General features: G+C 39.7%; 1 protein-coding gene across 1 annotated transcript; it reads left to right on the top strand.

Annotated features, from left to right (window-relative positions):
- Positions 1-30217: 30217 nt before the first annotated feature.
- LOC120852503 (D-glucuronyl C5-epimerase-like) lies at positions 30218-141886 on the top strand. Its single transcript, XM_040225778.1, has 4 exons — positions 30218-30418; positions 133265-133860; positions 137185-137430; positions 140100-141886. The coding sequence occupies exons 2-4, from the start codon at positions 133278-133280 to the stop codon at positions 141122-141124; spliced, it is 1854 nt and encodes a 617-aa protein (XP_040081712.1). The 5' UTR covers positions 30218-30418; positions 133265-133277; the 3' UTR covers positions 141125-141886.
- The last annotated feature ends 2293 nt before the right edge of the window (positions 141887-144179 follow it).

Genomic DNA, 144179 nt, shown 5'->3' with positions numbered 1-144179 from the left:
GATTGTCACAGTCATAGGGGTTAGTCGCTGGAAATGCCTGCTGCTTTCCCTTTAGCCAAGGCTGTATGATAATACAAGTAGGGACTTCCCCGCTGATCCAGTGGTGAAGAATCCGCCTTGCAACACAGGGGATGCAGGTTCCATCCCTGGTTGGGGAACTAAGATTCTATATGCCATGGAGCAACTGAGCCTGCGCATTGCAACTACTGAGCCCACGTGCTCTGGAGCCCATTGTGTGTCACAACTAGAGTTTTTGCACTACAACAAAGATCCCAAGTGCTGCAACTAAGACCTCAATGCAGCCAAATAAATAAAAACAAACCCTTGACCACACACAAGCCTGTATTGTGTAATACAGGTATAATAATACAGGTAATAATAAAAAAGTAATACAGGTATAATAATACAGGTCTTTTGTGGCCAGAGGTGTTTCAGAGCTCAGGATTGTTCAGAGTCTGGTGTATAAACACATAATCTGTAGTGTATTATATATTGACCTGTGGGGTCTGAGGCAGCATGCCATAATCAAATACACTAAGTTTTTTCAGTAGTGGAATATACTATTGCCACTATGTGGGATAAAGAATATCATCCACAGGTTCCCATCAGTTCAGGCCAGATTCTACCACTCAGTACATCTGGTTAGGTCAGGTGTGGCTGCCAAATGCCAAATGACTTACAAAAATCACTTTGGGCTCTCAGGGCCTTAGAATTGCTGCTAAGGGATTGTGTTGTAATTCTGACACTTGACTGGGCGCTTGGGAGGAACATGGGGTAGCCAGGACCACCGTCCTAGGAAGGCCCATGATTATTCTGTTTGATAGATTAGGAAACTGAGACACAGAGGAGGCTTGTGTGTGGTCAAGGTTACCCAGCTAGTGAGGGACAGAGACCAGCACCCAGCCCAGATTCATCTCTGAATTCTAATCTTAGCTTCTCTTTAAAAAAAAAAAAAATTATTTATTTGGCTGTGCCTTGTCTTAGCTGTGGCATATGGACTCTAGTTCCCTGACCAGGGATCAAACCTGGGCCCCCTGCACTGTGAGCACAGAGTCTTAGCCACTGGACCACCATGAAAGTCGCTCTAATTTTAACCTCATTTAAGACCCAGATTTAATCTTCCCACCCCTGCCACCTTTTATGAGGCCTTCCTTGAGAATGCAGGTCTACATTTACCTCTGACTTTTTACAAATCTTTTTTTTTCCCTTGGCCTCAAAATTCAGCACTATACACTATCATGTGTAAAACAGATAGCTGGTGAGAAGTGGCTATATAGCACAGGGAGCCCAGCCTTGTGATCTCTGATGACCTAGAAAGGTGGGGTTATGGGAGGGGAAGGAGGCTCAGAAGGGAGAGAGGATATATGTATAATCATAGCTGATTCACGTTGTACGATAAAAACCAAAACCACATTGTAAAGCAATGTTCCTTCAATTAAAAAATAAGTTAAAAAAGAATCCACCACTTTCTCGTCTGCTGTGTGGTATGGTTGTGCCTGGGTGGTTTCCTCTTCTTTTGGAGGGCAGGCTCTGTGAATTCTGTCTTTTCTTGTCTTTTCCACAGTGATGGGCACGGGGCTGAGTGCTCAGCACATCTGTGAAGATACACCATGATTGAAGAAAGTAGCCCACCTGGGCTGTCATTTTAATTCCTGCCCCCAGAAAGATGGGGAATGAGGGAAGGGCAAGTTAGCTGGTATGTGTCCGGAGCAGGGCAGGCTTGAGAACATGCTCTAATGCCTCTCGTGAAACCTTAACACTCCTTAATGGAGGTGGCTAGACTTGGAGGTACATAAATGTAGAATGGAAGCACATGTGTACCGTGCTTTGTTAAACTGGAAAATGCCACAGGAAATCTGCAGGCGTAAAATCCAGCTACTGCACACAGACACCTTGATGGCCAAGGACAGCTGGGAGTCAGAGGTGACTGGCCGCTGTGGTCAGTGTCGGCAAGGAGGACAAAGAGTCTGCATTCAGGAAAAGCATTTGGGTGAATCTCCTGGCAAAGTGCTCCTGTGGGGCTTGGATAATGCTGATGAATATGTGCATTTTGAAATGATCAGGAGTCAGTCTGATAATCTATTGCATGTAAAGAGGCCTTTGGGAGCAACTAACCCTTTGTCTACTGCTATGAAGTCCAACCCTTTATGAGGAGGGGGACCGGGGCCGCATCCCCATAGGCATTACCAGCCATCATCATTACCAGGGTAGGTTACCGAGATGCATGCTGACATGAGGAGCTTGGATAAAGCTCTGTCTGGGATAAGACCCAAGTCCCCATCACTGCCTTCAAGGATCTTGTGGTCCATTCCATTTCAGCCTAAGTGCTCAAGGACATGATGGACGAAGCATGGCTTCTGAGTTCAGTAAACCTATGTGTGGATCCTGACTGTACTCTTGGTAACTGTCTGGCTTTAAACAAATCACTTACCTTTTCTGAGTTTTAGCTTCTCATCTGTAAAAGGGATTGTTAATAATATCCCTTTCTCTGGGTTGTTGTGAGATATAATGAAATATTCACTATTAAATATCACTAATATTCACTATTAAAATAATCAGATTTCAAGTCCCTTCCTTTCCTATCCACTCATTACTCTGAAGGCAAACAGCAACCGAGATCAGGGAGGGCCTACACTTGGCAGGTATCGCTAATCAATCACTGCATTGGGCTCTGAGCTGCTAAGCTTAAATGAGGCCTGGACTCTTCAACCTACCATTCTGGGCTCACAACCAGTTAGGACCTAGATCACTTCCTATACAACTCATGTGGCTCATTCCTTTTTGTGGACTGTTGGAGACCCACTAGGGGTCTGTTTACCTAAGGAACCAAGGAGTCTTCTGGAAAAAGAGTTTATCCTAAGGGAAGAGAGAAGGGAGATTCAGAAGTTAGATTTAAGAACAATGGCCCAGGGTGTGGGGAGTGGGGATGTGGATTCTGCCACTCAGAATGACCTCTGGCCAGCTCCACCAGTCTGATGTCTGAGCCCTTTGCTACAGGAAGAGCTACCAAAAATTATAAAAGAGCAGCCTTATAATGACGGTCATAGATGCTAATGGTCTAAAATGGCAGCTGTTTTAGGACCAGCAAGTGCTGTTTGGAAGAGAGATAGTGTCTCCAGCTTGGTCACCTATGCTGGGTGTTGGGTATAGGCAGGTGTGCAGGATGGGGTTGGGGGTATGAGTAGCTTCAACACAAGTGTCAGCACCAGCAGCAGTAGCTGGGCCCTGGGTGGTGCCCCTGGTGCAACAGGCTTTGGAAGGCACCCTCTGTGGCTGCTGAATGTGCCTTTGATGGTGACTGAAGGTTTCAGCTCAACAAGGCAGAGCAGATGAGCAGGCTGGGGTCAGGTGCCCTGAGACCTCCATAAGCATAGGGTATCACCCACTGATAACCCTCAGAACTACATGGGAAGAAATTTGAGGTGCCTCAGAGTGGAGGCAGCCAGAGAAATATTTTTAAGGTCGTATTCCTATAGCCAGCCCCTGGTGATCTAGGAGACTACAGAGCTGGCATATGATCTTGAGCCATCATGCATCTTATCTTATTTTTTTAGCAGAATTCTTTTTGTGAGACTCTGGTGCAGACACTAGAAGCCCAGCTGGATTTTATGCCTCATGGTGTCTTAGGTAGTCTCAAGAACAAGCTGGAGGGAGAGTAGGCCCTTGAAAAAGGCTGTTCAGAGGAATGAATAAAGGAATCATGGAATGAATTGATGTATGGATAGATGGATGGGTAGATGGAATGCCTTTCCAGAAGCCAGGATGGATGCTCCCCTAACACTGATGTTTATTTGCATTTTTTCCCTCCCCACCTCTCTCTCCTTTTCTTCTGCCAACATGTTTTCTTCCTTAGTTTTCATCTCCTCCATCTTTGTTTCCACTGTGAGCCTCCTTTCTTAGAGTTGCACCCTCCTGAGAGCAGAATGAAAAAGGCCAGGTCAATTTTCCATCCATTAATTAATTAATTAATTGAGTCAATAGATGTTCATTGAGCTCTAGCTGTTCCTTCATCCGTTCCAGCAGGCACTTGACAAGCTGTTTATTGAACAGCAGTGGAGCATCTGAAGTGGAGCCAGGAGCCAACCGATGGGGGAGCAGAAAGATCTAAGTAAGATCCTTGCTCCCTGGGGATCAACAATCTATCGATAAAAGATAAAACCAACAGAAACCGGACGCCACTGAGCTCTGCTGTCTCATCGCTCCACTCTAACCAGTCGCCCCACATCCGGGTTGTGAGGGGCAGTCCACTGGTTATGCTTCTTGCTAGTTGGTCTGACAGCACTGCCTGTGATGAATGTGTCATTTACAGAGGCAGCCAGGCCCTCTCTCTCATTACCACCATTCACCCTGCTCATCTAATTTTTCCAGCAGCCTTGTCTTCAGTGCTTCCTGCTCCTTCCTTGATTTGAATCCTCAGATCTCAGCATTAAGAGATCTTGGAAGCATTTTGGTTTCCTCCTGTGCCTCCCAAGGCTGTTTCTGGGGCTCAGGCCAGCACCTCCACCAGCAGCCTGCTCCCTCGTGCATGACCAGCCTCCTGTCCCACCATGGCAGGTTCATATGCTGGGCTCAAGTCGACCCACTTTGTCTGGACTGCATTCATCTTTTGAGCTGCAACCTGTCAGATATTGGCTTTATAGCTATTCCAGTTCTTGTCAGGGTTTTTTTCTTGAGAATAAATATTTCCAGTTTCTCAGTTTTTCCTAATTCGAATATGATCTTCCACAATTCTGAAGAGTTTTCTCGGGGCAGACTCTAGCTTTCCTGTAGATCCCTCAAAATGTACCCTTTCCCCTAAAATTGATGACTAAAAAGAGGTCTGCCCAGCAATTGAGGGGTTGGCTGGGCTGCTGCTGTACTGCTACTAGCTCTTATTGAACTTAAAGCCAACTAAAATTATGACGTCTCCTTGACTTGGAGAAAATGTGAGAGTTACATGTTAAAGTTAATATAAACTGTGAGAATTGTCTAGTAGTCCAAGCCGCTGATTTTATAGGAAAGGAAACTGAGGTCCAGAGAGGCTAAGTAACTCACAGCTCACGGGGAGTGAGGACAGAGTAGGGGCAACTACTGGTCCAGTACTCCTTCGAGTGTATCAGGCTGCCTTCTGATTGGTTGCCATTCCAAAAAAGGAAGTGGAAAGCATCTTCTGCTTTGAAGTCAGTTTTTCTCATTCAATATTTTGTGCTACTGAGCTTTTGAACCCAGTCCTGACCTCAGGTTGAATTCTTTGGGGTTTCATCCTACTCATTGCATTTGATCTGTCAGGATAATTTCTGACCTTGATTTGGTGATGGATTGCTGCAGCAGGTCTTTCTAGCCTAGTGTTGGAACTTCTGTAGCTCTGGATGCTCTTGGTTCTGTGCCTTCTGTCAGCCGTTTCTACTGGAAGCTTGGCAGAGAAGACACACTGTCTGAAGCCAGCCTCACCATGAGCTTCCTTCTCCCCTCACCCATCTGTTCGGCTGTTGTCTTCCACACTGAATCTCTTTTCTCTCACTTGCCTCTTATTCTGTTATTAGAAGCCCTACAAACCCATTTCAGATTCTACTCCCAGTATGAAATGTAGGGGGAAATGTGATGATCGGTATTTCTTTCTTTTTTAGTCTTTTTTGAATATTGAGTTTTTAAATTTACTTATTTTTAATTGAAGGGTAATTGCTTTACAACATTGTGTTGGTTTCTGCCATACATCAGCATGAATCAGCCATAGGCATACCTATGTCCCCTCCTTCTTGAACCTCTCTCTCTCCTGTCCTACCCCTCTAGGCAGTCGCAGAGCACTGGGTCTGAGCTCCGTGTGGCATACAGCCAGTTCCCACTGGCTGTCTATTTTACGTATAGTCATCTACATGTTTCAGTGCTGCTCTCTGCATTCGTCCCACCTTCTCCTTCCCCTACTGTGTCCACAAATCTCTTCTCTCCGTCTGCGTCTCCATCACTACCCTGCAAATAGGTATTTGTTCTATTTTGAGAACTAGCTTTTCCTGAGCGTCTGTATGTTGTAGCGAGAAAAATCTCTGGGCCAGGCACTGGTTCCAGCCCTTTATGGACTCACATTATGTCTCTCTCCTCAGTTGGCACATATATATAATGGGAGGCAAAGGAAACTCACAGCTAGTAAACATCTGCTCAGTGCTAGCAGCTATGCTAGGGACTCTGATTACAATTTGCATTTCATTCAGTTGTTACCACAAGCCTGCAGCGCAGGTAATATCTCCACTTTAAGAAAGAGAAAGCTAAGGTCAGAGAAGTTAATTCGACAAGGCATATCCAGTTAGTAAGTAACAAAATTTCTTCACCCCCTGCTGTCTCTCTCATGGTCAGTAATTGTAAAAATCAAATAATTTAGTAATGAATATAAAGCTGCTTTGAAAAGTATAAAGCACTCGGTAAATGTTAGGGAGTATTGTTAAAATGCAAAGTTTTTCTCACTTCTTGCTATCCTTCTCTGTTTCTGCCATCTCCTCAAAGTAGAAGCAGTTGCCTTTGGTCCAGACCTTTCAAAGAAATGTCATAAAACTATTTTTCAAAATGTCAAATGCCTGTGTACTTTAGCCCAAAGTAATTAAGCCTCTTTATTTTCTCCAAGTCACAATGTAGAACCCTGGGAGCTTCCAGAATGTGCCCTTTCTCCTCCATGCTGAACTAATGGAAATCAAGGCTGAAGGCTGAGATTGCAGGGAAGTCGGTGAGAGCCCTTCTGTGCCACAGGGGCCTGGCCTGATTTTGGCAGGTCTCCAGCCTTGACCACAGAATACGAAATAATAGCAAGTAGGAATTATTTATCTAGGGGCCAATGACTCATGATGGCATGGTCCACTGCTAGCAGAGTGCCAGGGGCCCAAGGTTGTAGGTGAGTGGATGCCAGAGGCAGGACTGCAATCCCGGTCTCTAGTCCACCACCCTCACCCCACCTCCACCCCTGGGTTAGTGTTAGTCACTCAGTCGTGTCCAACTCTTTGCAACCCCAATGACTGTAGTCCACCAGGATTCTCTGTCCATGGGATTCTCCAGGCAAGAATACTGGAGTGGGTTGCCATTCCCTTCTCCAGGGTATCTTCCTGACCAAGGGATTGAACCCAAGTCTCCTGCATTGCAGGCAGATTCCTTACCACCTGAACCACCAGGGAAGCCCTCTACACACCCTCTAATCAGCCCACCTCAAACACAGCAGGCAGAGCAACAGCTCAGTGCCTGGAGGACAACTAACATTTCAGTGACATTATAGGGTGTTTACACTGAGCTAGATATTGGTGCATGCATTTTCCCACTTCATCTCCATAGCAGTGCTTATTTTCTCTATTTTTTCTGTTAAAGACACTGAGGCTCATTCTCCAGGTCACACAGTTGATGAGGGGTAGAGCCAGAATGAAAGCCCAGGTCTGACTTATTTGTAGGATACCATGTGGACTTTCTCTTAGGATTCCTCTTACCCAACAACTGGTTCTTGTTTTTTGAACTTCTTATTTTGTATTGGAGTATAACCGATTAACAATGTGGTGATAGTTTCACATGGGCAGCAGAGGGATTCGGCCATACATAAGCATGTATCTATTCTCCCCCAAACTCCCCTCTCATCCAGGCTGCCACATAACATTGAATAGAGTTCCCTGTGCTATACAGTAAGACCTTGTTGTTTATCCATGGACCTTGCTGTTTATCCATTTATGTATCAGTTCATTTCAGTTCAGTAGCTCAGTTGTGTCCGACTCTTTGCCATCCCATGAATTGCAGCATGCCAGGCCTCCCTGTCCATCACCAACTCCCAGAGTTCACTCAAACTCACATCCATCGAGTTGGTGATGCCATCCAGCCATCTCATCCTCTGTTGTCCCCTTCTCCTCCTGCCCCCAATCCCTCCCAGCATCAGAGTCTTTTCCAATGAGTCAACTCTTCACATCAGGTGGCCAAAGTACTAGTTTCAGCTTTAGTATCATTCCTTCCAAAGAACACCCAGGGCTGATCTCCTTTAGAATGGACTGGTTGGACCTCCTTGCAGTCCAAGGGACTCTCAAGAGTCTTCTCCAACACCACAGTTCAAAAGCATAAATTCTTCGGCGTTCAGCTTTCTTCACAGTCCAACTCTTACATCCATACATGACCACTGGAAAAACCATAGCCTTGACTAGATGGACCTTTGTTGGCAAGTAATGTCTCTGCATTTGAATATGCTATCTAGGTTAGTCATAACTTTTCTTCCAGGGAGTAAGCGTCTTTTAATTTCATGGCTGCAATCACCATCTGCAGTGATTTTGGAGCCCCCAAAAATAAAGTCTGACACTGTTTCCACTGTTTCCCCATCTATTTCCCATGAAGTGATGGGACTAGATGCCATGATCTTCATTTTCTGAATGTTGAGCTTTAAGCCAACTTTTTCATTCTCCTCTTTCACTTTCACCAAGAGGTTTTTTAGCTCCTCTTCACTTTCTGCCATAAGGGTGGTGTCATCTCCATATCTGAGGTTATTGATATTTCTCCTGGCAATCTTGATTCCAGCTTGTGCTTCTTCCAGCCCAGCGTTTCTCATAATCTACTCTGCATATAAGTTAAATAAGCAGGGTGACAATATACAGCCTTGACGTACTCCTTTCCCAATTTGGAACCAGCCTGTTCTTCCATGTCCAGTTCTAAGTGTTGCTTCCTGATCTACATACAGATTTCTCAAGAGGCAGTTCAGGTGGTCTGGTATTCCCATCTCTTTCAGAATTTTCCACAGTTTATTGTGATCCACACAGTCAAAGGCTTTGGCATAGTCAATAAAGCAGAAGTAGATGTTTTTCTTGAACTCTCTTGCTTTTTCCATGATCCAGCGGATGTTGGCAATTTGATCTCTGGTTCCTCTGCCTTTTCTAAAACCAGCTTGAACATCTGAAAGTTCACGGTTCACATATTGCTGAAGCCTGGCTTGGAGAATTTTGGGCATTACTTTACTAGCATGTGAGATGAGTGCAATTGTGCAGTAGTTTGAGCATTCTTTGGCATTGCATTTCTTTGGGATTGGAATGAAAACTGACCTTTTCCAGTCCTGTGGCCACTGCTGAGTTTTCCAAATTTGCTGGCATATTGCATGCAGCACTTTCACAGCATCATCTTTCAGGATTTGAAACAGCTCAACTGGAATTCCATCACCTCCACTAGCTTTGTTCGTAGTGATGCTTTCTAAGGCCCACTTGACTTCACATTCCAGGATGTCTGGCTCTAGATGAGTGATCACACCATCGTGATTATCTTGGTTGTGAAGTTCCTTTTTGTACAGTTCTTCTGTGTATTCTTGCCACCTCTTCTTAATATCTTCTGCTTCTGTTAGATCCATGCCATTTCTGTCCTTTATCGAGCCCATCTTTGCATGAAATGTTCCCTTGGTATCTCTAATTTTCTTGAAGAGATCTCTAGTCTTTCCTAGTCTGTTGTTTTCCTCTATTTCTTTGCATTGATCGCTGAAGAAGGCTTTCTTATCTCTTCTTGCTATTCTTTGGAACTCTGCATTCAGATGCTTATATCTTTCCTTTTCTCCTTTGCTTTTCACTTCTCTTCTTTTCACAGCTATTTGTAAGGCCTCCCCAGACAGCCATTTTGCTTTTCTGCATTTCTTCTCCATGGGGATGGTCTTGATCCCTGTCTCCTGCACAATGTCATGAACCTCAGTCCATAGTTCATCAGGCACTCTATCTATCAGATCTAGTCCCTTAAATCTATTTCTCACTTCCACTGTATAGTCATAAGGGATTTGATTTAGGTCATACCTGAATGGTCTAGTGGTTTTCTCCACTTTCTTCAATTTAAGTCTGAATTTGGCAATAAGGAGTTCATGATCTGAGCCACAGTCGGCTCCTGGTCTTGTTTTTGCTGACTGTATAGAGCTTCTCCATCTTTGGCTGCAAAGAATATAATCAATCTGATTTCAGTGTTGACAGTGTGTATACCTGACAGTTTTAAAAGCAGTCTCTAAAGTGTTCAGGTGGTGCCAAGCACAGTCTTGGGGAAATAACAGATTTTTAGCATGGATTTTAAAGTCCTCCATGGCCTGGTCTCAGTCTAACTGCTTCATATTGCAGACACACAGTGCTTTCCATCATCAGAATCATCTGAAGCTTCAAAACACAGATTCTTGGATCCCATGTCTGATTTACTGTAATCATAGTACTTGTTTCTGGGACTCAGGAATCTGTTTTTAAGTCTCCAAATTGATTATGATGATCAGTTGGTTTGGAAACCATCGTCTTATACAAGCCTTCTCTTTAGACCTTTTCCAAATTACCATCTATACTCCCATTTCTGTGACTTGGGGTACATTGCCATGCACCTCACTTTAGTTGGCTGTTCTCTATTTCTACCCATCATTCTTCCTTTTTTTTTTTCCTTCAATATTTGTTTATTTATTTGGCTGCACTGGGTCCTAGTTGTGACATGCAGGATCTTCGAGGTTGATTGTGGCATGTGGGATCTTAGTTGCAGCATACGAACTCTTGGTTGTGGCATGTAGTATCTAATTCCCTGACTAGGAATCGAATCTGGGCACCCTGCATTGGAAGTGCAGAATCTTAGCCTCTGGACAATCAGGGATGTCCCATCTACCTACTGATTTTTTAACCCAGCTCACTCTCCATCTATAAGGATCTTGACCATCACAGCTTCCAGGAATGGTCCTCTCATCTGTATTCCATGAACACCTTTGGCCCTCAACTGGCAAATATATTAGGATGTGAATTTAGAAGCTATAATAGAAACTCAAAATAACAGTTTTGCCTCATTTAACCCTAGAAATATATGTCTTCTGTAACAGTGCCAGAATAATCAGTCCAGTGGCATCTCCAGGACCCAGGCTTCTGCTATCTTCTAGCTCATCCCTAGGATAGCACCTTTGTTCACATGATCCAAGATGGCTCAGCACCACATCCACATCCCAGTCAGTGGGAAAAGGGAAAATGAGATGAGAGAGTGCAATGACTTAGGAGTCACACAGAACAATTACGATCACATGGCCCTGTCCAGAACTTGATCCCATGGCCACACTTAGCTGCAATGAAGGGTGAGAGATTTAACTTTATTCTGAGTGGATACATGCCTAGTTAACATTGGAGGTTCTATGAATTGTGTGAGTAATAGGGGAGAATAGATGTTGGGGAACAACTAGCTGGTTAGTAATTTTCTGTGTTCCCAGCAAGGTGTGAAAACTGGGCGCCTGTCTTATCCCTGCTTGTGATCTTTCTGAGTGTCTAGTATATGGAAGGCATTAGATGAGTGCCTGTGATTGGCGAGTTAGATGAGAGGGCTAGGTAAAGCACTGGGATTTAAGTCAGATTTTTATTCTAGTCTGTGTTCTCCATAATTTAGGGGAAGTTTGTTAACCTTTCTGGGCTTCAGTTCCATAGAATCATAAAATTTAGTTGAAAGGCACTTAAGATATTATCTAGTCCAGCTGTCTCATTTTATAGATGAAGAAGCTTAAAACCAGAAAAGGTGGTGACTTGTTGAAGACACAAGTATTTGTAAATAGAAAGCCAGCATCCAGGCCTTCTAGCACTCAGCCCAGGCACAGCATGAGGGTATCTCCCAATATTTGGAAAATGAGTACAAGGGACAAGGAGACCTCGAAGTGCCCTTCCAGCTCAGAAACTCTGATGCACGTATGTGCTCATGTTTCTACCCTTCAATCAAATTAAATACAAAACTAGTCCTAAACCAGCACATCCTGCTGAATCTTGCTATGTGCTCCAGCAGCCTAGACTGTCCTTTAAGAGACAGACAAGTTCGGAGCTTTGAGTTCTGAGGTCATCTAAGAAGCCAGAGCAGTTGGAAAAAGCAAGGGACCTACTGCCTGGTCACCAGCAGCAACATTCCCTGTGATCTTCTTCCGAGAGGAAGCTGCTCTGAGTACCAGGGAGTAGCTGGCCTCAGGGGATTTGGAATCCCGGTCACACACAGTTAAATAGCAGTGGAAGAGGACGTATGTAACATCCACAGAAGAAATGTCACAAGGCAAACGGGCCGTAATAACAACAAGAGCTTCCATTTATTTATTCCATTTATTGCCCAGCTGCAGCCTGTGCCCCACTCTGTGATAGGTATTTATTTTATAGGCTTGATCTCATTAAATTCTCATGACAAGCTTCTGGGATTACTGAAGGTCATACAGCTGGTAAGTGGTGATTAATTGTCAGGGGAGTGCCGTGAAGACAATAAAATAGGGAGAAGTTCAGGGGAGAAGCCTGTGGATAGAGAGGTCTGGGAGGGCTCTGTGGGGGAGGAGAGGGACCTCCTCTCCTTGAGGAGGACAGTTGCACTGGACCCTGAAGGTGGGTGTGATTTGCGGAAGAAGAGAAATGAGGGCAATGAGCGTGGATGGTAAGGCAACATATGCCAAGGAACACTGAGCAAACAATTCCTAGGGAAGATGTGGGAATAAGCAAACACAAGGGCAAGAGCGTGAAGCCCCACAGCTCTCACACTGCGCAAGAAAAGAGAAAATAAAGCGATTGGGAAAGGGTAAAGGCAATTGGTGTCAAGTGCCTCACTTCTAGGATTTAACATAAAGAAAATTTCAGAGACAGTGTGAAAGGTGGAGACAATTAGATGTATAATAATAGGGTAACTGTTCAATATATTATGGAACAAATATTGCTTTTTCAAAACATATTTTTGAAAGATGTGAAATGATCTCCATAATGTCAAATAAAGAAGCAGGATACAAAGCTGTAGTGCAAAATTCTTTTTAAAAAAAAATTAATTTGCTTGGCTGTGCTGAGTCTTAGTTGTGGCATGTGGGATCTGGTTTCCTGACCAGGGATCAAATTTGGGACCCCTGCATTGGGAGTGAGGAGTCTTAACCACTGGACCACCAGGGAATGCAAAATTCTTAATATTAAATGATATATATATATATATATACACACACACACACACACACACACATAACATAAAATCATGTGTGTGTGTACACCTATTCACAGAAAAAAAGACTGGAAGGAAAGGTACTCAGCGTATTTACAGTGATTATCATTACCAAGTAAGAATATCATTAATTTTTCTTTAGACTTTTTGTTTTCCAAATTTTATTCAGTGAACATACACATTTATAGTAATAAAAATGCTAATTTTTAGTCTTTTAAAATTTAAAATCTCCATACTCTGCCATGAAATACTATAATAAACATCTTACTTTGTCTTTAAAGATAATTCATTATCTCTTCTTCGAGTGATGCAGACTACTAATATTCCAGCCAAATGATTGTTCAATAATTACTACATCTATAGATTTTTTGAAAGTTCACTGAAACCTGATATTCCTGAATTCCCATGTAAAGCTTTTAGCTCCATGGCTCCCACTGGATCAGAAACACTCAAGTCCCCCATTAATGTTCTCTGTAGCTATTTAGATAAATTGCCTTCCCCAGAACCATAAATCCTAAATGAACGACACCCTTATTTCAGGGGACAGGCACCAAAGCCTTTTTCAAACTCAATGATTTATGAATCTGCAGTTTTCAGAGTGTCAGGGGTCTTTCATCAATACCCTCAGGACCTTCCCAGGTATAGGAACATATCAGATGCAACGACATTACTGTACTTGGGTCAATAGTTTTTACCTTTATCCTTTCTGCTTGGTTTGATCTGGGGGTTTACTTTTTTCCCTTCCATTGAAATAGGATATTCGCTGAGTAAGAGAGGCAGTGCATTAAATATAACTTGATCAGAATCCCAGCCTGCCTTTGCCCTCACTGCAATGGGGGCAACATAAAGGTTAATAACAGAGCGAGGCTCCCACGCACTTAACCACAGAGCAGCACCCCGTCACCGAGTGACAATTACGAACAGAGCTTCACCCAAACCAGGCAGACCTCTGCATGAGCTCAGATCTCCATTCATCACGGAGCTGACAGCCTGCAGAGCTCCGCGTGGAACAGGCAGCTGAGTCTTCCTGTTTTACCCAATGGAATGATCTATACTATCAGGACTGAGAGGGAGAGGAGCAGAGAGGGGAGGAGGGGAATGAAATAGCCTCCTCTTTGGCATGTTTGGGCAACAGCTCCAAGTGTCTGTTAGAGACTTGTAAAGAAATATCACACAATGATCTTGCTGTCCCTGCTTGCCATTTTCTGGCTCTCAGACAAGGACGGTCCTACCTGAGATACTTCTCTTTTTGCAGGCAGCATGACAATTGGAACAAGCACATAGCCAGTGTGTGATTTTGGATGTCACCCTAGGTCTGTTATCTCATTCATAGAATGAATGGGTTGGATGAGAATGGTGGTTTTCAAACTGGGTTCCTCAAGGTCTTATGTTCCATAGTGGTGCCTCAAAACCAACAAGGGCAGGGAGGTGGGGAGTGAGGCCAGGCACAGCTGCTTTACATGAGCTCATTGAATTTTATTTGTAGGCTGTTTTTAAATGTGCAGAACATGGCTTATATACTAATCTCATCTGATCTTCACAACATTGTAAGGGTGTCAAGACAGATAGTACCATCTCTTCCAGTTCCTATTGCTATGTAGCAAACCACCCTGAATCTGGATGGCCTAAGACAACCATTTTATTATGTTTACAGATTCTTTGGGTCAGAGTTTCAGACAGGCCCAGAAGGAAATGCTTTCTCAATCCTATGTTGCCTGGGACTTCAGCTGGGAAGACTCAAGGGCTGGAAATGACTCAATGCCCAACGGCTAGGCTCCCCTGCGTAGTCTCCATTCACAGGTCTGTCTGCTGACTAGGACACCTACATATAACCTTTCCCTGTGGTCTTGTCACAAGAGCTAGTTTGTGCTTCGTTATACAGTGACAGATGAGTTCATAGAGCTGGGTGTTCTATGAGTGAGGCAGAATTGCATGGCTTTTTTATAATCTGGATTCAGAAGTCACATAGAGTTGTTTCTGCTATATTCTATTGGTTGAAGCAGTCCCAAAGTTTCACCCATAATCAAGGGAAAGAACAAGATGGGACAAGAATCTGTATCATGCTGTAAGATGAGCATGCAGACCTATGGCTGATTCATGTTGATATTTGGCAGAAACCCCAATTCTGCAAAGCAATTATCCTTCAATTAAAAAAAAAAGCATGCGGAATGAGAGAGTGTGTTATGGCGTGATTGGAGAATATAGTCTGTCAAGCCCTTTTCACTTGAAAGATGAAGAGAAAGAAAGAATTGGTACCCTTCTATTAAGGGCAGAGCTGGGACTAGAACCAAGTCCTTCAGATTTGAGCTCTTTCTACTTTACCATGCTGCTTTTGGATCTGAGTTTATTCTTTCTGAATTAACAGGTCATTAACTTAGTGAATAGGCTGATTCAAACATTAATACTCACCATGATGGGGCATGACCAGCCAAGAAAAGTATCTTCTGGTGGATGGAACATTTTGGTCTTGTCAGTTCTCAGAAAATTGAATTGTTATTATGGTGCTCATTCTGTAATACATAGAAATATTGACTCATTAGTTGTACACCTAAAACTAATATTGTCATCAATTACAGCTCAAAATTAAAATTGAGGTAAAAGGCTAGTTTCCAGTCCAGCATCAGGGGCCTAATTGGTACTTAAAAGGATTGTTTGGTTGGCTTTTAAAAATGAATCAGTATTTTATCTTAAATCCTTTCCAGAGTCAAGGCCATATGAACAATTTCTTTTAGACTGCTTTGATGCTTTGACTGTTCCCACTTGGAGTCTACAACTCTCTTCATCCATTCTCACAATACCTAAGTAGAAAATTCTTTACTGATCCAGTAGCCATTGATTGGGAAGTGGCAATGCCTGGCCCTGAGTTGGACACAGGATCCAGAAACAGTTAATGACAGTCCTCGACACTGAGGGCTTCGCAACCTAGAGGAGAAGATATCTAACATAGCTAATGCTAAAGACAGCTGACTGAAGTGCTGATGTAACACAGGGGAAGCAGCAACAGACCCTGCCTGAGAGACTGACTGACTTCACAGGGGAAATAACATTTAACCTGGATTTGGAGAGGTAAGAGCTGTTCAGGCAGAGACTATATGGGGCAGAAAAAGTCCCAAGCATGGGGAATACACATGGGAAACAGAGATGAAAGGATATGATGTGTCTTCAGAAAGGTAGACATCCTCCAGTACTGCAGGACAGGTGTGAAAGGTGATCAGACAAGCAGGGGAGGAGTCTGGAGCAGTATATTGAGGCCATCTTATAAAAGAGTACCAGTAGCATCCCTAGATATACTCTTTCTGTGAGTTTCCCCTTCCTCATAGTCCCATTTTGCTCCCACCTTTCAGACTCAGCTCTCTGACTCTCCACAATTAAAATCTACTCTGGAAAGTTATATTAGTCATTTATATTGTAGTATAAATGAAATTATTCATAGTCTATAAGATGTTCTTTCTTGGAGAGTTTCCTTACTATTAGAAATTTTATTTCACCTTAAATAATAAAAGGCTGTTTCTCTCTTGTTTGAAAGAATGTTGTGGCGATCCTTCCTATGACCAATGCACTCTCCGCCCATAGTGAGAGACTTGCAGGAAAACATTTACCACTCTTCACCAGAGACAGAATCCTGCATTCAACTGGCCATTTGTCCAGCTCAATGTGCCTGTACCATCTCTGGTCATTTAGAGCTCCCCTGGTCTCTGGATGAGAGCTTAATTATCCCAAGAGCTGCTAACCACTTCTCCCGATAAAATACCGTCCAACTCCTAAAGATCAACCTGCAGAACTTGTATCCTTCACATACAGCTAGCCAAACTCCTAGGCATGGGGCAGAATGTAAATGTTAACAGTCTCATAGCTCATTGCCTATAAAAACTGTTTTATGAGCATCTAAGTAACAGGCGATTGTCCAGTGCCTGCAGCTAGAGTGGTAATTTCACCTCCTAACACCTGAATGAGATGAGTGTTGATTCTCTCTATGAGAACATGTGGGTTATAGTGATGTTCAGGGAAAGCCAGACCTTGCTAGCACATTGACGTAGTTCATTCGCAGCACTGCCAGAGAGGAAATGAGGATGCTTTCTTGCAGTGATTACTTTCCTTGTTGATTGGTGTCAGGTACTTTCTGACCTCTTGGCTCATCAGTGTCCCTTCTCATCACCCACCTGTTGCCATTCTTGAAGTCTACCTGACCTGGTATTAGAAGGCAACTGACTGATTATTAAGCTCCATTATTGCTGTTTTCTCAGAGTACTTTTTTTAACCTCTGATTCCCACTGTCTCTCACCTTCTGACCCCATAGATGGGCTCCTGATTCTTGGCTCACTTCCTGAGCCCTGGTTCCCCTGCCCTCCCACTGTGTGATTGGCTTTTCCTTCATCTACTGTCCTCTGCAGTTGCCAAGGACACTTTGTACCTTCCTATAAGTACGAGGCAACCAGCTTGCTCCCTGAGTATTAGTACCCCAGAAGATTGACATTGAGTCAGCCATGCTGTAGCTGCCACTTTTGTTCCTCTGAGGTGACCCTGGGCTTGGAAAGAAATTCTTACATTGTTTTCCTGTGTCCAAGCCTCTGCACTGTGCCGCAGTCCTGGTCTCCAGGTAGGTCTAGTCTTATCCTTTTGCTTGAACCCCTGCCTTGCCTGATTCCTTCTTAAAGGCTTCACTTCCCTTCTGTGAAATGAAGACCCTGTCTTACCTTTATTGTGCAAACTGTGCCTTCAAGGGCTACAGTACAGTGGGAACCCCAGTCCTTTGATCTCCCTCTTGTCATGCTCAGTTAATGTCAGGCTGTGGCTTCTAGTGCCACCTGGGAGACCCTGATCTGGACTCTGTCCATTTCCCTCTGGTCACTGCACTTTGTTTCCTTCCATGGAGTTCCTGCTGCCATCTGTTGCTGATCCTGCCCAGAAACCTGCCATATCTCATCTATTAGGACAACTGCTTTGACAAACAACCCCAAATGTCAGTTGTTGTCATTCAGTTGCTAAGTTGTGTCTGACTCTTTGTGATCTCATGGACTGCAGCATGACAGACTCCTCTGTCCTCTACTATCTGCTGGAGTTCGCTCAAATTCATATCCATTGAGTTGGTGCTGCTATCTAACCAACTCATCCTCTGTCACCCTCTTCTCCTCCTGCCCTTAATCTTTCCCAGCATTAACACCTTTTCCAATGAGTTGGCTCTTTGCATCAGGTGGCCAAAATACTGGGGCTTCAATCCAAATGTTAGTAGCTTAACACATCATTCCTCATTCACATCAGTTTAGGTGTATGACAGTCTACCACATAGTGATTTAGGACCCACTCCTTCCATCCAGTGGTCCTTCCATCTTTTAGGACCTTGGAATCCTTCACTGGTTCCTCCATATCCAGCCAGCCAGTTGATGAGAAAGGAGAGACAGCAAAATATATCTCAGGAGATTTTAGAGCCTGGCCAAGATGTAGTGTTCATTGCTTCTGCCCTGATAAGTCAGCGATGAGGAGTTCATTGCCTCTGCTAGAACTAGTATCTGGCCATACCTAGAAAATGAAATCTTCCTCTGTGCTGGGAGAAATGGAATTATTTGATGTACAAGTATCACTGTCTCTGCTACACAGTAGAGGCATCTGTTTTCTAAGGGTGATCTCCTCTCAGCCCAGCCACCTTCTCCTTCCCCTACCCTCAGTTTATCATTCTGCCCAAAGCTTGGAAAGGACTGGGCTCCTGAGAAGACATCTCAGAAGTTACAGAGATGTGAACTGGGGCTGTTGCTTTCCCATCACCTGAGCAGAAGGTGGATCCCATTTCAGGGGCAGGGAGAGTGTGGAGTGCTCTATAGAGAACCTCAGGCCCTACATAATCTCACAAATTGGGCTCTTCTTGACAACTGTCAGCTTTTCATTTCTTCTGAGAAATATTCTCTTTTCCCTCTTGGGTGCTTTATCAGAGAAGAGATACTCAAGTGATAGGTGCTTTACAAATATCTAGATGTAGGGAAAAAAGTGGCACGAAGAATAATTTAGACAAAACAATGTAGATTGCCATGGAAACAATCTTTAGAACACACTGGGGAAAAGGAATCATTGTTAACATGGTTCATATTTTTGCAGAGATACCCAATCACCAAACTCAATTCCAAACTATTCAATCATGCTACCTTCAACATTCTAGGGTTGTTATAACCAATGAACACATGCTGGTTTTCAAGGAGCCCTTTTCCTATTCATCTAATAATCTTTAATGAAGATAATGCTTTAATTAAGGCAACTTACTGTTTCACTGTTGGTTCTTTTAAAATCAGTGAAAGGTCGTACTGTTAACAGTGAGTTTACTGAGCTATTCCAGAAGTATTTTTATTCTGACAGCAGAGGCTTATATGGCAAACATACATATTTAATTGAAATGTGCACAAGGAAAATGGGATGTATATCTTTTGTATTGCATGGAAAGAAAATGAGAAACCATCCTTAACTACTCAAATGCAGTTTTTGTCAGATTTTTCTGTCCCAACTAAAGCCCATAGGTGTGGATGACTCTTGGTCAGCAATAATGATTCAATAACAAAAACCTCGTGGGGGTGCAAATGAAGAGCTATTCCAGGTGCTGCTAAAGAACTGTCAGCAGAAGGGCAGCGGCTATTGGGAAGTCTCAGAGATGTAGGGTCCCGCGGTCTAGATGCTCGTCCTCAGCCTTGCCAGCACAGAAATGCAGTGTCTGCCATGGTTTTCTGTCCACTGTTCTCACAGGGCTCCAGTCCCGGCCTGTTTCCAAGGCTCCTCCCCTTTCTGGGGTAAATTCCTACGTCTTCTTTTTTTTTTGTAATTAATTTATTTTAATTGGAGGCTAATTACTTTACAATATTGTAGTGGATCTTGCCATACATTCACATGAATCAGCCACGGGTGTACATGTGCCCCCCTCCTGAACCCACCTCCCACCTCCCTCCCCATCCCATCCCTCAGGGTCGTCCCAGTGCACCGGCCCTCAGGGCCCTGTTATGTCTTCTTCATTGGAAGACAAAGCCATTGTCTGACCTTGTGGTCCCAGGAACCAGCTGAATCACAAGTCATGCTCTAGGCACTCCCAGGACTTCTGGGAATGTATTATATTTATGTTCTTTCCTTTCCTTGTCCCTCGTCTTCCTAATACATGACATCTGTGGGCTCAGGGAGACAAGAGGCAATTTGCTTGCCCAAATTAGATGCCAGGTCTTAATAAAATTATGAAAGTTCTTTCTCCCTTTCTTTCATTTCTTCCTACAAGTATTTGCTCAGCATATACTACATGCTATGTATTCTCTCTGGTGCTTCCAGGGTTTTTTTCATGTATCCCTTTCCCCTCTCTGTGACTGCTTTCTGTATCAGATTTCTTCCTTTCCTCCACCTCTCTGTGACCTGCAAACCTGTTTTCAGGGCAGTTCAGCTGTAAATCATTTGCATGACTCTCACAGTGCTCCTCTTCCTAGAGAAATTTGACGTGATTGTCTATTGTTCCATGTTCAATAAACCTTAGACGGCAGTTTGCAAGCAGGAACCTTCTCTAAAACCTTATGTCCCACCACTTGGTGACCACCAACTTGGAACATGCATGAGACTGGTCCCTTCATTGACTCCTTTTTGAGAAAATATGCTAACATTGCCCTTCAGACAGAGCTCCAAATCCTTTTCATTGCACACAAGACCCTGCATAATCCAGCCTTCTACTTAACTCTTTTGACTCTTTCTGCTCCATTGGAAGAAAACCACATTGGAATTTTGTTGAATCTTTGATAGAAACACCATCTAATCTTAGCATGTTTCTACTTGGAGTGTTCTAGTCATCAACCCCTTTCACCACAATAACTCCCATTCCTACTTCAAGTCCCATTTTAAACGTCACTAATTCTGGGGAGCCTTCCCAGACTCCCAGTGAGACTGGGATTAGGCTCCCTGATACATGATCTCATAGCAACCAATAATTTTCAGAGCACCTGAAAATTGTTGTGTTAATTGTTTCATGGATGTATGAAACATCCATAGTTGTGTTCAGTTACTTATCTCATGCACGTACACCTCATCAACTGGTCTTCACAGCTGTCATGTTTCTTATTATGTACCAAGCATCTGGCAGAATGCTGGGCTCATAGTAAATATCTGTAGAATATATACATGACCAATTATAAGTACTTTGTAGGTACTAATTGTGAGTACTTACTAATCCTAAGTACCATGCCTCTAAGTCAAAACTTCATCAAGAGTTTCCTTATTTATTATTTGGTAATTTAAAAACTGATTAGCTCTGCCCTGCAGAGTGGTCACCTACTGTCAAAGGCCCCTTCTCTTGGGCAGACTCTGTACTTGGATTCTATTCTCATTGTTTCACACTTGAGCTTTCCCAATTTCAGTCTACCCTGTTAGATCCTACTGGATTAATTTTCCCCAAACACTGATCTGACCAAGCGACTCTTTGGCTTAAAAGAATTGGCTACAGAATAAAGCTCAGACCTCTCCTAGCCTTCAAGCCCATCTGTATTCTGATTCTGACCTAAATTTCTGTATTCACGTATTCTGTAAAGGAAACTGTTTGTTCCACCATGACATTTTTATTCACTAAGTTTTTTGTTTACATTATTTACTTCACTCAGAAGCACCCCCTTCTCTTCTGTTTCCAAACTTCAATCCATGTTAAGAGTACAGCTTATGTCCCATTTTCTCTGTATGACAACCCCTAGCCACCTGTAGAGCAGTTTCAGCTGTAAGTGATGAGGCTAATATCAAATGAGTTTAAGAAAGAAAAAGAATTTATTGGTTCACGTAATTGATAAGTCCAGGTATAGAGTTTAAATATGACTTTAAGTAAAATATTATCAGGAATCATTCTGTCTGGATTCTGCTGATTCTTTTGATCTGTTGATTTCTTTCTGAGTTAGTTTTACCAGGGAGTGGGTGACAATAAGTTTCATGGGGAGCCCCATAAACGCAAGGTTAAAATCCTACCAGCTTAACAACCTTGGGAAAAACAAACTTCTCATTGTTAAAAGTTCCAACAAAAGTCCTAAAGAAGGAGGGGTCATATGCTCATCCTGAACCTATTGCTATGGTACTCTGATGAACCTGGGCTGGGTGATTCATCCATTCCTGGACAAACGGGCACAGTAAACCTCACAGAACTGCATTAACAGACGATGGGGGTTGGGGGGACCCCCAAAGGAAAATTTAGATACTGTTACCAGAAGGGGAAATGGAAACTAGGCAGGCAAAAACATCAGCTCTCCATTCTACCACTCCAAACGTAAGTGGGTTCTCCTGGCTCTGAATTCCTAACGCTCTTTTTGTCTGCTGCTGCTGCTGCTAAGTCACTTCAGTCGTGTCCAACTCTGTGCGATCCCATAGACGGCAGCCCACCAGGCTCCCCCGTCCCTGGGATTCTCCAGGCAAGAACACTGGAATGGGTTGCCATTTCCTTCTCCAATGCATGAAAGTAAAAAGTGAAAGTGAAGTCTCTCAGTCGTGTCTGACTCTTAGCGACCCCAGGGACTGCAGCCTACAAGGCTCCTCCGTCCATGGGATTTTCCAGGCAAGAGTACTGGAGTGGGGTGCCATTGCCTTCTCCGTCTTTTTGTCTGCCTTGTTTCCGCATGGTCACCATAGCCTCAGACACCACATCTTAATGCCAATATTCCAAGCAGAAGGAAGAGGGAAGCAGATGGAAAGAGGACTTTCCTAGAAAAAGGATAGTTTCCCTAGAGACCATCCAGGAAACTTGGATCACGTGGTGAGGAGGCAGGGAAGATGAATATCTGGCAAAGGAGAATGGATGAGCTGAAACTGGATCAGCTCAAGCGAGGTTCCTTCCTGGGACTGAGAACATTCTGAACAAAGGCAGGGTTCTGTTAGAAAAAAGGAGGGGGTGCGGCTCTTGCTGTTGCCTAGGTAACCAACAGTGACTGCACAGGAGGCGTTTTCATCAACTTACCTGCTAGCAGTTACTGCATGCAAGGCATGACATGTTTTGGATTCTCATCTCGTTTCTATGATTTTCTTTTTTAATGGCAGGAACTGTGGCTTATACTCTGCATCTTCACAATGCTTTGTGCTTAGTAGCCATTCAGTGAATATTTGCTGACTTTAAAACTTTGATGATGAGGTATTGAGAGGAAAGATAGAATTTAGAGTGTTTCTAGGGCCTTGTTTAAAGACTTACTTTTTGCTCTTACTGCTAAAGGAAATGATAGATCCCACATCTGTGTTACGATTGTTGGAGTAATGGAGCTACAAATAAACCTCAGGTATATCTTCTCAGCTCTAAGTTATGTTCTGGTCAACTTGTAAAGTATTTGACTCTTTGTATATATAGCCCATCTAGATGGTTCTTACAGATGTAAGATGAATTTAGACAGGCAATGTATGTAATTCAGTTAACTGGTCTCCTTTTTATGTCTTTTCCTCATATTTTATTTAATAGGGAAATTGCTCTCCCACTGAATCTTAATTCACAATGTTAAGACTTCAGAAATACAGTTTTATATTCAAGAAAGAATTTCAATCTTCTTGCTGTCAAATATACTCTGATCTCACATGGGTACTTAATGGTGTCAGGATGTCAATTTCATTTTGACAGGGCCCCTATAGGTGGAAATTTCAACTTTTTATTCTTGGTTAATATGGATGGGTAAGAGGATGTTTGAGGATATTTCCACCTCTGTTTTTATAGAAACATATACTTTTCCATAAATTTGTGTGACAGCAGTATGTTTGTGAAGCACTCTCAGCTTCTAAGAGTGAAAAGTTTCCTTCCTGCTCAAGACCTGCTATTAACTGCCTTCAAATGACTCCCTGATTACTGCAATCTCCCAATTGTTGTGATGCCCTTAATAGTCTGAAGGCCCTGGAATCTTTATTTCCACCAAGAAATGGTTTCTTCCACTTATTTTTGGTGTAGTACCACTAGTGCCACTTGAATTTTAGATACAGCCATTATGTCTACAAATCCCTTGTACCTTGCTCTTCAGGTAGTGTTACTGCCTGATGTGAGTTTTTAGATGTTTGTCCAGGAGTAGGATTAGACTATACTATTCTCAACGCTTTTGTATTATCTATTGATGGATAACAAATGATGCCAAAAGGAAGTGACTTCAAACAATAGACTTAAAACCTGAAACTAACACAACTTTGTAAATCAACTATATTGTTGTTCAGTAGATGAGTCATGTCTGACTTTTTTGCAGCCCCATGGACTGTAGCCTGCCAGGCTCCTCTATCCATGGTATTTTCCAGGCAAGAATACTGGAGTGGGTTGCCTCTTCCTTCTCCAGGGGATCTTCCTGACCCAATGATTGAATCAGCTTCTCTTGCATTGGCAGGCAGATTCTTTACCATTAAGTCACCAGGGAAGTCCCCCAAATCAACAATATTTCAATTAAACAAAAAACAGACACATGTTATCTCACACAGTTTCTGTGTGGAATGGGGGAGAGGCTTATCTGAGGGTCCTGGCTCATAAGGTTAGCTCAAGCTGTTGGCCTTGGGTTGCAGGCATCTGAAGGCTTAACTGAAGCTGGACTGGGCCTTCCATGATGGCTCACTCAAACATAGCCGTTAGCTGGAGGCTTAAGTTTCCTGCCATGTTGGCCTCTGCTTGAATGTCCTTATGGCATCACAGCTGGCTTCCTCCAGAGTGAATGATCAAAGAGAGAGACTAAGGAATAAGCTGCAATGCCTCTTATGACCTAAATCTCAGAAGTCATATCCTGTCACTTCTGCTAATGTTCTCTTTGCTAGAAGTGAATCACTCATTTGGTCATGCCCACACTCAAGGGGAAGAGCTCTGCCACTTGAAGGGAGATGTATCAAAAGTTTTGTGGATATATTTAAAAAGGACATAGTGGAGGACAGGGAAGCCTAGTGTGCTGCAGTTTGTGGGGTTGCAAAGAGTCAGACACAGAGTGAACAACAACTACCACCACCACCACCCTCTTGATTCTCCCCCTTGTAACTAGGTATTTGCCAAACAAAGCAAACTCAGAGGTTTAGACTGTGGAAAGCAAAATGGATAGATGAATACTGCTTTCTCAATCTTGGGGTAATTCATGTAGAATTTCCGCCTCGTAACCTTAACGGTTAGGTGTGCCTCCAAAACTTGAAAAGGGAGGAGTGGAGGTGGGGTCTGGGAGAGCCAAATTTCTTCTTGCAGATTCTCCAATGATACTGTCTTCTATGCCCCTCATGAATATGCAGTGGTCAGCTGAAAGCTTTCCCTAGTGCATGCTCAGAGAGGGGGATGGCAGTAAGGATGGAAGGGACAGAAAGAAATAGAAGTGTTGGATTGCACTCACCTGGACTAATGGGTTGGACACACACAGCAGATGGTAAGACCTGAGTAAGAAGTTAGCTGGTTCTGTTCTGCTGCTGGTTGGCGAAGACCAGCCACAGATGGGGGAACAAGAGTGAGGCTATGAGTAGATATTGGTCCTGGGATTAAGAAGAGCCAGAGCCTCCTGCTGAAATCATCTGCAGCACCGCCAAGAGATATACAGGATCCGTGGGCAGAATTCAAGCCTTGGATCTTGAAAACAGAAACCATGGTGGTTCTGGCTCCCTGACAGTTCTTAACATACAATGTGCTGGTACAGCACTTGGTACCAGATGGAGAGGTTGCGAGGACAGGGCATGACTGTTGAGGCCACAGAGCAAAGCATCATGCCACAAAGACAGGTGGTGAGAGGGGTGCCCCTGTCTGTGGTGGCTTACTGCCTTTTTGGTACTCATCCTGCCTGTGTACCCTTCACACTGGGCCTCTTCAGGAGCTTCTATTTCCAAAGCATTTTAATTTAGAAGTCAAATGTGAGTATTCCAAGCTCCAATCTAGGCTAAGAGTGCTTCACAGCTTTTCTCTTTTCTCACATTTAGAGACAGCTAGGTTTCTGATACACTGATAAATAAGGGAGTTATAGAATAGTACACTTTGTGAAAGAAGGCACTGGAAAGAAAACGCCCACAAAAGGAGAGAGTGGAGTAAAGAACAGTTTTCTTTCCAGTACATTCCTGCCACTAAGATACCAGTGCAAGGGCTTCCATGGCAGCTCAGTGGTAACGAATCCACTTGCCAATGCAGGAGACACAGGTTCGATCCCTGATTGAAACCTTATGGCATGGTAGCTGACTTCCTCCAGAGGTTTCCTCTAGAGTGAGTGATCAAAGAGACAGACTAAGGAGGAAGTTGCAACGTCTCTTATGACCTAACCTCAGAAATCATTTGCTGTCAATAATTCTGCCATGTTCTCTTTGCTAGAAGTGAATCACTCACATCCAGCAAGATCCCACATGCTGCAGAGCAACTAAGCCCACACAACACAACTACTGAACCTGTGCTCTAGAGCCTGGGAACCACAAATACTGAGCCCACGGGCCCTAGAGTCTGTGCTCTGCAACAAGAGGCCACTGCAATGAAAAATCCATGCACCACAACTACAGAGTAGCCCCGCTGCAACTAGAGAAAAGCCTGCATACAACAACGAAGATCCAGCACAGCTGGATTTTAATTTTAAAATTAAAACATTTTTAAAAGATAGCAATGCAAGAGGAGATGGGAAGTAGAAATAAACAGATTTATATTTCAAGATATAGATATATTATATACGTCATTGCCCTATGAAAGACAAGCAGGGGCTCTGCTGCTGTCTGCTACCACCTTAGATGCAGGTGGGAGGGGCCTCCTTTTAAGGGGCCCTGCTCTGGTCCTTCTCTAGATGTATTCCTATACAGAAGTCCATCAAACCAAAGGAATATGCCCAGCTGCAGCTGACTTCACCCCTGTGGACCTTGTTCCATGTAACTGGAAGGCAAAATTCTCTGCCCCAGTGGTCCTGAGCCTGCTTCCAGGGCTTTTGTGAGCTTCCTCCCCTAGATCTGAAGTATAAACTCCTGGACTCATGGAATGGCTAAGAGATTACAATTTTATAGAGGGAAAAGTGGGAATGGAGCTTGGACATGTAGGCTGGGGTACCCATGGAGTGGGGTTACTTTGCAGCGTGTAGCTGAACTGTGGGAGGCAAAGAGGGTAAGACCACTCTATGTGAGAACTAGCTCTCTGTTCCAAGAAGAAGTCCCAGAATCCTAAGTTTGGACGTGGTCTTCCAAGTTGTTAGCTAAGTTTGTCTAGGCAAAGGAAGATATATATAGGACTTCCCTGGTGGTCCAGGGGTTAAGACTCTGAAGTTTCACTACAGGGGACATGAGTGTATATTGTCACCCTGCTTATTTAACTTATATGCAGAGTACATTATGCGAAATGCCGGGCTGGATGAAGCACAAGATGGAATCAAGATTGCTGGGAGAACTATCAATAACCTCAGATACGCAGATGACACCATCCTTATGGCAGAAAGCAAAGAAGAACTAAAGAGCCTCTTGATGAAAGTGTAAGAGGAGAGTGAAAAAATTGGCTTAAAACTCAACATTCAGAAAACTAAGATCATGGCATCCAGTCCCATCACTTCATGGCAAATAGGGAAACAGTGAGAGACCTTTTTTGGTTTCCAAAATCACTGCAGATGGTGATTGCAGCCATGAAATTAAAAGACGCTTGCTCCTTGGAAGAAAAGCTATGACCAGCCTAGATAGCATATTAAAAAGCAGAGACATTACATTACTTTGCCAACAAAGGTTCGTCTAGTCAAGGCTATGATTTTTCCAGTAGTCATGTATGGGTGTGAGAGTTGGATCACAGAGAAAGCTGAGCGCTGAAGAACTGATGCTTTTGAACTATGGTGTTGGAGAAGACTCTTGAGAGTCCCTTGGACTGCAAGGAGATCCAACCAGTCAATCCTAAAGGAAATCACTTTATGAATATTCATTGGAAGGACTGATGCTGAAGCTGAAACGCCAATAATTTGGCCACCTGATGCAAAGAACTGACTCACTGGAAAAGACCCTGATGTTGGGAAAGATTGAAAGTGGGAGGAGAAGGGGACGACAGAGGATGAGATGGTTGGATGGCATCACTGACTCAAAGGACATGAATTTGAGTAAGCTCCAGGAGTTGGTGATGGGTAGGGAAGCCTGGTGTGCTGTAGTCCATGGGGTTGCAAAGAGTTGGAAACGACTGAATGACTGAACAGAACTGATATATATATAGATAGATAGATAGATAGATAGATAGATAGATACACACACACACACACACACACCATATACATATCTGGAGTAGGAAATGGCAACCCACTCCAGTATTCTTGCCTGGAAAATCCCAAGGACAAGGAAAGCTGGCAGGCTAAAGTCCATGGGGTTGTGAAGAGTCAGACACAACTGAGCAACTAGGCATATATATGTTGAATTTAGAGTTTGTTAGCTTGTTTTATAACTTTTCATACTATTTAGACATTTGATATATGGGCCCCCTTGTGTAGACTTTTGTAAGCCCTACAACTGCTAGGGTTGGCTCTGGTATCTCATTTGATACAGAATCAAGTTGAATTAGCTTGGCCTGGTTTTTTAAGGCCTTTTACTATTGGTTCTTCCCTAAACTTACCTTCCGCTACTCTTCTGCAGGAATCCTCCGTGGGCCAGTCTGGTCCACTCAGATCCAGGCTTGGCCTACATCCTCTCCTCTGTGCTCAGGTTCACTTTGCTTCTGCTCTGTGGTGGTATAGGCCAACTACTATTTAAACACCCAGCCTCATAGTCATGTTTCCTCCTCTGGATTCTTCTAACAGCTTTTTTCTGAACCACTCATTGACACTCAAAGTGTGGAACTGTGTGTGGAAGCCATTTTTCTTTCCATGCACAAGGTATATAGATATAAGGAGGTGTCAATATGCAACAGTTTTTAAACGAGAAAAGAGTATCCAAAAAAACAAAAAACAAACAGAAGAGTAGCTAAAGAATCAGGAGAGAGTAGTTAGGCAAGTAACCAAGGAGGAGATGGCTGGCATTGTCAAAGGCTGCAGAGTGGTCATTGGGAAAGATGCCCCAAAATAGAAAGAGAAATGAGGTCCTTTGTGACCACTGAAAGATCAGCCCATTGTGTGGGTGTAAACAGCATTGTAGTAGGGAAAATAAGAGATGAAAAGTAAAGACAGCAAATTCAATTTAGAGTTATCTGAAAAGGTGGAGGATGTTGGGTTTTGTTCTGTGCAAAGGATGGAACAAATGTGTCTGTGGGGGGGAAAAGAGCTATATTAGAGGGGAACAGTGATATCAGGGAAAGGATAGTTTGATTAATCAAAATCTGGGAATGGTGGCCATCCAGGGCACAGGTGCAGGGATTAACCTTGATGAAGAGAAAAGACTTGTGGTAAAGAGAATGAATGCAGACTACAGGACAGACATCCTAACCAAGAGACTGGACTTAAGGGTGAAGAAATTGGCTGTCACTGTAGAGGAAAGGCTAGGAAAGCCTGAATTTTCTGGAGCAGGTCTAAGATTTCTTACATAGTTGGTCACCGTATCTGTGGATTCAATCAGTAATGATATTCAGGGAAAAAATTTCAGAAAAGTTCTAAAAAGTTGCAGCAGCAACTATTTACATAGTATTTACATTGTATTATGTATTATAAGTAATCTAGAGACAATTTAAAGTATATAGGCGATAGGTTATATGCAAATACTACAGTCATTTTAAGTATCCTGGAACAAATAACTCAGGATATTGAGAGAAGACTGTATTTAAATATCATATTCTTCAGTCTTTCTTTCTACATTTATTCAGTGCCCTGAGTGTGCCAGACACTGGTGTTCACAGAGATACAACTTTTCATGTAATTTTGGAGTGTTATAACGATGACTCAGTGAGATTTACTTTTTACTCTTCTAGAAGGCTTTCAGTGTAAATAAACACCAGTCGGAAGGGAGTCTTTTGTCAGATCAGACGACCCGAGTAGGGGTTGAGAAAACACGGGCATCTCAACAATGGCGCCCTGTTAGAGGTGGAAGGGGAGGAGAGGCCCAGAGAAGGGGAAAAACAGGTTTAGACCTGGGTAACCCGAGGAGGGCGCGCCTTCAACCAGGAAGAAGTGTGCCTCTTAAGCACTTCAGGCCGCGCTCACGGCAGTGTGAAAACCACCTTCTTCCCTAACCAGATATATCTACGGAGCCTGACTAGGACTAGACAGACGCCAAGATTCTCCAACCAAGACTGCTTCCCAAACTTCCTCTTCCCCTGACTACTTAAATGTCACTGCTCTAGTCCCTAGTTTATTGAGGCGGGGCGGGGAGAGAAGAAGCGGTGGGAGAATCACCTTTCCTATTTTGCGATTGGTAGTACTAGGCTCCAAGTCCCGCCTCCCACGCTGCCGCCAACAGGCTCTCAGAGTTGTCACTCGATTCACTGCGGCCGCCCCTCTCCGTGGCCCCGCCCCCCTCTGTGGCTGGGATCTCGCGGGAAGAGCGGCGGGTACGGCTGTGGCTCTGTCTCCAGGCTGCGCGCGGAGCGGGAGGGATCTACTCACACAAGCGCTTCCTCGCGGAGGGGTTGGAGCTGCGGCAGACGCAGGCCTGGGCCGCCCCTTCTCTGCCGCCTCCTTCTCTTCCTCAGGGTTCCCCGGTCCGCTTGCCCTACGACGCTGCCCAGGTGAGGAAGCCCGGAGCGCGTCTCCGCTGAGGAGCGGTCGGGGAGCGGGGACACGGAGCAATCGGGGCAGGCGGGCTCCTGACGGGGGCGGCTCCGCGGGCAGCGCGGCGCTGCCTGGTGTGCGCGAGGCTTGGCGGGGTTCGGAGTGAGGAGGGCGAGGACGGGGTGGGATCCGGGTGCGGACGCCCAAGGGCGGTGTAGCGGGTGAGGGCTTCTCCGGGTGAGGAGGCGGTTTACTGGGGGTCTGGGGTCTCTTCCGGCTTGGGGTTCGGATGGGTGGCAGCGGTTCGGGTCCCGGGTCTTTGGGGTCGAAGGAGATTTACCAGGATCCTTCGGTTCCTTGAAGTGGTATAGCGGGGTTCCGGGACAAGGGGTCCTTTTATCACGGTCTCACGCTCTTTTAGGGGCAGAGGATTCAGTTTTAGCAAGGTCCTAGGTCTCTGAAGGGGCAGATGTACGGGGTCTTGGGGGTACTTTGAGCAGGAGTGGGCTTCTTTTTTCACATTCCTGGGATAAAGAAGCAGTGTATTGGGGTTCTCTCTGTTTATCGGGGTCTTCGGGTGGGAGGGCGGTGTATCTGCGTCCTGCAGGGGCCAGGACCGCCTTGGTGGGCTGCTGGGGGCGGAAGGGTTTACGGCGGAGACCAGCGTCTTTATTGGGGTTTCTAGTTTGCCCAGAGGGGAGCGGTAACTTGGCATGGTCCCCAGTTTTCTTCGGGGGCGACAGGGCGAGTTAGCGGGTCCCCGGGAGATCTCGAAGGGAGGGCGCGGCTCTGCAGGCGCTGGATCGGCTCGTGGCGGGAAGGGAACTCTGGTGACATCTCGAGTTCGCAGTCTGTGGCTGGTCAGCATCCTGGAACAGATCTCTTTCTAGATGAGATTTACTCAATGCTTAGTTGAAGGATCGATCTGTGTTGTTGCCTAGTTGGAGAAATAGTGGGATTGTTCTGCAGTTTTCTTCTCTCTGCCCCAGGATCCCTGTGGGGGCGTGCTGGTTTCTCTCCTCTGGGAACCAAAGTGGCAGACAGCACCTTAAGTGGGCATGTAGACATGTAGGTTCTTAAGGAGGCGAATGTCCGGGTGAGCGTGGAAGCCACTGAGGATAGGGAAGGCTGTGCGGTTTTCCTTTCCTATGTTAGGGTCTACTTTGCTGATCCTGCATGATTAGGTCTGTTCTGAAGTCCTGCCCGAGTGTTAGGCAGTCAAGTATGCTGGAAAGTGTGTTCTGGCTTCTCTCTGCCGTTTGAAAAGCATTTGTGTAGAGGAATCAGTTCAAGTTCAGCCTCCAAGTAACGCATTGGAATTCGAAGTTCCAAAGCTAGAGCTCTGCAAAACCGTGGTTTGAGACCTGGATGGCTAACGGAACTCTTTTAAAGAATCCTGCTTAACAGTTTTATTGTATACAGTTAGTCTTGACTCATACGCAGAGTTTTTGGTAACTAGCCCAAAGTTAGATGGAATTCAAATAAAATGACCTGTATACATGCATATGCTCTTTTTTTTTCTTTAAATGTTTAAGTCAGAAAGTCTCTGCTTTTGCTTGACAGTTCCCCTGGTTAGATAGCTCCTTTATCATAGAGGCCTGTAAATCAAGTCTGATGTGGCTTGATTTGATGGAACCTGTACTTATAGTAATTCTGTAATTTGGGATAAACAGACAAATTTGAGTATATGGCAAGGCAGAAAATTTTGCCTGCTTTAATCTTTTTTTTTTTTTGAGTGACAGTTTTGTTTTAATGATATTTCTTTTGATCTTAGAACCAGAAACATTAGTGATAATGTGTTTAATTCTTGACTTTTATAATCATTTAAAAAAACAAGGGAGCTTCCCTGGTGGTCCAGTGGTTAAGAATCCACCTGCCAATGCAAGGGACATAGGTTCCATCCCGGAAGATCTGCAACTAAGCCCATGCGCCACGACTACTGAGTCCACTCTCCTAGAGCCTGTGCTGCGCAACAAGAGAAGCCAGTGCAGTGGGAAGCCCTCGCACCACAGTGAAGACTAGCCCCTGCTCGCCGTGACTAGAGAAAGCACTTGTACAGCAGTGAAGACCCAGTGCAGCCATAAATAAGTAAATTTAAAAATTAAAGAAAAAAACAGAGAATTCTATATAGCAATATATAACTCTGAAAAGTTTAAGTGTTTTGGGGTTTTGTTTTAGTTTGGTTTTTGTTTTGATTGTAAATTAAACCAAAATGCCTGTTTGACTTTTATAACTATCAAAACTGATCAGTTGAGCAGATGTTTGATTGGAATCACAGCCAAAAAAACCCTAAGCAAACCTTTGTTTCCCCATTATTTTTGAAAGCCAATGATAAATTAAGTGGATATCAATAACTTTTTTAAAAAGCCGCTTTCGTAATTTCTACGTAAACATAATGATCAATCAACAAGTATTTGATTATCTGCTAGGTGTCACAGCATGGTGTGTACCTCCATGTACAGTCATTACAGCTCTCATAAACCTGTATCAAGAGAAAGAGACAACAAATACATAAAATAATTGAGATGCTGATAAGAGAAAAATAAACAGGATAGTTTTGGGGTTCAGCTCACTTAAAAAACATTAACCCCTGATAATGTAACTGGTATTAGCATCCTCTGTTATATAAGCATACAATCTGTAACGATAAACATCAAACTTAAAAGTGTTTGGGGAATTCTTTAGGAGAGAGTTGCAAAGACATGGAAAGGAGTTATTAATTATATGTGCTGTGCTGTACTTAGTCACTCAGTCTTGTCCAACTCTTTGGGACACCATGGACCATAGTCCACCAGGCTCCTCTGTCCATGGGGATTCTCCAGGGAAGCATACTGGAGTGGGTTGCCATGCTCTCCTCCAGGGAATCTTCCCAACCCAGGTATCAGACCCAAGTCTCCTAAATTGCAGGTGGATTCTTTTCTGGAATTATATGCTTTTATACTATTTGAATTTATTTCAATGAGCAGACATTACTTAGGTGTTAATTAGAGAAGTCTGGAAATTAAAACATTTTGGTCACTGCAAATTTGTGAAATGTCGCACAGGCTTTTTGTCAGTGTTGCCACTTCTGTGTGTACTAGTGAAGGAAAAATGTATTTCAGTTATCTAAAATTATAGGAATGGGATGGGGAAGGCAACACAACAGAATAAGAAAAAAGACTAAAGCCCAAATAAAATGTGAAAACATGTTAAAGATGTTGGATCTTTAATTGTATGAAGATAAATTAATGTTTGGCCTTTATTTTAAATTTCTTTTCTTTCTAAAAAGACTTCTTAAAAGTCTTTTTTTAGACTCTTGAGAAGAGTAAGTTGTATTTTTGTGGTGCCCCCTCCTGCTGTGGTGGGGCAGCAGGTCTTCTATTGTGGCACAGATTTCAGGATGGGATTTTTTTTTTCGGTCAAACATATGGACATCTAATAGATACGTTTTCTTGTGAGGGATATGAAGCATAAAAATAGTTTTATAATTCATTATTACACTGCTAAAAAATAATAATACCAGAATGTCTTTTGAATTATCATTCAGAATTCTTAAGTCATAGATGAGACATACTAAGCCAGTTTCTATAAAGGAAATCATAAGACATGAAATTCTGGTCTCAAACTGTGCTACTAACCATATGATCTTGGATAATTCCTTAGTCTTTCAGGGCCTCAGTTTCCATACATATGAAAGAAAGAGCAGTCCCTATCAGTAATCAATATAAACTCTAATGCCAGGGTTTATATTCCATGGTTTTTATATTACAGATCTACAATATTATATGTACAAAACCGATAGATGCTATAAGAGTCACTAGTTCTCAGGGTACAACTAGTTCCATGTAATTTTTATTTATCATACCTAATTTTAGGCCTCTTCTTTTTTAAGATATATAGGAACTATTTAATTCAAGAATATACATTCATGAAGGTAAATGACTTTCTTTTGATAATTTAGCTTTATCTCTTAAAGCTAAATTTTATCTATTATTTTTCTTTCTGATCCCTGGTTTTGTAGTGGGGTATCTAAATAATAATGTAATGTTCTTAGTTAATTCTGTGTATAGAATGAGGTCTCTAGTGGTTGAACCCCTTTACACTACTGCCAGGGTAATTTTTCTAAAATGCGAATATGTTCAGTGCTTTTTTCTTAAAACATACTTCTCCCTTAACTACAGTATTTAGTTCTATGGTTACAAGGCCCTTCATCATCTGGCTCATCTCCTGTATTTCTGCGATCATACATCTCAAGCTCCAACTGTACTAATACCGTCATTTTACTGAAAGAGCCATACCGTTTGCTAACTCAGAACCTTCTTATATATTCTCCCTCCTACTCAGAATGCCTTTCCTTCTCCTATCTTGCTGACAGTCTATCGATTTTTCAAGATATAACTTAAGTGCTATCTGCTTTTTGAGTCTTCTGTGTGCTCTGGTCCTCCCTCTTCTAGCCCCACTGAGTTATTTACTGTGTCTTGTTCATTCTTTCCCTTTGTTTATTAGTGTGCTGTAATTATGTATGTGTCTCTCTTCCAGGACTCAAAAGCAGATGTATATTTGTCTTATTGGGGCTTCCGAGGTAGCACAGTGGTAAAGAATCCACCTGCCAATACAGAAGACACAAGAAATGTGGATTCAATCCCTGGGTCAGAAAGATCCCCTAGAGTAGGAAATGGCAACGTGTTCCAGTATTCTTGCCTGGAAGATTCCATGGACAGAGGAGCCTGGTGGGCTACAGTTCACGGAGTCACAAAGAGTTGGACACGATTGAGCATGCATGCATGCACGCACACACACATTTGTCTCATTACTTATTGAATATCTATTGCTTATTTTACACATTTGACTCCCATTACAGATTTGAACTCTCAGTGCCAAGCTTAGTATCTTCCAAATGTCTGAATTAATTGCATATCTCAGTCTTGCCCTATTTTTCTAAAACGTTGGGCTTTCTAAATTATCTTGTTCTCTTGCCCCTATGACTGCAAACTGGTATTAGGTCTATAGTACTTACCCTCATATTTAAGAAGAGAGATTACCAGCACTGTAGGAGTAAGGTGTTAACTGTTAAACTTGCAGAAAAGTCACACAGAATTTTGAGGCAAACACTAATCACAGTATCTAAAATTGCTAGGAGAGTTGTGAACTGGTTTCAGTATTTCAGATCTTGTACATCAGTGATTTGGTGGATATTTTACCATTTCTGCTTTCTGTACAGGAAATGATTTTGCTGATGTATATGGTTTTTTTTTTTTTGTTTTGTTTATGGGTTTTTATATTGGTTTAATAGTTTCTATATATACATTGGGCTTCCTGGGTAGCTCAAACGGTAAACAATCTGCCTGCAATGCTGGAGACCAGGGTTCAATCCCTTGAAGGAGGGCATGGCAACCCACTCCAGTATTCTTGCCTGGAGAATCTCATGGACATAGGAGTCTGGCAGGCTGCAGTCCATGGGGTTGCACAGAGTCAGGCATGACTGAGTGATTCACACTTTCACACTTTCACTTTACATACATTACCTTTCATTCTCAAAACAAATCCTAAAAAGTTAGTTAATTTTCTGAAGAAGTTAAGAAGCAGGCTATAGCCTGGTCTGTCTAAATCTAGATTCTGTGCTTTTTAGAAATACTACATTGATTCATATTGTTACTTGGCAGAAAACAACAAAACTTTGTAAAGCAATTGTCCTTCAAACTAAAAAAAAAATACTACATTGCTTTCTGTATATGAATTCTTAGTGTATTTATAACTATTAATAGATATTTTACTCATTTTATAAATTGAAGAAGTAGATTGTAAGGTTTATCCATTCAGCTTTTTTGAAAAAAAGCTGAAGTAGAACATTTGAAATTGATCGGAGTTTAGAGACCATTTAATCCAGCTCCTAGAGTTAACATATGAGGGAACTGACATACGCAAGAATAGTTAAATGACTTGCTCAAGATCACACAGCTTTGTACTTGGTTAAGATTTGTTGTTGTTATTAAGCTTGTTATGACCATTGGTGTTGTAAAACTATTATTTGAAAGAAAAGCAAGTGCCTGATTCTCGCCCCACCCCCTACCCCCCACTCCCAATGCCAAGGAAAAAAGCCTAGAGTGGCTTTCAGAAAAATGATGATGAGGATCTCAGAGTCTTAAGGACATGGTTCAGAGAAGATCCTGACTTTGGATCATGACACATGGAGACATCTCATTGCCTCTTCACTCACATAGTTCCCTAGACTTGGTCCTTCCTCTTTTTTCTTTTCAAAAATATATTCACAGCTTACTGATCTCCCTGATGAAGTTATTAGCAGCAGCCTAATAACCATTAACTGTTTACATGCCAACCATGTAACTAATAGGGATACAAAAAAGCATAAAATCTAGTCAATGCCTTGAAGAGGCTTAGTTTACTGGGAGTGGGAGGCAGTAAGTATTGAACTGCAATGCAGTATATAAAGATGCAACTCCAGGAGCTCAGAAGAAGGTAAATGTGGATTGGGCTAGTGGTTGTAGAAGTTTTCTATGTAGAAAAGATTTGGTTTAAGTTAGTGTTTAAATGAAGAGTTGGAGGGAAAGACTAAGGAAAAGAATATCTGGCCGTGTGTGAGTGTATATATAATTTTTTTTCTTTTTAATGTAACCCATTTTCACGCGTCCCTTCAGCTGCAGTGGCCTCCTTGTTGTTTCAGAAGGCCTGGAACATACTCTTCCAGATATCTGTATATCTCCCTCCCTTCCTTCCTTCAGGTCTGAATTAAGGTATCACCCCTTATGTAAAAGTCTGCCTTGTTAAAATTACAGCATCCCTCCCATGCATACCCTTCTATGCCTTTTCCTTGCTTTGTGTCTTTTTTTGTGCTTTTCTGCAGTCCCACATACTTTGTGTTTTTATTGTCTTTCTACTATATATCCCCTACTATAACATAAGATCCACGAGGGCAGGGATTTTCACCCATTTTATTTAGTGCTATATCCCCAGCACCCAGAATATTACCCGTTGTATACAAAGTAGCTGCTCACATATTTGTTGAATGAATACAACAATCAAACTTTCAAGCAGTAAGATTGTTTGATCTAACCTCTCTCTTTCTTGCTGGCTGGCATGGAGCAAGAGGAACTTTCTTTTCCATTAAAAAAATTTTTTTCCCTAATACTTAAATTGTATACAGTATAGAAATCATGACATAAGAACTTCTACATATGTCATTGTGTAATCACCAAGAACCAAGTATAGAATACTTCTGTGACCTTAGCAATTTTTCTTATTCCTCCTAGTCAGTACTTCCCAAAGGTAACCACTATTCTGACTTCTATCACAATAGATTAGTTTTGCTTTTCTTGACTGAAGCGACTTAGCAGCAGCAGCAGCAAACTTCATATAAATGGAACCAAATCATTTTTTAATTTAGCAGAACTTCATTCATTTTCATTGCTGTGTAGCATTCTATTGTATGAATGTATATATGTGTGTGTATATATATATTGTTGTTGTTGTTATTGTACTGTTTATAGACATTTGGGCTATTTTCAGGTTTTAACTTCTAGGAACAAAGCTTCTAAGAACAATTTTGTACCTGTCTTTTTGTGGACAGAAAGAAAAGTTAACCTCATCTGTGTGTGTGTGTGTGTTTGTGTGTGTATAGTGCTGTTATTTAGTCACTAAGCTGTGTCCAACTCTTTTTTTCCCGCCTAATTTTATAGGTTTCTAGGGACTCATTTTAAATACTTGGAGAAATGCAAAACACAAAATCTAATGCTTCAGCACAAATAGAAGCTTAACTAACATTATGGTACACATTCTTCCTCATTCCATGAATATATTGATTCATTTGTATACTGTTTATCCTCCTATCATGAATTTATATAATAAAAATTTTCCTACTTTGTTAACATTGCTTCAAAACTGAATTTTTAATAGCAGCATAAAATTCTGTTGAATGAATGTGTAATGATTTAACCATTCCCAATTATTGAATATTTTTTTCCTCTTTGGAGAACCCTGAAGAAAATCTTTGTGCATAAATGTTTCTTCATACTTGATTATTTTCTTAGGATAAGAATAAAAATGTTTAGTCAAAAGCTAAGACCTTAAAAAAATTAAACGTTGCCATATTATTTTCTAGAAAGGTTATCCCAGTTTACATACCAGTATCAGTATTACTCTTAAAAACCTTTTCTAGGGAATTCCCTGGCAGTCTAGTGGTTAGGACTCAATGTTTGCACTGTAGAGGGCATGATTTCAGTCCCTGGTCAGGGAACCAAGATCCCTCATGCTGTGTAGTGTAGCCCCCAAAATAAATAAATTAAAAAAATTTTTGAATCCAAATTTAATAAGCAAAAATGATCTACTTTGTATTTCATTAATTATAATTGAAGAGCATTGCAAATTTTTTTTAAAAGTTATCCATTAAATGAAAAGATTTTTAAAAGAAAACCACATACATTATTTTATAAGGTAAAATATTTTAACTAGAATTAATGTTTTATTATAGTAGTTTTTTCTGTTAATAGATAAATTAATTTCTTGAATAGTTATTTAAAAAACTTACAAAAATTCAAGGACCCAAACAGTTGCCCCAGAGACAACTACTGTTACCACTTTTTTATAGGTACTTCCAAGGTATTGTAAATCAAGTGTGTGTATGTGCCAAAACATTAAACAAATTATGGAGAACATTCATTAAAATACTGTCTAGTTCAGATGTGGTATTGTGTACTAAATTGTGTACTAAAAATTAGAAAGGGTCTGAAAATGATTAGTATCTGGCTACTGGCCCAGAAGGAAGAAAAGCAGGGTCTGGCAGCATTTGGCTGTAATTTTCTATAAGACAAGTGGCCTTAGCTCTTTTTATTATTGGATCAATTCTTTGACAATAGCACTTCTGTTTATAGTACCGATTCTGTAGTACTATTCTAAAAAGGAAAGCCAAGTTTTTGAAAATTAGACAGTTGATGCCTGAAAGAAACTCTTCAAAGTACAAAAGCTGTTTTGAGATACTTAGGGGCAAGATACTTTGTCCTTAGGTATTTTAGGATTTCTTTGGCAATTACAATTTTAGCAGAATTTTCATGACTTTGTTGCTTAACAGTGAAAGTTTGAGCTGATAAACGAAATTCATCATTTCCCTGAACTCTTATTTCCTAATTTGAAAACCAATCAGCCATGATACAAAGTATTTTAAAATATACCTGTGGTGGATTCATGTCAATCTATGCCAAAACCAATACAGAATTGTAAAGTAAAAATTAAAAAAATAAATAAATAAATAAATTTAAAAAAAAAAAGAATAAACATTTTGCACTGGGATGACCCAGAGGGATGGTATGGGGAGGGAGGTGGGAAGGGGGCTCAGGATGGGGAACATGTGTACACCCATGGTGGATTCATGTTGATGTATGGCAAAACCAATACAATATTGTAAAGTAATTAGCCTCCAATTAAAATAAATAAATTTATATAAAAAAAAAGATTTTCGTGCTAATAGTTTAAGTACTAATTTGTCTCATACAGTCAAAAATCTTTTTGAGCTTGACTTGGAGGCCGCTGCTAAATAAGTGATTTGAGCAATAAGAATCAGAAGGTTTAATTGGTTGTACAGAACTTTAGAGCTTTAGGGAAAGGATAATTGCTTTGGGGAGAAATTTTTTTTAAGCCCTTTTTTCTAAAAATAAAAATATCTAAAAATAAAAATTAAAAAAAATTGTTTACTGAATACTAACTCTTTGGGGCCCAAGATAAGTTAGGGGTATTATGAGAGTTTCTATTTGCTGGAATTCATGTCTCCTATTTCAGATTAATTATAAGGCTGTAAAGGCTGCTAAAGAATTTGTACCTACTAGTGGTTGGTAATATTTGAGTGGTTTTAAGAAAACCTTCCCTTGTGGCTCAGCTGGTAAAGAATCCACCTGCAACAGGGGAGACCTGGGTTTGATCCCTGGGTTGGGAAGATCCCCTGAAGAAGGGAAAGGCTACCCACCCCAGATTCAAAAAGATTCTGGCCTGGAGAATTCCATGGACTGTATAGTACATGGGGTCGCAAAGAGTCAGACATGACTGAGTGACTTTCACTTTGTTTTAAGAAAACCAGAGGCAGGAAAAGATCTTCTTGATTAAAAAAAATTTGATTTTGAAATAGTTATATATCTGTATATATATTATAGAATATAGAGAATTGCATAGGATAAAGAATTCCTGTATACCTTTCACCCAGCTTTCTCCTAATGTTAACATCTTGTGTAACCATGGCAGATTTATTAAAAATAAGGAATTAATCCTGATTTTTAAAAAGAATACAACAAACTTTTTAAAAACACCTGTTATAATAGAGTGTTTTAGCTGCTGATACACAATGTTGGAAAAGAAGTAAGTGTTGCAGGTAATAATAATAAACTGATGATCCTAGTGTTATTCCTGAACAAATTCTCAGATTATTGAACATATATATTTTGGTATATAATATTTTATATATTTTGGTTTATTTTGGTATATATTTAGAAGACATTAATCACTGGGAGCCAGCTTGGGGTCACAGAGGATAAGTCATGCCACACTAGCCTCACTTGTGGCGCTAGTGGTAGAGAGTCCACCTGCCAATGCAGGAGACATAAGAGACATGGGTTCGATCCCTGGGTCGGAAGGATCCCCTGGAGGAGGGCATAGCAACCCAATCCAATAGTCTTGCCTGGAGAATCCCATGGACAGTGGAGCCTGGTGGGCTACAGTCCATGTGGTTGCAAAGAATCAGACATGACTGAAGTGACTTAGCACCCATGTAAACTGGTAGGTACATCAGGAGATGTTCTGGCTGTAATATATTTAGAATTATAGCTACGTTTGTTGGATTTTAAATTTTGTTCAGGGTAGGCTTAAACACCTTATGTAAATTGCCTCATTTAGCCCTGTTTTACAAATGAGGAAAAGGACCCCCAAAATTATACAGATAGCATTTGATAGCCTTTTATCATATTTTTGTATGATGGCTCAGATTATCAGCTTCTCATAGCAAAATTCAGGCTTAGACTAAAGAAAGTGGCGAAAACCCCTAGGTCAGCCAGGTATGACTTAGAGCAAATCTCCTGTGAATATACAGGGATTAGATCTAGTAAACAGTGTGCCAAAATATCTATGGATGGAGGTCCATAATATTGTACAGGAGGCAGCGAACAAAGCCATCCCAAAGAAAAAGAAACACAGGACGGCAAAGTAGTTATCTGAGGAGGCTTTACAAATAAGCTGAAGAAAGAAGAGAAGCAAAAAGCAGAGGAGAAAGGGAAAGGTACATCCAACTAAACTCAGAGATCCAAAGAAGTAGCAAAGAAAGACAAGAAGACCTTTTTCAATGAATAGTGCATAAAAATAGAGAACAACAGAAGGGGAAGGACTAGGGATCTCTTCAGGAAAATTGGAAGTATCAAGGGAACATTTTGCCCATAGATGTACACAATGAAAGAGAGAAACAGTAGAGACTTTGTACATGCAGAAGAGATCAAGAAGAGATGGAAAGAATACATAGAAGAACTGTGCAAAAAAGATCTTAATGAATCGGATAACTACGATGGTGTGGTCTGTCATCCAGAGCCAGACATTCTGGAGTGTGAAGTGTTGTGGGCCTTAGGAAGCACTGCTGCCAATAAAGCTAGTGGATGCAATGGAATTCCAGTAGAGCTATTCAAAACCCTAAAGGATGATGGTATCAGTGTTGGCATTCAATATGTCAGCAAACTGGAAGACCCAGCAGTGGCCATAGGACTGGAAAAGATCAGTCCTCATCCCATTTCCCAAGAAGGGTATTATTAAAGAATGTTTAAACTATTGGACAGTTGCGCTCATCTCCCATGCTAGTAAGGTCATGCTTAAAATCTTGCATGCTAGGCTTCAGCATTATGTGAACCAAGAACTTCTAGATTTCCAAGCTGGGTTTAGAAAAGGCAGAAGAACCCAAAATCAGATTGCCAACATTCGCTGGATCATAAAGAAAGCAAGGGAATTCCAGAAAAAAAATCTTTTGTTTCATTGACTATGCTAAAGCCTTTGGCTATGTGGATTATAACAAACTGTGGAAAGCTCTTACAGAGATAAAAATACCAGACCATCTTACTTTTCTTCTGAGAAACCTGTATGCAGGTCAAGAAGCAGCAGTTAGAACCCTGTGTGGAACAACTGATTGGTTCAGGATTGAGAAAGGAGTACAACAGGGCTGTCTGCTGTCACCATGTTTTAACCTGTATACTGAGCACATCATGAGAAATGCTGGGTTGGATGAGTTACAAGCTATAATAAAGATGGGAAACTTCAACAATGTCAGATATGCAGATAGTGCTCTAATGGCAGAAAGCGAAGAGGAACTAAAGAGCCTCTTGATGAGGGTGAAAACAGAGAGTGAAAGAACTGGCTTAAAACTCAGTATTAAAAAAACTAAGGTCATGGCATCAAGTCTTATCACTTCATGGCAAATAGAAGGGGAAAAGGAGGAAGAAGTGACAGATTCCTCTCTTGGGCTCTAAAATCACTGTGGATGGTGACTGGAGCCATGAAATCAGAAGATGATTACTTCTTGGCAGGAAAGCTGTGACAAACCTACACAAGTTGTTGAAAAGCAGAGACTTTACTTTGCCGAAAAAGGTCTGTATAGTCAAGGCTATGGTCTTCCCAGTGGTCACGTACAGTTGTGAGAGCTGGACTATAAAGAAGGCAGAGTGCCAAAGAATTGATGTCTTCGAATTGTGATGCTGGAGAAGACTCTTGAGATCCCTCCGACAGCAAGGAGATCAAACCAGTCAAACCAGTCATGGTAACCAAACACCAAAAATCTATAATAGATAGACACACAAAGAAAAGAATCCAGATATAATCCAAAGAATTTATCTTTGTTCATTATAGTATTCATTATATTGCCAAAAGCCCTGAAAGTGAAAGTGGCTCAGGCTGTCTGACTCTGCAACATCATGAACTATACAGTCCATGTTTTCTCTAGGCCAGGATACTGGAATGGGTAGCTGTTCCCTTCTCCAGGGGGTCTTCCCAACACAGGGATCGAACCCAGGTCACCCACATTGCAGGGAGATTCTGTACCAGCTGAGTCATTGAGTTCAGTTCAGTTCAGTCGCTCAATCATGTCCGACTCTTTGCGACCCCATGAACTGCAGCACGCCAGGCCTCCCTGTCCATCACCAACTCCCGGAGTTTACCCAAACTCACATCCATTGAGTCAGTGATGCCATCTAACCATCTCATCCTCTATCGTCCCCTTCTCCTCCTGCCTTTGATCTTTTCCAACATCAGGATCTTTTCAAATGAGTCAGCTCTTTGCATCAGGTGGCCAAAGTACTGGCATTTCAGCTTTAGCATCAATCCTTCCAAAGAACACCCAGGACTGATCTCCTTTAGAATGGACTGGTTGGATCTCCTGCAGTCCAAGGGACTCTCAAGAGTCTTCTCCAGCACCACAGATCAAAAGCATTAATTCTTCTAGTCCAACTCTCACATCCATACATGACTACTGGAAAAACCATAGCCTTGACTAGACAGACCTTTGTTGACAAAGTAATGTCTCTGCTTTTTAATATACTATCTAGGGAAGCCTTAAATGGCTCTTAATATGGGTCTGGTTAAATAGCTGATGATAAAATTATACAATGGGATGTCATATAACCATAAGAAAAAGAGCATGTCTGTATGAGCTTATCTCTAAGACCTATTATTCAGTGAAAAACAGTGACAAGACAGTGCTATGGTATGCTGACATTACTACAAAAAAAGATGTGTATGTGTCGGTTTAAATAAAATGCATATTCACACGCTAATAAACATTTATGTTTCTATGTGCATAGATTTTTCTGGAGAAGAGTTAGGAGATTGGAAGTCTGAGATCGCAGTAAGACTGATTTGGTTTAGTTGTATACACTTTTATTGTTGTTGTTCAGTCGCTGAGTCGTGTCCGACTCTGCGACCCCATGGACTGCAGCACGCCAGGTTTCCCTGTCCTTCACCGTCTCCTGGAGTTTGCTCAAACTCATGTCCCTTGAGTTGGTGATGCCATCCAACCTTCTTGTCCTCTGTTACCCCTTCTCCTCCTGCCTTCAGTCTTTCCCACCATCAGGGTTTTTTCCAGTGAGTCAATCTTCGCATTAGGTGGCCAGAGTATTGGAGCTTCAGCTTTGGCATCAGTCCTTCAGATGAAGATTTGGAATTGATTTCCTTTAGGATTGATTGGTTTGATCTGCTTGTAGTCCAAAGGACTGTCAGAAGTCCTCCAACACTACAGTTCAAAAGCATGAATTCTTCGGCACTCAGCCATCTTTATAGTCCAACTCTCACATCCGTACTACTGGAAAAACCATAGCTTTTTAATACTGCTGTTTAGATTTGTCATAGCTTTCCTTCCAAGGAGGAAGCATCTTTTAATTTCATGGCTGCAGTCAGCATCTGCAGTGATTTTGGAGCCCAAGAAAATAGCCTGTCACTGTTTACACTGCTTCCCTGTCTATTTGCTATGAAGTGATGGGACTGGATGCCATGGTCTTTGATTTTTGAATGTTGAGTCTTAATTTAAGCCAACTTTTTCACTCTCCTCTTTCACCTTCATCAAGAAGCTCTTTAGTTCCTCTTTGCTTTCTACCATAAGAGTGGTGTCATCTGCATATCTGAGGTTATTAATATTTCTCCCGGCAATCTTGATTCCAGCTTGTGCTTCATCCAGCCTGTCATTTTGCATGGTGTGCTCTGCATCTAAGTTAAATAAGCAGGGTGACAATATACAGCCTTGATGTACTCCTTTCCCAATTTGGAACCAGTCAATTGTTCCATGTCCATTTCTGTTGCTTCTTGACCTGTGTACAGGTTTCTCAGAAGGCAGGTCAGGTGGTCTGGTGCTCTTTTTATACTTATTGAATTTTTCTTTTTGGTTAAGAGTATATTGTAAAAAGTGTTTTTTTTTTTTTTTTTAATTTTGAAGTAATTATAGCTTCATAGGAACTTCCAAAATTAGTATAGAGAGGTCCTACATATCTTTTATCCAATTCCCCTCAATGGTAACATTTTAAAGAACTGTAATACAATATCAAAACAAGGAAATTGACATTAGTACCATCTACAGATCTTACTACTGTTTGACCAGTTTTACGTGTTTTCATTTGTGTATATGATTTTTTGCAATTTTATCAAGTGTGCATGCATTTTCAGTTGCTTCATTTATTCTCATGCTTTGCAACCACATGGACTGTAGCCCGCCAGGCTCCTCTGTCCGTGGGATTCTCCAGGCAAGGATACTGGAGTGAGTTGCCATGCCCTCCTCTAGGGGATCTTCTTGACTCAGGGATTGAACCCACATCTCCTGCACCTCCTGCATTGTAGGTGGATTCTTAACTGCTGAGCCACTGGGGAAGCCCCTTTATCAAGTGTAGCTCTGAATAATCACCATCACAATTGAGATACAGACGCTTACTCCTTGGAAGAAAAGTTATGACCAACCTAGATAGCATATTGAAAAGCAGAGACATTACTTTGCCGACTAAGGTCCGTCTAGTCAAGGCTATGGTTTTTCCAAGAGTCATGTATGGATGTGAGAGTTGGACTGTGAAGAAGGCTGAGCGCCGAAGAATTGATGCTTCTGAACTGTGGTGTTGGAGAAGACTCTTGAGAGTCCCTTGGACTGCAGGAGATCCAACCAGCCCATTCTGAAGGAGATCAGCCCTGGGATTTCTTTGGAAGGAATGATGCTGAAGCTGAAACTTCAGTACTTTGGCCACCTCATGCGAAGAGTTGACTCATTGGAAAAGACCCTGATGCTGGGAGGGTTGGGGGCAGGAGGAGAAGGGGATGACAGAGGATGAGATGGCTGGATGGCATCACTGACTCGATGGACGTGAGTCTGAGTGAACTCTGGGAGTTGGTGATGGACAGGGAGGCCTGGTGTGCTGCGATTCATGGGGTCGCAAAGAGTCGGACGCGACTGAACTGAACTGAACTGAACTATTCCATCACCAAAAAGATCCACTAACCTCTGCCAACCATTTATCTGTCTCCATTACTGTTTTGTCATTTCCAGATGTTATATGAGTGAAATCATACAGTATGTAACCTTGGAGATTTGCATTTTAAAAATTCAGCATAGTTCCCTTGAAATCCATCCAAGTTGTTACATGTGGTGTAATCCCTGGTGTTCTATCCCTCTGTACTCACTTTGTAGTTCTCTGGTACTATATTCTGTTAACTCTAGTTGCCTTTGTCTTTTAGACTTTCAGCTCCATCTAAACTCAGAGTGTGTTGCGCTGCACACACTCCCTTCCTGCACCATGGGTTGGAAACTCTCTCAAGGCCGGAAGGGGAAGATAGGGCTAATAATAGGGCTTATCTTTAATTCTTTCTCATTTCGGGGATCACTGCCCTACATTACCTGATAGCCAATGTCTTGAAACTGTTCAATATATTTTCTTTTTCTATTTTCAGACTAGAGAGTAAATTTAGTCCTTGTTTCTGTTTTGGTTAGAAGTTGAAGATTTTAGTTTTGTTTTTATTTTTTATTTTATTTTTTTACTGTGTCAGTACATCTTGACAAGCCAGTGAGCTTAGGCCACTTGAACTGAAAATGTTTAGCACATATAAGTTATTTACTAGTTGACTTATCGTACATTGTCCTGGATTAAATAAAACAGTAGTGCAAAGATGCAGTCTTTCTAAATAATGACACATTTACAAAAAAGGTCTTGTTGTCGTTGTTCAGTCGCTAAATTGTGTCTGACTCTTTATTACCCCATGGACTGCAACACACCAGGTTACCCTGTCCTTCACTGTCTCCTGGTGTTTGCTCAAATTCATGTCCATTGAGTTGATGATGCTGTCTAACAATTTCATCCTCTGCTGATACCTTCTCCTTTTGCCTTCAATCCTTCCCAGCATCAGGGTCTTTTCCAGCCAGTCGGCTCTTCTCATCAGGTGGCCAAAATATTGGAGCTTCAGCTTCAGTATCAGTCCTTCCCATGAGTATTCAGGACTGATTTCCTTTAGGATTGACTGGTTTGATTTCTTTGTCATCCAAGGAACTCTCAGGAGTGTTCTCCAACACCACAGTTCAAAAGCATCAATTCTTCAGCGCTCAGCTTTCTTTATGGTCCAACTCTCACATCCATACATGACTACTGGAAAACCATAGCTTTGACTGTTTAGACCTTTGTTGGCAAAATGATGTCTCTGCTTTTTAATACGCTTTCTAGATTTGTCATAGTTTTTCTTCTAAGGTCCTTTGTAGCTCAGCTGGTAAAGAATCCGCCTGCAGTGCAAGAGACCCCAGTTCGATACCTGGGTCAAGAAGATCCCCTGGAGAAGGGATAGGCTACCCAGTCCAGTATTCTTGGGCTTCCCTGGTGGCTCAGATGGTAGAGAATCCTTCTGCAATGCAGGAGACATGGGTTCGATCCCTGGGTTGGAACATTCCCCTGGAGAAGGGAACAGCTACCCACTCCAGTATTCTTACCTGGAGAATTTGATGGACAGAGGAGCCTGGCAGGCTGCAGCCCATGGGGTTGCAAAGAGTCAGACACGACTGAGCAACTTTGACACTTTCTTCTAAGGAGCAAGTGTCTTTTAATTTCATGGCTGGAGGCACCATCTGCAGTGATTTTGGAGCCCAGGAAAATAAAATCTGTCACTGTTTCCATTGTTTCTCCATCTATTTGCCATGAAGTGATGGGACCAGATGCCATGATCTTTGTTTTTTGAATGCTGAGTTTATATCAGCTTTTTCACTCCTCTCTGACCCTTATCAAGAGGCTCTTTAGTTCCTCTTCACTTTCTGTCAGTAGAGTGGTATCTGATGTTGTTCATATTTCTCCTAGCAGTCTTAATTCCAGCTTGTGCTTCATCCAGCTCAGCATTTCGCATGATGTACTCTGCATATAAGTAAAATAGGCCAGGGTGACAATATACTGCCTTGACATACTCCTTTCCCAACCTTGAACCAGTCCATTGTTCCATGGCCGGTTGTAACTGTTGCTTCTTGACCTGCATACAGGTTCTCAGGAGACAGGTAAGGTGGTCTGGTATTCCCCTCTGTTTAAGAATTTTCCACAATATGTTGTGATTCACAGAGTCAAAGGCTTTAGCATAATCAATGAAGCAGAAGTAGATGTTTTTCTGGAATTCAGTTGCTTTCTCTATGATCTACCCAATGTTGGCAATTTGATCTCTGGTTCCTCTGCTTTGCTAAACCCAGCTTGTATTAAATATGTATATGCTTCTCTTAAGAATGGAAATGTTACCACTTATTAGTGATAATAGCCAAAATGTACCAAAAACAAGACTAGGAAGAAAAATAAAATAAGAGAAAAAAATTTCATCATCTAAGGGAAGGAGCAGACTTTTTTTTCAAAATTAGTTTTAGAATGTGGAAGTATTTGTGTGAATACTAAGTATATAATATTTAAATAACCACACAACATCTGTGTGCAATTAGAGTATTTACGTTTTGCCTGCTGTAACCTCACTTGCTTTTTGCAGTGTTAATCTTATTATCGGTTTACTGGAATATATTTGTAGAACACAAAAATCAGCTGGATTTCCTGCCTCCAAAACCAGCCACTGTTTACTGTTGGGTTTGTTTTCTTCTATTGTTTTTCCTATGCACTGTTTTTTTATCTGTGCCTTTAGACATACAAACAAAAGGTATTATGCATGTATAATTTTTAAATTTTGCTCTTTTGCCAATATTCGTGAACATTTTTCCATATGATAAAACATTTTTGAAAGCAAGGTTTTTTTGATGTTTGTCCAGTGTTCCCTTGTCTATAGTAAATAAGCCGATTTTCATGTTGTTGAATGAGCAATCTCACCAGTGACCAAGGACTGAAAAGAAAATATAACTGTGCCTCCATGAGAGGCATGCAAGTAAAGTGAGCGGTTGAGACTGCTCTCTCCTCTCTTGCTGCTATATGCTCTCTGTCTTTGCTGCTTTCTGCATGCTGTCCCCTTCTTTTTTCTGCATTGTAGGTTCCTCTGTATCCTCATAGTATCTGTTACCTCATAACTTTGGGTTGTACATGGTTTGACTTGCCATGGCACTAGTTCCAACTCTGAATATGTTTCCTCTTACTTCCAAGGTCACTATATTTAACTTAGTCACTCTTTTTGTGTCATTTTCCAAATTATAGGAAGAGAGACTATAGCTCATTTAGTTTAGGTGAACCAAGTGACTTGGCACATAGGGTTCTACCATCCAGGGGCTGGGCATGGTGGGTTCTCTAATACGCGAGTATGGTCTTCGAGGCAATTATTGGTATATTGGCTGCAATCTTGAGCTGCATGTAAAGCTGACTATATGCTTCTTGGCAGTAGATTCAGCACCTTGCACTTAAGATTTAGGAGAAGGAAATGGCAACCCACTCCAGTGTTCTTGCCTGGAGAATTCCAGGGACGGGGGAGCCTGGTGGGCTGCCATCTATGGGGTTGCACAGGGTCAGACATGACTGAAGCGACTTAGCAGCAGCAGCAAAAAGATTTAAGGGGGCATTTTTGCTCTGTATCTGGTGGTGTAGGAATTTTGCATAGTACTTTATTAATGTGGGACTTTAATTAATATGGGACTTTAAATGTGTAAGAAGTCAGTCTTCAAACTTGATATTAAGTTTGTTTCATATAGGTATCTGTGGAAGTTGTGACAGGCATATCAGTTACTGCTGTTAGGGCCATATAGTTCTGCTTGCTGTTGTGACTCTTGGTGTCTGTGTCAATCAGGGTTCAGTCAGAGAAGCAGAACCACCAGGAGATATATTTAAGTACATAGTAGATTAACATGTGCGTGGAGTATATGTCGTAGATACACCAGATGTGTGTGTAGTGCATGAGGGCATGTACTGTATATGCTTATTTTATCAGTTTCTGTGTCAGAGATACATGTACTAGTGTCATTTTATGTTGTAGACACCTATGCCCTTCATATTCCTCTTACTGCATGCTGTAGACTGATTGTGTCTCCCCAGATTTTGTATGTTGAAACCTAATCCCCAGTGTGAGAACATTTGGAGATGGATGTTTTGGGGGGTAATTAGGTCATGAGGGCAGAACCCTAATGAATGGGATTAATGTCCTTACAGAAGAGACCCCTGAGAGATCCCTCGGCCTTTTCTGTCATGTGAGGACATGGTAAAAAGATCATCAGTGAACCAGGGTGAAGGTCCTCACGAGACATGGAATCTGCTGGTGCCTTAATCCTGGTCTTCCCACTCTCCTGAACTGTGAGAAATAAGTATTTGTTATTTAAGCTACCCAGTCTGTGGTAGTTTGTTATAGCAACCTGAACAGACTAAGGCACTGCATTTAACATATGATTTGTATTTTAAGACATATGAAACCATTCATTCCTCTGTTTAAACTTCATTATGACAGGGACTATGAATTATTAATTTAAAAAATCCTTCCATTTCCTTAGATACATTTAGAATTTGTTAGGCGAATATTCAAAGATTATTTTGTTGGGTTGTTAGAATCCTTTGTATTTAAATAAAAACAAACAAACAAACAAAACCCCTTTATTTTCCCTTTGAGAAAACCTAAGGCTTATAATCTATTTTGTAAAGTTTTTTTTTTAAAGGTAAAATGCAAACTTATGTGAACTTTCATTTTGCTTTTATTTCTACTATTAAATTGCTTTGAATGTATTTTACTAACGATTTAATGTTCTCAGTCCAAACCACCTTCCTGGGATCAAATCTTTTGTTAAAGAAAAATGTCAAGCCATGGTCAGGTAATAATTATCTTTCTTTTTCTAAACAGAATTAATATCTATGATGCCATAATACTGATATAATATCTATGCTGTAGTCTGGAAAATATGGTATTGGTGTTGAACTATGATTTTAAATGATAAAATTGCATATTCTGTAATTTAATATTTTAGAAACAAGGTAAATGCACTTCGCCATTCTGAAGTGGAGTGCTATAGTTAGCCATCTGATTAGTCATGGGATTTTGAAGAATTATAAAATTTAAATTGTAGTGAAATGTGTTCTGGAGTTATTCATTAAATTTTTTAAAATACTAATTCAGTCAGTATCACATTAGAAAACAATAGGAAGTGCAAGTACTTTAAAATGGTTTCCTTAAAGAGTTTGCTTGCAACTGCTTTCTTAGTAGATTTCTTTGAGAATATTTTAAACATTGCAGCCCAGAAGGAAACTTCATGTATAATTTCAAGATGTTCATAGATTTCCCAAAATCCTTTACTTGAACCCCAAGCTAAGCACTCACATTGTAAGTTTTAGGTATATAACTTGTTTATGAATAAAATCTGCTAAATCAGTCACTGTCTCTGCTTCTCAGGCCTCAATATTGCCATAAACAAAACAGAATAGTTTGTTTTCAAGCACTTGTTTCTATTTGACTTTCATCCTTTTCTTACCTGGCTTACATATTCACTTCAACAAATATTTTGAGACTCTACTGAGAATAGACTACTACTGTGCTAAATAGATGGAGTCCTTGGATGTACATATAGGTTTATGGGGAGATAAGAAAGATATACAGACAATCCTGAACAAAGAACAGAACTTGGCAAGTGCCAAAGGGCAGAACATATTTATTGCTTTGAGAGCTCAGGGTGATCAAAGATTAGAAAAGAGATCAGAAAAATCTTCATGGAAACAACATTAGTATAGTTATTAGTTTAACCGGCTCTAGTTCTAATCCTACATAAACCAGCTACTAACTAGATGTATTTAAAATAAAGTTGAGAGATTTTCATTGGCCCATTTCTATATAATCTTGATACTGTGGATAATTTGGTATCATTGTTGAAGGAGGGAAATGGTTTCATTTATTTAGCAAATATTTTATGACCACTTTATAGGCCTTGGAAACACATCAGTGATGATAAAAAAGGATAACATGCTACCGTTACTAGCATGTTAAATGATAAGGAACAAAGAGGGAAAATAAAACAGGGAAAGTGGAGTTGGGTATTGGAGTGGTTGCACTTCAAAGTATTGCTAGGAAAAGTCACTGCTGAAGGTTACATTTAAATAATGACATGAAGGCAGTCTGTGAATGAGGTATGCAGACAAATATAAAGATGTAGATCCAGGAAAATGGCAAATGCCAAGTCCTTGAGGCTAGAGCATGCCTGAGGTATTTAATTCTGAAAGCCTGTTCACAGTGGAGTAAAGGAGTAAATGGAGGATGAAGTCAGAGGGTGGCGGAGGTGGGCAAATGATGGTTAAATCAATCCAGGTCTTATATGTTATTTTAAGGACCTACACTTTTAGTCTAAGTGGTATGTGATATAGAGGGACTTCGGATGAATTTGAACATAATAGTGATGTGATTAGATTTTCCTTTTAAAGAACTATTCTGCCTACTATCTTGAGAACAGACTGAAGAAGGACAGGGACAAAAATAGTAAAACCACTTAGGAGGCTGTTGCAATAGTCTAGGTGAGAGATGGTGGCTTAGACCAAAGTGGTAGCAGGGGAGATGGTAAGCAATTGGTATTTTGAAGGTAGAGTCAACAAGAGTTGTTGCTAGGGGAAGAAAGAGGGAGACAGTGAAGGAAGGAGGGATCTCTGTCAGATGCTCCTGATAGTTCAAATAATACTAGGGACTGAGAACTGATTGTTGAATTTGGCAATGTGGAATTTACTAGTGGTTCTGACAGTAGCAGATTTGGTAGAATGGTGGGAGAAAGTCTCATTGAAATGGATCCTTAGAAAAGGAAGTGAGAAATTGTAGACAGGCAGAAAGAATGATTCTTCTGAGGAATTTGCTAATGAAGGATAAAAGAAATGTAGTAGTAGCTTGAGATGTTCAGAAAAATTTTTTGTTTTTTAGATGAGAAAATTCACATGTTTGTAGGGGTCTGGGAAAGATGCAGTAGAGAGGGAAAATTTGATTAGGTAAGGAGAGTGATGATGGAGGTGGTTAGTGGAGATCTAGTGCACAGGTACAAAGGTCAGGATCAGAGATAGTCCACAATGATAATGAAAGAGAAATGAGAATATGTGAGCACAGATGCAGTTAGGTGGGTAGATTTAGTTGTGAGAGGTTGTGGAAGTTCTTTTCTTATTGCTTCTATTTTTTCAGTGAAATAGTGAACAAGGTCATCAAATGAGTGAGAATGAGAGGAAGGTAATGGAAGTTTAAGTAGAGAAAAGTAGATTAGTCATGTAGGAGGACAGTGGCAGAATGAATGAATCACAAAAATAAAATGCAATTGCTAGGCGGAATTAATGTCTCATTTGAGGTTCCTGATCATGAGTTTAAAGGGAAACCAACTATCCTACATTGTGTGTGTGTGTTTGTGTGTCCTTATTACCACATTCAGCTATGTGGGTTCTAATGTGGAATATGCAGAAAATTGAATTGCTACCAGTTTTAGCCAAGGAAGATTGACAAAGAGAAAGGACAAGTAGTATAGGGTGTATACAAGGGAGGGGACTAATTAAATGATTGAATGTGTATTGAATTTGGGTAAGAAAGGCATTGAGGATTTGGAGAGGTGCACAGAAGTGACAAGATATACGATTAATGGACGGCATATCTCTTGGGATTGTTGGAGTTAGGCTATTAAGGGGAGTGAGCTGGTAGTTGGGGTGTAATGCGTGAAAGTGATACTTTATAGGGCTTGCACTCATTAATACTAAGTAGGTCTGAGGTATGACCTTGGGAGTGAGCATTTGAAATGGGATTGGGAGTGTTTGTTGGAGAAGAGGATGTAGAGGAATTGATGAGCAAGAATTTGGGAAGGATTGTATGTATGGATATTAAGATTCCTAAGCATTATGACAGTAATAATGTTAGAGAGGGTGTAGTGAGCAAGTATCTAAAATTTTCAAGAAATGAAGCTTAGGGCTTGGTACATAATTGCAGTAAGGAGAGGCAGTAAATTGTTATAGTCTGATAATAAAAGATTCCAAGTTAGGTGTTTTTAGGGAAGAGTGAGGTAGAATAGTTTGGAGTGGGGCAGTGAGTGGGGAGGATACCTACCTCACCTCCAAGCCCAGTCCTGTGAAGAACTGGGAAAGAAAACATAGCCTTTGAGAAACCTTCTGGGGAAGCAGTAGTGAGGGAGAGCCAAGCTGGTAGTTAGAGCAAGAATGACTGTAACCAGTGAGCTGGTGAAGAATAGTAAATAGAAGCATCAGTTCAATTCAGTTCAGTCGCTCAGTTGTGTCCAGCTCTTTGTGACCTCATCAGTAGCAGCATGCCAGGCCTCCCTGTCCATCACCAACTCACGGAGTTCACTCAGACTCATGTCCATCGAGTCAGCTATGCCATCCAGCCATCTCATCCTCTGTCATCCCCTTCTCCTCCTGCCCCCAATCCCTCCCAGCATCAGTCTTTTCCAGTGAGTCAACTCTTCTCATGAGGTGGCCAAAGTACTGGAGTTTCAGCTTTAGCATCCTTCCTTCCAAAGAACACCCAGGGCTGATCTCCTTTAGAATGGACTGATTGGATCTCCTTGCAGTCCAAGGGACTCTCAAGAGTCTTCTCCAACACCACAGTTCAGAAGCATCAATTCTTTGACACTCAGCTTTCTTCACAGTCCAACTCTCACATCCATACATGACCACTCGAAAAACTATAGCTTTGACTATATGGGTCTTTGTCAGCAAAGTAATGTCTCTGCTTTTTAATATGCTGTCTAGGTTTGTCATAGTTTTTCTTCCAAGGAGCAAGCATCTTTTAATTTCATGGCTGCAGTCACCATCTGCAGTGATTTGGGAGCCCAAGAAAATAAAGTCTGTCACTGTTTCTATTGTTCTCCATCTATTTGCCATGAAGTGATGGGACTGGATGCCATGATCTTAGTTTTTAAAATGTTGAGTTTTAAGCCAGTTTCCTTTCATCAAGAGGCTCTTTAGTTCCTCTTTGCTTTCTGCCAGAAGAGTGGTGTCATCTGCACATCTAAGGTTTTTGATATTTCTCTCTGCAGTCTTGATTGCAGTTTGTGCTTCATCCAGCCCAGCATTTTGCATGATGTAGTCTGCATCTAAGTTAAATAAGCAGGGTAACAATATACAGCCTTGATGTACTCCTTTCGATTTGGGACCAGTCTGTTGTTCCATGTCTGGTTCTAACAGTTGCTCTTTGACCTGCATACAGATTTCTCAGGAGGCAGGTCAGGTGGTCTGGTATTCCCATCTCCTTCAGAATTTTCCACAGTTTGTTGTGATCCATACATTTGAAAGGCTTAGTGTAGTGAATGAAGCAGAAGTGGATGATTTTTTGGAATTCTCTTGCTTTTTTGGTGATCCAACGGATGTTGGCAATTTGATCTCTGGTACCTCTGCCCTTTCTAAATCCAGCTTGAACATCTAGAAGTTCTCAGTTTACATACTGTTAAAGCCTAGCTTGGAGAATTTTGAGCATTACTTTGCTAGCATGTGGGCTTCCCTGGTGGCTCAGACGGTGAAGCGTCTGCCCGCAATGCGGGAGACCCGGGTTCGATTCCTGGGTTGGGAAGATCCCCTGGAGAAAGAAATGGCAACCCACTCCACTACTCTTGCCTGGAAAATTCCATGGACAGAGGAGCCTGGTAGGCTACAGTCCATGGGGTTCCAAAGAGTCGGACATAACTGAGCGACTTCATTTTGCTAGCATGTTAAAGGAGTGCAATTATGATGTAGTTTGAACATTCTTATCAATGAGGTGTATTAATCTCAGTGTCTGTTTCAGTTAGGCTTCTTTTATCTCTAAGTATCAGAAAGCCCAGTTCAAACAGCCTCACCCAATAAGGAGATTTATAACATAACTGGAAGTCCAGAAGCACAGTAGGTTTCAGAATTAGTCAGTCATTACTTTAATGAAGACACCAAGGATTTAGATTCTTTCCATTGTTCTACTCTGCTCTCCATAATGCTGGCTTTGTACCAAACAGGATTCTCTTTGTAGTTGTCTGATGGGTTGCCAGGAAGGAACCATATGTTCTACAAATAAGAAACAATCTGGCTTCCTCTTATCAGAAAGGACAAACTTAACCAGAGGCTGCCATAAAACTTCTTTTCATATTTCATTGGCACAATTTGTCTTCACTTCTGAATCAGTTTCTGGCAGTGGGACAGGCCTACCTTTGAGCTGAAGTCAGCCACTGAGAGTTGAATGGCATTGAAATAGATAGTGAAGCAGTCACAGTGTCTACTTTAGTTGTGTCCTAGTGTTCTGAGGTTTTTTAATTAGTCCTTTTTCCTTTATATTTCTATAATGAGTCAAAATATGCTTAGTCATATATACTGGTATAGTTGCCCATGTTCAGAGCTTTCTATCATATAAAGCAATACAGAAATTTTTAAGCATGTCTGTCTATAAAAAGAGAAAAACAAGAATAATGAAAAGACTGAAGATAGTTGGCGAATTTGAATCTCTGTCTCATTGATACCCATAATGTTTAACCTTTTTCACCTTCAGGTAATTGCTTTATTTACCATTTACATGGAGACTTTAGTGATTCGATTTGTATCTCCTTTCTCTCTTAAAAAGTTGCCTGGAGCATTGTGATAAAATAGAAAGTAAACTGGATTATGATTAAGGTTCTGTTTAATCCTAACTTCACTACTTTCTAGTTTTGTGTTTATGGACAGATCACTTCATCTCTCAGACCTTCAACTGTCTTCTCTATAAGCTGAGATAATAGTACCTGTCTTCTCACCAAATTGTTCTTATAGGAGTTAAGTGATGTGATTTTCAGTTCAAGAGACTGAGTACAGAGTAGCATACAGTTTTAAATTGTTTTAATTATTACATTAACTAAAAAGAGTTAAAGGGAGGGAAACCTACATAAAAAATGAGTAATTGATCTTAGACACTAAGTATTCACGATGTATCAGTCGATGATAAGGGATGTGTGTGTGTTGTGCTCAGTTGTTCAGCTGTAACTGACTCTTTTGTCTTTGTTGTTCAGTCGCTCCGTGTCCAACTCTTTGCGATCCCATGGGCTGCAGCATGCCAGGCTTCCGTGTCCTTCACCATCTCCTGGAGTTTACTCACAGTCATGTCCCTTGAGTTGGTGATGCCATCCAGTCATCTCATTCTCTGTCGTCCCCTTCTCCTCCCACCCTCAATCTTTCCCAGCATCAGAGTCTTTTCCAGTGAGTTGGCTCTTTGTGTCACCAGGCTCTTTTGTCCATGGAATTTTCCAGGCAAGAATACTGGAGTGGGTTGTCCTTTCCTACTCCAGGGAGTCTTCCTGACTCAGGCATCCAACCCATGTCTCTTGCGTCTCCTGCATTGGCAGGCAGATTTTTTTACTGCTGGCCTACCTGGGAATCCCAAGGGATGGGTATAACTGTTTTCAAATTAGATGCTTAATGGACGAAATAGGTATTATCATAGAATAGCTATTTGAATACTTGATTCTACCTAGTGTATCCTACCACTACTTTTCAAGTAAGTATTCCCCAGAATTTTTTTACTTCAAATTTTTGCCGTGGTTTTTTGGGTCAAAGATGTTTTTGAAGATACCAACTATGGAGTACAATTGTAAACTAAAGTGCTTTTTGTGGCTTGGAGGGTATGATGGATATATTTATTTACTCCAGTTATTGACTTTTTTCTCATATGAACTTTGTTGTCTTCCTTTCTTGATAAGAACTCTGAGGTTTCACACAGAAATTTGGGTGGAATCCTGTTGTTATTACTAAAGGAGATGTCACATATCATTGCTGAGAACTTTAAAAATCAAATCTTTGTATTTGAAGTTGAATGGAGTTAAGATGATCCTAAGGAATTTGACTTTTAAAATAACTAATATATTTATCATGTCTTAGTTAATGTACATATTGAACTTGAATATGTTAATAAATTGTAGAGTATTAAATATAGTTTCTCTTTTTTCTTATTACTCTTGGTGAAACAAAGCATTTGTGCTTCTTCAATTGATATCATTCACCTTTTTGTTTTGAGGTAGTTGCCTTTAAAAATAAGAAAGAAAATGTACATTTATCCACAAATTTTCTCTTTTAAGTGCTCTTCATTCCTTTGTATAGAGTCACGTTTTTGTCTACTATCATTTTTCTTATGCAAAAATTTTTCCTCAGCATTTTTTATTGTCCATGTCTGATGGTGACAGATTCTTTCATTTTTTCTTTGTCTGAAAAAGTATGTCATCAACATTGCAGAAAGATGTCTTAGCTAGGTACTTAATTTTAGTGTGTCAGGAGTCTCCAGGACTGCCTTCGGTGTGGTGGTTCACCAGGAGGACTCTCAGGATTGAACATATAGTTGTACTCAGGATTTATTATAGTGAAAAGATGTAAAGCCAGATTAGCAAAGGGCAAAAGTCCATGGATAAAGTCTGGAAAAACAAAACACAAACTTCCAGGATTGTTCTCCCAGTAGAGTCACGTAGAACATTTTGTTGTCTTCTGGTTTGCAGACCTTTTGAAGAGAAATCTGTGATGATTCTTATCTTTATTGTATGTGAATTCCTTGAACTTCTTTGAAATGTGTTTGTGGTTTTCACAAATTGACATTTTCTCTGCCATTATTTTTTCCAGAGCTGCCCTACCTCTTTTGTCTTCATGCTTCAGTTAAACATGTTAGATGGTTTACTGTCCCATAAGTTACTGAGACTGTTCATTTTGGGGAAAGAGATGTCTTTTTTTCCCCTTTATCTACTTTTTTTGAGTAGTTTTTTCCCTGTGTCTTTTAGTTTACTAATCTTTTGCAGACTTCCCTGGTGGCTAAGATGATAAAGAAACTGCCTGCAATGCAACAAACCTAGATTGGGAAGATCCCCTGGAGAAGGATATGTCAACACACACCAGTATCGCCTGGAGAATTCCATGGAAAGAGGAGCCTGGTGGGCTATAGTCCATGGCTTCTCAGGTGGCACTAGTGGTAAAGAGCCCACTTTCAGGCAGAAAGCTGAAGGACTGTCTCATTTACTACCCTTTTAGGGCAGTAGTCTGAGATTGCAGTATCCCTGTGTTCAGCATCAGAAAATAATTGTTTTCAATATTTTTTATAATTTCTAGTTGTTTACACAGAAGGGTAATTTCAGATCCTTTGTTCATATCCAAAATGGAAATATCCCTGTAAGCACTAAACTTCTACGTTTTCACTATAAACTTTTCCTTTTTCTTTTTTTAAGTATAAATTTATTTATTTTAATTGGAGGTTAATTACTTTACAATATTGTGTTGGTTTTGCCATACATCAACATGAATCCGCCACAGGTATACATGTGTTCCCCGTCCTGAACCCCCCTGCCTCCTCCCTCCCCGTACCATCCCTGTGGGTCGTCTCAGTGCACCAGCCCCAAGCATCCAGTATCATGCATCGAACCTGGACTGGCGATTTGTTTCATATATGATATTGTACATGTTTCAATGCCATTCTCCCAAATCATCCCACCCTCTCCCTCTCCCACAGAGTCCAAAACACCAATACAGTATACTAACGCATATATATGGAATTTAGAAAGATGATAATAATAACCTTGTATGCTTTTCCTTTTTCTAAGGCAACTTTATTTCAGAATATATGCAAAAATGTCAAGCTTCTCCTATTCTTTTCTTGCTGTGCTCAGAAGATAACCGTGATGAATGTGATCAGGATCTCAGACTTCAAATTCTGCTCAGGTTCTTGCTGTAGGCACAAAATCTGCTATGCCTTTGATGATTATATGTATCTCTCATAGTAGATGGGGGCTCTAAATAGAGTGAGGCAAGTGGGGCATTTAGGGTACAAAATGTATGGAGGCACTCACACTCAGGTGCCAGCCCTACACTTGAACAGCCTTTGGAATCAGTGCCTCCTTAAATTTTGTGCCGCTGCATACCTTGCTTTCTTTATTTTAGGCTTTACAGGGGATATTCCAGACAAAGATCATTTTCATTACCTAGGACCTTGGTTCAAAATCACTATTAAGTCTAGATCATGTATTTCCTTTAGTGTAGGTTTCAGGGTTTTTTTTTTTTTAAATCTTCATAATTATTTTAACTTCTCTCCAGCCACTTACTTTCTTGAAGGAACTGTAATAAAGTCTAATGTAACATGTCACTTCCTCAGGATTAGCTGAGAAATGAAAGAAAGAAAAGAGTGTCTGAGGTGGCAAATACTGTTCCATAGAGCCAACCATGTATACTGAAGGCTTATGTATTTTTAGGTTAGTCTGTCCTGGCCCTTGAAATGGATGGCTCTCCCCCCCTGGGCCAGATTCTATTAGTTCCATGTGTGCTATTACCCACTGGGCTTGCAACCTTATTTGCAGTTTGAGAGTTCCAAGTCGACCTATCTTGGCTTCAGAAATGAGTCTTGTTTCTAGCAGGAGAATTTTAATCAGAGCCAGAGACACAGTTATGCTCTGATGATGAGAAAAATAAAGCTTTTGATCTCACATGGAATGTACTGTTTTTGAGTTCTTTTGACTTTTGACCTGTTGTTGGATTGCTTTATGGTACAGCTGAAATGTAAAAGAAATTCCTCTTTCTTCATTTTGGAATATTAGAGAAGACCACTAGGAAATACAGGTGAAATGAGTCATGGGGCCATGTGTTTATCTGAAACTGAGCTAAGCCTTGGAGAGAAAGCAGAAAACATTCATTCTTATATTTTTCAGTCCAGATTTCTAGGGTTAGTCAGATATGAATCTAGTGTGAGTTATAGTGATACTAAGTCATTTTACCTGAAATGGCCTCTGTTAAATGGCTTCCTGTCTGGTGCAGTAGTCTTAGGTATCTATTTGATGGTTCAGAGGTTCTAAAACATTGAACTTGTGGTTCAGAGGTTCTAAAACATTGAACTTGTATGCACAGAATAAATAGTATCATGTTACTACTGCTTTGGGTCCTATATTTTCTTTAATTGATTATTATTGATTTCATGTTTTTTTTTCTTTTTTTTCTCTCCAAGATATTAGTACATTTGTACCATCTTCAAAGCACTTTTATAATAGATTGGAATGTAAAAATCCCCAATCTTGAAGGAAAGTGCTTTTACAGTCATGTCTTTATAGACTTATGCAGTGGTACCTTTCTTTAATTGTTGAGTGAAATAATACATCATTATGATAGAAAACAGTGGACTTAGATTTGAAGGAACTGAGTTTAGTCAAGGTTGAGCCACTTACAGCTTTGTGACCTTGAGCAAGTCAGTTAATCTCTTTGAGACTCAAAATTTCTTCCATCTGTAAAAAGTGTAAGTATGTGGGAGAGGTTGTGATAATATCTGTCTGCTTATTATACTTGTCAGTATGAAGATCATAAATAAAGATGTGAAAGCACTTTGGAAAATGTGTAAAACACTACAAATAAAAATGTAAAACTATATTTATAAAATTTCTGTATCTCAGTTCAATTAAGTCCTATTCTTTGGGAGACTATGTGAATATAGTTTCATCTAAATAGTTTACTTTTTTTTTTATCACCTATAGTTTATAAAAAGGAAAATAAAGAAGATGTAGGTTAGGAAATGGATGGAAAACATATGATGATGTCTTAGGTAAAGGTTATAAGTTACCCTATAGGACTTCCCAGGTAGCTCAGCGGTAAAGAATCCACCTGCCAATGCAGGAGGTATGGGTTTGATCCCTGGGTTGGGAAGAAACCCTGGAGAATGAAATGGCAATTCACTGCAGTATTCTTGCCTGGAAAATCCCAATGATAGAGGAACCTGGTGAGCTACAGTCCCTGGGGCTGGAAAAGAGTTCACAATTTAGTGACTGAACAACAATAAGTTACTGATGAGAAAATTTATAAAATCTCCTGAAAAACATTTTTTTTTCCACTAATACAATTTCATTGAAAGTTTTACTAACCCTCTTTTCTACTCCTACATTTTGTAAATTCTTTTTTCAAATTTCGCATGATGTACTCTGCATCTCAGTTAAATAAGCAGGGTGACAATATACAGCCTTGATGTGCTCCTTTCCCAATTTGGAACCAGTCCATTGTTCCATGTCTGGTTCTAATAGTTGCTTCTTGACCTGCATACAGATTTCTCAGGAGGTAGGTAAGGTGGTCTGGTATTCCCATCTTGTGAAGAACTTTTCACATTTTGTTGTGATCCACACAATCAAAGGCTTTGGCATAGTCAGTAAAGCAAAAGTAGATATTTTTCTGGAATTCTCTTGCTTTTTTCTGAGATCCACTGGCTTTTGGCAATTTGATCTCTGGTTCCTCTGCCTTTTCTAAATCCAGTTTGAACACATGGAAGTTCTTTGTTCATTTACTGTTGAAGCCTGGCTTGGAGAATTTTGAACATTACTTTGCTAGCATGTGAGATGAGTGCAATTGTGCAGTAGTTTGAACATTCTTTAGCATTGCCTTCCTTTGGGATTGGAATGAAAATTGACCTTTTCCAATCCTGTGGCTACTGCTGAGTTTTCCAAATTTGCTGGCATATTGAGTGCAGCACTTTCACAGCATCATCTTTTAGGACTTGAAATAGCTCAGCTAGAATTCCATCACTTCCACTAGCTTTGTTTGTAGTGATGCTTCCTAAGGCCCACTTGAGTTTGGACTCCAGGATGTCTGGCTGTAGGTAAGTGATCACACCATTATGGTTATCTGGGTCATTAAGATCTTTTTTGTATAGTTCTGTGTATTCTTGCCACCTCTTCTTAATATCTTCTACGTCTGTTAGGTCCATACTATTTCTGTCCTTTAGTGTGCCCCTCTTTGCATGAAATGTTCCTTTGGTATCTCTAATTTTCTTGAAGAGATCTCTAGTCTTTCCCATTCTGTTGTTTTCCTCTGTTTCTTTGCATTGATCACTCAGGAAGGCTTTCTCATATATCCTTGATTTTCTTTGGAACTCTGCATTCAAATGGGTATATCTTTTCTTTTCTTCTTTGCCTTTAGCTTGTCTTCTTTTCCTAGCTATTTGTAAGGCCTCCTCAGACAGCCATTTTTCCTTTTTGCACTTCCTTTTCTTGGTGATGGTCTTGATCACTGCTGCCTGTACAGTGTCACAAACCTCCATCTATAGTTCTTCAGGCACTCTATCAGATCTAATCCCTTAAATCTATTTCTTACTTCCACTGTTATAATCATAATGGATTTGATTTAGGTCATACCTGAGTTGTCTAGTGGTTTTCCCTACTTTTCTCAGTTTAAGTCTGAATTTGTCAATAAGGAGTTCATGATCTGAGCCACAGTCAGCTCCTGGTCTTGTTTTTGCTGACTGTATAGGGTTTCTCCATCTTTGGCTGCAAAGAATATAATCAATCTGATTTCAGTATTGACCATCTGGTGATATCAATGCCATTAGCAGTGCATTATTTTGGCAAAACTGTGTTGTCCACAACACTCTCCAACATTAAACAAAATAGATATAACTTTGACTTCAAAACTCTGACTTAAGTGGAACTTTGTGAAGATTTTACCTTTTAATTTGAAAAGGGAAACCATTGGAGTCTTTGAGCAGAGTGGTCACATGGCCTGTCTTATGTTTTTTAAGGCTTACCATTGGTGGGCAAATTGAGGGTTAAGGCAGAAATAGATCATTTAGGAGACTAAAAGTGAACTTGATAGCAGTGGAGATGGTAATAAATGCTTGATTAAAAGTAAAGCCAAGAGGTTTTGCTGATAGATAAGAGATAAGCAGAAGGAGAGAGAAGCTAGGGCCTACACTTGATTTTTGGTCTGAGCTACTAGAAGCTTAGTGTTTTCATTTGCTAAGATGGGAAAGACTGTGGAAGAGGAGCAGGTTTGTGAGTGGGGTTGTGGTAAGGTTAATTGGAAGTTTGGTTTTGAACATGTTAAAAAGAATGTCGAAGTGAAAAATATTGAGTAGGTAGTTGGCTATACTAGAGGACAGTTATGGAGAGAGGAACAGGCTGTTTATCTATCTATAAATAATTTTGAGAACCATCGGTTTGTAGGTGGTAATAAAGACCTCAGACTGGAGGAGCCCATGAAGGGAGTGAGTATAGATGGAAGTATTCTGCACTCAGTTTCATACTGTAGATTTTTCCCATACCAAGCAATTCTTGGATACCAGCTGGGGTCTTCCAATTCAGCTCAAGATTGACTATCTTGAGACAGCATCATATTCTGCAGGTTAAGAGCTTAGTTCTACAGGACTACTCCTGTCCCCACTTCAGATGTCAGTCACAAGCCCAAGTTGTCACCTATGTTTCTGATCCACCAGCTGTAGATTAGGGGTTCCAGCACTCTTATCTTTGGTTAATTTCCTAGACTGGCTCATAGAATTAAGTAAAATAAGAACTTTACTCACTAGATTTCTGGTTTATTACGAAAGGATAGAACTCAGAAACAGCCAGGTGGAAGCAATACACAGGGCAAGTATGGGGAAAGGGTGTGGAGTAAGGGCATAGCGTATCCAATGTCCCTTCAGAGTATTCCACTTTCCCCAAATCCCCACGTGTTCACCAACCTGGAAGGTCTCTGAAATCCTCCTGTTGGATTTTTATGGAGGCTTCATTACGTGGGCACAATTGATTAAATTATTGACAGTTGGAGACTGATTCAATGTGCAGTCTCTCTACCCTCCCTGGAGGTCAGGGGATAGGACTGAAAATTCCAGCCCTCTGATCATATAGTCCCAACTAGCCCCCATCTATAGATGTTTTCCTAGTCACCTTACTTCATTAACATAACAAAAATATCTTATATAGCTGTCATCTCTTAGGAAATTCCAAAATTCCAAGAGTTTTAGAAGCTCTATGTCAGAAACAGGGACCAATACTAAGTAAATATATATACATATGTGTGTGTGTATATATATATGTGTATATATATATAATATAATATATAGTATTTCTTATAAGTCACAGTATCATAGAAGGGACAGGAAGTCCAAGGACAGAAATCTAGAACATTTCTATATTTAGAGGGTAGAGAAATGAGAAATCAAGAAAAGAGAGTAAATGAGAATGTGGTGTTTTGGAGCCATGTATTTTAAGGAAGAAGTTGTTTTAGCTGCTGGTCGTAGGTAAAGTAAGAGGAAGACAGAATTGGTCATTGTATTTAGGAATATGGAAGTCATTGGGACTTTCATAAGGGCAAGTTTGGTGCATCTACATAAGTTATGTGGATACAAGAGAAAATGAGATATGGTGATGATGAGTATTGATAACACTTTTCAGCTTTATTATAAATGGGGAGCTGTACACACATGGCATGTAGAGTTAAGGGAGGGGCTTTTACTTTTGTTTTAAAATGTGGAATGGGAATGATCGAGGTTCAGTTCAGTTGCTCAAAGTCGACTCTTTGCGACCCCATGAACCTCAGCACGCCAGGCCTCCCTGTCCATCACCAACTCCTGGTGTCCACCCAAACCCATGTCCATTCAGTCGGTGATACCATCCAACCACCTCATCCTCTGTCATCCCCTTCTCCTCCTACCCTCAATCTTTCCCAGCATCAGGGTCTTTTCAAATGAGTTAACTCTTCACATCAGGTGACCAAAATATTGGAGTTTCAGCTTCAACATCAGTCCTTCCAATGAACACCCAGGACCCATCTCCTTTAGGATGAACTGGTTGGATTTCCTTGCAGTCCAAGAGAGAGAATATTTGACAGTGCAGCAGAGAGAAGAGAGAATTGCTAAGCAATTTTCTTGAGAGAAAATTGGCCTCTAATGGGAGGAAATTAGGATCCAGTGGGAGAGAATTGGGATCTAGTATACAGTAGAAGGGTTGGCCACATCCTGTCTTGGAGACATGGACCAGTTTATTCATAATTAGTGATAGAATTCCGTAATAAAATGATATGTAGTCTAGTGTAGCTTGAGTCTACTGCACTAATTAACTAAAATTATACTGTATGCAATACTAGAGACCTCTTTGACTCTTATGCTACCTGTAAATGTTTGTACAATTTTGAAGTTGGAAGATGAATAATCATCTCTCCTCTATGTTCCAGTCTTACTGGATGACCTATAGTTTCCTAAACTGACCATTATATTAGTATTTCCTACTTTTATGCTTATAACTCACACTTCTCCATTTTAAAGAACTTTAATGCCTGTTTACTTCTGACACAAAACCTTTTTTATGTTTGCACCATACCCTCCATATGTGCAGTTTTGTCAAAAGAGCCTAAAATACTTTATTGCATTTATTTACATGTCTGTCAGCCATTACTAGATTGTTAATACCTTGAACCTATATATTATGCAGCTCTTGGTTTCTTCAGTATAGTGTTTTCATTCATTGCTACATAACCTTAGTTACCTATTGCTGCGTAATAAATTACATCAAGCTAAGATGGCGGAGGAATAGGATGGGGAGACCACTGTCTCCCACCCAAATTCATCAAAAGAACATTGAAACGCTGAGTAAATTCCACAAAACAACTTATGAATGCTGGCAGAGGACATCAGGCACCCAGAAAAGCAACCTATTGTCTTTGAAAGGAGGTAGGAAAAAATAGACAAAAAAAGAGACAAAAGAAGTAGGGATGAAGCTCTGTCCTGGGAAGGGAGTCTTAAAAAGAGAGGTTTCCAAACACCAGGAAACACTATCACTGCTGAGTCTGTGGCAAGCCTTGGAAGCACACAGGGCAACATAACAGGGAGAAAAAATAAATAATTAAAACCCACAGATTACGAGCCCAACGGTAATTCCCCCAGTGGAGAAGCAGCACAGACGCCTGCACCTGCCACTAGCAAGCGGGGCCTGGGCAGGGAGGCGCGGGCTGCATTGCTTAGAGTAAGGACTGGGCTTGAATGCCCCAAGGGCAATCTGAGCGAACTAACTTGGACTAGCAAACCAGACTGGGATAGCTACCACTGGAAAAGTCCTAAGACACCTCCAGGCCCGCGCACAGAACAAAGGACTGAACAGAACTAGCCGGCTGCAGACCATCCCTCTCTGGTAACAGGTAGCCAGAGCCAGAAGGGGGCAATCGCAGCCCCAGAGAGACATTATCTACTAAACTGCAAACAGGCTGCTTTGCTAACTATGACTTCTTGGGGTCCTGGACGGTCAACATCTGCCTGATAAGGTGCACTGCCAGTTGTACACCCAGAAAACCGAGCGGCAGGGACAAGGGAGGCGATAAGTAGCAGCGACTGTGCTCACCAAACACCTCATCACCTGAGCTGCTCGGACCTGGGAAGGGCACAAAATGTAGGCCCAACCGAGTCTGCCTCTCTGAGGACTACCCGAGAGCCTGAACCTGAACGGCTTAGACCTGGGAGGTGCATGCAGCCCAGGGCTGGCCTCGGACGGTTCCCAGCGGAGCAACCTAGAGCCTGAGCAGTGTGGGTAGGGAGGGCACACTCGCAGTGAGCAGGGGCAGGCCCACTGTGGCTGAGATACTGTGAGCACACGCCAGTGTTATTTGTTTGCAGCATCCCTCTCTCCCCACAGCACGACTGAACAAGTGAGCCTAAAAAAAGTATCCACCACCGCCCCCCTTGTGTTAGGGTGGAAATCAGACACTTAAGAGACCAGCAAACAGAAGAAGCTAAAAAAGAGGGAACAGCCTTGGAAGTGACAGGTGCAACAGATTAAAACCTTGTAGTTTGTACCAACTACATAGGAAGGGGCCTGTAGATCTTGAGAAATATAAGCCAGACCAAAGAACTATCCGAAAATGAACTGACCCCACACAGGCCACACCACCACCAGAGAAAGTCCTATATATATTTTTACTATTTTTATGATCATTCTTTTTTTAATTAAAAAAATTTAATTCTCATTACTCTTTTAATTTTCATTTTTATAACCTACTATTACTTTGCAAAAAAAAGACCCTATTTTTTAAAGCAAACTTCATATATATTTTTTTTAAATAATTTTTGTGACTTTGTCTTTTTTTCTTCTTCTTATTTCCTTTAATATTATATTTTTGAAAGTCAAACCTCTACTCTAGATTTTTAATCTTTGCTTTTTGGTAGTTGTGAGGTGGCAAGAATGCACAGAAGAACTGTACAAAAAAGATCTTCATGTCCCAGATAATCTTGATGGTGTGATCACTCATCTAGAGCCAGACATCCTAGAATATGAAGTCAAGTGGGCCTTAGAAAGCATCACTACGAACAAAGCTAGTGGAGGTGATGGAATTCCAGTTGAGCTAGTTCAAATCCTGAAAGATGATGCTGTGAAAGTGCTGCACTCAATATGCCAGCAAATTTGGAAAACTCAGCAGTGGCCACAGGACTGGAAAAGGTCAGTTTTTATTCCAATCTCAAAGAAAGGCAATGCCACAGAATGCTCAAACTACTGCACAATTGCACTCATCTCACATGCTAGTAAAGCAATGCTGAAAATTCTCCAAGCCAGGCTTCAGCAATACATGAACCGTGAACTTCCTGATGTTCAAGCTGGTTTTAGAAAAGGCAGAGGAACCAGAGATCAAATTGCCAACATCCACTGGATCATGGAAAAAGCAAGAGAGTTCAAGAAAAACATTTATTTCTGCTTTCTTGACTATGCCAAAGCCTTTGACTGTGTGGATCACAATAAACTGTGGAAAATTCTAAAAGAGATGGGAATACCAGACCACCTGACCTGCCTCTTGAGAAACCTGTATGCAGGTCAGGAAGCAACAGTTAGAACTGGACATGGAACAAATGACTGGTTCCAAATAGGAAAAGGAGTACGTCAAGGCTGTATATTGTCACCCTGCTTATTTAACTTCTATGCAGAGTACATCATGAGAAATGGTGGACTGGAAGAAACACAAGCTGGAATCAAGATTGCCAGGAGAAATATCAATAACCTCAGATATACAGATGACACCACCCTTATGGCAGAAAGTGAAGAGAAACTAAAAAGCTTCTTGATGAAAGTGAAAGTGGAGAGTGAAAAAGTTGGCTTAAAGCTCAACATTCAGAAAACGAAGATCATGGCATCCGTCCCATCACTTCATGGGAAGTAGATGGGGAAACAGTGGAAACAGTGTCAGACTTTATTTTGGGGGGCTCCAAAATGACTGCAGATGGTGACTGCAGCCATGAAATTAAAAGAGGCTTACTCCTTGGAAGAAAAGTTATGACCAACCTAGATAGCATATTCAAAAACAGAGAAATTACTTTGCCGACTAAGGTCTGTCTAGTCAAGGCTATGGTTTTTCCAGTGGTCATGTATGGATGTGAGAGTTGGACTGTGAAGAAGGCTGAGCACCGACGAATTGATGCTTTTGAACTGTGGTGTTGGAGAAGACTCTTGAGAGTCTGTTGAACTGCAAGAAGATCCATCCAGTCCATTCTGAAGGAGATCAGCGCTGGGATTTCTTTGGAAGGAATGATGCTAAAGCTGAAACTCCAGTACTTTGGCCATCTCATGCGAAGAGTTGACTCATTGGAAAAGACTCTGATGCTGGGAGGGATTGGGGGCAGGAGGAGAAGGGGACGACAGAGGATGAGATGGCTGGATGGCATCACTGACTCAATGGACGTGAGTCTGAGTGAACTCTGGGAGTTGGTGATGGACAGGGAGGCCTGGCATACTGTGATTCATGGGGTCGCAAAGAGTCAGACGTGACTGAGCAACTGAACTGATCAATCTTGTACCTTTAAGAACCCAATCTTCAGTACTCATTTTTACTTGGGAGCTACTAGCTTGACTGCTCTCTCCCCTTATGGACTTTCCTTTTTCTCCACCAGGTTGCCTCTGTCTCCTTCCTCCCCCTTCTCTTCTCTACCCAATTCTGTGAATCACCAGTGTGTTCCGAATGGTGGAGAACACTTAGGGAACTGATTAATGGCTGGATCTGTCTCGCTTCTTTTGATTCCCCCCTTTTTATCCTCCTGGCCACCTCTGTCTCCTTCCTCCCTCTTCTCTTCTCTGTATAATTCCGTGAACATCTCTGAGTGGTCCAGACTGGGGAGCACACATAAGGAAGTGATTACTGGCTAGCTGGCTCTCTCCTCTTTTGATCCCATCTCATCCCATTCCAGTCACCTCTAACTACCCCCTCCCTCTTCTCTTCTCCATGTAACTCAGTGAACCTCTCTGGGTGTCCCTCACTGTGGAGAAACTTTCAATCTTTAACCTAGATGTTTTATCAACAGTGCTGTATAGAAGGAGAAGTCTTGAGACTACTGTAAAAATAAGACTGAAAACCAGAAGCAGGAGGCTTACATCCAAATCCTGAGAACACCAGAGAACTCCTGACTCCAGGGAAATTAATCGACAGAAGCTCATCAAATGCCTCTATACCTACACTGAAACCAAGCACCACCCAAGGGCCAACAAGTTCCAGTGCAAGACATACCAGGCAAATTCTCCAGCAACACAGGAACACAGCCCTGAGCTTCAATATACAGGCTGCCCAAAGTTACTCCAAAACCATTGACATCTCATAACTCATTACTGGACACTTCATTGCACTCCAGAGAGAAGAAATCCAGTTTCACCCACCAGAACACCGACACAAGCTTCCCTAACCAAGAAACCTTGACAAGCCACCTGTACAACCCCACCCACAGCGAGGAAACTCCACAGTAAAGAGAACTCCACAAACTGCCAGAATACAGAAAGGCCACCCCAAACTCAGCAATATAAACAAGATGAAGAGACAGAGGAATATCCTGCAGGCGAAGGAACAGAATAGATGCCCATCAAACCAAACGCAAGAGGAAGAGATAGGGAATCTACCTGATAAAGAATTCCAAATAATGATAATGAAAATGATCTAAAATCTTGAAATCAAAATGGAATCACAGAGAAATAACCTGGAGACAAGGATTGAGAAGATGCAAGAAAGGTTTAACAAGGACCTAGAAGAAATAAAAAAGAGTCAATATATAATGAATAATGCAATAAATGAGATCAAAAACACTCTGGAGACAACAAATAGTAGGATAATGGGGGCAGAAGATAAAATTAGTGAAGTAGAAAATAGAATGGTAGAAATAAATGAATCAGGAAAAAAGAAAAACAAAAGAAATGAAGACAATCTCAGAGACCTCCAGGAAAATATTAAACACTCCAACATTCAAATCATAGGAGTCCCAGAAGAAGAAGACAAAAAGAAAGACCATGAGAAAATACTTGAGGAGATAATAGTTGAAAACTTCTCTAAAATGGGGAAAGAAATAATCACCCAAGTCCAAGAAACCCAGAGAGTCCCAAACAGGATAAACCCAAGACAAAACACCCCAAGAGACATATTAATCAAATTAACAAAGATCAAACACAAAGAGCAAATATTAAAAGCAGCAAGGGAAAAACAACAAATAACGCACAAGGGGATTCCCATAAGGATAACAGCTAATCTTTCAATAGAAACTCTTCAGGCCAGGAGGGAACGGCAAGACATACTTAAAAGTGATGAAAGAAAATAATCTACAGCCCAGATTACTATACCCAGCAAGGATCTCATTCAAATATGAAGGAGAAATCAAAAGCTTTACAGACAAGCAAAAGCTGAGAGAGTTCAGCACCAGTAAACCAGCTCTCCAACAAACGCTTAAGGATATTCTCTAGACAGGAAACACAAAAAGGGTGTATAAACTTGAACCCAAAACAATGAAGTAAATGGCAACGGGATCATACTTAATAATTACCTTAAACGTAAATGGGTTGAATGCCCCAACCAAAAGACAAAGACTGGCTGAATGGATACAAAATAAAGACCCCTATATATGTTGTCTACAAGAGACCCACCTAAAAACAGGTGACATATACAGACTGAAAGTGAAGGGCTGGAAAAAGAGATTCCATGCAAATAGAGACCAAAAGAAACTGGGAGTAGCAATACTCATATCAAATAAAATAGACTTTAAAACAAAGGCTGTGAAAAGAGACAAAGAAGGACACTACATAATGATCAAAGGATCAATCCAAGGAGAAGATATAACAATTATAAATATATATGCACCCAGCATAGGAGCACCGTAATATGTAAGACAAATGCTAACAAGTATGAAAGGGGAAATTAACAATAACACAATAATAGTGGGAGACTTTAATACCCCACTCACACCTATGGGTAGATCAACTAAACAGAAAATTAACAAGGAAAGACAAACTTTAAATGATACAATAGACCAGTTAGACCTAATTGATATATATAGGACATTTCACCCCCAAACAATGAATTTCACCTTTTTGTCAAGTGCACACAGAACCTTCTCGAGGATAAATCACATCCTGGGCCATAAATCTAGCCTTGGTAAATTCAAAAAAATTGAAATCATTCCAAGCATCTTTTCTGACCACAATGCAGTAAGATTAGATCTCATTTACAGGAGAAAAACTACTAAAAATTCCAACATATGGAGGCTGAACAACACGCTGCTGAATAACCAACAAATCACAGAATAAATCAAAATATGCATAGAAATGAATGAAAATGAAAACACAACAACCGAAAACCTGTGGGACACTGTAAAAGCAGTGCTAAGGGGAAAGTTCATAGTAATACAGGCATACCTCAAGAAACAAGAAAAAAGTCAAATAAATAACCTAACTCTACACCTAAAGCAACTAGAAAAGGAAGAAATGAAGAACCCCAGGATTAGTAGAAAGAAAGAAATCTTTAAAATTAGGACAGAAATAAATGCAAAAGAAACAAAAGAGACCATAGCAAAAGTCAACAAAGCCAAAGGCTGGTTCTTTGAAAGTATAAATAAAATTGACAAACCATTAGCCAGACTCATCAAGAAACAAAGAGAGAAAAACAAATCAACAAAATTAGAAATCAAAATGGAGAGATCACAACAGACAACACAGAAATACAAAGGATCATAAGAGACTACTATCAGCAATTATATGCTAATAAAATGGACAACTTGGAAGAAATGGACAAATTCTTAGAAAAATACAACTTTCCAAAACTGAGCCAGGAAGAAATAGAAAATCTTAACAGACCCATCACAAGCAGGGAAATTGAAAGTGTAATCAGAAATCTTCCAGCAAACAAAAGCCCAGGTCCAGACAGCTTCACAGCTGAATTCTACCAAAAATTTAGAGAAGAGCTAACACCTGTCCTACTCAAACTCTTCCAGAAAATTGCAGAGGAAGGTAAACTTCCAAACATATTCTATGAGGCCACCATCACCCTAGTACCACAACTTGACAAAGATGCCACCAAAAAAGAAAACTGCAGGCCAATATCACTGATGAACATAGATGCAAAAATCCTTAACAAAATTCTAGCAGTCAGAATCCAATAACACATTAAAAAGTTTATACACCATGACCAAATGGGCTTTATCCCAGGGATGCAAGGATTCTTCAATATCTACAAATCAATCAGTGTAATATACCACATTAACAAATTGAAAAATAAAAGCCATATGATTATCTCAATAGATGCAGAGAAGGCCTTTGACAAAATTCAACATCCATTTATGATAAAAACTCTCCAGAAAGCAGGAATAGAAGGAACATACCTCAACATAATAAAAGCTATATATGACAAACCCACAGCAACCATTATCCTCAATGGTGAAAAATTGAAAGCATTTCCCCTAAAGTCAGGAACAAGACAGGGGTGCCCTCTTTCACCACTACTATTCAACATAGTTCTGGAAGTTTTGGCCTCAGCAGTCAGAGCAGAAAAAGAAATAAAAGGAATCCAAATTGGAAAAGAAGTAAAACTCTTACTCTTTGCAGATGGCATGATCCTCTATATAGAAAACGCTAAAGACTCCACCAGAAAATTACTACAGCTAATCAATGAATATAGTAAAGTTGCAGGATATAAAATCAACACACAGAAATCCCTTGCATTCCTATACACTAATAATGAGAAAATAGAAAGAGAAAGTAAGGAAACAATTCCATTCACCATTGCAATGAAAAGAATAAAATACTTAGAAATATATCTACCTAAAGAAACAAAGACCTATATATAGAAAACTATAAAACACTGGTGAAAGAAATCAAAGAGGACACTAATAGATGGAGAAATATGCCGTGTTCATGGATCAGAAGAATCAATATAGTGAAAATGACTATACTACCCAAAGCAATCTATAGATTCAATGCAATCTCTATCAAGCTACCAACGGTAATTTTCATAGAGCTAGAACAAATAATTTCACAATTTGTATGGAAATACAAAAAACATCAAATAGCCAAAGCAATCTTGAGAAAGAAGAATGGAACTGGAGGAATCAACCTGCCTGACTTCAGGCTATACTACAAAGCCACAGTCATCAAGACAGTATGGTACTGGCACAAAGACAGAAATATAGATCAGTGGAACAAAATAGAAAGCCCAGAGATAAATCCACGCACCTATGGACACCTTATCTTTGACAAAGGAAGCAAGAATATACAATGGAGAAAAGACAATCTCTTTAACAAGTGGTGCTGGGAAAACTGGTCAGTTCAGTTCAGTTGCTCAGTTATGTCCAACTCTTTGCGACCCCATGAATCGCAGCACGCCAGGCCTCCCTGTCCATCACCAACTCCCAGAGTTCACTCAGACTCACATCCATCGAGTCGGTGATGCCATCCAGCCATCTCATCCTCTGTCGTCCCCTTTTCCTTCTGCCCCCAATCCCTGCCAGCATCAGAGTCTTTTCCAGTGAGTCAACTCTTCGCATGAGGTGGCCAAAGTACTGGAGTTTCAGCTTAAGCATCATTCCTTCCAAAGAAATCCCAGCGCTGATCTCCTTCAGAATGGGCTGGTTGGATCTCCTTGCAGTCCAACAGACTCTCAAGAGTCTTCTCCAACACCACACTTCAAAAGCATCAATTCTTTGGTGCTCAGCCTTCTTCACAGTCCAACTCTCACATCCATACATGACCACAGGAAAAACCATAGCCTTGACTAGACATGAAACTAGAACACTTTCTAACACCATACACAAAAATAAACTCAAGATGGATTAAAGATCTAAACATAAGACCAGAAACTGTAAAACTGCTAGAGGAGAACATAGGCAAAACACTCTTGACATAAATCACAGCAGGATCCTCTGTGACCCACCTCCCAGAATACTGGAAATAAAGGCAAAAAATAAACAAATGGGATCTAATTAAAATTAAAAGCTTCTGCACAACAAAGGAAACTATAAGTGAGGTGAAAAGACAGCCTTTGGAAGGGGAGAAAATAATAGCAAATGAAGCAACTGACAACTAATCTCAAAAATATACAAGCAACTCCTGCAGCTCAATTCCAGAAAAATAAATGACCCAATAAAAAAAAAAAATGCGCCAAAGAACTAAATAGACATTTCTCCAAAGAAGACATACAGATGGCTAACTAACACATGAAAAGTTGCTCAACATCACTACTCATTATCAGAGAAATGCAAATCAAAACCACAGTGAGGTACCATTTCATGCCAGTCAGAATGGCTGTGATCCGAAAGTCTACAAGGAATAAATGCTGAAGAGGGTGTGGAGAAAAGAGAACCCTCTTACACTGTTGGTGGGAATGCAAACTAGTACAGCCACTATGGAGAACAGTGTGAAGATTCCTTAAAAAACTGGAAATAGAACTGCCTTATGACCCAGCAATCCCATTGCTGGGCATACACACCAAGTAAACCAGAATTGAAAGAGACGTGTACCCCAATGTTCACCGCAGCACTGTTTATAATAGCCAGGACATGGAAGCAACATAGATGTCCATCAGCAGATGAATGGATAAGAAAGCTGTGGTACATATACACAATGGAGTATTACTCATCCATTAAAAAGAATACATTTGAATGAGTTCTAATGAGGTGGATGAAACTGGAGCCTATTATACAGAGTGAAGTAAGCCAGAAAGAAAAACATCAATACAGTATACTAACACATATATATGGAATTTAGAAAGATGGTAATGATGACCCTGTATGTGAGACAGCAAAAGAGACACAGATGTATAGAACAGTCTTTTGGACTCTGTGGGAGAGGGAGAGGGTGGGATGATTTGGGAGAATGGCATTGAAACATGTATAATATCATATAAGAAACTAATTGCCAGTCTAGGTTCCATGCAGGATACAAGATACTTGGGGCTGGTGCACTGGGATGACCCAGAGGGATAGTACGGGGAGGGAGGTGAGAGGGGTGTTCAGGATGGGGAACACATGTACACCCGTGGCGGATTCATGTTGAGGTATGGCAAAACTGATACAATATTGCAAAGTAGCCTCCAATTAAAATAAATAAATTTAAATTAAATAAAAGAAAACACACATATAGACACAAAATTACATCAAAACTGAGCACAAAATGACACTTCTTATCTCACAGTGGGCCAGGAATGCAGCAGTGGCCTAGGTGAGTCTCTTGTGCATGCTGTCTGTCTGACTCTGCAACTCTACAGACTGTAACCCACCAGGCTTCTCTGTCCCTGGAATTTCCCAGGCAAGAATACTGGAGTAGGTTGCCATTTCCTTCTCCACAGGATCTTCCCAACCTAGAGCTCAAACCCAAGTCTCCTGCGTTAGCAGGCAGATTCTTTACCACTGAGCTTCCCAGGTGGATCTCTTATAAGACAGAAATCAATGTGTTGACTCGGTTTGCATTACTCTAAAAGCTTGCCGTGGAAGGATCCACTTCCTATCTCACTCACATGGTTGTTGGCAGAATTCATTTCCCCACTGGGCTGCTGGCCAGAGGCTTCCTGTTGTTCCTTACCACATGGACCTCTCCTTAGAGCAACTCCTTCAAGCAAGCACATGAGAGGGCAAAAAGAGTGCCAGTAAAGAAGAACGCTAGCAAGGACATCACAATTTTATAACGCAATCACAGACAGATGACATCCCATTACTTTTGCCATATTTTATTCTTGAGAAGGAAATCTCAAAACCCATCCCACACTCAGAGGAGTAGAGGGTTACACAAGCATGTGAATACCAGGAAGCAGGGATCATTGGAGGTGCATCTAGGAAGTTGTCACCCAGTCCTCAGACTGTGGTACTGTAGAATGCTTCTCATGTTGAGTGAATTAACCTTTCCCAAGCATACATAACAGGTAGCATACACAACAGGTAGCATACATTTGTAAGAGGGCTGGCCAGTGGTGAAAATTCAGTTTGAGACTATCAAATGGTAACTTGCTACAAAGGGATTCTTTTACCTCACATTCCTGGTGTCATTAATGATGTACTTTTATGAAGTAACTTAATATTTAGTGAAAAGGTAAAATCATTTTATATGTATGAAACCAGGAATGCTATTTAAGAAAATCAGAATATGTGTAGTATATAATTTGATGAGAATTCCAGAAATAGTCTAATAGCAAGCTATATTTTGAGATAATTTAAGCTTCTCAGTCATTGCCAACACATGTCATTTTATATCCTGGATAGATATAGCAATATATCAAACTCTGGGGAATTAAAGTATAGCTAAATTTGAAACTTACTGTAAAATAATGTTTCCTTACAAAAATAATCCCGTAATAGTTGGACTAAATATCAGATCATGGATTCAGTTGGATTTTTTTTTTTTTTGCATAGTTTCAGTGTCAAGGCAGTTTAATTTTTAGAAGAGAACTAAGGAATATCATCCTAGATTTGTAATATGCCAGATATTAGGAATGATTTTTCCAACCATAACTTTCTACAGATGAGGAAATGGCTATCCAGTAATGTGCCCAAGCTTGCTGGTAGCAGAGCCAGTGCCAGATCCCAGGCCTACTGATTCCATTAAGTGCATTGCACCATGCCACATTGCCAGTAATAAACCATATTGGAACCATTTAGGGGATCTTTAAAAATACTTATGCCTATGTCTGTCCCATCCTAAGACGTTTTGAATTAATTGCTATCCAGTGGAACTTAATCTTTGGGATTTTTAAAAGCGCCGAGTTTGGGAACTGTTCCATAAGGAATTAGTGTGCTTAAGGACTTGGAACCAGAGTGAAATCAATAGTATAGACTTCTGTCCATTCTGATTCCTTAATCATGTGTTTGGCTAGGTTTTATCTGGGCAGTAAGAGATGTCTTTACATTGAGAAATAGCCAAGAATTCTGCTGAACAAAGGCTTTCATTAAAGTTGTTTTCTTCACTCACTAGTGTATATTTTGTAAATGAGATAGCCTGTGACAAAATTCTTCTTAATCATGAACTAGGAGAACAGTTTTTTGACATTGATCAGACAAGGAGAAAGTCTTGTGCCATCTATGTTGTAGCATACTCTGCTGTTGTTTTAACTAGATAAAATTCTAATTACTGTTGAACAGATTGTTTATGACATTGTTTTTAATACTTTTAGGGCAACTATATAAATATCAATGGCACCCCACTCCAGTACTCTTGCCTGGAAAGTCCCATGGACGGAGGAGCCTGGTAGGCTGCAGTCCATGGGGTCGCTAAGAGTTGGCATGACTGAGCGACTTGACTTTTGCTTTTCACTTTCATGCATTGCAGAAGGCAATGGCACCCCACTCCAGTATTCTTGCCTGGAGAATCCCAGAGACAGAGGACCCTCGTGGGCTGCCGTCTATGAGGTCGCACAGAGTCGGACACGACTGAAGTGACTTAGCAGCAGTAGCAGTATATAAATATCAGGAGGCAAAGAAATGGTTCCAGATTTAAAACCAAAAGACTTTTCTTTTGAAAGTTAGTCAGAATTTGACACACTTTTGTTTAATAACACATTTCTGTGTATATCCTTCATATAGCATGTTGTAAGGAATGTGAAATTTGCAGTTTGGTTATAATCATTCTGTGGTGCTGTCATGTACTTTTTGGTACAATGCTGACCAAGCATTGTAACTAGAAAGTACTAATTCATGCTGGGTAAGTAACATTTGTTTCAAGATATCTCTTTTTTTAAAGAAAAATAAGAGCTTTCCTTCATAATGACAGGTATGAGACTGGAGTAGAAGAGTCAAGAATAGGAGATTGTGATCAGATTGAAGCTTTTAAGAATTTTAGATCTTTTATTGAAGTTGTGTCAGGGTGATAGCGAGAGGCTGTATTTGAGGTGCTAGAGTAGAGGTAAAAGGGGAAGAGTTGACTCATTGGAAAAGACTCTGATGCTGGGGGGGTTTGGGGACAGGAGGAGAAGGGGACGACAGAGGGTGAGATGGCTGGATGGCATCATTGACTCGATGGACGTGAGTTTGAGTGAACTCCGGGAGCTGGTGATGGACAGGGAGGCCTGGCGTGCTGCGATTCACGGGGTCGCAAAGAGTCAGACACAACTGAGCAACTGAACTGAACTGATTCCTACAGTAGCAAATCACTACAGATTTAGTGGCTTAAACAACAGAAATGTGTTATCTGACAGTTCTGTAGGTCAGTAAGATAATATCAGGATCCCACTAGACTAAAATCAAGGATTCATCAGGATGATATTCCTTTCTAGAGGCTGTAGGGCAGGTATCTTTTCCTTGCAGTGGGGGGATTTATATCCCAGTTGCCATGCTGGTGTCAGATGAGAGTCCTTTCCAGCTCCTGGAGACCACTCTCATTCCTTGCCTTGTGGCCTTACCCTGCTTTCAACGCCAGCAACAGCAGGTCAGGTCTCTTTCATGCTTCCCCTATCTCCTCTTTATCTCTGTCTCCTCAGTCTTATCTGTCTGACCCACTGTCTGTCTTTCTCTTCAGCTTCAAAGGACTCATGCGATTAGATTAGACCTAGTTGAATAATCCTAGATAATCTCCCCATCTTGGTGTCCTTAACCTTAATTATAACAGGAAGTCTTTTTTGCCAGGTAAAGAAATCTTGGCTGGGGGTAGGAGGGGAAAGGACAAAGACACCTTTGTAGGGCCATTATTCTGCTTATCAGAAGGGGCTAGGTCACTGAAGGAAGCCAAGTAACAGTATTGACATAGCTGTTGAAGGTCTTCATTTAGCCAGAAAATAATTTTTGAATTATGTGTTCTAGGCATTGCAGTAAGCAATAAGCAACTGGGCTTATCGTGGTAAACAGACAAGATATGATCCAGTCCCTACCCTTGTATATAGCTGTATACCTATAAAAAACAAGCAGTGCTTTATAAAGGATTCTTCACATATTTCATAGTTACATGAATTCTCTGAAAGCAGAAAGGAGTTTTGAGTTCAGCAATCCAGACTCAGATGACAATGTAAAATTTAATCAGATACCAACAGATACCAGGCTTCAGCAATACGTGAACCGTGAACTCCCTGATGTTCAAGCTGGTTTTAGAAAATGCAGAGGAACCAGAGATCAAATTGCCAACATCCGCTGGATCATGGAGAAAGCAAGAGAGTTCCAGAAAAACATCTATTTCTGCTTTATTGACTGTGCTAAAGCCTTTGACTGTATGGATCACAATAAACTGTGGAAAATTCTGAAAGAGATGGGAATACCAGACCACCTAACCTGCCTCTTGAGAAATCTGTATGCAGGTCAGGAAGCAACTAGAACTGGACATGGAACAACAGACTGGTTTCAAATAGGAAAAGGAGTACGTCAAGGCTGTATATTGTCACCCTGCTTATTTAACTTCTATGCAGAGTACATCATGAGAAACAGTGGACTGGAAGAAACACAAGCTGGAATCAAGATTGCTGGGAGAAATATCAATAACCTCAGATATGCAGATGACACCACCCTTATGGCAGAAAGTGAAGAGAAACAAAGAAGCCTCTTGATGAAAGTGAAAGTGGAGAGTGAAAAAGTTGGCTTAAAGCTCAACATTCAGAAAACGAAGATCATGGCATCTAGTCCCATCACTTCATGGAAAATAGATGGGGAAACAGTAGAAACAGTGTCAGACTTTATTTTGGGGGGCTCCAAAATGACTGCAGATGGTGACTGCAGCCATGAAATTAAAAGATGCTTACTCCCTGGAAGAAAAGTTATGACCAACCTAGATAGTATATTCAAAAGCAGAGACGTTACTTTGCCGACTAAGGTCCATCTAGTCAAGGCTATGGTTTTTCCTGTGGTCATGTATGGATGTGAGAGTTGGACTGTGAAGAAGGCTGAGCGCTGAAGAATTGATGCTTCTGAACTGTGGTGTTGGAGAAGACTCTTGAGAGTCCCTTGGACTGCAAGGAGATCCAACCAATCCATTCTGAAGGAGATCAGCCCTGGGATTTCTTTGGAAGGACTGATGCTAAAGCTGAAGCTCCAGTACTTTGGCCACCTCATGCAAAGAGTTGAGTCATTGGAAAAGACTCTGATGCTGGGAGGGATTGGGGGCAGGAGGAGAAAGGGATGACGGAGGATGAGATGGCTGGATGGCATCACGGACTCGATGGACACGAGTCTGAGTAAACTCTGGGAGTTGGTGATGGACAGGGAGGCCTGGCGTGCTGCGATTCATGGGGTCGCAAAGAGTCGGACACAACTGAACTGACTGAACTAAAGTGAACCAACTGAAAAATTTTTTAAAAGGCATTAAGAATTATTCCATTTTTCTTTTCTCAGTAAAAACACTGAACTGCTAAAGGCAGTTACAAATGTTATCTTTGTTTTAAGTGGTAAACTTTTGGTTTCTTCTCGCTGGATTCAATAGCCAGAAAGTAATTATTTACCCAATTTAAAAGAAAATTGGCAGTTGCTTTAAACCAGTATTCATCAATAGTGAAGAATTGACAACCAAGAAGCACATTAAAGTAAGCTTTCAATATAGTTTTTATGTGGCTGGGTAGACGTTTAAAATAACAAAAAGATGTTCTATTTGTAAACACTACTCTTGGAGCTATCTTCCTCATATACCGTTCCTATTGTGTTCCCAGTGTGTGCTGGGTATCAGCTTACTCTTTATGGAAAACCACAGGATTCTTTTTTTTTTGTAATCAAAATTTATTGAGCATCAACTATGTGCCTAACACTGGAAATACAACAGTGAACAAGATGGACACTCTATCTGCCCTCATAAGCTTACAAGCTAGCAGCCAGCCAGCCAATTACATCCATAATTTAAACATTACTATTGTAATAAGTGCTCTTAAATAGGCCTGGTGCTAAGAGATTTAACAGAGTCCTGACCTACGTGGAGAAATCAGACAAGGTCTCCATGAGGAAGAAACACTTAGGATTGGCAAGGTGGGAAATGGAAGAATGTTGCAAACAGAGAGAACAGCCTGTGTGCTCGCTCTGAGGCAGGAAGACATTTAGTGAACAGAAAGCCAGCCAGAATGACTGGAACATAGGGAATGAAGAGGGGTTGATGCCAAGCAGAGGCTGATTTATGCAAGGTCTTTGGTTTTAAGACTTTATTCCAAAGGCAACTGGAAGGCACTGAAGAATCTGCAGGAGGAAAGTTAGATGCTTAAGTTTGTTTTTCAGAGCTCACTCTGCTGTGTGTGGAGGTTGTTGTTGTTTAGTCACTAAGTTGTGTCCAACTCTTTATAGAGACCCCATGGACTGTAGCCTACTAGGATCCTTTGTCCATGGGATTTTCCAGGTAAGAATACTGGAGTGGGTTGTCATTTACTTCTCCAAAACCACAGGATTCTGATAAGTTGTTTAAAGGCTTGTAAAGACAGTTATTTTTAATTTTTTCAGTGATGGTCAGGGTTACAATTGTATATTATGTAGTTTCCAGAAGCAGCAGAGGGGGAACTTCAATAATAACAATGGGTTGGAGTAAGTGTAGGTATATGAGATTTATAGATAATATTGTTGTCGTTGTTAGTCTCTAAGTTGTGTCCAACTCTTTTGTGACCTCATGCACTGTAGCCTGCCAGGTTCCTCTGTCCTTGGGATTTGCCATTTCTTCCTCCAGGGGATCTTCCTGATGCACATATCAAGCCCTCCTCTCTGGCATCAGCAGGTGGATTCTTTACCACTGAGCCACCAGGGAAACCCCATAGATAATATATGATCAGTCTCTCAGACAACATACCCAGGCATTAATTTCAGAGGTGCCCATCACAGAACTTTTTATCAGAACTGTTGTTGAGGGGCTATAAATATACTTGTTACATTGTTTGAGCTACAAAGTGTAAATGTCACATGGAGTCTTAGGATACCTTCTTAATTGCAATAAATAATACCAAGCTCTATATCCAGAATTCCTTCATGATTAACATTATTTATGGATAATGTCCTATCAACATGACTCTCCAAATAGCCTATATATATTTATACAAGATTTCATTTCTGATCAAATTTTGTAGTGGATGGAAAATTTATTTGATTTGCTTGTATAAAGGGGATTTTGTCATATTGTGTTTGGGTGACATTAACTTGGGTGAAGGAAGATGATAGCTGGTTCTATTTTATTGAGGTAGTTTAATATACTGTAACCTTTAAAAGTTTAAGGCATCAGGAAGATCTGGAGAAGGGCATGGCAACTCACTCTAGTATTGTTGCCTGGAGAATGAATCCCATGGACAGAGGAACCTGGAGGGTTACAGTCCATATGGTTGCAAAGAGTCGGACACAACTGAAGTGACTCAGCACACATACACAATGTTTAAAAATTTAATGTACTAGATAATGTTGATTTCTGCAGACTTTTTTTTTGATGCTTCATTATCTTAGGAACATCTATGCTATTGGATTTAGTTCATATGTAAAGATTCTTATTAAATGGAAACATTTGAAGAAAGCTGGAAGTATAACAGTGAATCTTTCAATAATAAAAATGACTAAGGTTCTCTTGAATTTTTTTACAAAGAGGGGAAAAAAATCCTCCATGGTTTTTGACATTAAAATATCAGAATAACTTAAATGTATGCAATGACATGGGAGACAGATGAAATTTACTGACTTAACTGAAAGCTTTTGACAGGTCCATTGCATCTTTAGAAGTCAGATTTGAATTATTAAGGTAGCCTTTGTTTAGTACATTGAACATCTACTGAGAAGATTACATGGAGGAATAAGCATACAGATTTACAGTAGGCATTGTTTTAATGGATTATCAAAATTTAACTGGCCTTACTGAACCATCACAGTAACTGCACACAAATGGCTTCAGTTAGAAAGGGTATGGTTCCATGTGTAAGTCATATATTCTTCCAAATGTGTTTCTGAGGAAAATAAAGCTGATTCTTAAAACAAGCCATTTTACTTCTAGTTGAATGTAGTATTAGAAAAACAAAGGCCTTTAGGCAAAAACTGTTCCTCATAGAGGTTTTTGTTTTCTATTTGAAATTAGTGTGATTGCAGATTGGCTTAAAAAAAAAATCTGATTCTTTTCAATAAAATACAGCAGTGCAAAATTGTTGCTAAATTTACTAGCACAACTGAGAACAATTATATCCTTAAAATAACTAATCATTGTCTTATTTAAATATAAGTAGTTACTAAATATGATTTTTAAAAAATAAAACCTAAGATAAACTTAGAAATCATATAGATTAAATAATATGATAAAGATGTTCAAGAAGGGTAGTACCTTTGCACTTAGATTTTTTAAATTTCTATAGTTGTGGATTTGAATGTTTTGTGTTGTGTATGCATAATATAATGGAATCTTATAGTACTACTATAGTAGTTGATATAAGACAAATTCTTGCAGAAGAGTAGAATTAATTCTGAAATGTTATCTGGTTTACATTCTTGTTTTACTCTATCCTAATTATTCAAAGAAAACAATTTTTTTCCCTGATAATAAGGGTGGAAACAAATGATTGACCTTTTCATTTTTAGAATGCTATCAACTGAGGAAAAACTAATCACATTTTTTCACTCCCTGGAATTTTGACTATAAACCAGTATTTTTAAAGAAGAAAAACTTTAATGAAGGTTTTTTATGATGCCGTTAAGTAGATGCCAGGATTTACCCTTCAGTTAGGTGGGGTTATGATTGTTAGCAGATTAGACTCTTCTGCAGGTGATGCACTTCCTAAAGTAACTGATGATTAGGCTATTGCTCCTCCAGTGATTCTACATGTCAGGACTAAGCTGAGACATTTGTCACTTGCTATCTTAAAAGTCACCAGAATAAACAAGAGGATTTTTACAGACTATAAAAATCCAAGCTAAACCTCCTGGAAAATTTTGATGACTTAAAGTTTATTTAAGTATCAGAATTTTTTAAAATAAAACATGCAGTAAAATTGACCATTTCTGTGTACAGCTGATGAATTTTAACATGTGTATAGGTTCATGCAACCATCATGAATACACAGTCAGTATCCAGACATTTCCATTAGTTCATAACTCTGCTTTGTGCTATTACTTTGTAGTTGTACCACCCCACCCCACCCATTAATCTTGGCACACCCTGCTATTTTAGTTTTGTCTTATGAAAAATGGTCATTGAATGGAATCATATAGAATGTAGCCATTTGATACTATTATGCATGCACACACTCAGCATAATGCCTTAAGATTTTTCTGCATTGTTTTGTGTATCAGTATTTCTTTCTCTTGTATCGCTGAGTGGTATTCAGTTGGGTGGATGTACCACAGTTTGTTTATCTATTCATTTGTTAAAGGACTTTAAGTTGTTTCACGTTTTCAGCTATTTTGAGTAGAGATGTAATAAACATTGGTGTAAGGCTTCTGTGTGAATGTGAGTTTTCATTTCTCTTTGGTAAATACATAGTAGCGGGACTGCTGGATCATATGGTAAGAATATAATTTATAAGAAATTGACAAACTGTTTTCTAAGGTGGCTTTCAGTCAGTCTGCTCAGTAGTGTCTGACTCTTTGCAACCCCATGGACTTCAGCACGCCTGGCTTCCCTGTCCATCACCAACTCCCGGGGCTTGTTCAAACTCACATCGATCGTGTTGGTGATGCCATTCAACCATCTCATCCTCTGCCATCTCCTTCTCTTCCTGCCTTCAATCTTTCCTAGCACCAGGGTCTTTTCCAGTGAGTCAGTTCTTTGCATCAGGTGGACAAACTATTGGAGCTTCAGCATCAGTCCTTCGAGTGAAATTCAGGACTGATTTCCTTTAGGATTGACTGTGGTCTCCTTGCAGTCCAAGGGACTCTCCAACACCACAATTCAAAAGCATCAATTCTTCGGCGCTCATCTTTCTTTATGGTCCAGTTCTCACATCTACACAAGATTACTGGAAAAACCACAGCTTTGGTTAGACAGACCTTTGTTGGCAAAGTAATGTCTCTGCTTTTTAATACACTGTCTAGGTTGGTCATAGCTTTTCTTCCAAGGAGCAAGAAATTTCTTTTAATTTCTCGGCTGCAGTCAGCATCTGCAGTGATTTTGGAGCCCAAGAAAATAAAGTTATCACTGTTTCCATTGTTTCCCCATCTATTTGCCATCAAGTGATAGAACCAGATGCCATGATCTTAGTTTTTTGAATGCTGAATTTTAAGCCAGCTTTTTCACTCTCCTCTTTCATTGTCATCAAGAGGCTCTTTAGTTCTTCACTTTCTGCCATAAGGGTGGTGTCATCTGTGTATCTGTGGTTACTGATATTTCTCTCTACAATCTTGATTGCAGCTTGTGCTTCATCTAGCCCAGCATTTCGCATGATGTACTCTGCATCTAAGTTAAATAAGCAGAGTGACAATATACAGCCTTGATGTCTCCTTTCCCAATTTGGAACCAGTTCATTTTTCTGTGTCTGTTGCTTCTTGACCTGCATACTGGTATTCCCATCTCTTTAAGAATTTTCCACAGTTTGTTGTGATCCACACAGTTGAAGGCTTTGGTGTAATCAGTAAAACAGAAGTAGGTGTTTTTCTGGAATTCTCTTGCTTTTTCGATGATCCAGCAGCTGTTGGCAATTTGATCTCTGGTTCCTCTGCCCTTTCTAAATGCAGCTTGAACATCTAGAACTTCTCTATTCACACACTGCTGCAGCCTGGCTTGGAGAATTTTGAGCATTACTTTGCTAGCGTGTGAGATGAGTGCAGTTGTGCAGTAGTTTGAACATTCTTTGGCATTGCCTTTCTTTGGGATTGGAATGAAAATTGACCTTTTCCAGTCATGTGGCCATTGCAGAGTTTTCCAAATTGGCTGGCATATTGAGTGCAGCACTTTTGCAGCCTCATCTTTTAAGACTTGAAATAGCTCAACTGGCCATCCATCACCTCCACTAGCATTGTTTGTAGTGATACTTTCTAAGGCCCACTGGACCTCGCACTCCAGGGTGTCTGGCTCTAGTCCAGTGACCACACCATTGTGGTTATCTGGGTCATTAAGATATTTTTTGTGTAGTTCTTCTGTGTATTCTTGCCGCCTTTTCTTATTCTCACAGTGCCTAGCTCTTTTCCAAAGTTAGTTAAGTCAGGTCTTTTCTTCCATATCTCCTTCTGTCTGCTATATCATTCATTTGTAATGCAGTTAGATTCATTTGTCACAGTTTACATTCCGTCTTTGGTTCTCTGACACCCTGGTTTGGTTTTTTTAATGTATATCCAGTAAAGTTTACTCTTTATGTTACGCAGTTTTCTGGGTTTTGAGAACTGTATAGATCATGTATCTACCAAAACAGTTAATCACTCCACAAATCCCTTTGTTGTCAACTTTTTTCCCATTCCAAACCCTGACAACCTCTGATGTGTTTCCTGTGCCTTCAGTTAGCCTTTTCTAGAATTTCATATAAATGGAATCGTATAAAAATAGTTTCTTAGAACTGGCTTCCCCCCCACCACCACTTAAAATGCATTTACTATTAATCCATCTGTTGCATAAATCATTGGTTTGTTCTTTTTTTATTGCCAAGTGGCATTCTTTTGTATTGCCACAATTTGTTTATCCATTTACCTTCTGAGGGACATATGGGTTGGTTTCAGTTTTGGGCACAGTTATGAATAAAAGTACTATTTTACATTTATGTAAGTGTTTACATTTAAATAAAAATTTTTGTGTCTATAATATGTTTTTTTACTTGTGTAAATAGCTTGGAATGGGTTTATGGACTTCATCATTTTAAATATGTTTTTAACTTTATAAGAAACTGCCGATCTTGTTTTCAGGTGGTTATACAGTTTTGCTGGCTTTTCTGGTGCCTCAGACCGACTGGCCCGTGCATGAAAGTTCCTGTTCCTCTGCATCCTTGTCATCACTTCAGTATTGTCAGTTTGTTTCTGTCTGTTCTGATATACATTGTGGTACTTGTGGTTTTAATTTGCATTTCCCCAGTGACTAATGATGTTGCTCTACCGTCCATTATGTTTGTGGATGGGCAGCTGGCCTCTCCTCATTTCTCTTGATTTTCTCCTTTTATGATCAACTAGGTGAATAGTATCTTTTTCAGTATATTCTTTATTATTACTAGTTGCCATCACCTCTGAATATTTGGCTCTATTTCATCTCTGGCTATAAAGACTTGCAGGGCAAGGTAAAATATAATAAACTCTGCTAATGCTAATGGTTGACTTTGGATTAACAAATGTCATTTTAGAGAAAGAAATGTTAGAGTCTTAGGTGAGATCTTTTCCCCTTTGACTATCAAATCATCAAACAAACCTGATATTTTCTTGAAATGTCTGTCAATGTATGAAACTTTTGCTATATTCGCAAAACTAATAGTGTTAGGTGAAAGAGATTAGAAATGCATGTTTTTAAACTTGGCCCACTTTATATAAACATTTACATTGCCTGACCATTTAAAAATACATTTATATATATTGCTTCATTGAGCTGAATTAATAAAAAGGTGTGGAATGTTCATCACCTGCTTTTTGTCATTTCAAAGACTACTGCTAAAAAACCTGTAATTCAGTAACTGAGTTCCTAGCTTACATTTAGCCTTTATCAGAATGGAATAAAGTCATATCAAGTTTCAATTTTTAAACTTGAGTGACTTTTTTAGCTTTAGTGAGTGATTTTTACCCTATTTGAGCTTTGTATTTATTCTTTTGGTTTTGTAACCAAAAGACCTATATACTTAATCTATTAGAATATATGCACGGACATTATGTTATTTAAATGGATTTTTCTGTTTGTTTGCTGTTAAAACTCCTCTTAAGAACTTAATATATTGCATAAAATACATGCTTAAATTGGGAAAATGCTATATGCCTTAAAGGATAGCATTTCTGTTGCATTGTTTGGGTAATTATGATTGATTCTCTTGAAACAGATTCTGGTTAACTAAGTTACCCCTTATTTCAGTAGGAGAAAGCCAGCCTAAGCAGTATTTTACTTATTACACAGTCAGATTCTGAAAATGATGTTTGGGTTAGAAATTTTACAAATGAGAGGATGACTTTCTTCTTTAGATTATCCTAAAGATTATTCTAAAGATTATTCTATTTGGTAGTATGATTACAACTTTGATATATCTAGTGGCTAAATCCAGGGTGGTCGTTATGATGATGAGAGTCTGAATTTAGACCTGCAAGTTTTAAATTGAAAAATGTAGATCTTTCTATAGTGGCTGCTTTGATCATTGTGCATATCTTACATTATTGTACCCTCACAGGCTCTCTTTGTAAATAACATATAAAGACAACCAGTGTTTTCCTAGCCTTGTGAAAGAGGAAAAAAGGTACTATTGTGATTTATAGGTAAAATTTCTCACCACAGTTTCTAGTTCACAGCTCCCAAAGCCCTTGGAATTTCCTGAGCAGTAAGAGCAGTGGGATAAAATTTGGTCTCTTGTCTTTAGTTCCTAAAAATGCTTCAGGGAAGGTGACTTTTGTTCCCTACTCAAGGATGGAGACTTGTTGCCAGTAGGACCAGCCATGTAATTAGAGCGTTGGAACTTTAATATCACCCGTGAGGTCCTGGGAGAGGGGCTTGGGGTTAAATCGGTCACCAATGGCCAATGATTTAATCAGGCATGCCTATGTAGTGAAGCCTCCATGAAAACCCAAAAGGAGAGAGTTCAGAGAGCTTCTATGTTGGTGACCATGTGGCGATTTGGAGGGAATGGCGAGCTCAGAGAGCATGAAGGCTCTACTCCCATACCTTGTCCTATACATCCTTTCCATCTGAATGTTATCTGTATCTTTCATCGTATCCTTTTATGATAAACTGGCAATCCAGTAAGTAAAGTGTTTCTTTGAGGCAGTAAACATTCTAGCAAATAAATCAAACTTGAGGAAGGGTTGTGGAAACCTCTTATTTATAGCCAGTTAGTCAGAAGTACAGGTAACAACCAGGACTTGTGATTGGCCTCTGAAGTAGATGGCCATTTTGTGGGGCTGAGCCCACCTATGGAATCTGATTCTGTCTCCAGGTAGATGGTCAGAATTGAGTTGAATTCTTGGATGCCCTGCTGGTGTCCTGGAACTTGCCTGGTTGTTTGTAGGGCAATCCCCTCCTCAACATATACACACAGGCACTGGAATTGGTCTCAGAACACCAGAAGAGGCTATAAATATACATGTATATATAATATTTTTTATTTCCTTCTTCCCTTTTCCTGAATAGAAAAAAAAAAAAGAGAGTGTGTAGGATTTTGTTTTTTAAGGTCTTGATGGCAGCCTACTTCCTTATTTAGAGAAGGTTAGGAAGGTGAACTTTGTGACTTTGGTTAAGTATACTTTAGCTTTTGAGACTATTAAGTAGCAACTACAAGTAGCCATGCTTATGTGTTAGTTGACAATACCATTTTTACCTTTCAGTGTTGAAGTCATTATTCCGAAATTGGAGGATTAAGGAAGGATGGAGTTTAACTTCTTTTGAGCAGCTATTCTTTGGTTGATTCCAAGTCAGGCACTTTCTTTTCCATATTATTTAATCCTCACAGTTAGCCTACGTAGTATGTCCACATTTCACAAATAGGGAAAATTTATCCAAGGTGAGTGGCACAGTTAGAATCTGAACTATTTTCTGGCCTGAAAGTCTACATACTTGTCCATTATGCGTACCGCTTCTTCTAATATTAGAAAAGTATCGTGAATTCTTAGGAAATCTATCTAAATTTTTAAGCCACTAGGAGGGAAAATAATTATATAAAACTGAGACTATCTCAAGCTTACGTAGTGTTTACTTTAACCTTAAGGGGCTTCACTTTTGGAAAATCTATTTTACGTGTTATATTCTAATCATTTGACTGATTCTCCAATTGATGTCTCAGGAAGGATTCTCTAATATTAATGATAATAGCTTTCTTGAAAGTAAAAATCATTATGAATCAGAAGTAGTACATGCCTGCATTGGTGTTAGCAGTAAAAATATTCATCTCAAAAAGTCAAGATACTTGCAGTAACTTTTTAGTATTCTAATTGAACTCAGAAAAAAGATTCTTGATATAACATTTTCAAAGTGTTGTATAACTGCAAACAAAGCTTTAAACTATTATGTCAATAAGCTCATTTTATGGTAGGACAATAAATCCCATTTGCACAATAATTAAGCCATCTTTATCTTAATGGTTTTTTACCCTGTAGCAGTGTTATACTGTCAAAATTAATGACCATATATAGAATTGTTGTAAGAGTTTTTCGTAGCACTTTTGTTATGTTAGTGGTCTTATTGTATACTTAACATAAATTTGTATAAAGGCCAGTTGCTAGTTATTTAGTATTCACTTCTAGCATATTAAAATCTCAATAAATATAGAAAATATATTAAATATGATAAAATCATATGCAGAATTGTTTCAATATCTGTAAGCGATCAAACCATAGACTTTTTGTTTTGAAAGTGCTAAATTCTAGTTGGTATTTGATAAGGAAAAAGTCCAGAATGCAGTATTTCTTTTGTTCCACTTCTAGAGCAGAATATCTTACAATATTACATTAGTTCAGTTCAGCTTCTCAGTCGTGTCCAACTCTACAACCCCATGGACTGCAGCACTCCGGGCTTACCTGTCTATCACCAACTCCTGGGGCTTGCTCAAACTCATGTCCATCGAGTCAGTGATGCCTTTCAACCATCTCATCCTCTGTCGTCCCCCTTCTCCTCCTGCCTTCAATCTTTCCCAGCATCAGGGTCTTTTCCAATGAGTTCGTTCTTTGCATTAGGTGGGCAAAGTATTGGAGATTCAGCTTCAACGTCAGTCCTTCCAATGAACACCCAGGACTGATCTCCTTTAGGATGGACTGATTGGATCTCCTTGCAGTCCAAGGGACTCTCAAGAGTCTTCTCCAAGACCACAGTTCAAAAGCATATTACATAGGATGATATAAAAGCATAATCTGCATCTCTCTGTTTATTTCAGTGTTGCAGGTAGATCAATAAAAGCAGTAAGTTGAAATGGAAAGCACAGCCATAGAAATCAGAAGAGTTGAGTTCTAATGTTGATGTAGTGTGACTTCAAAGTTCTACAGACTTTTGTCCCCTCTTCAGGCTGTAAATTAAGTAACTGGTCTGTGGTTTCTAAGACTATTCTCAGCCTCTGATTCTTGTATCAGAAATCATGTCAGTTCAGTTCAGTTCAGTTGCTCAGTCGTGTCCAACTCTTTGTGACCCCATGAATCGCAGCATGCCAGGCCACCCTGTCCATCACCAACTTCCCAGAGTTTACCCAAACTCATGTCCATCGAGTCGGTGATGCCATCCAGCCATCTCATCCTCTGTCTTCCCCTTCTCCTCCTGCCCCTAATCCCTCCCAGCATCAGGGTCTTTTCCAATGAGGCAACTCTTTGCATCAGGTGGCCAAAGTATTGGAGTTTCAGCTTCAGCATCAGTCCTTCCAATGAACACCCAGGACTGATCTCCTTTAGAATGGACTGGTTGGATCTCCTTGTAGTCCAAGGGACTCTCAAGGGTCTTCAACACCACAGTTCAAAAGCATCAATTCTTCGGCATTCAGCTTTCTTCACAGTCCAACTCTCACATCCATACATGACCACTGGAAAAACCATGGCCTTGACTAGGCAGACCTTTGTTGGCAAAGTAATGTCTCTGCTTTTGAATATGCTGTCCAGGTTGGTCATATCTTTTCTTCCAAGGAGTAAGCGTCTTTTAATTTCCTGGCTGCAATCACTATCTGCAGTGATTTTGGAGCCCCCCAAAATAAAGTCTGACACTGTTTCCACTGTTTCCCCGTTTATTTCCCATGAAGTGATAGGACCAGATGCCATGATCTTCGTTTTCTGAATGTTGAGCTTTAAGCCAACTTTTTCACTCTCCTCTTTCACTTTCAAAGGCTTTTTAGTTCCTCTTCACTTTCTGCCATAAGGGTGGTGTCATCTGCATATCTGAGGTTATTGATGTTTCTCCCGGCAATCTTGATTCCAGCTTACTAAGCCTAATTTGGGCTTCCCCAGTGGCTCAGTGGTAAAGAACCTGCCTGCCAACGCAGGAGACATAAGAGATGTAGGTTCAGTCCCTGTGTTGGGAAGATCCCCTGGAGTGAAGCATGGCAACCCCCTCCAGTATTCTTGCCTGGAGCATCCATGGTCTGAGAAGCCTGGTGGTCCACAGTCCATAGGGTCACAAAGAGTCAGACACAACTGGAGCAACTGAGCATGCATGCAAACCTAACGTAAAAGGTGTACTGTTCTGCTTTTCTTTTCCGGTTCTTAACTAATAAGAAGTGGTTTTCATTTTGTCTTTTATCTTTAGAAAGGGCAGCCCAATACAACTATGCTGGTGGGATTTTGTGCTTAAAGTACTGCATATACCTGTAGTAGCATACCATATGTAAAAAGTGGTGGTTTAGTCGCTCAGTTGCATCCAACTTTTGCGACCCCATGGACTGTAGCCTGCCAGGCTTCTCTGTCCATGGGTTTCTCCAGGCAAGAAGACTGAAGTGAGTTGCCATTTCCTTCTCCAGGAGATCTTCCTGACCCAGGGATTGAACCTGGGTCTTTGCACTGCAGGCAGTTTCTTTACCGACTGAGCTACCAGGGAAGCCCCGACAGACTACAATATTAGCCAAATATTTTTTAAACTTTATTTTTAAAAGTTTTTTAAAGCTTTATTTTTAAACTTCATTTTGCTATTGTTCTTTTTTGTATGATGGTAGGGAAAGGTTAGATTCTTTGGTCCTTTCTAGAACTTTTCATGGGCTTCCTTGGTGGCTTCGTGGTAAAGAATCTGCCTGCCATTACAGGAGATATGGCTTCAGTCCTGGGTCAGGAAGAGCCCCTGGAGGAGGGCATGGCAACCCACTCCAGGATTCTTGCCTGGGAAATCCCATGGACAGAGGAGCCTGTCAGGCTACAGTCCATGGGGTTGCAAAGTGTCAGACAGGACTATACAACAACAAGAAAAGACTTGGCATGATACAGGGTAAGCCCTTACTTACTTTTGGGGATGTCTGTAGTACGCTAGGCATTCTTGCATCAGTTCTCATGGAATTCCCTGTCTTAGTCAGGATTTATGTTCTTTACCACAAAATTTAGAACTTAATTATATATGGTCTTATATTCTAAACTGTTTGTTTACTACTATTGATTATAAGGTTTTAAGGGGGCAGGTTTAAGGTTTTACGGTTTAAGGTTTTGTTATGTCTCTTGTTTTTACATCCCAGTGCCTAATAAGTGTTCAATAAATACTTATTGATTGGGTCATCATATAAAGCATAATATTATTTCGTGAAGTAGTGAAGGTTTTCAAACTTGGATAGAATTAGGTTGAAAGTGTGTACAGCTTCCTGTAAACTATGTATAAATTTTAAATTTTGAACTTTGATTTACTTTCTTAATTATTAAAACTGTCTCACTTTTTAAAAATTTAGTATGATTATTTTCTATGTGCCTGGCATTGATTTAAACACTATATACATTAACTCATTTAATCTTACCCTATAAATTAGTTATTCTTTAAACCCATATGGTATATGAGAAACTGTGATATAAGCAAGTTACAAACTTTCTTAGAGACACAGAGTTAATAAGTGATAGAGCCAAGATTCATACCCAGAAGCAACAGTTAAAAGCCTGCATTCTTTACTATGCTATACAGCTTCTTGGTCTTACACATGTGAAGTTTACACACTTACACACATGTATTTCAGTTCTTTGTTATTAGATATAGTAATTGGACTTCCCAGTTAGCACTAGTGGTAAAGAATCCACCTGCCAATGCAGGTGACATAAGAGATGTGGGTTCCATCCCTGGGTTGGGAAGAGCCCCTGGAGGAGGGCATGGCAACCCACTCCGGTATTCTTGCCTGGAGAATTCCAGGACAGAGGAGTCTGACGGGCTGTGATCCACAGGGTTGTACACAACTGAAGTGACTTAGTGCACACACACACACACACACAGATATAGTAATTAGACTGTCTTGTGATCGTGGCATTTTTTATCACTAAAGTGCTTATCTTTAGGTGGGTTGGATAAGACTAGGTCTTTGACACAATGTCATTTGTGTTCCAAACTGTTGACATTTTAGAAGTAGTAAGTAAGATTTTCGCAAAGTTCCAAACACTGCTATTGTTGGAAATGTCATGATAGATGGAATTTTGAGTACTATATTAAGGTAGACATTGCAAATAGAGTATTTTTGTAAGTATTTCATAAACTTCTGGTCTGTATAAGCCTTGTCCATCTCAATTATAGAGATGTAGAAGATAGGAAAATCTGCAACAATAATATAGCCAATCCATCACCTTAAAATTTTTTTTTAAATTATTTATGTATTTATTTGGGTTATTCTAGGTCTTCCTTGCTGCACATGGGCTTTCTCTAATTGTGGCCAGTTGGGACTACTCTGGCATGGTGCACGGGCTTTTCATTGTAGTGGTTTCTCTTGTTGGGGAGCACAGGCTCTAGGTGCATAGTCTTTAGTAGTAGTAGCATGCAGGCTTAGTAGTGTGTCGTGCAGGCTCAGAATTTGTGGCACACAGAATTAGTTGCTCCAAGTCATGTGGAATCTTCCAGGACCAAGGATCCAACCCGTGTCCCCTGCAATGGTAGGCAGATTCTTATCCACTGTACCATTGGGGAAGTCCCTCAGTCACCTTTTAAATGAGCATTTTTACTCATTTAAGATGAGGTAAGAGGATTTTAAAAATAACTTTATGCCAGAGGATTTAAAAATTTAAATGAACTGGACAAATTCCTAGGAAAAAAAGTTTGCTAAAATTTATAGGAAATTAATAACTTGGATAGTTCTATATATATTAGTGAAATTGAGTCTGTAATTTGAAACTTTTCCACAAAGAAATCTTTAGGCCCAGGTGGCTTCACAAATAAATTCTTCCAAGGAATTTTCAGAAGAAATAACATCAATATTACTAAAATGCTTTCAGAGAATAAAAAGAAAATATTTCCCAGTCTGTTTGAGGCTTGCATAACCTTAATACCAAAACCTGATAAAGACATAAGAAAGGAAAATTCCAAATCCATTGCTCTTGTGAACATGGGTGAACACATTCTAAAAATATTAGCAAATCAAATCTAGATAGATCAATAAAGAAATAGATGTCATGACCAAGTTGAGTTTACTATAGCAGCATAAGTTTGTTATAACATTCAGAATTCAGTGCATGTAAATGACTAAAATTAGCAGAAAAAGAGAATACATCATGTCAATTGGTTTATCAAATAGTATTTGATAAAATTTACCCACTTATGATTTTTTAAAATGCTTGTAGCAAACTATTCCTTCTTCAATCTGATAGGGTGTGTTAGTTGCTTCCCCTGCAAAGCAAGTATCACATATAGTGGCAGAATACCAGAGGCGTTTATTTATCTTTCGATCAGGATTAAAACAAGATCCCTGCTATAAAGTCATGTATCACCATTATATTGAAGATCCTAGATCTGAGCTGTCTGATACCATATTTGACAATTTAGATTCTAATTAGTTAAAATTATAGATTATCAGTCACAGTGGCCATGTGGCAGGTGCTCAAAAGGCACATGTGACTAGTGGCTACTGTATACCACAAATATAGAACACTTCCGTTATCACAGGAAGTTCTATTGACAGGGTTGGCCTAGACGTGCAGTAAGTGAAGATGCATGATGATTAGAAAGAGAACAATTAAACTGCAATTATTTATAGATGACCTGATTGTTACAGAGAAAGTTTGAAAGAATCTACAAACTGATAGAATTAAAAAGTTAATTTTAGTATTGCAAGGTTGTCAGATACAATGTTGGTAAACAAAATCAATCTTAGGCCCATATACTAGCAACAAACAAACAAAAAGTAAAACTTTAAAAATAATGCCATATTAGTACATTGAAAACATCAAATATACACAATTAATTTTAAAAAAGACCTCTTCACTAAAAAATTTAAGACATTATTAGGAAAAATTAAGACAAAAGAAAAAGATATCAGTTATGAAATAAAAGAGTCAGTGGTCTGTGATGTCAGTTCTCCTCACATAGATTCAGGGTAGTCTCAAGCAATATCCTTGAAGATTTGTTTGTTAGGTTTTGAAATTGACAAGCTGATTCTTAAATTATAAAAATGCAAAGGACCAAGATTAGCTAAGATAGTCTTGAATAACAAAACTGGAGGATTTTTACTATAGGATATCAAGACTTATTATAAAGCAACAGTAGTAAAGACAAGAGAAAACAAATCGTGAATGAAGCAAAATGGAGCCAACAGATGGACACATTATATAGATCTTTGATTTATATCAAAGATAACATTGCAGTGCAGAAAGGAAGGAACATTGTTTTCAATAAATTGTACTAGGTCAATTAGATAGATACCCATGTGGGGGAAAAGAAGATGAATCTTGACTTCAAATCATATAAAGAAATCAAAAGATAAATGATAGATATGAAAAGTAAAACAGTAAAGCTTCTGGAAGAAAACATTATCTTTGTGACCCTGGAAGAGGCAAAGATTCTTAAATTGAATACATGTGGCATTAACAATAAAAAGAAAAAATGATACATTGTACTACATTAAAATTAAGAAAATCTATTCATTAAAAGACACCATTAAGAATGAAAAGGCAAGCCACAGAGTGGAAAAGGGTATTTGCAATTTGTATTACATATACATTAAAAGACTGAGGATACCAGTTGTTTGTGAGATTACAGTGTATCTGCAACATATTTTCCACACTTCATGGGAATATAAATTGCTTTAACCACTCTGGTTAATACCTTTAAACATTTTTTATTACTAAAGCTTAACTTACTCATACTCACACCACATGACCTTACAATTTCACTCTTAGTTATATACCCAGCAGAAATGCTAGCAGGCAGGAAGAGAAGGGGACGACAGATGATGAGATGGTTGGATGGCATCACTGACTTGATGGACATGAGTTTGAGCAAGCTCTGGGAGTTGGTGATGGACAGGGAACCTTGGCGTGCTGCAGTCCATGGGGTCGCAGAGTCAGACATGACTGAGCAACTGAACTGAACTGAAAATACATGTGTAACAGTGTTCATAGAGCAATATTCACATAGCCAAAAACTGTAAACAATCTAAATATTCAACAACGAACTGGATAACTAAATAGTGGTGTATTTGTACAATGGAATACTGTACAACATGAGGAAATGAAATATTGCAGTACACAACTATGTGGATGAATCTCAGGAACATAATGTTCAGGGGGAAAAGTCAGTCGCAAAAGAGTATACATTTTATATCATTCCAGCTATACAAAGTTTAAAGATGGGGGGGGAAGCAATTTATTGTGTTAGAAGACAGGAGAGTTGTTACTTTTGGGAGAAGGGTTTTGACAAGGAAATAGTACAAGATGATCTTCTGTGTAGCCGGTTAAAGAAGTTCTGTTCTACTGATAGTTTGCTGTAAGCATTTAATAAAATCATGACTGAGTAAATCTTATTAAATACTTCTATTTGATAAAATCTGTTGCGGCAATATGGTTTTTCTCTTTTTCTCTTTTTTCCTATTTTGAGTTCTGAGCATTAAACCAGATTTGTGTTCTTGTAGTATATATCTTGGCCTGGGTATGGCATGGGTGCATTCACTTTATGAAAATTAATCAAGCTGTACACTATGTGTGCTAGATTGTGATCAAAAGTTTACTTTAAAAGTTTAATATTTAAAAAAATAAAAATATATTTGGAGTGATAGCCAAAGTTTACATCTTTATGGCACAAGAAGAGACAAAGAACTTATATTTACGTGGAAGATTATTCTTTTCAGTCATGCTTGAGTTAGAATATACTCTATAGAAGAACAATATTTCATGAGGTGGTTTTGTAATTAATGCTTGCCCTTGTTGTAATTAACACTTGCCCCTGTTAAGTCAGCTACAAATGAAGTGAAGCTTTTTAAGTGGCAGCAAAACAATGGCATAGTAATTAAATGAAACGTATTGGTGTTAAGGGGCTTCCCTTGTAGCTCAGTTGGTAAAGAAAGTGAAAGTAAAAGTTGCTTAGTCATGTCCCATGCTTTGCGACCCCATGTATTATACAGTCCATGGAATTCTCCAGGCCAGAATACTAGAGTGGGTAGCCTTTTCCTTCTCCAGGGGATCTTCCCAGTCCAGGGATCTAACCCAGGTCTCCCACATTGCAGGTGGATTCTTTACCAACTGAGATATCTATCAGAGAAGCCCAGTACAGGAGTCCCAGTTCGAATCCTGGGTCAGGAAGATCCCCTGGAGAAGGAAATGACAGCTTACTCCAGTATTCTTGCTTGGAGAATCCCATGGACAGGGGTGCATGGAGGGCTACAGTCAGAGTGGAAAGACTTCCTGATAGACAGGCATTGGGTAAAGTCTTAAGGGTATTGCCCTAGACTAGAATCTACTCTGGCCCCCCTTAACAAAGGTTAAAAGTAAGCCTTGAAATGATCAAACCATTTCCAAGTTATTTAACTACAGACAGGACAAAACTCAGAAACACTTAACGCAAAAAAAGAAAAAAAATCCATACCGTGAGGTGCAGCAATCTCATTTCTAGTTATTTATCCAAAATCATTGAAATCAGGATCTTGAAGAATTATTTGCACTTATATGTTAATTGAAACATTATTCAATAACCAAGAGGTGAAAGCAACCCAAATGTCCATCAGTAGATGAATGAATAAAGAAAATGGTGGTATATATGTATACATACAGTGGGATATTATTCAGCCTTCAAGTGGTGGAATTCTGTCATGCAACAACATGAGTGAACCTTGAGGATGTTATGCTAAGTGAAATAAGTCACAGAAAGACAAATATTGCATGATTCTACTTATATGTGATATCTAAGATAGTCAAACTCATAGAAGCAGAAAGTAGAATAGTGACTGCCAGGGACAGGAGGGAAGAGGAAATGGGGAGTTGTTGTTCAATGAGTATAAATTTCACTATGAAAGATGAAAAAGTACTAGAGATCACCTGTACAACATTGAGCTTATAGTTAACAATACTGTATACTTAAAAATTTATTGAGGGTAGTCACTTCCCTGGTAGTCTGGTGGTTAAGAGTCTGCCTTCCAGTGAAGGGGGCACAGGTTCAAGTCCTATTCAGGGAACCAAGGTCCCACATACCCACAGTGTGCACCCAAAAATTTAAAAAAAAGTTGTTGAGGGTGAATAAATAAATAAACTACACAGATTCATTTGTTCATTGATTCATGTTATAAAGACCATTTTTTGCTTTTTAAAAATATGCTACATATCCATACAGTGAAGCAAAAAATAAATACATCCAAAACAAATCTGAAATAAAAATCCAGTACCAAACAATGTAAAATAGTGTCTTGTGTCCTAAAAAAAATTACCAGACATGCAAAGAAGCAGGAAAGTATGATCCATAACTGGGACAAAATCAACCAATAAGAGGAGAGAAGGAAATGACACATATGATTGAATTAGCAGACGAGGATGTTAAAGCAGCAATTGTAAGTATACTCCATATGTTCAGGAAGGTAGAGGGGAACATGAACATGCCAAGAAGAGACATGGAAGTTATTTTTAAAAAGAAAAACCCAAATAGAACTTCTAGAGATGAAAAACACAATCTCTGAAATGAAAAATACAGCAGATTGCAGGAGAAAAGAATTAGTTAAAATCTGAAAACATAGCAGTACCAATTATCTAAAATGAAACACCAAGAGCAAAAAAGAGCTTGGGAGAAAAAGAAGAAAAAGACAGCGCCAGTAAGCTATGGGGCAACATCAAGCAGTTTAACATAAGTATAACAAGTTTCAGAAGGAGATGGGGAGACAGAAAGACTATTTCAAGAAATAATGGACAAACATTTACCAAGTTTGATTTAAAAAACTGTAAAGTGAACGATTGATTGCAGGAGTTCACAAATCTCTAAACAGAAGAACCAGGCACAAAAATTGCCGAAACCAATGACAAAAATCTTGAAAATATTCTTAAAAACAGCAAAGGTGGGGTAGGGGTGTGGGAATCATCTTAAATGACAGACAAGCAAATATATAAAACTTATTGCAGACTGTGTGTCAGAAACTAAACATGCCAGAAGTGGCATCTTAAAGTACTGGAATTAAAAATTTTAAAAACAAAATCTGCCCCACTCAATCTAAAACTCTGTACCAGGCAAAAAAAGATCTCCTGAAAATGAAGGCAAAATAAAGACTTTTGGGGATAAATAAAGCTTAGAGAATTTGTCACCAACATAACCTGCAATGTCAGAAATGTTAAAAATAGTTCTTTAGGTAGAAAGAAAATGATATCAGATGGAAATTTACAACTTTGAAAAGAAATGAGCAGCACTATGAAAAGTAAACATGTAGGTGGATATAAAAGCCTTTTCTCCCTCATTTAAGAATTTTTTTCCTAAAGATAATTGTTTAAATCAAGAAGAATAATATATTGTGGTACTTTCAACATAAGTAGAAGAAAAAAGAGGTATAGCTGATAAGTCAGTGGTAGAGGAAATAGAATCATTAAAAAAAAATGCTCAGAAAATAGCAGGTAAAAAAGGAAAAGAGAAGAAAAGGTTAGATAAATAAATATCAAGATAGAGATTTAAATCCAACCATATAATCACATTAAATGTAAATGGTCTAAATGTTCCAATTAAAAGTGATAGTATGATTATTTAAAACAAAGACTCAATTACATACTGCCTACAAGAAACCCAGTTTGAACATAAAGATACAAATTAAAAGTAAACAGATGAGAAAATATACACTATGTATACACCAATCAAAAGAAATCTGTATGTGTTAGGGGGCTTCCCTTGTAGCTCAGTTGGCAAAGAATTTGCCTGCAGTGCAGGAGACCTGGGTTCGATCCCTGGGTTGGGAATATCCCCTGGAGAAGGAAATGGCAACCCACTCCAGTATCCTTGCCTGGAAAATCTCATGGACAGAGGAACCTGGTGAATTGCAGTCCATGGTGTATAGCACCAAGCAAAATGGCAGAGTAAGAAGACCCCAAGCTCACCTCTTCTCATTGATACATCAAAACTGCAGCTATTTACAGAGCAACTACTGATAAGAAAGACTGAAATCTACTAGAAGAAATCTTCTACAACTAAAGGTGGGAAGGAACTACAACGAGACAGGAAGTGTGAAACTGCAGTGCAGTTAAGACTCATACTTCCAGTTGGGTGACTGAGAAATAGAATAATTGCAATTGAAGTTCTCCCCAAGGAAAGAGTGATCTGAGCCCCATGTTGGACTCCCCAGGCCTATAGTCCTAGGCCAGGAAGATAAGCCCACAGAACATTTGACTTTGAAGGCCAATGGGGCTTACTTTCAGGAGACCCAGAGGGCTGTGGAAAATAGAGACTCCACTCTTGAAGCATGTACACAAAAATTTCACACTCTCCCAGACCCAGGGCAGAAATAATATGAAAGAAGCTTGAGTCAGACCTGCATGCTGATCTTAGAGTGCTTCCCACAGAGGCTGGAGGCAGCTGGAGCTCACCCTGGGGACATAGACACTGGTGACTGCCATTTTTGGAAGCTTGTTCTACCACAGGGTCACCAGTGTGCTGCTGCTGCTAAGTCGCTTCAGTCGTGTCCAACTCTGTGTGACCCGAGACGGCAGCCCACCAGGCTCCACCGTCCCTGGGATTCTCCAGGCAAGAACACTGGAGTGGGTTGCCATTTCCTTCTCCAATGCATGAAAGTGAAAAGTGAAAGTGAAGTCACTCAGTCGCGTCTGACTCTTCCTGACCCCATGGACTGCAGCCTACCAGGCTCCTCTGCCCATGGGATTTTCCAGGCAAGAGTAGTGGAGTGGGGTGCCATCGCCTTCTCCAACCAATGTGCTATGATCACCATTTTGGAATCCTCTCTTTAGCTTATTAGGCCCAGGACCTAGCCCTATCCCTGCTCACCAGCCTGTAGGTACCAGTATGGGAATGCCTCCCAGGGAAAGGGCCAGAGAACATATTTTAAGACATAGTAATTGAAAATTTCTCTAACCTGGGAAAGAAACAGACATCCAGATCTAGGAAGCACAGAACTGATCCAAAGAAGATCATGCCCAGACATAATTTAAATGATTAAAAATTAAAGAGAATATTGAAAGGAGCAATGATAAAGCAAGTTATATACAAGGGAACTCCTATAAGGCTATCAGCTGATTTTTCCACAGAAACTCTGCAGACCAGGAGTGATACGATGTATTTGAAGTGATGAAAAAACCCTACAGTCAAGAATACTCTACCCAGAAAGACTTGCATTCGGATTTGACAAAGAACTCAAAAGTTCTGCAGACAAAGCAAAAACTAAAGGGGTCTAGCACAGCCAAACCAGCTTCACAAGAAATATTCAAGAGGTTCTCTAAGCAAAAAAGAAAAGGCCACAACTAGAAAGTTGAAAGGGAAAAGCTCATCAGTAAAGGCAAATACGTAGTGATTATAGTAAATCAACCACATAGAAAGCTAGTAGGAACATTAAAAGACAAAAGTAGTAAATGTATCTGTATAATTGTAGGGGGAGGGGAGTAAAAATGCAGAGTTGTCTAGATGCATTTGATTTTAAGATGTTAGGAACTTAAAATAATCATAGATAGCTATAAATAAAGAGCCTCTTGATGAAGGTGAAAGAGGAGAGTGAAAAAGCTGGCTTAAAACTCAACATTCAAAAAACAAACATAATGGCATCTTGTCCCATCACTTCATGGCAAATCAATGGGGAAAAAATGGAAACAGTGACAGATTTTCTTAGACTCCAAAATCACTGCAGTTGTGACTAAAACCATGAAATTAAAAGACTTGCTCCTTGGAAGAGAAGCTATGACAAACCGAGACAGTGTATTAAAAAGCAGAGACGTCACTTTGCCAACAAAGTCCAGCTAGTCAAGGCTATGGTTTTACCAGTAGTCATGTACAGATGTGAGAGTTGGACCATAAAGAAGGCTGAGCACCAAAGAATCTATGCTTTTGAACTGTGGTGTTGGGGAACTCTTGAGAGTCCAATCAAAAGACATAGATTGGCTAAATGCATTCAAAAACAAGGTCCAACTGTATGCTGCCTCTAGGAGACTCATCTCAGCTCTAAATACAAACATAGGCTCACGGGGATGGAAGATGATACTCTAAATAGCAGGTAAAAGAAAGTGAACATAGGCATGGTCATATCAGACACAACAGACTTCAGGCCCTAAAAGGTAACAGGAGACAAAGATGGGCATAATATAATGATAAAGGGAACAATCCATCAAGAAGACATATAACATAGGAGCACCAAATTATGTAAAGCAATTATTAACAGACTCAAAGGGAGAAATTGACAGGAACACATTAGTAGGGGACTTTTAACACCCCACTTACATCAATAGATAAATCATCCAGACAGAACATCAATAAGGACATACTGGCCTAAATCACACATTAACAAAATAGAGGACAAAAATCATGATTATTTCATAGATGCAGAGAAAAGCATTTGACAGGATTCAATACCCTTTTTTGAGATGTATCTTTATATATGCTTGTTACTGTTACCCATTTAGGATATATATGTTTCATTTTTTCATATAAACCTTTGGATGGAGTAAAACAGGTTATTGTCTGAGTGATCAGAGTTTTCTTTTATTTGCTATAAAATAACATTTTTAATTATTTAAGCTAGAGGGAAACTTTCTTTATGCAGATAGTATATTGATGAAAGTGAAAGTATTAGTTGCTCAGTCGTGTCCGACCCTGTGACTCCATGGACTGTAGCCCATCAAGCTCCTCTGTCCATGGAATTCTCCAGGCAAGAATACTGGAGTGGTTGCCATTTCCTTCTCCAGGGGATCTTCCCGACCCAGGGATTAACCCGGGTCTCCTGCATTGCAGGCAGATTCTTTACTGTCTGAGCCACCAGGGAAGCCCAATATGTTTACTGGTCAAGACAATAGTATCAGTCAGGTAGAATATGGTTGAATATAGTCATTAGCAGCTATAGACTAATCCAGATATAATATTATAGCCTAAATAACCAGTGTGGTACTTCTAGGCAACAACACCTTGAATGAAATACATAATATTGTGTTATGTTTTCCCAGGAAAACAAATCTTGACTTGTCACTTGGTATAACGGGGTTTGTGTAACTACATGAATCCTCTGTGTGTGTATATTCACATGCTCATTTTCCTTCCTCCTAGGTTTATTTGTAGTGAAAACAAATTTCTGATCATCTTATTCTGCCAGTTGTCTTAAAGATGTCAGATACTTTTTTTGAAAAATTGAATCATCGCTGTCTAAATGTTTTTCATTGTTGCAGAGCTTGGGATCCTTTATACTTCCCAAACTAGCTACTTCTCACAGGGAAAAAAAAATAACTCCATGTTTAGGCTGGCAAAGTAGAATTTGAGGTGGGAATTATGTTCATAGAAATTTATTCAAGTGTATTCCAAGAATAGTTAGACTATTATATGGAAAGAAAAAAAAAGTGCCAATATTGTACTAGACACTTTGGAAGGGGAAAAAAATCCATTCACATATGGTTTCTCTCCTTAAGGAGTTATTTTCTGATATAAATGCAACAATGAGGGTGTATAGGAAATTCATCCGGAGAGAGTTACACACTTTAGATTAATCTAAAATCATAGACTGTTTGAGAGAGTTTCTGTTTGAGTGGAGGATGTATTAATACTATTTGAGGAGGAGCAGTGGAAGCGACTTAGCAGCAGCAGCAGCAGAAGTAAGGAATGAGGCAGAGAATATACAAATGAGTAAGTTTCCTAATAATGTAAAGAAATCATTAATTTGGCATTATTAAAGATTGTAGAATATCCATATTTAAGTATTGTAGGGTAATTTTCCTTCTAAGGCTGAAGGAAGGTATACAGACTTAGAATTTGAGTTAAGCAACTTAGGAGTTGCTTACAGAAAAATGTTCAAGTTGGGCATATTTAACTTTAGAGTGCTCTATAACCTCTAGGAGTTTTAGTTTCTAAAATACATGAAAAACATGTTAAAAAAAAAAAAACTCATTATGACCCCTCAGAATCTTGAAATGAACAAATTCCTACGACCTCTTTAGTTACTTCTTATGATAAAGTGCAGAATGAGAAATGAAAGTTTCATGGCTTTTATGTTTATTTTTAGCTTATAAATAAAGTCCCTTTGTTTGATTTTTGCATTCAAGCTGTAAATTTACACCAGTAAAGTGCTAGAAGACTTTAGTTTCCAGTCAAGAAATAGCCATCAGTAATTTGCTTGAGCCCCCCTCCCCTTCCCCAGGCAATATTAAAGAGGTGGAAAATATTGGTGCCATGTCTTCAAATTTAGTGTGTAATATTAAGCTTCTTTTACATTCACTCCGCTTCCTAGAGACAGAGTTTTAGCACTAGCAAAAAAGAATGATCTCTATTATTACAAATGTGCATCATAGAGAAGAGCTCAGTTTATAATGCAGATTCCTGTTGGATTGTTTCGAGGCTTTGCTTTTGGCTTTAGAGAAAAGAGAAGATTTGTATATCATCTTAATTTCTTATTCTTTAGTCAATATTTGCTGCATTTTTGAAACCTGAAGTTTATAAGATGTGGAATAATACTTTAAATTCTGTTTTGAAGGAGCAGTTTTTTAAAAAACATGTCTGGGCGTATGATGGGGCTTGTTGCAGGGACAAAGTATGTGTATATGTGTGGGTGTATATATACATATATGTGAAATATACATGATACATACATATGTGCAGGGTGAGATTTTGATTTGGGAAGAAAAACAAGATATATGTTTGCCAAATGTTTGTAATTCAAGTTTCACCTTTGTAAATAATTCCAGTGCTGAGACTGTTTATTTAAATGTCACTGAAAACTTCATTTCAAACCCTTAGAAAATGTACAGAAATGTATTTCTATACATTAAGAAATACTGTTTGGGGATACATTTTATTTCTACTTCAGTCACCTTATTTAAGTAAATGGAATTTCTGTGTAATTTACATTCATCTCAAACTTTAAACCCACAAAATATCTATACCCTTTGCTTAGCACGCAGAAAGGTCTTAAGTACGAGTTAAACGAAAATTCCTACAGTGTTGAAATTAATTTGGTAACCTTCCTATTTGTTTAGAAAATTGTACATCTTGGAAATCTTAGCTTAAATCTTATTTAATTCACATTTATTGCTGATAAAATTTATGTTCCTTACCAGTGTATCATTCTGTGGAAAAGCAGACTGTGTTTTTTTCTTGATTGCTGTTCTTATCAACTTTTCTGAGATAAAATTGCAGAAGCTTAGAAAAATGTGTTCATTTCAGGGGACTTACGTGCTTCTCTCTGTTTTGAGATTGCTTATTTGGGAAAATGTTAATAGATATTTAACTAATATATGTTGACTGAATGACTGATGTACAGAGATGAAAGTTACTTTTTATTGACTTTAAAAAAGAGGCACCACTTCATACGTAGACACTTTACTTTGTTTGCCTACTGTGTAGTAGGAACCAAATTGTTAGATTAATGTTACAACTACTTTATAAAATAGAAGATATTATTTCATCTTTACAGATAAGAAAATTGAGATTTGGAAAGCTTACCTAACTTGTCCAACATTACCTATTTTTCCAGTATTCAGTTTTAAGTCTATGAGACTCAAAATCTCAGAATTTTTCCAAAATAAACTATCTCTTTTTGCTTATTTGACCTACTTTATTAGTTTCTTTGCTATTTTTGTAACATTTATTACCCCCAAAAAAACAGTGGCAATGCATTTATTCTTGATTAATTTTATATATTGTTTGAAAAGTCAGATTTATTGAAGTATAATTTACATACAGTAAAATGCACTCCTTTTAAAGTATACAGTTAGATGAGTTTTGACAGATGTCAGTTCAGTCACTCAGTTGTGCCTGACTCTTTGTGACCCCATGGACTGCAGCACACCAGGCTGCCCTGTCCATCACCAACTCCCGTAGCTTGCTCAAACTCATGTCCATCGAATCAGTGATGCCATCCAACCATCTCATCCTCTGTCATCCCCTTCTCCTCCTGCCTTCAGTCTTTCCCAACATCACCTTTGTTGACAACAAGATGTCTCTGCTTTTAAATACACTGTCTAGGTTTGTCATAGCTTTCCTTCCAAGGAGCAAGTATCTTTTAATTTCATGGCTGCAGTCACCATACACAGTGATTTTGGAGTCCAACAAAAGAAAATCTGTCACTGCTTCTACTGTTTCCCCTTTTATTGCCATGAAGTGATGGGACTGGCTTCCATGATACTAATTTTCTGAATGCTGAGTTCCTTCACTCTCCTCTTTGACCTTTATCAAGAGGCTCTTTAGTTCCTTTTCACTTCCTGCCATTAGAGTGCTGTCATCTGTGTATCTGAGGTTATTGATATTTCTCTTGGCAATCTTGATTCCAGCTTGTGATTCATCCAGCCTGGCATTTCACATGATGTACTGTGCATAGAAGCTAAATAAACAAGGTGACAATATGCAGCCTTGACATATTGCTTTCCCAGTTTGGAACCAGTCCATTTTTCCATGTCCAGTTCTAACTATTGCTTCTTGACCTGCTTACGGGTTTCTCAGGAAGCAGGTAAGGTGCTCTGGTATTCTCAATCTCTTGAAGAATTTTCCAGTTTGTCATGATCCACACAGTCAAAGGCTTTAGCATAATCAATGAAGCAGAAGTAAAAATGTTTTTCTGGAATTTCCTTGCTTTCTCTATCATCCAGCGAATGTTGGCAATTTGATCTCTGGTTCCTCTGCCTTTTCTAAATACAGCTTGTACGTCTGAAGTTCTCGGTTCACCTACTGCTGAAGCTTAGCATGAAAGATTTTTAGCATAACCTTACTAGCATGCAAAATGAGCCTAATTGTATGATAGTTTGAACATTCTTTGATATTGCCTTTGGGACGAGAATGAAAAGTAACCTCTTTCAGTCCTGTGGCCACTGTTGAGTTTTCCAAATTTGCTGACATATTGGGTGCAGCACTTTCACAACATGATCTTTTAGGATTTGAAATAGCTCAGGTGGAATTCCATCACCTCCACTAGGTTTGTTCATAGTGATGCTTCCTAAGGCCCACTTGACTTCACATTCCAGGATGTCTGACTCTAGGTGAGCAACCACACCATCGTGGTAATCCAGGTTATTGTGATCTTTTTTACATTGTTCTTCTGTATATTCTTGCTAACCTCTTAATCTCTTCTGCTTCTGTTAGGTCTCTGCTGTTTCTTTTCTTTATCATGCCCATCCTTGCGTGAAATGTTCCCTTGATATCTCCAATTTTCTTGAAGAGATCGTTAGTCTTTCCCATTCTGTTGTTTTCCTCTATTTCTTTCCATTGTTCATTAAAATGGCCTTATTTCTCCCTGGACTTCCTTGGTAGCTCAGCTGGTAACAAATTTGCCTGCAGTGTGGGAGACCTGGGTTCAACGCCTGGGTTGGGAAGATCCTCTGGAGAAGGGAATGGCTACCCGCTCCAGTATTCTGGCCTGGGGAATTCCATGGACTATATAGTCCATAGGGTCGTAAAGAGTCAGACACGACTGAGCAACTTACACTTTTCATCTCTCCTTGCTATTCTCTAGAACTCTGCATTCAGCTGGGTATATCTTTCCCTTTCTCCCTTGCCTTTTGCTTGCCGTCTGTTTGTAAAGCCTCCTCCGACAACCACTTTACCTTCTTGGATCACAGCCTTGTCATGGTGAAGGGGCTTGCATTACTTGATATTATGCACATTTAGATTATAAACCCTCTCCAATCCACTATAATGTAAGTTCCACAAGGGTTGAGATTTTGTTTCTTTTGCTGCTGCTGCTGCTGCTAAGTTGCTTCAGTCATGTCCTACCCTGTGCGACCCCATAGATGGCAGCCCACCAGGCTCCCCCGTCCCTGGGATGCTCCAGGCAAGAACACTGGAGTGGGTTGCCATTTCCTTCTCTGATACATGAAAGTGAAAAGTGAAAGTGAAGTCGCTCAGTCATTGCTAAATCCCCAGTGCCTCGAAATGTGCATAGTTCAAGCAGTCATTCATAAATATTTATTGAATGAATACTGTTAAGCATACAATTTTTAAAAATAACAGACATCTGAAATAGTTTTGCTTTTTTTCCCCCCTCCACTTTTTGGTATTCTGAAGTCATAATCCAAATAAAAATGAACATAACTGATAAAACAGAATATGGATTGTGATGTTGAATATTGGCGAACTCTGTTTAAAAATGGATTTATAGTTTAATTACTGCTGTTAGTAATGTCCCATCTGTTTACTGCTTGAGAGACCAAGATTTAAATTACACAGACAAATGTTTAAGTATTCTGTGATAGCTCTAATTCAAAGCAGAACTGCTTAATACTTTTGATGGTCAGGACTCTTCCAGTAATGCAAACATGCAGTATTCCCTGGCAACTACTCAAAATAAAGGACAACTTGAAACAGTAATTCTGCTAGTCCATTAAAAAAAATAGCAGAATTAAAATAATCTTTGATACAAGTGGCTCACAGTGCTTCAAGTAAGATTATATTCCTAGACAAACATCTGAAAGAAATTGAGCAAGCAGTTTATACTATATTATATTATTAACATTTTACAGATGAAGAGACTAAGGTGTATTAGCCCATAAAAGGTTCACTAAAACAGAGGACAGGGACAAAGCCAACATAGATGAGAACTTTAAGATGAAAAATTATATTTCTACTTTCAGTTCAGTTCAGTCGCTCAGTCGTGTCCAACTCTTTGCCACCCCATGAACTGCAGCACGTCAGGCATCCCTGTGCATCATCAACTCCCGGAGTTTACCCAAGCTCATGTCCATCGAGTCAGTAATGCTGTCCAACCATCTCATCCTCTCTTGGCCCCTTCTCCTCCTGCCCTCAATCTTTCCCAGCATCAGGGTCTTTTCAAATGAGTCAGCCCTCCACATGAGGTGGCCAAAGTATTGCAGTTTCAGCTTCAACATCAGTCCTTCCAGTGAACACCCAGAAGTGATCTCCTTTACGATGGACTGGTTGGATCTCCTTGCAGTCTGAGGGACTCTCAAGAGTCTTCTCCAACACCACAGTTCAAAAGCATCAATTCTTTGGCACTCCGCTTTCTTTATAGTCCAACTCTGACATCCATACATGACCACTGGAAAAACCATAGCGTTGACTAGATGGACCTTTGTTGACAAAGTAATGTCTCTGCTTTTTAATATGCTGTCTAAGTCGGTCATAACTTTCCTTCCAAGGAGTAAGCGTCTTTTAATTTCATGGCTGCAATCACCATCTGTAGTGATTTTAGAGCCCCAAAAATAAAGTCAGCCACTGTTTCCACTGTTTCCCCATCTATTTCCCATGACGTGATGTGACCAGATGCTATGATCTTAGTTTTCTGAATGTTGAGCTTTAAGCCAACCTTTTCACTCTCCTCTTTCACTTTCATCAAGAGGCTTTTAAGTTCCTCTTCACTTTCTGCCATAAGGGTGGTGTCATCTGCATATCTGAGATTATTGATATTTCTCCTGGCAATCTTGATTCCAGCTTGTGCTTCTTCCAGCCCAGCGTGTCTCATGATGTACTTCTGAGTATAAGTTGAATAAGCGGGGTGACAATATACAGCCTTGACGTACTCCTTTTCCTATTTGGAACCAGTCTGTTGTTCTATGTCCAGTTCTAACTGTAGCTTCCTGACCTGCATACAGGTTTCTCAAGAGGCAAGTCAGGTGGTCTGATATTCCCATCTCTTGAAGAATTTCCCACAGTTTATTGTGATCCACACAGTCAAAGGCTTTGGCATAGTCAATAAAGCAGAAGTAGATGTTTTTCTGGAACTCTCTTGCTTTTTCAGTGACCTAGCAGATGTTGGCAATTTGATCTCTGGTTCCTCTGTCTTTTCTAAAACCAGCTTGAACATCTGGAAGTTCACGGTTCATGTATTGCTGAAGCCTGGCTTGGAGAATTTTGAGCATTACTTTACTAGCATGTGAGATGAGTACAATTGTGTGGTAGTTTGAGCATTCTTTGGCATTGCCTTTCTTTGGGATTGGAATGAAAACTGACCTTTTCCAGTCCTGTGGCCACTGCTGAGTTTTCCAAATGTGCTGGCATATTGAGTGCAGCACTTGCACAGCATCATCTTTCAGGATTTGAAATAGCTCAACTGGAATTCCATCACCTCCACTAGCTTTGTTCATAGTGATGCTTCCTAAGGCTCACTTGACTTCACATTCCAGGATGTCTGGCTCTAGGTGAGTGTGAGTGATCACACCATCATGATTATCTGGTTCGTGAAGATCTTTTTTGTACAGTTCTTCTGTGTATTCTTGCCACCTCTTCTTAATATCTTTTGCTTCTGTTAGGTCTGTGCCATTTCTGTCCTTTATTGAGCCCATCTTTACATGAAATGTTCTCTTGGTATCTCTAATTTTCTTGAAGAGATCTCTAGTCTTTCCCATTCTATTGTTTACCTCTATTTCTTTGCACTGATTGGTGAGGAAGGCTTTCTTATCTCTCCTTGCTATTCTTTGGGACTCTGCATTCAAACGCGTATATCTACCCTTTTCTCCTTTGCTTTTTGCTTCTCTTCTATTCTCCGCTATTTGTAAGGCCTCCTCAGACAACCATTTTGCTTTTTTGCATTTCTTTTTCTTGGGGATGGTCTTGATCCCTGTCTCCTGTACAAGGTCACAAACCTCCATCCATAGTTCATCAGGCAGTCTGTCTGTCAGATCTAGTCCCTTAAATCTATTTCTCACTTCCACTGTATAGTCATATGGGATTTGATTTAAGTCATATCTAGGCTAGTGGTTTTCCCCACTTTCTTCAATTTAAGTCTGAATTTGGCAATAAGGAGTTCATGATCTGAGCTACAGTCAGCTCCTGGTTTTTGCTGACTGTATAGAGCTTGTCCCTCTTTGGCTGCAAAGAATATAATCAGTCTGATTTTGGTGTTGGCCATCTGGTGATGTCCATGTGTAGAGTCTTCTCTTGTGTTGTTGGAAGAGGGTGTTTGCTATGACCAGTGCATTCTCTTGGCAAAATGCTATTAGCCTTTGCCCTGCTTCATTCTGTACTCCAACGCCAAATTTCCCTGTTACAGCCACTCCAGGGTTCTTGCCTGGAGAATCCCAGGGATGGGGGAGCCTGTTGGGCTGCCGACTATGGGGTCGCACAGAGTCGGACACTACTGACACAACTTAGCAGCAGCAGCAACCAGGTGTTCCCTGACTTCCTACTTTTGCATTCCATTCCCCTATAATGAAAAGGACATCTTTTGGGGGTGTTAGTTCTAAAAGGTCTTGTACGTCTTCATAGAACCTTTCAGCTTCACCTTTTTCAGTGTTACTGGTCGGGGCATAGGCTTGGATTACCGTGATATTGAATGGTTTGCCTTGGAAATGAACAGAGATCATTCTGTTGTTTTTGAGATTGCATCCAAGTATTGCATTTCAGACTCTTTTGTTGACTCTGATGGCTACTCCATTTCTTCTAAGGGATTCCTGCCCACAGTAGCAGATATAATGGTCATCTGAGTTAAATTCACCCATTCCAGTCCATTTTGGAGAAGGCAATGGCACCCTACTCCAGTACTCTTACCTGGAAAATCCCATGGATGGAGGAGCCTGGTAGGCTGCAGTCCATGTGGTCGCGAAGAGTCAGAGACTCCTGAGCAACTTCACTTTCACTTTTCACTTTCATGCATTTGGAGAAGGAAATGGCAACCCACTCCAGTGTTCTTGCCTGCAGAATCCCAGGGACAGGGGCGCCTGGTGGGCTGCCGTCTGTGGGGTCGCACAGAGTCGGACACGACTGAAGCAACTTAGCAGCAGTAGCAGCAGTCCATTTTAGTTTGCTGATTCCTAGAATGTCAACGTTCACTCTTGCCATCTCCTGTTTGACCACTTCCAATTTGCCTTGATTCATGGAGCTAACATTCCAGGTTCCTATGCAATATTGCTCTTTACAGCATCGGACTTTGCTTCTGTAACCAGCACATCCACAATTGGGTGTTGTTTTTGCTTTGGCTCCATCCCTTCATTCTTTCTGGAGTTATTTCTCCACTGATCTCCAGTAGCATATTGGGCACCTACCTACCTGGGGAGTTCATCTTTCAGTATACTATCATTTTGCCTTTTCATACTGTTCATGGGGTTCTCAAGGCAAGAATACCGAAGTGGTTTGCCATTCCCTTCTCCAGTGGACTACGTTCTGTCAGACCTCTCCACTATGGCCCTTCCGTCTTGGGTGGCCCCACATGGCATGGCTAGTTTCATTGAGTTAGACAAGGCTGTGGTCCGTGTGATCAGATTGGCTAGTTTTCTGTGATTTGGTTTCAGTGTGTCTGCCCTCTCATGCCCTCTCTCAGCGCCTACCATCTTACTTGGGTTTCTCTTACCTTGGATGTGAGGTATCTCTTCACGGCTGCTCCAGCAAAGCGCAGGGCCTTAAAAAGGAGGGAAAACTGACATATGTACCTGTATGAAACGTGGGTTCTCTATGTTAAGTGAAATAGGCCAATCACAAAAAGACAAATACTATATTATTCCACTTACATGAAATACTTAGAGTAGTCAAAATCATAGACACAGAAAGTGTGGTTACCAGAGGCTAGTGAGGAGAGAGGAATAGGAAGTTATTGTTCAATAGGTATGAGTTTCAGTTTTACAAGATGAAAAGAGTAATGGTGATGAATGGTAGTGATGGTAGTCCAACATTACAAATATATTTAATACCATGTAACTGTACACTTAAAAATAGTTAAGATAGTGACTTTTTTATTATTTTCATTTTACCTCCCAAAGGAAAAAAATGGGAAAAAAATGTGCAGTTCTAAAGAATTTTTATTGAAGTATCGGTTTATGTTGTATTAATTGCTGTTGTATATGTGGTTCTCCTTTATATCTATAGTTTGAAGTTTTTCATTTTTATTTTGTTTTTACCTTTCATGAGAATGGAAATGCTTGTAAGAGACTAGAACACAGAAGTATTGGTTTATGTTGCTTCAAAACAGATTTGCGTTGAGTAACCAACCTAGCAGATAAATTTGAGCTTTGATGGTAATTTTCATTCCAAGAGTAATTACAAATAATCTATGTCCGAGATTATATGTTCTTACCAGAAATTAAACTAAGTAGAAAAAAATTTTTTTTCTATTCTGGGTTCTTTGTTTCTCTTTTCTTACCAATCTTTCTCCCCCTCCCTCACTCCCCATGGCTAATAAGAAGACAACTGTGGAATAAAATTTTTTTATCTGAAGATTTCTAATTTTTTACTCCCAAACTCCTTATACTAATGCTAATTACTCTTCTTACAAATACTGCTGCTGTGGAGGTTTTAGGACTCCAGTACATTATTTTTCAGTGCCTCAAATTATGATGGAACTGTTGTTAAGCTCCATTTTTATCTCTGGAGAAAGGTTTTGCTTCAACAAGCTTAATTATTAGCAGAAATGAAGCATTGTAGTGAATTTGTAAGGTGTTGCTAGATTTGTAGGGCCAATGGGAATCATATTTTCAAGAGCCTAATTGTCCTAATCCACCTGCAGACCAGGTAGCTTTGCTATGCTACCTGTATGGAGTATATATGTACACGTGTGCTCAGTTGCTCAGTCATGTCCGATTCTTTGCGACCTCATAGACTGTAGCTGTCTATTGAATTTTACAGGCAAGAATACTGGAGTGGGTTGCTGTTTCCTACTCCAGGGGATCCTCCAGATCGAAGGATGGAACCCGTGTCTCCTGTGTCTCCTGCATCGGCAGGTGATTATTTACCACTGGTGCCACCTGGGAAACCTACATAAATATTCATAATTATGACTTTCTGTTCTTTTCTAATAGTAACATGGCATGTAATTATACTGCTGGATTTGAAGAAAATTCAAAAGTTACAAGTAACTTCATTCAGAAATGCTAATATATTTTTAAAATAACTGGGTAACTTTTCCTAAAATTGTACTTTACTTATGTTAACTATTGATTCAGGGACATAATTCAGCTTTATTTAGAATAAGATCTGTTAATGTCTAAGCTCAGTTCACAGTCTGGTAACCTGTTATAATATCTTCCAGGAAAGGGTACTATTCAGTTTCTAAAATAAAATATATGTCTGCTCAGAGATCCCCTGTGAATATCAGAGCACAGTTTGGAGTTCAGATCTCCAGTGAACCATCAAATAATCACATGACCTAGGTGAATTACTTAATATCATAACGCCTCAGTTTTATCATATGTAAAGACCTATCATATGTATGAAGAACTACAAGACCTTTTAGAACTGCTGCTAAGTTGCTTCAGTCGTGTCCGACTCTGTGTGGCCCCATAGACGGCAGCCCACCAGGCTCCGCCGTCCCTGGGATTCTCCAAGCAAGAACACTGGAGTGGGTTGCCATTTCCTTCTCCAATGCATGAAAGTGAAATGTGAAAGTGAAGTCACTGAGTCATGTCCAACTCTCAGCGACCCCATGGACTGCAGCCTACCAGGCTCCTCCGTCCATGGGATTTTCCAGGCAAGAGTACTGGAGTGGGGTGCCATTGCCTTCTCCGCTTTTAGAACTAACACCCAGAAAAGATGTCCTTTTCATTATAGAGCACTGGAATGCAGATATAGGAAGCCAGGAAACACCTGGAGTAACAGGCAAATTTGGCCTTGGAGTACAGAATGAAGCAGGGCAAAGGCTAATAGCATTTTGCCAAGAGAATGCACTGGTCGTAGCAAACACCCTCTACCAACAACACAAGAGAAGACTCTACACATGGACATCACCAGATGGCCAACACCAAAATCAGATTGATTATATTCTTTGCAGCCAAAGATGGACAAGCTCTATACAGTCAGCAAAAACAAGACCAGGAGCTGACTGTAGCTCAGATCATGAACTCCTTATTGCCAAATTCAGACTTAAATTGAAGAAAGTGGGGAAAACCACTACACCATTCAGGTATGACTTAAATCAAATCCCATATGACTATACAGTGGAAGTGAGAAATAGATTTAAGGGACTAGATCTGACAGACAGACTGCCTGATGAACTATGGATGGAGGTTTGTGACCTTGTACAGGAGACAGGGATCAAGACCATCCCCAAGAAAAAGAAATGCAAAAAAGCAAAATGGTTGTCTGAGGAGGCCTTACAAATAGCGGAGAATAGAAGAGAAGCAAAAAGCAAAGGAGAAAAGGGTAGATATACGCGTTTGAATGCAGAGTCCCAAAGAATAGCAAGGAGAGATAAGAAAGCCTTCCTCACCAATCAGTGCAAAGAAATAGAGGTAAACAATAGAATGGGAAAGACTAGAGATCTCTTCAAGAAATTAGAGATACCAAGAGAACATTTCATGTAAAGATGGGCTCAATAAAGGACAGAAATGGCACAGACCTAACAGAAGCAAAAGATATTAAGAAGAGGTGGCAAGAATACACAGAAGAACTGTACAAAAAAGATCTTCACGAACCAGATAATCATGATGGTGTGATCACTCACACTCACCTAGAGCCAGACATCCTGGAATGTGAAGTCAAGTGAGCCTTAGGAAGCATCACTATGAACAAAGCTAGTGGAGGTGATGGAATTCCAGTTGAGCTATTTCAAATCCTGAAAGATGATGCTGTGCAAGTGCTGCACTCAATATGCCAGCACATTTGGAAAACTCAGCAGTGGCCACAGGACTGGAAAAGGTCAGTTTTCATTCCAATCCCAAAGAAAGGCAATGCCAAAGAATGCTCAAACTACCACACAATTGTACTCATCTCACATGCTAGTAAAGTAATGCTCAAAATTCTCCAAGCCAGGCTTCAGCAATACGTGAACCATGAACTTCCAGATGTTCAAGCTGGTTTTAGAAAAGACAGAAGAACCAGAGATCAAATTGCCAACATCTGCTAGATCATTGAAAAAGCAAGAGAGTTCCAGAAAAACATCTACTTCTGCTTTATTGACTATGCCAAAGCCTTTGACTGTGTGGATCACAATAAACTGTGGGAAATTCTTCAAGAGATGAGAATACCAGACCACCTGACCTGCCTCTTGAGAAACCTATATGCAGGTCAGGAAGCAACAGTTAGAACTGGACATGGAACAACAGACTGGTTCCAAATAGGAAAAGGAGTACGTCAAGGCTGTATATTGTCTCCCTGTTTATTTAACTTATATGCAAAGTACATCATAAAAATGCTGGGCTGGAAGAAGCACAAGCTGAAATCATGATTGCCAGGAGAAATATCAATAACCTCAGATATGCAGATGACACCACCCTTATGGACGAAAGTGAAGAACTAAAAAGCCTCTTGATAAAAGTGAAAGAGGAGAGTGAAAAAGCTCAACACTCAGAAAACTAAGATCATGGCATCCAGTCCCATCACTTCATGGCAAATAGATGGGGAAACAGTGGAAACAGTGGCTGACTTTATTTTGGGGGGCTCCAAAATCACTATAGATGGTGATTGCAGCCATGAAATTAAAAGACACTTACTCCTTGAAAGGAAAATTATGACCAACCTAGACAGCATATTAAAAAGTAGAGACATTACTTTGTCAGTCTAGTCAAGGCTTTGGTTTTTCCAGTAGTCATGTATGGACGTGAGAGATGGACTATAAAGAAAGCGGAGCACCAAAGAATTGATGCTTTTGAACTGTGGTGTTGGAGAAGACTCTTGAGAGTCCCTTGGACTGCAAGGAGATCCAACCAGTCCATCCTAAAGGAGATCAGTCCCGGGTGTTCATTGACAGGACTGATGGTGAAGCTGAAACTCCAATCTTTGGCCACCTGATGCAAAGAGTTGACTCATTTGAAAAGACTCTGATGCTGGGAAAGATTGAGGGCAGGAGAAGAAAGGACTGACGGAGCATGAGATGGTTGGATGGCATCACCGACTCAATGTACATGAGTTTGGGTAAACTCTGAGAGTTAGTGATGGACAGGGAGGCCTGGCGTGCTGTGGTTCGTGGGGTTGCAAAGAGTTGGACACTACTGAGTGTGTGAACTGAACTGAACTGATTCATTTCAATCTAGTGTCTTATGAATTCACTTTCTTTGTGTTAATGCAAAGACAATTTTTAACATTTGTTAGCAGAAAAAATGGTTTGTAAAACTTCCTTGTTATTGAAGGAACCTGTAATGTCAAGAAAATGATTTTGTCTTGTGCCGAGTCTTAGTTTCTTCTCTTTTAGTGGTGGCAGAGTACTAACTCAGGTTCTATCCCTGGGCATTTCCTGTAAACCAGTAGCTTGACAAAAATAGGGTTTGGTTTTTCAGCAAGAATACTTTGGTAGAGGTGTGAACTTACCTCAGAAAATGTCTGATAATCTCTTTTTTTTCTGTAAGGTTAATCTGTGTGTTCAGCTGTTGTTAGCCTGTTCCAGTTATCATAAAGTTTTGCATTAGCAATCTATCAAATAGCTTTAGCAAGCTCTGAAAGTAATTCTTTCATTATGGGCTGCAAAATGGTGATATTCTATTAGCCTTTCCTAGCATAGTACCTGAAATATTTCTGTTAAAGAAAATCTTGCCCTTCCCAACAACTTGCTTATCCCTATAGAGTTCATACAGGAGAGGCAGAACTAATGCTTGAATCTCTCCTTTTATTTACCAATCTTCAAAATAATGAATTGAGTCCCTAATGACCTCCAGAAATAGTGAGTTTTTTTTAAGTAACGTCTGAATTCATTAATTTTATACTATTCAATGTGCTTCAGTTCACCACAGTGACTACTTTTTGATGCTCAAAATACCCCATCTTTGTTGCTGTTGTTTAGTTGCTCAGTTGTGTGTGACTCTTTTGTGACCGTATGGACTATAGCCTACCAGGCTCCTATGTCCTTGGGATTTCCCAGGCAAGAATACTGGAGTGGGCTCCCATTTCCATCTCCAGGGGATCTTCCTGACCCAGGGATCAATCCCATGTCTCTGGCAGTGGCAGGCAGATTCTTTACTGCTGAGCCACCAGGGAAGCCCATCCCATCTTTAGCCAGTGCAGATCTCTTCAGGTTGACTCCAAAGTCCTTTTGACATAACCCAAGTAGTTTCTGTTTTCATTACAATCCCAAAGAAGGGCAGTGCCAAAGAATGTTCAAACTACTGCACAGCTACACTCATTTCACACGCTGGCAAGATAATGCTCGAAATCCTTCAAGCTAGGTTGCAACAGTATGTGAACTGAGAACTTGCAGATGTAGAAGCTAGATTTGTAAAAGGCAGAGGATCAAACTGCCAGCATCCATTGGGTCATAGTAAAAGCAAGAGAATCCTCCCCCAAAACATCTGCTTCATTGACTATGCTAAAGTTTTTGACTGTGTGGATCACAACTAATTGTGGAAAATTCTTCAAGAGATGAGAATACCAGACCACCTTACCTGCCTCCTGAGAAACCTGTATGCAGGTCAAGAAGCAACAATAAGAACCAGACATAGAACAACAGGCTGTTTCAGAATTGGGAAAGGAATACGTCAAGGCTGTATATTGTCACCCTGCTTATTTAACTTATATGCAGAGTACATCATGCGAAATGTTGGACTGGATGAATCACAAAATGGAATCAAGATTGCCAGGAGAAATATCAATAATCTCAGATATGCAGATGGCACCACTCTAATGGCAAAAAGTAAAAAGGAACTAAAGAGCCTCTTGATGAAGGTAAAAGAGGAGAGTGGTAATGCTGGCTTAAAAGTAAACATTCAAAAAATTAGTATCATGGCATCCGTCCCATCACTTGATGGCAAACAGATGGGGAAACAGTGGAAACAGTGACAGACTGTTTTCTTGGGCTCCAGAATCACTGTGGATGGTGACTGCAGCCATGAAATTAAAATACTTGCTCCTTGGAAGGAAAGCTATGACAAAGCTAGACAGCATATTAAAAAGCAGAGACATCACTTTGCCAAAAAAGGCCCATATAGTCAAAGCCATGGTTTTGCCAGTAGTCATGTACAGATGTGAGATTTGGGCCACAAAGAAGGCTGAATGGTGAAAAATTGATGCTTTCAAATTGTGGTACTGAAGAAGACACCTTGAGAGTCCCTTGGACAGCAAGGAGATCAAACCAGTCAATCCTAAAGGAAGTCAATTCATTGGAAAGACTGATGATGAAGCTCTAACACTTTGGCCACCTGATGTGAAAAGCTAACTCATTGGAAAAGACGCTAATGCTAGGAAAGAGTGAGGCAAGAGGAGAAGGGGGGAACAGAGTATGAGATGGTTGGATGGCATCACCAACTCAATGGACATGAGTTTGAACAAACTGAGAGAGACAGTAAAGGACAGGAAAGTCTGGCATGCTGTAGTCTGTAGGATCACAAAGAGTTGGACATGGCTAAGTGACTGAACAACAAAATAGTTTCTGAGAGCTTTCTTGCTTTCTTCTGTGACAAGGTATCCCAGGGTCATCATGTACACGTCCTACCAAAGATCTAAAACAACCATTCTTCAAAGAGTTCTAGTTGCTTTCAGTGGGAATATCTAGGTTATTTCTAATAGAAATTTCTTGACATTTCTGTATCTCAGGTCTATGAATGTGCCTTTTCCATGTTTAAATGCTGGTGTACTATTTTAAGGTGTTTCAGTGGTGGCGTGAGATGAGTCAGATGCCTGTATCCAGACTGATATCTGAATCTGTATGGATTAGGTTCTGCCTCTAATAACAGACACAAGAAATAAACCCTTATATGTTCCACCTCTTGGTATTTTCCACTCATGTAAAAGAGAACCATAATTAGGCAGTCTAGAGCTAATATACAGTTACATGATCAAGGACCTAGGTACTTTATATCTTTCTACATCATTCTCTGGCCTAAGAGAGTTGCTGAAGCTTCAGCCATCTTGTTTGTGTTGTAGTCCAGAAAGAAGGAAAAATGACAGAAGGGCAAATGAACACGTCTCTCAGTGAGATGTCTTATCCATATTCACTGTGGTAGATACTTCAAAAACATAAAACATTAAGATAGAATGTGCCTTATTCAGTCACACCAAAGGTCTGTATCTGGGCACAGTGTTTATGGTCACATACATTTTCAAACTAATCTTAGGGCAGTCTAGTCTTCCCGTAGTCCAGAGTTTGTGCTGAAGATGATTTCATCAGCACTATTGAGGAGGTCAACCCTGCTACGTTCATCTATCTCAAACCTTCAGGAGACATATTTAAATTAACAACAACAAATCACATTTGAGTGATAAAGGAAGTTCTTTTTTGAGGGTATAGGGGAAAGATTACAGGGAAAGGAAATATTTAAATAGTAGATTTACCTAGAAGCTCAGATGGTAAAGAATCTGCCGGCAATGTGGGAGACCTGGGTTTGATCCCTGGGTTGGGAAGATCCCCTGGAGGAAGAAATGGCAACCCACTCCAGTATTCTTGTCTGGAGAATCCCCATGGACAGAAGGGCCTGGTGGGCTACAGTCCACCAGGGTTGCAAAGAACTGGACATGACTGAGCAACTAAGCACATACAGGTACTGTACATACTTTCAGTTACTGAAATCAAGCTCTATAAAGTTCTTGTTACCCCTAGCATATACTTGAGGAAACAGTAGTTTTTAACTCTGAAGAAGAAAAACTGTCAGCAAACACATAATGGGATTTAAACCTAGATTTACCTGGCTTCTAAGCATAGGTTCTTTATATCAGACCACAACAGTATAATATCTGACTCCAAATCACTATTTATTTTCTCACCAACTAGATGAGAGCAGAATTAGTTGCCCTTGGTTTGTGCAGACATTTTAAACTGCTGGCTTTATGCAGCAGCTTCTGAAACCAAAATTTGTTTCTGAAAAGAGCTGCTAAATGTATTCAGCTTAATTCTCTCTAGCAGTAATATAAAGAGTTCTGAAAGTAGTAATTTAAAGAACTAGGATAAGAATGTTTTTTAAAGAGCAAAAAGCAGCTTTGTATCTGGAAAAGCTGAACAGCTACAGCATAGCTATAATATCCTTTGAAATACTGTACAGTACTTAACTTAAAAAGCTCTCTGCATCTTCTAAGCAAGTGTCAAATGAAGCATATGCTATGTAAATAAATCAGTTCAGAAAGGAATACTAGGCTTCTCCAGCTGTATAAGATTTCTACCCTCATTAGGAAAGCCAAGAGAAAGAAAACCTAATGATGTGTTTACTCTGCATAGTTCACACATAGGAGGACTTTACAGAACAAGTTGGTAGAACGATCCTAAGAAGTTCTACAGAACAGAGTCGCTGATAATAAGTTTTTATCAAGTTTGGTGTAATCCTGCAAAATGAATGACAGAAGGGGAAAGATTCATCAACTTGCTTACTTACAGTAATTTTGAACAACCATAAGGCAGAAAAATAGAGTCTTGTCCATGAAGAAGAGGCTGTATGTGGAAGAAATTAGCAACCAAGCTGATTTTCAAATGTGAGTAATTATTGGGTTGACTGTGACACAGAAGTAGTAGAATGCAGTTTTGAGCTGCTGCACAAAGCAATGCAGTAAGAATCACATTGGAAAAAATGGTTGAGAGAATGTGCTAACAGGAATCATGTGAGAACGATCTGTCAGGTTGTGAGACTATAGTGTGGAATTCGATCAAATATTTGCTAGGCACCTTAGTGTTTTTCTAATGTTTATGATAAAAAGAAAAATGAATGTTCCAGCCCTTTGCCAGTGTGTAATCTTTTGCAATTAAAAAATAAACATGGTAAGGTTAGCCCCCATGTTTTAGATTTCTCTTAACAGGTAGCGGAATAGATGGTCAGGAGACAAGGAAAGAGGGACCGTTACAAAAAGGGAAGGAGAACATGCACAAATAACAAAGCCCTACTGTACAGCACAGGGCTTCCCTGGTGGCTTAGTGGTAAAGAATTTGCCTGCCAGTGCAGGAGATTTGGGTTCAGTCCTTGAGTTGGGAAGATCCCCTGGAGAAAAAATGACAATCCACTCCAGTATTCTTGCCCGAGAAATTCCATGGACAGAGGAGCCTGGTGGGCTGCAGCCATGGAATTGCAAAAGAGTCAGACACAACTTAGTGACTAAACAATAACCAATATGGCACAAGTAACTATATTCAGTATCCTGTAATAAACCATAAAGAAAAATAATATATACATATATATAACTGAATCACCATGCTGTACACCAGAAACACAACACTGTAAATCAACTATACTTCAGTTTAAAGGTGGGGTTGGGGGGAGGAAGCAAGAGACAAGCAGTTTTGAATCTTATCAATGGAATCACATTTAAGAGTATTATCTCAATTTTCCAGAAAAAACTGATATGGAGTCAGTTGTTGACTCAACCATTGCCCGTTGCTTCACTTCTGTGAATCTTGGTTAACTTACCAGTAAAATAGGACTAGTAATATTTAGCTCATAGGTACCTCATAGGGTGGTCTTTAGGACTAAATGAGATATGAATATACTTAAAAATGTGGAAATATTACTTCTGCCTTTCTTCATGGACAGAATGTTACTAATTTGTTCAAAGTCACAATGTGTCTAAAGTCTAATAAAAGATAGAGTTGGAAATTAAAACCAGATTAAATGACTAGAACTCAATTTCTAAATTCTTAGTCTAGTGTTTGCCATTATACTACATTTTCTATATACTCCACTATGTATTATTTATCTTTTTACTACTACAGCATGATAAATTAAATAAAAACAAAAAGTATGTCCCAAATGTCATATAGTAAGTACCCTCCAAATTATCATTGAAAACAGTCAACAAGTTTCTTCATCTCTAATTTCTAATAGAGGGTTCATATTTTAGATTATTTAAGATTAAGGAATCCATGTTAGTCACTCAACAGAATGCCAGGTACTCAAGATAATGCCATATTAACCCAAGTATTCTAAAACTAAACACGTTATAAACATGAATGTTTATAGCAGTTTATTCATAATAATCCCAAACTGGAAATAAACTAAATGCTTATCAACTGGTGACTGGGTAAATGACTGTGGTTCATCTATACAATGGAATACAATTCGGCAATAAATTGATGTCTGATATCACTAACAACACGGATGAACCTTAAAAGCATTTTGCTAAGAGCAAGAAGCCAGACACAAAAGGCCACTTAATATGATTTCATTTATATGACATTCTGGAAAAAGAAAAATTTTAGGGATAAAACATCAGTAGTGACAGAAAGGGAATGACTATAAAGGGACATGAGGGACTTTTGTGGGGTAAAGGAAGTGTTTTAGATTCTGATTATTATATATACATGAAGATTGCTGGGAGGAATATCAATAACCTCAGATAAGCAGATGACACCACCCTTATGACAGAAAGTGAAGAGGAACTAAAGAACCTCTTGATGAAAGTAAAAGAGGAGAGTGAAAAAGCTGGATTAAAACTCAACATTCAAAAACCTAAGATCATGGCATCCAGTTCCTCACTTCATGGCAAATAGATGGGAAAACAGTTTCCCATGGAAACTGAGAGACTTCATTTTCCGGGCTCCAAAGTCACTGCACATGAAATTTAAAAAACGCTTACTCTTTGGAAGAAAAGTTATGACAAACCTAGACAGCATATTAAAAAGCAGAGACGTTACTTTGCCAACAAAGGTCTGTCTAGTGAAATCTATGGTTTTTCTAGTAGTCATGTATGATATGAGAATTGGACCATAAAGAAAGCTTGAGTGCCAAAGAATTGATGCTTTTGAACTGTGGTGTTGGAGAAGACTCTGAAAGTCCCTTGGACTTCAAGGAGATCAAACCAGTCAATCCTAAAGAAAATCCACCCTAAATATTCATTGAAAGGACTGATGCTGAAGCTGAAGCTCCAATACTTTGGCTACCTGATGCAAAGATCTGACTCATTTGAAAAGACCCTGATGCTGGGAAAGATTTAGGGCAGGAAGAGAAGGGGATGACAGAGGATGAGATGGTTGGATAGCATCACCAGCTCAGTGGATATGAATCTGAACAACTCTGGGATATAGTGAAGGACAGGGGAGCCTGGCATGCTGCAGTCTATGGGGTTGTGAAGAGTCAGACATGACTTAGTGACTGAACAACAACAGCAACAAAAATACCAAGTAATGATAAAGTCTATGAAGAAAAATCAAGAACCTAGAGAAGATGGGGTGAGAATTCCTTCTTAAGATAAGGTGGTCAGAAAGAGTCTCTCTAATAACGTGACCTGAAGAAGTAAGGGAGTAAGCCAGGTGGATATCTGGGGAAACAAGTTTCCAAGCAGAGGAGACGGCGAATGGAAACACCTGATTGCGAGCATGCTTGACTGTCAGTGTACTCACTTTCCTTCATACTTAAAATGTTCCAGTGTTTCATAGCACGTTCTATATAACTTTTCTTTTTCACAGTTGGTGTGTTGTCGCATTATGGTGTTTATGCCTATGTTTCCCACCAGCCTGGCCTTTAGGGACAGGAATTGTGCCTTACCTGCTGCATGTTAGCTGCAGAATAGGTACTGATTGAATCAGTTTGATTAACTATTGAGCAACTGCTATTCCTTCTGTTTACTTGGTACCAAAGGATTCAAAGTGTTGAAAGTGTTAGTCACTCAGTTGTGTCCGACTCTTTTGTGACCCTATGGACTGTAGCCTGCCAGATTCCTCTGTCCATAGAATTCTCCAGGCAAGAATACTGGAGTGGGTTGCCATTTCCTTCTGCAGGGAATCTTCCTGACCCAGGGATCGAACCCGTATCTCTTGCATTGCAGGCAGAGTCTTCACTATCTGAGCCACCAGGGAAGCCCAAAGGATTACAAGAATATCAGTTGTTAGATATGTAAATAAATAAGAGAAAATAACAGGCAGGCAAGCTTTGGTCTACATTATTCAGAGGAGACAAAAAGCTGATAATTTCTGTCACTGAACTCCTTTACAAATTTATTTAAAGGTTGTTCTTAACTGAAGTATGACCTTCCCAGTTTAAAAACTCATGGTGATATCCAGTTTTCATGTTTACTAAATTACTCTAATGGTTACTTGAAATATTCAATTAGGAAAATAAATTTGAAAAATAAAATATCAGGAAAATTTCTTTAAATTGCAAATCATTTGGGAAGAGAACTGTTTGCCCTCCCAAAGGGAAACTAAGTTATATTTTGCTTTGCTTAATTTTTAACTGGTTTCAGCAAATAAGTTACCACAGTTTCTTTTTGATGTTTACTGAATGTTATTTCCTATTTAGATCTCTTAAAGTTGCTAAACTAAATTTTATTGTATTATGTCTCTAATGAAATAAATATTTAAAGTCAGCAGTACATAAGCTTTCATGGGTTTTGAATTTATTTATTTATTTACTTTTTTCCCCTTTAACTTGAAAGGTTAATCTAATTCTTGGATGTAGTGAAGGCTTTAAAATGAGTAGGAAGCTTATCACTACTCAGCAGAAAACCCTGGTTTTAGCTTTTAAAGTTACTATCACTTATACTTAGCAAAATGTCAATGCAGTCTACTTTTTGAAATTTAAAAGTTTTCTATAATCTGAGAAACATAATAAAGTTATTGCACTTACCTTTAGATAAGCCTATTTGGTAGTTAGTACTGCATGTCAATACTCAGAGTTTTCTTTCTCTCCATCCTCCCCTCCAAAATATATCAGTGTCTGTTTTGAAAACAAAATATTTTAACAAAAGTGACTTTGACCTTCTTAATTTTCTATTATATGGTTTTTAAAAACAGTAAATATATTCATGGAAAATTAGAAAATCATGCTATATGTGCTATTTTGTAACCTCATTTTTTCAGGGTTAACCTCCATATATCCTTCCATCTTTTCTTCTTATCAAGGCCATAGTCAAATTTCCCAGCTTCAGACCAAGTTTCACATCTGGTTGTTACAGTCCTTAAGTCTCTTTTTTAAAAAATCTAACCCAATGGTATTTTCATACCATTAATTTATTGAGGGGATGGAGCCAATTCTTCTGCAGGGTGTTTCATTTTCTAGATGTATTGGTTGCATCTGCATTTAACTTGTTCCTCTGTCCCTTGTATTTTCTGTTAACTCAAAGTTAAATCATTGGGCCTGAGAGATCCAAGTTAAACATTTTTGTCTGGGATATGCAATAGGCTATGTATTTTTTATTTTAACTTATCAAGAGGTACAATATCTGGATGGGTCATCATTAATGAGACTGAATTTGACTACTGATTTAGGATGATGACTGATCTCTTCATTGTAGAGTTTCACCTTTTTCTCCTTGTGACTGGGAAATAATGTACTTGGTGTTACTTTGCACACAGTATGAATCATTAAATCCCTATCAGACATATGCCTGGGTATAATACTTGCCTAAATTAATAATTAATAATTTGAACCAGAGACCAAATTGCCAACATCCGCTGGATCATCGAAAAAGCAAGAGAGTTCCAGAAAAACACCTATTTCTGCTTTATTGACTATGCCAAAGCCTTTGACTGTGTGCATCACAATAAACTGTGGAAAATTCTGAGAGAGATGGGAATACCAGACCACCTGACCTGCCTCTTGAGAAATCTGTATGCAAGTCAGGAAGCAACAGTTAGAACTGGACATGGAACAACAGACTGGTTCCAAATAGGAAAAGGAGTACGTCAAGGCTGTATATTGTCACCCTGCTTATTTAACTTCTATGCAGAGTACATCATGAGAAACGATGGACTGGAAGAAGCACAAGCTGGAATCAAGATTGCCGGGAGAAATATCAATAACTCAGATATGCAGATGACACCACCCTTATGGCAGAAAGTGAAGAGGAGCTAAAAAGCCTCTTGATGAAAGTGAAAGAGGAGAGTGAAAAAGTTGGCTTAAAGCTCAACATTCAGAAAACGAAGATCATGGCATCTAGTCCCATCACTTCATGGGAAATAGATGGGGAAACAGTGGAAACAGTGTCAGACTTTATTTTTTTGGGCTCCAAAATCACTACAGATGGTGATTGCAGCCATGAAATTAAAAGATGCTTACTCCTTGGAAGAAAAGTTATGACCAACCTAGATAGCATATTGAAAAGCAGAGACATTACTTTGCCAACAAAGGTCCATCTAGTCAAGGCTGTGGTTTTTCCAGTGGTCATGTATGGATGTGAGAGTTGGACTGTGAGGAAAGCCACGTCCCGAAGAATTGATGCTTTTGAACTGTGGTGTTGGAGAAAACCCTTGAGAGTCCCTTGTACTGCAAGGAGATCCAGCCAGTCCATTCTGAAGGAGATCAGCCCTGGGATTTCTTTGGAAGGTATGATGCTAAAGCTGAAACTCCAGTACTTTGGCCACCTCATGCAAAGAGTTGACTCATTGGAAAAGACTCTGATGCTGGGAGGGATTGGGAGCAGGAGAAGGGGACGACAGAGGATGAGATGGCTGGATGGCATCACTCACTCGATGGATGTGGGTCTGAGTGAACTCTGGGAGTTGGTGATGGACAGGGAGGCCTGGCGTGCTGCGATTCATGGGGTCACAAAGAGTTAGACACGACTGAGCGACTGAACTGAACTGAACTGAACTGAAATTAATAATTGCATGAGGAATCACATATGCTAATTTTCTGATTTTGATTTTTTTTCTTCCACATTATTAACCACATGTTTTCTGTAAAATAGAATTTTTTATCATCTGGGACTATTGGTTTGTTCTCCTGCAAAGACTAGATAAATAAATTCTTTCAGTTACATATTTTTATCAAAAAATGACATCAGTATCTTTTCTGGCTTTCTCCTTTTCTGAATGTTATTATAGACTCATGGATTTTTATTGATTCACCGTTTCAGTCAATGTCAGTCATAATTCTCACAACTTTGACTTAATGGGGAAGGGGGATCTTTCAGAATGATTTCTCTGAGAAGCCTTGATTGTTTTTATTTTTTTTCCTGATTGCTTAAAAATCTGGATGTAAAGGTTATTGAAAGTTTTTAATGGGTTTTTCTTTATTTTTTTCCATCATATGCCTCATCATAATGGTAGTCTGCTAGTTCCATAAGCAGGTCTTTTGGGTCATTGAGGAAGGGTGCATCTCAAAGAAGGTCAAAAGCTTTTTATTTCTGTTTAAACTGGTCTAAATGTTAGGTATAGCTGACAGATAATTCCAAAGTTGCCACCTAAATATTTTTAATGGAGGGCTCTTTTTTTTTTTTTATGAAACATCACTTATTATCAGTTTGCCCATGCTGCTACATAAGGAAATCCTCAATTTATAAATATATGACTTATGAAGATTTGCTGTTCCACACTTTTGATTTTTGTATTCAACATGTTTTCTCATAGTAAATGCAGATGATAAAGTATATTATTGGATTCTGGCTTTTACAATCTGTGTACGATTTCCAAGTTGGATCAAGCCCATATCTTTGCCTCCCTTCCCTCCTGTTGCCCCACTGAAATAAAATATATAGAAATAAGAAATGAAGTCAATAACAAGAAATGGGAAGATTACCACAGAATGATAATCTAACATATTTCTGGATTTCTTTTTGAGTACTAGAAGGCACAGCTCTACCCTCCTCCTTACCTCTCTCATCCCTGCACTTGAACTGCAGACAGCTGGCACGTGTGCATGCTAAGTTGCTTCAGTCATGTCCTACTCTTTGTGACCCTATGGACCGTAGCCCACCAGACTCCTCTGTCCATGAGATTCTCCAGGCAAGAATACTGGAATGCATTGCCATACCCTCCTCTGGGAGATCTTCCCAAACCAGGGATCGAACCCACGTTTTGCCAGGCTTTCTTTAGAGAAATTAGGAAAAGCTAAGGCTTCTAGAGTACAAGTTATGTCCCCAGAACAACATAAAAGTCATCTTCATTCTGGCATATAGAAGGCCTGCTGGGTCCCCACCCACACACCCTAAAGGAACAGTACCACTCAGCTTGTACCTAGCCCACACAGAGCTCCTCTCTGGAGAGAGGTCTAGCTAGAAATCAGACCATCTTCACAATAACAGAGGAAATCTGTGTTGGCTAATGAGTCATTCAAGCCTAAAGATGAGTGAGTAACCAAAGATCACAAGCGTGTCAGGAAAGCTAATACTGTGAAAGAGACTAAAATAACCAGGAAAATTACCACTAAAGAAAATAGACATATCAGAGAGAAACTTACAAGAACAGAACTCTAACATACTCAGAGCTACAAAAGGATACTACATCTGTTGAATAAGAATAAGAGAACACAAGGTTTCAGATGGAAAGAGTACACCACGTGCTGAAATAGTGAATTAAATATCATACTGTAACACATTCTTGTAAAACTGAAGAATTCGTAGGGTAAACACAAAATCCAGAGGGAAGTTATGCACAAAATGACATGTATCAGATTGAAATCAGACCTCTCATCAGTAGCTGGTAATGCTTTAAGAAAGTAAAATATTGCCTTCAGCATTTAGAAAGAAAATCATATGCAGCCCAAGGATTCTATATTGTGCCAAACTATTAATCAAAGGTGACAGCAGAATAAAGTTGCTTTCAGACATGCAAGGGCTCAGGGTTTACCTCCTCTTGGAATTAAAAGAAATGAGTGAATTACACATTCATCATCAGCTTTCCTGAAAAGCAGAAAATCATTATGTATTTTTCATTAAACCTTTTCTTTTAACAGTTTGATTTTTTTTTTTAAATCTCATTGCTGCCAGAAGGGTTTATTGAGAGGAGAAGGGGAAAGAAGGATTACAACCATAAAATGAGTAGTTGTGGATTTACACCATGAAATAAATTAGAGCTACTGTAGCAAACAGCAATAAGCCTAGTCTCTTTACTTTCAGTGTACTGAGATATTCGACATGTTGCACATATAACTAACCTATAGTTTTCCATATTTCCCAATGACCTCAGCAACAAGCAAGCCAGGACTACTATATACAGTCACAACTGGTTGGTATACCACAAGACCGGTAGGGGCAACAGCATCATCCTCTTCTCCCATTGTGACTGCAGTGACATGATCTGGCTTGTATTTAAGTGCATCGTTCTGAGTGCTGTGTCGAGAGTAGACTTTGGGGTAGAATAGTAGATCAAGGGTAGAAAGCAGGGAGAGCAGTTTAGACATCATTACAGTGTGCTCAGTCACTTGGCTGTGTCCAACTCTTTGTGACCCCATGGACTGTAGTTTGCCAGGCTCTGCTGTCCATGGAGTTTTCCAGGCAAGAGTACAGGAGTGGGTTGCCATTTCTTACTCCAGGGGATCTTCCTGACCCAGGGATCAAACGCACATCTCCTGCATTGGCAGGTAGATTCTTAACCACTGCAACAGCTGGGAAGCCCCCATCATTGCAGTATTCTAAGTGAAAGATGGCAGTGGCTCTGGTATGGTGTGAACAGTGGAGTTGGTGAAAATGATTAGAATCTGGATATAATTTAAATGTGGGGCCAACAGGATTTCCTGACTGGTTGGATTTGGGGTGAACAAGAAAGGACTCAGTATTTCTGGTCTGACCAGTAAAACAACAGGTTGAGGGGAAAGCTTAGGGAATAAATTTTGAATGTTATGTTTCAGAAATCTATTTGACTTCCAAATAAAGATGTCAGTTACTTGGATTGGCACATACACATGTATGCCTGCAGTTCTGAAGAAAGATCTGGCCTGGAGATAGAATTTGGGGAAAAGTCAGCATATAAATTGTATTTAACGCCATGTAATTCATGAGTGAGATCACCCTGGAGTGAATAGAGATAAAGAAGAGGTCTGAGGACTTGGACCCTAAGACATTTCAACATTAAGATTCAGGGAGATGAGAAGGAATGATCGAAGATGACTAGGAGGAGCAGCTGGCGGGGTATAAGGAGAACCAAGAAAGAATGGTGCCCTGGAAGTCAGGAAAGAGTGTTTCAGAAAGGAAAGAGCCATTTATGCTCCTGAGAGGTAACACAGAATGAGCACTGTTGGATTTGGCACCATGGTTGTCAGTGTTTACCTTGACAAGACCTGTTATATTTTTTCAAACAGCTACTCAGTTGTTAGGACAAAAGCATGTGTTAAGTTGTTGGAGCCCACCTATTTCATAAATAGAAGGAATAGGTATTTCTTTTGACACAGGGGTTTTGTGAAAAAGTTATTAAGAATCCAAGGGAGGCACACACAGGAAAAGTTTGGGAATCTTTGCTTTAGAGGATCATGCTAACTGAGCATGTTAAGAGGGAGAAGCATCTCTTCCTTTTCTTTGTCTCTGCTGAAAAGTTTGAGTTAGTAATTTTACGTGTGACCAGATTACATGCAGTTAATAAAACTGCCCTAGTGTGGCGGTTCAGTATAAAAAAGTAAGCCTTATCCTGTCAAATGTCAGTAGTACATCTTTGTGTGAATTTTTCTTCTTGCCTCCATAGGTATGGTCTGAATATGCGTTGCTTGGCAGCTCGGGTCAACTATAAGACTTTGATTATCATCTGCGCACTCTTCACTTTGGTCACAGTACTTTTGTGGAATAAGTGTTCCAGTGACAAAGCGATCCAGGTTCCACGGCACTTGAGTAGTGGCTTCAGAGTGGATGCCTTAGAAAAAAGAGCGGCAGCGTCTGAGAGCAACAACTATGTGAACCACATGGCCAAGCAGTCTGAGGAGGCCTTCCCTCAGGAACAGCAGAAAGCGCCCCCTGTTGTTGGGGGCTTCAATAACAATGGGGGAGGCAAGGTGTTAGGGCTCAAATATGAAGAAATTGACTGCCTCATAAATGATGAACACACAATTAAAGGGAGACGAGAGGGGAATGAAGTCTTTCTTCCATTCACCTGGGTAGAGAAATATTTTGACGTTTACGGAAAGGTGGTTCAGTATGATGGCTATGATCGGTTTGAATTCTCTCATAGCTATTCCAAAGTCTATGCACAGAGAGCCCCTTATCACCCTGATGGTGTGTTTATGTCCTTTGAAGGCTACAATGTGGAAGTCCGAGACAGAGTCAAGTGCATAAGTGGGGTTGAAGGTTGGTATCCGTCTACTCCGCTGCATTTTTCTATCCAGATTATGTTGAGAAATAAGTGACTGTAAGTTAATTACATAGCAAGTACTTACACAGCTTATTAAAAGAGACCTATCACCACTCCGACTTAGCATGGAGGAACAGGTTAAACCTGAACCTTGGACAGCCTTCTAGATGGTGATTTAAGGGCTCCAGTAAGATCATACCTGATTAAATAGGATTATGCCATTAACCTGCCCCAGAAACTAAAATTATCAAAGTCAAGGCACAGCATCTCCAGAAATTTTGCATTAAAATATACAGTTATTATCCTATGAGAGGAGATGGGAAAGGGAGACAGACCATCCAGCGAACCCATCAATGTACCAGTACCATCTTGTTATCAGATTAGTCAGGTATCATCTCTGGTTGAAGGGTTAAAGGTCTCAGATCAAGATAATCCATAGTACCGTTTTTTCTGAACCTATATTGGAACTCCTACAGTCTGTTGTCTGTGTTGTCTTTCCTTGTCTTTAAAATTTGGAGCACTGAGGGTTCCTTATGGATGTTTTGGAATTTATATTTCAAACCTAGAATTGATCAGAAAGCCAAACTGAATTTGACTTTAAAGTATATAATTTAATCAAAGGAAAGAACTTAATGTGTTTCAAGATTGCTTGGTTTGAGTTTTATTTCATTTTCCTCATTTATAAAAAGTAATTTTCCTATCTTAATAATTTAATTTTTGTAATATCTTTACAGAATGTTTAGTAGAAGGAAGGGGCCAAATTCATATAGATTCTTACCATTCAAGATAATGATTACCATTTTTATATATTCTCAGAAGGTCTTTATACCTAGGTATATGTTTTAACATAGTTGTAATGATATTTATTGTGCTGTGTTCAAGAGGGTAATAGTTTGTTAGAGACCTGAAAGTTCTCCATTGCCAAACCTTTTTCCCTCAGTAGTTTTTTAAAATGTGTAAAGTGCCTAGGTGCTAAAGAAAAAGTGAAAAGCACCTATAACCACTATTAATATTTTGATGTTTTTTCCAATCTTTTTGTTGTTGTATATATATATTTTTAAAAACAGTTTAGAATCATGCTCTGTAGTTGATTTTGTATTTTTTCCCCCTCAACAGGATTATTTCCTCTTGTTATTGAATATTTATTGAGCATTTTAAACACTAATACTCATAATCAGGACATTCCATAAAAGTGTATGGAATAATGTATGGGACCTTGCTCTTTAGTTGGATAGTTAGGTCAGATATTTTTTGTCATTATACATAATGGTGTAGATAGTCATAGTTAATCATTTACTGTTTTAAATGTATTCTCAGAGTTGTTTCCCTAGGAAATAAATTACCTTGCCAAATAGTAAGTTTTGTGAAACTATTTTCCAAGAAGGTTGACCCTATTCATGCTTCTGGTAGCGGAGTATAAGGATACTCATCATCTCATTCCTGCCATCATGAAAGATTATTTTTTAATCTGTCATTTACAAAGGGATCTCATAATTTGCTTTCTGTAGCAATTAGTGAGGTCAGGTATCTTTTTCATACCCTTTTAACTGTTATAGAATGGCCTTGATTTTCTTTCCCCTCTCTTTTCATTGTGATTAGTGTTGCTTTTTGGAAAAATATATCGTGAGACCTTTTATATATATATATATATAGCAAGGGTAGTAGCACTTGTTATATTTGTTAAAGATATTTTCTTTAATTTGACTGTCTTTTCATTTTACTTATGATTTGTTAGTTTTAGAAATTTTTAGTTCTATTTACTAAGGAATTTGTTTAAATTACTTCTTTTATGGTTAGAAAATCATTTGCTATGCCATGATCAGCTATTCATCTTTATTTTCTCTAATAGTTTTATGGTTTTGTATTTTTATATTTAATTTTTTAGTCCCTCTAAGCTGATTTATATTTTGGCAAATGGTACAAAGCCAAGGTCTAATTTTAGTTTTTCCCCCTAACATTTATTGAATCTTCTTTCCCCTGCTGATCAATGATACAGTCTTTATCATTATACTAAAATATTTTAAAACTAGAGTATGTTTCTGGCCTACTGTTCTGTTCCATTGATCGATCTATCACTTCTTAGGCCAATTGCATATTATCATAGTTATTACACATATAATAAGATAGTATAAACCTTCCTTTTACTCAGTGAAATCTTTGAAAAAAGAAATCTACCCTTGGAGAAAGAAGACTGAAGTTAAAAAGCTTATCTGCAGCCTAGGTTTCTTACCCTATATGGTCCCCAGTTCCTTAAACTATTTTGAAACTACACCAAAACGCATATGGTTTTATAAGTTCCTGGTTTCTGCTGTGCCCGCCTGTTGCTTGTTAACTTATTTTAGGACTCCAAATAGGAGTTTATCTCAACACATACACCATGATGCAATAATAAAATATTCTGTACAGTGTGGTACTGTATTTCCCATGTAAGCAATTACTAAAGTAAACACTCATACCAAACATTTGAAAGTTTTACTTAGAACTTTACAAGAGGTGATCCATTAATGAATTCATCAAAAATCTATGGTTAAGGGACTTCCCTTGTGGTCCAGTGGTTAAGACTCTACACTTCCAAAGCATGGGGCCTGGGTTCAATCCCTGGTAGGGGAACTAGATTCCACATGCTGCAACTAAGACCTGGGACAGCCAAATAAATAAAAATAAATGTGTTTTTTTAAAAATCCATGGTTAAATATACAACCTTAATTCATTTAAGTACTCCTTATTCTCAGGAATTACATTTTGACATGAGGGTTATGAGAAAGAATTACAAATTGTTTATACTTAAGTTGCCTAGTCATAGCTGGCTTCTTAAGCAAATACTTTAACCATCTGATGATATAGTTGCTAGACCAAATCTTGATATTGGAGGAAAAGATGAATATATAATTAACTTGACTGTTAAATACAGATGTTAAGAAAAGTTCAGGTTTAATACTCTAGAATAAAACAGGTAATTGTTAACTATCAATATATGTGTTTAAATTGTATAGAACTTGAATGATGAAATAGAATTATGAAAAATGACATTTATAGCTATGAGCAAGGGTAGCACTCATTAAAAATCAGCCCTTAAAAGATAATTTACAACAATGCATTGTTATCTGTCAACAAATAATGAATGAGAACGAATAAACATTTAATTTTGGTTTTCATTTCTGGTTAATTTGGTGCTATTTTTAGTAATTATGAAAACAGTATAATAAGGAAGCTTTAACATTGCTGGATAACCCTGTGAAGTAAAACAGTGAAAAGTGGTATTCAGAATAGGATTATGAATGTCTGGAGATAGTTATTTATTTTGTTTCTCTATTTTATAGGTGTACCTTTATCTACACAGTGGGGACCTCAAGGCTATTTCTACCCAATCCAGATTGCACAGTATGGGTTAAGTCACTACAGCAAGAATCTAACTGAGAAACCCCCTCATATAGAGGTATATGAAACAGCAGAAGACAGGAACAAAAACAGCAAGCCCAGTGACTGGACTGTGCCCAAGGGCTGCTTTATGGCTAGTGTGGCTGACAAGTCAAGATTCACCAATGTTAAACAGTTCATTGCTCCAGGTAAGTCCTGCTTCATGTGTCTTTGCTAATTTTATGTTGATTTATGGCACCTGATACTCCCTTAAAATGGTTTTTATGGTTGTAAAAATCACATTAGCAAATGCCTTGATATTACATATATAAAGACACAAATAGTGTCACCCAAATGAAATCTAAAAAAGGATCAGCTAAAAAGTTCAAGGTTATATAAGGAATATTTACTGTGTGAAGAGCCAAGCCACAAGAACCAGGTTACTGCATGAGGGCTTTCTCCTTCCAGAGATCTATATCCCACAGGAATGAAGTTCCTCACTTTAGTATTTCAGCATAGTATTCATCCTTTAATTTTCAAACTATTTTGCATTAAAGTAGAAATTTTTCTTTCTAGAGAGAGCCATCCTTTCCTTTGCCTATTTTTTACCAATAGCTTTTTATTTGTTCAAGCTAATATAGCATTACCAACCAGGCCTGCTTCCTATGTGGAATTTTGCTAATGTGCTAGATTATTTCAAACTTCATATAAAGCCATTTCATTAATAAAATCTTTTATAAAATCAAATTAACTTTATGCAACATTTCCCGTTTTACTAAGACAGTCTCATTAATTGGGATGTAATGTATTTCTCTCTACTAATCAATATCCATGAGAATTAATGAGTTCATTAGTTAGACAATGGAATAATTTTAGTTAGCACCTCAGACTTAGTTTTCTGTGGAGAAATGTTTTCAAGAGCAGAACTCATCCTTCCTCCCACCAGCCTTGCCAGTTGGTAAATAAAAAGAGAGAAAAGGTTAGAAGACCTTTTCTGTATTCTCTCCTTGTCCTTTATTGATGGCTGTGTAATTCACAGACCTTGAAAGCCACAATACAAATCTACTCCTTCTAGATGGCCTTAAGTAATGGATTTATGAGTGTTTAATGCAGTGCAAATAATGAGTGACCTTTAGTTTTTTTATTCTAGTACACAGAGCATCTTTGCCTATTGTAAAACAACAGGCTTGGCTGGGTGAGAAAGTACATGGAGATGTTTAAGAATATTTAGCTTACGGCTTGTAGCAGGAAATGCTTAGACTAAAAAGGACTTTTGATTTTGGGTGCATCTAGAGGGGTTATTTTTACACTGATGAATAGTGTAGTCTGGATTAGGGTGGAAAACAGCAGCCCTCATCTTGATCTCCTCAAGGGCTGAGAAGCTTTTTAGAACCATCTCTTGAATTCTGTTCTATTTAGAGCAGTAAAAGAAACTGAGCATATTATAACCAAACAGTAGCAGCAGCAGGAAGAAGAAATTGAACAACAAAACGTTTCTTCTTCTTCCTGCTGCTGCTACTCTTTGGTTATAATATGCTCAGTTTCTTTTACTGCTCTAAATATGCAAGAGAAATTTCCTGTTTGATTATTTGCCAAATAGAACAGCTCTTACCATTTTTTCAGTCTCTGAACCCTTTGGCTTCAGAATTATCATCATCGTTTTTTATTATGTTCCAAGCCACTATCCTTTTTCTTTTTAATCCTCACAGTTTCCTTGCAAAGTAATATTATCTCTACTTAACACATGAAGAAACCAAGGCTCAAAGATGTATCTTGTTGAACATCTCAAAGCTAGTAAGTGGTGGAGTTAATAATTCAAATTAGGTTTGTTTAACTCCAAAATCTATGCTTTCCCCTCCATCTCCCCCAATATTCCTCACTTTTTGTTGACTACAGGAGCCCATTGCTTAATTTCCAGAAGTTTTATTCACAATTCCAGTGAATGTCTGAAAACAAACCTATCATTTCCAACAACGATGGGTGATTAAGAGCATGTGCTTAAAGCCAGACTAAACAACCTGGGTTCAGCTCTTTGTACCTTAGACAAGTTACTTAACTTTTCTGTCTCTGTTTACCATCCATAAAGAGTAATAATAGCACTACTCTTGTGATTGTTATAATGGCTAAATGAATTAATGTGTAAAGCACTTAGAACACAGTAAATATTTACCAAATATTAATTAAATAAAAAATTTTTAGGGAATTCCCTGGCAGTCCAGTGTTTAGGACTCCATGCTTCTACTGGGAGGGGCTGGGTTCAGTTGCTGATGGGGGAACTACGATCCCACAAGCATGCAGCATAGCCAAAAAAAAAAAATTTTGAAATTGGTTTTCAAAAAGTCACTCAAAGCATCATTTGATGTTTAAGTCTAAGATGTTCTCATTCTCCATACAACTTCCATAATTGCCTGTTCCATCAATTCATGTCTAACTGTTCTTTTCTTCTAGCCTCTTTCTTATAATACTATGTGTTGAACCAGCTTTAGGCTATTTTTTTTTCTTTTTTGTAGAATAGGTATATTAGACAGTCATTGATTATTGATCAACCAATTTTGATCTAGAAAAGGCAGTTTGACCACAGTACCTTAGCTATCTGCTAAGGCCATTAGCCCTGCTAATATAAACTAGATAGGCCAAAAGGTAAAAGAGCTTTGTCCTGATGCTCACAAGCCATCATGGACTCAACAATTCTGCCATTTGTTTATGGTTAACTTAGTAAAAATAAAAATTAAAAAAATAATAATCCAACATATAAAACATTGATGTATTAATTTTTTATGGTCAGTGGTCATCAAGGATGAATTTTAAGTAAATTTTAAATACAGAGAGAGACCTTCTATCCTAACCAGTATTTTCTGTTATATTTTTTCCCCTACAGAAACCAGTGAAGGTGTATCCTTGCAACTGGGGAACACAAAAGATTTTATTATTTCATTTGACCTCAAGTTCTTAACAAATGGAAGTGTGTCTGTGGTTCTGGAGACGACAGAAAAGAATCAGCTCTTCACTGTACATTATGTCTCAAATACCCAGCTAATTGCTTTTAAAGAAAGAGACATATACTATGGCATCGGGCCCAGAACATCATGGAGCACAGTTACCAGGGACCTGGTCACTGACCTCAGGAAAGGAGTGGGTCTTTCCAACACAAAAGCTGTCAAGCCAACAAGAATAATGCCCAAGAAGGTGGTTAGGCTGATTGCAAAAGGGAAGGGCTTCCTTGACAACATTACCATCTCTACCACAGCCCACATGGCTGCCTTCTTCGCTGCCAGTGACTGGCTGGTGAGGAACCAGGATGAGAAAGGCGGCTGGCCAATTATGGTGACCCGTAAGTTAGGGGAAGGCTTCAAGTCTTTAGAGCCAGGGTGGTACTCCGCCATGGCCCAAGGGCAAGCCATTTCTACATTAGTCAGGGCCTATCTCTTAACAAAAGACCATATATTCCTCAGTTCAGCTTTAAGGGCAACAGCCCCTTACAAGTTTCTGTCAGAGCAGCATGGAGTCAAGGCTGTGTTTATGAATAAACATGACTGGTATGAAGAATATCCAACTACACCTAGCTCTTTTGTTCTAAATGGCTTTATGTATTCTTTAATTGGGCTGTATGACTTAAAAGAAACTGCAGGGGAAAAACTCGGGAAAGAAGCAAGGTCCTTGTATGAGCGTGGCATGGAATCCCTTAAAGCCATGCTCCCCTTGTACGACACTGGCTCAGGAACCATCTACGACCTCCGGCACTTCATGCTTGGCATTGCCCCTAACCTGGCCCGCTGGGACTATCACACCACCCACATCAATCAACTACAGCTGCTTAGCACCATTGATGAGTCCCCAATCTTCAAAGAATTTGTCAAGAGGTGGAAGAGCTACCTTAAAGGCAGCCGGGCAAAGCACAACTAGAGCTCCGAACCAAAATCCTACGTCAGCCTCTGCTGTACACAGAAACTAGAGGCTCTCTGTCAGCAGAGCATAGGCACATTTTAAAAGGGTGTATACTAGGTTTTTGTGGATTACATCAAAGTGATAAATGATCCTTAAAACCAGTCTTCTGAGATAATTGCATTCCATGGGTTTAGTGTCTAGAATGTCGGTGGCATTTAGAGCAGAAAAGTGTTTAGTCAGTGGGCTGAATGAAGATATTTAACTTGGCCTTGCTTATCACCCTGTTCAGTTCCACAGGTAGTCCAGTTCTCTTGATTTGGGAAAGACAATGGTAAGTAGTTCTTAATGGCCAGCTGTCCAGCACTTGTCTGAAAACTTAGTATGGGGCTCTTTTAAAATGTGGTTATTTATGTTTATGTTGAAAGCAGACTTTAAAAAATAATGTGCTAAAATACAGTAAATATGTACTTGTAGCCTGAATAGTGGACTGTGTGCAACTTTAAAAATGATCTTTCTTTTCTATAAATTAATTTCTTAGGGGTGGATGAGCATTTGTTCAAGTTGTTATATATGGAGAATATTTTGAATTTATGGTTTGCTTGAAGTGTATAAATTAAAAACACAACCAGTGTTCAGGCTTCACAGTTATATAATGTAAGCACAACTAAAATGAAACTTGTTGACTGCACAAGAAATTATGAACCAGAACAAAAATGTTATCTGTTTTATGAAACGATCTACAATCAGTAAAGATTTGATAATCAGTATACCCCTCCTCTACCCCCATTGTGGTGGTTTCTTTTTGCCACTATCTCAAATTTTGTATTTCATTTCAGACTACACTCGAGAGTTTTGTCTATTTTGGGGGGACATTTTGGGAACATTTGGGAAATTTTACTATAAACCTAAATTTGGTGAGGAGGTAGTAATTTTAATAAGCCCACTACCACTGCCTTTTCTAGATTCTTTTCCCCTTTAAAGAAAAATACTAGGTCAGATATTATAAGGATTGTAACAGATTTTTTTCCTACTTAGATCATTCTTGGTCTATAGCTTTCCAAACTATTGATGTACGCAGAATACATAGTTTTTGTGTAAGCTTTCCAAACTTTTCTGTATCGGTGTTTTTTCTTTGCAGTTTTTAATTTTAAATTATTTCAGCTCTTGGATAAAAGTGATGCTACTATATTAGCTGTACATGTGTAATCAGACCTTTATTTTGGTTTTATATCCCACATACCTCACATAAATAGGCATCATAGCCCTCATACCCTGGGCAGTGTCTGTTCTCGGACTTAGGCAGTAGGTCAGAAGTGAGGGAGGTTGATTTTGCTGTCTCTGTTTTAGTGTATGACAATACATTAAATCAGTACAATAACTTATACAGATTGGAAATATGAGATCCGGTACTTTCAGAGGACTGAGTCTGACACACACAGTGCAGTGTGTGTGTGACCTATATGAAATGCACATCAAGAGCGAGGTGGGCACCTGCCTGCCCACTGTATCTTGACTGGACTCAGCCTACCAACACCACTCAGAAATGGGGAAATGTATTCATGCCTTTGTGCAAAGTCTATGTTGTATCAGCAGCCGGAACGAAGACCTACAGCTGACATGAAACTCTTAGTCACTAAGTCGTGTCCAACTCTTTGTGACCTCATGGACTGTAGCCTGCCAGGCTTCTCTGTCCATGGAATGCTCGAGGCAAGAATACTAGAGTGAGTAGCCATTCCCTTGCTCCAAGAGAACTTCCCAACCCAGGGACCGAACTTGGGTCTCCTGCATTGCAGGCAGAGTCTTTACCATCTGAGCCACCAGGGAAGCCCATGGAAACTGGCCACGGAAAAGGAAGTTGAAACTCCCAGTTTATATGACCACAAGTCAATTTTGCCACAACAGTTGTGGGGTATTAGGTTTCTCCCTAGCTGTTGACCTTTGTAGTCTTCATACAGTAGATGTCTCAATAAGAATATCTAGACTCCTTTTTTAATTTTATTTTCACCGCTCAAAAATAAACTTTTTCCAGTCTGGAAATCCTTTTTACTCCATCGTATTTGTTATTATTTAGAGCAGTCCAGATTTCTGCCTTCTGTTTGCATACTGCTACTTCAGATTGAGGGAATCAGTGAAAACAGTATGGTACTGCTTCTGTGACAAATATCAGTGCCTTAACAATGTGGCTGTCTTTTCTCACTGAAAGTAGAAAGACATTTTGGTCTAGAAATGGCATTGCAATTTCTTTGCTGTTGGTCTCATACTGCCTTCCATGTTGCAACAGCAACTTGATTTTTCCTGAGATCCCAGGATTTTCAAAGAGGGTGAGTTGAACCTGTAGCATCCCTGGCAGTACAAACCAGTGGTTCTCAAACTTTAGAATGCCTCAGAATCACCTGGGAGCTTACTGAAATACAGATTCTAGATATCCAGTAAATCTGCCTGTGAAGCATGGTAGTCTACATTTTTAAAATAGGCATTCAGGTAATTCTGAGCCACATGATCTGAGGGACACATGTGGGGAAACACTGCCTAGGACCATCCATCATTTTTGTTCCTAAACACATAGGGAGTTTTCTAGGGTTTTAAATCATGCAAAATGTTTAGTCTGAGATTAGAGAGAATGGGGAAGGTATTTTGCCCTTTTTTTTTTTTTAATTCTTTAAATTTCTCCTTGTTCCAAGATTATGGGTATTAGTTGTTTACACTTATCTTGAGTTAGCTTTGATGTTTAATTAAATCTATTGCCACTTCAGTTATAAAACCAGCCAAAAGTTTCCAGATAAAGGTCAAGTTTGACCCTTTCAGAGTTACTGTACATAAAGGCTTCATCCAAAAACCATCCAGTGTACGTGAGCAAATACAAGAAATGACACACAAGCACAACTCTCCAGATGTGGCAGTCCTTTTTCTTTATAGGTGTGCAGAAGTTTCACAGAAAGCTGCTATTTTCATCCTCCTTGTGATTGTTTTTCTTGTTTCTCCACTGTACATGTGGGTTATAGACCATATGTTAAATATGCAATAAAGTGTTTACTGGATGCCCTTCTGAAGGGTAGTCCTTTGTAAAGCTGTA

This window comes from Oryx dammah, unplaced genomic scaffold (assembly GCF_014754425.2).
Source record: "Oryx dammah isolate SB20612 unplaced genomic scaffold, SCBI_Odam_1.1 HiC_scaffold_26, whole genome shotgun sequence".
NCBI classification, from domain to species: Eukaryota; Metazoa; Chordata; class Mammalia; order Artiodactyla; family Bovidae; genus Oryx; species Oryx dammah.
This window is presented reverse-complemented; position numbering and strand designations above follow the sequence as displayed.

Bases quoted from the DNA above. Each gene is read 5' to 3' on its own strand.
- LOC120852503 (XM_040225778.1), top strand. From the start codon at position 133,278: ATGCGTTGCTTGGCAGCTCGGGTCAACTATAAGACTTTGATTATCATC. The intron at 133,861-137,184 runs GTTGGTATCCGT...TCTATTTTATAG, and splicing joins GTGCATAAGTGGGGTTGAAG to GTGTACCTTTATCTACACAG. The intron at 137,431-140,099 runs GTAAGTCCTGCT...TTTCCCCTACAG, and splicing joins TAAACAGTTCATTGCTCCAG to AAACCAGTGAAGGTGTATCC.